Raw genomic sequence first — 142,271 nt, 5'->3', positions numbered from 1 at the left:
GACTTGCTGAAAGATGAAGTAAATCAGTCCAGCCAATGTGATGGTTCCCTGTCTCTTCAACTGGATTGCTACTTAGATGATGCCCCATTGCCTAGCTTTTGACTAGCCTTTTAACCTTCCTGGGTTGAATCTCTGTCTGATTTTCAGCCTGAAGAAATTACAGAAGAGAGAGATTCATCAGGCTTTATCCTACCTAACAGACTGAAAAGCTAAGGCAAAAGGGGCTCCCTAATATTAGCTATAGTCTTGGGGACCTGCTTAGCTGGAGTAGGAACTGGTATTGCAGAACTGGATGTACAAAGCCAGAATTATAATACCTTCAAGGCAGATGTTGATAAATATATTCAATGCCTTGAGAACTCAATCACCCCTTAGAAAAGAATGTTCATTCCCTGGCAGAATGCTGCAAAATCGAAGGGGCTTGGATCTGTTGTTTTTACAGCAGGGCAGGCTGTGTGCAGCCCTTAGAAAGAAATGTTGTTTTTATGTAAACCACTCAGGAATGATTAGGAAATACTTAGCAAAAATAACAAAAAGCCAGAAGAGATGCTGGAAAGAGAGAGAGGATTCCAGTGGATGTTTTAAATCCTGGTATAATAGTTTTCCTTGGCTTACTTCCTTTATATCCATCTTGTTGGGACCCCTACTCATTTTGATTTTTACCTTTGGGCCTTCTATTTTAAGTCACTTGATGGCTTTCATGATGGAATGCTTGGGAGCAATACTTAATGGTACTCAGATCCCTTTGAGGAAAGGTAAATCTGGAAGACACCAGTGGTCTCATCTGGAAAACCGATGATTGTATCTTCAAATGATCATGGGAAAGGAGGAATGAGAGACCAGATAATTAAAAATTAGTTTTTTGGGTTATTGGATTAAAGTTTAAAGCACAAGCCTGAACAGAAGGCCAGACAGGTGGAGACATGTCCAGCTAGCTACCTGAGGGGAGGAACCAGCCATACTGCATTCTTTCCTGCTCACTAGAGATACAGTTGCTAGGAAACCAGCCCAGATCACCCCTCTCTCCTAGGACAGCCAAACAAGGGAAGCCAGAGAGTTAATGGTTTGGGGGCCTCCCCACAGCCAATCAGTTCAAAATGCAACATCCTCTTTTGTATTTCAACCAATAGACATTTGCCGGGCAGGAATTCCCCGGCTTTGGGAATGCTGGGAGGGACCGGGACCTTTAAATCACCCACCTACCCTGAGCTCAGGGCTCTCTACTCTCAACTGCTACATCAGTGAGGGTGTGAGCCCAAGCTCTAGCTTATAATAAAAAAATCCTCATGTGTTTTGCAACAGACTCAACTCCTGGTGGTCTTTTGGGGTCTTGCGAATCGGGCACAACAGAGGTTGCAAGGGTGAAAAGAACAAGAGGAGGGAGAGATGAGAGGGACTAGAGTGCACAATGTGAGATTCACAAAGAGACACAGGAAGTCCAGCCTGAGGAGTGCTTTCAAAGAACATGCAGAGCAAGGTCCTGCTGCTCAGGGACTTACAAGAGAACAAAGAACATCTCTAAGCACAGGATTCTTCCACCCATTGCTACATAAGAACCCCAAGACTACTTTTCCTTTCAAGAAGGGGGAATATTGGAGGATGTTTTGTGCACTGTGTATTTAAATGCTTATTTCTGTACCCAGAGATCTGTTTGGATATTGACATTGTCATTTCTGTGAAGCATTTCCTATCTCAATGTATAAAAACCGTCCTCCTTCACTTCTGATTGGTTAATAAAGAGCAGAACAGCCTATAGCTGCGCAGGAGAGTTAAGGCAGGACTCTGATCCCAGTGAAGGGGTTCTTGGTGGAGAGTAGGGAGGAAGAAATTCACCATGGAGGATGGAGCAAGAATAGCCAGGCAAGACTAAGATGTGGGGAATTAGACCAGGCTAGCATAGTTGGGTTAGAATAATTTAGTGTCTGCCTAGCTATAGTGCCTAAAGCTTTTAATAAATATCATGGGTCTCCATGTCATTATTCGGGAGCTAGGGCAAGCAAAGAAAAGCCCTTACTTTAACAATACAGAGGAATCCTGTCCTCTGAGGTATATTGTCTTTAGTCCAGATTTCCAGGTCTGGACTTGAATAAAGCTATCTCCCTCACCAGTCTCTGGCTCCGGTTCATTGCAAAAGGCGACAAGTGGTGTGGCCTCCAAAGCCTGAGTAACACTAGGACAGGTGTTGTTGCCACTCAGCTAAGTCCCATTTTTTCTAGGCTGTATTGTTGCTTGCTCACACTATAAACTCTTGACTCTGTCCTTCCGTTGTGTGCCATTGAAGTTCTTCTGTTATGTGAGCATTTAGAGACTGCTGCTGGGGTAGAGAGAGCAGAATGGACTGGAGACCTCTCTGGAACATTCTCTCTTAGCATAGAGATGCTGTAGCCTCAAACCAGGCCACACACATCCCTGCAATCTCTTTGTCCCCTGGAAATGTGTGACAGGTCACCTGCTGTGACCTTGCAGCATTTCTCCCCTCACAGCTCTCACAAAGCACTAACTCTCCCCACCCTACACTCAATTGCTTCATCTGGAATCACTGACAACCTGAGATCACAGACACACAGTATGTGTGTCTTATTAACAAAGCCTGCTGTACAGGACTACCTCCTCCCTTAGAAACCTATAAGCTCAGACAACTCACTTTCTTCAGAACCCACTCCACTGTGTGTGGCCTCAACTTACTCTCCTAATAGCTCTTCTACCCTAAGGATAGTTCATCTCAGCACATCTTTCTTAGAACATCTCTCATCTCTATTAGATATAATTGCCTCAGGTCATGACGAACTTTTTAGGTCTCCAACCCAGGACATCTGGCTGAGGTGCCTATTTAACAAAGCAAAGCAGACCTGGTTACCAGATTCTCCCAGAATCCCTCAGTCCATACCTGTTACAGGATATAGCTGCCATGCCATGCCCTTACCCTAAACTTCTTCAGCCCAGGGGCTGGGCTCCTCTTCGCTATGTAATCCAGCCATTTGGGATACCTGGCACTTTCATCTACCCATTACTCTCCTGGTTCTCCCGCCCCTCTTTCCTCACATGTATCAGTTCAGGGTCATGTCTACTATGGAGCCTTCCAGATGACTCTGTCTCTGACTCTGTTTTATTTATAACAAACCCTCTTTTAGCACATAGACAGCCTGCTTCCAGGGTGCCAGGTTGTGTCAGGCATGTTTCAGCTGTACACCAGATATAAAAGGACCAACCTGCCACCTTGTCTCTCTCTTGTGCCCTCTCTGCCTCAGTTTCTCTCCCCTTCTCTTCTCTCTGATTGGTGGAGGAGGGTAACATGCTCCTCCTTCTCTTCTATACTCTCCCACTCTCTCTCTCTCTCTCCTCTGTCTCCTAACTCTCCACCCCCACACATTAAGTCTCTTCATTCCAGATTGGCTGTATTGTTATTTATATTATTACATTGGTACCATGACTCAGGTCTCTGATTATGTTGACAGATAACACCAGGCCTTAAGCCTCACTCTGAGAGCTGTTACTGCCAGGTCTAGACCAGGTCTAGACACAGTCTACTTTATTGCCAGACTCAGGTCTCAGATGTAACCTTTTACCATTCCTTTAGCTGAAGGACAATGGATGCTCACAGCAGTCTCACCTGTGTCTCATGGTAAATAAGAAAAGGCCTGAGGATACAGAAGTTTAAGTTACAAAGAAAAGCTAAGAAGGTTTGAGGGGCTAAGAAGGTGTTTCAAGGCTGGTAAAGGTAAGTTACGAAGGTTGAAAGGTAAGGTGATTTAAGGTATCCTAAATAGAAAAATATGCTGCATATTTCTTCCTGTTGCTATGCTACTACTGTATTAACTGCCCAGAGCTTTGACATTTATCGCTAGAGCTCTATTTATTAATCTAATTCTGATAAAAAAAACATTCCTCTCTATGATCCACTATCATAGTTCCAACCTCAAGATTTTAAGTTTCCTTTGGACTTAAATATGTGCTATACATCTGCATAGGGGAAAGAAGTCCCTCATCCATACAGTGTAATCCTACTAAAAGCCGAGATCAAGTGAGCTTTTACCCTTCTCCTTCACAGAAGGCTTCTGCCTTCCCAGAGCTCTCCTTAAAGACTGTTTATGCTGTTGACAAAAGTGTATGTTTACTGACTTTTTCTACAATGTATGATTCCCTACAGATTACAACGGTGACACTAACATGTATAAAGTTTATCTCCTTTGTAAACTTAAAAAGTGTTGGAGGTAACCTGTTGGTTGAGGTTGCAGTTCTTGCCTGGACTGGAGAGCCATTATGAGCTTGGCACTAAAGGCTGAACTCCCTCCCTTTGGCAGGGTCCCCTGCTCTCTGCCTGACTTTATCTGAAGGATCTTTAGATAGAGACTCCCCTAGCCACACTTGATATATGGTCTCTGACACAGCTCCCTGCTAGCTCTTCCCTCCCTGTGCTTATCTATATGTTAATCAAGCACTGACACTTGGCCCTTATGATCGGAGCATGCTGTATAATACAAATCAACCATCCTTGAAGTGCCTAGTTTCAGCCAATTATGTATACCTATTCTTGGAGACCCCCCAACCACTCCTCTAGGGGTATATGTTCTTTGTTCTCTGGAAGTAAAGTTGAACTAGCCATCAGCTGTTTCGGGGGTCTGTGATTTCTGTACGGTTCTCACCATTCCGTGCATTCCGGCTCTTCCAGGCACGCTTCTCTTCTTCAGCCCCTCCTGGCTTCCTGGGATGCTGCAAGGCAGCCCCCGGGCAGGAGGAGAACTACATTTGGCACCCAACATGGGGCTCTGGACTGTGCCAAGAAAGTTAAAAAGGGTATTTCTGCTTTATGCCTGCCTTCCCTTGAGGAGTGAGAAAGAAGGACGTGAAGTTCTCAGCCCCCTGGAGCCCCGGTTTCAAACCACTGGTAGGCAGTGGGCAGTCTCAGGCCCCAGTGGGCTCTCCTGCACAGGCAGCTGGTAATGAAGTCTTGCCTGACTGTTCCACCCTGAGAACTGGTAACTATTTACTTTACAACTCACTTGCTTGAACTGATTGTCCCAGAGACCATAAGTCTCCAACACTCTCCTTCCCCTTTAATTATAGGTAATTCAACATCACATCAGAGAGATCTCCAAATTCACTCCCTTAGAGCTCTACTTAAATCTAGAGGACTTAAAATTTCCCAAAAGGAAGGCTTAGAATTCTGGGATGAGGTGCTTCAATTTGTACCGTGGGTTCTAACAGCAGCCGCCTCAGATCCAGATGTCTGGATCCCTTTTGCTTATTTAGCTTGTAAAAAAGAAGCCCAGGAAGGCTATCAACTGTCTATTTCCTTTCCCCCCAGGGATATCAGCTACTAATGGCAATGTGTAGCAAACCCCCCTGAGCCTGAGGATGGCCCATCAGAGGAAAAAACACAGCAAGATGCAAAACAGGACTCAAATGAAGAGGAAGACACTGAGAACTGTACAGTGGCCAACCTAACTGCCCGCCCTAGAAAAAGTGATTGACCTAATCAGGCAAAAGTTACCCTCCAGCTACACTACCCTCCTCTGCCCCCTCATAATTCCCCATCGGTTTCAGAAAACAAAGACCCTGGCTTCCCATTGGAGGCAGAGAGAAAAAAAAAAAACCCACCAAATGAGACTAAGACCCTTCAAAGCACTCAGATAAGCCCTCCGCTACCCCACACCTCTGCAGCTGCCTAGGGCTCCTCCGTCCACAGCTATAGAACAGCTTTGCAACTACAGACACCAACAATTGCTCTCAGTGTGAAAACTATTATCCCCAGCCACCCCAGCCTCAATGGCCTGGGACCCAAGGACTGTCACTCATAGAGACCTTCCCTGTTAATTTACATCCAACCAGACAACACCCCCTAGCCTGGCACCCCTCCCGACTAGAGATTTAAAAGAACTAAGACAAGCTGTTCATAAAGATGGAATTCACGCGCCATGGACCAAACCTATTTTACAAAGCATTAACAGAAAGCTTTTAACTCCTCGAGACTGGAGAAATATATACAGATCTTCTCTCCCCAGCTCCTTGCTCCTATAATGGAGAGCCCATTTAGAGATGAATGCCAGTTACAGAATAAAAAGAAAATGAAATATATAACCAACAAATAGGACTTCAGGGACAAAACACCCTGTTCAATTAATAAACTGGGACTATGGCCAACTGTTTGGCCAAGGCAATTTCTCTACAGGAAGCCAGCATGCTTTACTCCTGGCCAACTGCCTGGACCAAGTCCAGACGTGTACACTACAGGCCTAGGATCATCTAACTCCTTTATCTGTGGAACCCAGAGTGGTCTCTCCACTGTCTCTTTAAAACAAAAACTGTGGAGAGCTGCTTGTCAGGCTGCTTTGTTATTGAGTTCTCAGCGAAAAATGTGTTGTCACTCTGGCCTTCACCTGGAGACAGGGATAGGCAGGATGTTTGCCAAGTTCCTTCCCTTTTGTTTGTGTGAGGATCACACAGATAAGCGGTCGAGGTAAACAAGTTTGACTTTTCTATGAACCACTTCATTGTACTGAGGTGCTTTGCTCTGACTATGAAAAGGGATTGTGGAATAAACCAGATGTGACAGTTTCTACTGGCAGCCCTCTTGAACTGATCTCCTGTGAAGTGTCTTTTTTTTTTTTTTTTTTTTTAATTTTCAATCCTCACTCCACACTCAGGAACTGTTCAACTCTGCTGGTAGGCTACGGAAAAAAAAAAATTAAAAAAACAATGGAGACTTTCCTGGACTTTATACTAAGAATATAGGCCAGTCTAGACAGAAAAATAACAGACTTTGCCACAAAAGCAATGCTTTTAAACAATCTCATTTGGGATGAAATGATCCCCGAACACAGGCAAGCATGCCAGGGACTAAGGCATGAGCATTATGACAAATGGATTGTAGCAACCCATTATATTGGGACTGCCACTTATCAGGTCTTCTCTCTGGCACAAGCCTTTGCAGTTGTAACATGCTCTAACTTGACATGCTTTAAATTTGGAGAGGATGGACACTGGGCAAAAAATTGCCCAAAAGGTAATTCAGTTGTCCTCAAACCTTCTACAAGACCATGTCCTCGTTGCACAAGGGGTTTTCACTGGAAAAGGGATTGTAAATCCAGATATAATAAGGACGGCAGTCTCCTGCCACCCTTAAACTCTTGCAGGGCAGCCCTAAGCCCCACCAACAAGAGGGAGAAACCAACAAGTCCACTGGGTCATGCACATATTAAAAAAAAAAAATCTCACCCTAAGCTCTCAATAAGAATTGACAATAAAAACTTTAAATGCTAAATAGAGACAGTAGTTGATAAGACCATTTTAAGATGAGCTGAGGTCCCCTCACATTGGACCCTCCTATCAGACACCCAACTTATGGGAATAAATGAGCATTTATTACCCAAGATTCTTATAAGTGAGAAGACCCAGATGGCACAAATGGAGCTATTAGGCCCCTAGTGGCTGATGTGGCTGCTAACCTCTTAGGCAGACATATCTTAGAAGATTTAAATGTGGTCATTGCTACTGGAGAAGAGGGAGATTGCCTCCAAATAAACAGTGACCAAACAGATCTAAACAGAAAACTCCCCCAATTCTAAAGCCCACTGTTAAATACCTTACTTCCTGCCTAGAATGGATCACAAACAATTTCATCTGGGTGGAACAGTGGCCTATAAGCAGGGAGAAATTAATAATTTTACAACAATTAGTTAAACACCAATTAGAAAGGAGACACATCCGTCCCTCTAGAAGGCCCTGGAATACCCTGGTCTTTGTAAGAAGAAAACTGGGGCCTGGAGGCTCCTCCAAGATTTAAGAGCAATCAACAAAACTATGAAAGTCTTGGGTTCACCTTAGCGAGGCCTTCCTTTTGCCTCTGCTAGACCAGTAAACACCCCAGCATTAGTATTAGACATTAAAGATTGTTTCTTTTCAATACCACTCCATAAACAAGACTGTAAATACTCCGCCTTCTCTGTTCCTAAAATAAATTTGGGGCCAATGGATAGGTATGGATGGACAGTGCTCCCTCAAGGTGTGGATAACAGCTCCATTATTTTCCAGGAAGCTGTAGCCCATGTATTATAGCCCCTTATGAAATCGGGCCTCAATAGATATCATTCCATGGACGATCTGTTAATATGGCAAGATAAAAAACAGAATCTAAAACTAACCTTTGAAGACCTTAAACAACAAGCCCTAAAGGCTTTAACAGAAAAGGGCTTTACTATGGCACAAGATGAGGTCCAACTTGTTCCTCCCATCACATTCCTAGGGACTTAAATCACCTTAACTTCAGTCCAGCCAGCTAAATCTGTCATTGACCTTCCCAGTCCATTAATCTTAAATAATCTTCAGAGCTTCCTACATAGTATTAGTTGGCTTAGACCTTGGCTATCCATACCAACCAGCCAATTACAGTCTCTATTTGACCTACTTAAGGGTAACAAAGACCCCTCCTCTTGTTGCTCTTTGCCACTAGCAGCCAGGAAGGCTCTTCATTCCATCAATAATCACATTAAAGATGCTTCTCTAGCCTGTTATGACCCACAACAACCACTTCAGATCCTTATATTCAATTCCTCTCCCACAGTAGTTGGAGCTTTACACCAACCCCAGGGAATCCTAGAGTGGCTCCATGCACCAATAGGGGGAACTCCTCACTACTGACCAGGGTTGATGCTATCTCTACCATGACAATGACAGGAAGAGAGCCGACCTTGCAAATTATAGGCAAGGAACCTGGTAGGATAGTAGTACCCTTCTCCCTTCCAGATGTCCAATGGCTCTTGAGAAACCACGCCTCTTTTGCTAATAGTCTCATTGGCTTCCCAGGACAGATAGACAATCACCACCCAAAGACAGACTGCTGACAACTATCCCACTCCTTAGATGGCTCCCTCTTCATTTATTCTCTCGATGCCCCATCCCTAGGGCCCCCTTTGCTTTTACAGATGGGGTCTAACAAGGAGCTGCTTACACAATATACCAGGGAGATGCTGACTCTGAGTCATATTTTTTCCCTCTTACAGATAAGTCCCCCCAATGTAAAGAATTGTATTCTATCTTCCTGGTCCTGATGCACCTAAAAGAACCATTTAACTTATATTCAGACAGCATCTTTGCAGGTAACCTACTCCCCTGGATAGCCCCTTCTTCTATCAAACTTGATGGTAATCCCCTTTCTCCTCTAATAATAAAAATTTCAAAAACACTCCAAACAAGAACATGCCCCATTTTTATTAGCCATATAGGATCACATTCATACTTGCCTGGCCCCAACTCTGATGGCAATGACTTAGCTGATAAGATTGCTGCTACTGGGGCCTTTACTGTCTCCCCCAACTACTAAAGAACTCCATCAGCTGACTCATATCAATTTAAAAGGACTGAAATTTAAATTCCCTAATACCCCTATAAAACACCTTAAATTAATCCTTAAAACTTGCTTCTCTTGTCCCTCCTCAATCCACACCTCTGCTATATAATAATTGGGCACCAATCCCCGAGGCCTTAAGGCCAATGCCCTCTGGCAAATTGATGTCACCCATACATATCTCCTCCTTTGGTAGACAGAAGTTCATATTTGTCAATATTGATACCTACTCACGCTCTACCTGGGCTACAGTGTGAACTAACAAAAACTCAAAAAAATTAATAAATCACATGCTCTCCACTATGCTATTATGGAGGTTCCTTTCCAAATTAAAACCCACAATGGACTGGCTTTCAAAAGCCATCGATTCAAAAATTTCTGTGAAACCTGAAAAATCTCTTACTACACTGGCATTTCCCATAATCCTCAGGGCCAAGCTATCATTGAAAGGGCACACCAAACACTTAAAAAAACAATTAGACAATTAACTAATTTGTTTAAAAATTAATTAAATAAACACAAAACTCTTTATCACCAAATGTTCAATTAAACCTGGCGTTATTCACACTCAGTGTGTTAAATCTATAATATCCAGAGTGACCCTCCCATTATTTGTCACTGGAGGCAGCCACCCACCTACCACCTGTTATGGTCAGGTGGAAAGACCCACTGACCCACTGATGGGTGTTGGAAGGAGCCTACTAACAACAGGAAGAGGATTTGCTTGTGTCTTTCCACAGAACCAGCCTCGCCCTGTCTGGGTAACACCCCACAGTGTTCGACATGACCCCTGTAGTCAAAAGGATGGCATGCCTGTCAGTTACGGAGAAAACACAAAAGAAGCGACACAGACACAGACACCCAAGGAGACACAATCTGGTCACCTGGAAGGACATTCATGCTCTCATTGCTGCAGCTTGACATAACCGCCCTCCCCAGTCCTCTTTCTCTGCTACTCTTATGGCTGTTCTTATCCTCCTAGACACTAAGACGCATGCCATATCCAGACCTAATGTTTTTCAATGGCGATTTTTTTTTTTTTTTTTTTTGGTCAGGGAAACTTACCAAGGCCACAGTATCATTATAGGTTCCAGAGACTGCCCTATTCATGGGTGCTGGACCGCGGTCTCCCTCCCTCTCTACCCCAATTCTACCAAATGTTCGAATGCTCCTTTCCTTTGCTTCCCACACAGACAAACCAGATTCAAAGAAGAATGCCTGTCTGCTTTAGAAACCTATAGAGGATGTAGGAGATGGTACTGTAATATGGAGGACTCTCAGAGTCAAGACACTATGTTTTCATCAGGGAAGAGCGCATTAAAGGGAACGTGCTCTATACCTGTACCTGCCCCTTGGGATGAGTGTCGGCGCACAGGAGTTCAAGGAAAGTGTTATGCTTCACCCACAGCTCAAATACCCACAGCCAGTATTTATGTATCCTGACAACTTGTCCCAGCTTCCCAACAGATCAAGACCAATCACCTGGAACATATTTTCAATATGTTGCTGATTTTCTCCCTTTCACTCCCCATCCTAATGTCTCCAGTTGCTTCTTCTGTGCCTCTGGCAACAGACCCTTGCAGACAGGAGTATCAGTTAATACCACACTTCTTTGCCCCAAGGACACAAAAAATTTCACCAGTTCCGGCCTGTGGGATATTCCTCTATTTGACCAGTCATCTAGCTATCCCATTTGTGTCTCCAGCAGGAATGGGCTTACTCACAACAATGCCTCACTAAGATTACTCTTTCCAGGCCAACATGTATCATTCTCCCTCTTCCTTGGTGCCAAGAAAAATGCCCAACCATGTGTTAATCTCTCATTGCCCACATTCTGTGTTCCTGTGATGATTACTCCCCAGGTAGACCTGTTGGAGGAACAAGAAGCTGCCCTTCTCCTCCACACCCGTTCACAGAGAAAGATCTTCATTCCTTTTCTGGTGGGAATCAGACTCGTCTTCTCCCTGGGTGCTGAAACCATCATACAGAGCCATGATCTAGCAGAAGACTTTCAGAATAAGCTGAACCTGGCTGTGGTATCGACTACTGAAAGCCTTCAGTCATTACGAAGACAGATGAACTCTCTCGCTGGAGTAGTTCTCCAAAATCGAAGAGCCCTCGATCTAATAACTGCAGAACAAGGGGGGGGGGGCTACATGGTCTCAGAGGAGGAATGCTGTTTCTTTGTCAATGAGTTCAATTTAGCAGAGGAAACCAATGGTCTGCAATGCCCCATCCCTCAGGGATCCAGCCTAAGTCAACTCTACCAGGAAGGACACTGGTCCTGCAGCTGCCTCAACAAGCCATGCCCTGTCTGCTGGCAGACTGGCCTCTGGAAGTCAAAATGCTCCCGTGCCGGCTTGTCCTCTGTGCCCAGCCATGGAGGCTCAACCAGCACAAGCATCACAGGCACTTCCAGCCTTCAAGCTCCCTGGCCTGGTGGAAGACAAATGACTTCTAGATTGAACGACCTCTGCCACCGTAGTCCAGCCCAGGGTAACACTGTAGGTATGTTTTAACCTCGCAGTTGGGTCCCAAGGTCATATTTCTAGCTTCTGTCTTGGGAGGCTTCAGATGCCTTCTCTGTCCTCTCTACATGCAGGAGACTAGGCCTTAAGTCTCATTCCCAGAGTTGCTACCATCAGGTCTAGACACAGTCTACCTTGTTACCAGACTAAAAATAAAACAAGTCTTGGATGTAACTTTTTTACTATCCCTTTAGTTAAAAGAACTCAGTGTTTCCAGCAGTCTCACCTATGTCTCAGGGTGAATAGTTAGATACAAGGCCTAAGGATACAGAATTTTAAGTTATGAAGCTTCTAAGAAAATGTTGTTTAAGGGTCTAAGAAGGTGTTTTAAGGTTGTTAGATGCAAGTCATGAAGTTTGGAAGATCTAGGGTGATTTAAAGTGTCCTAAATAGGTAAAAATGCTTCCTATTTCCTCCTGTTGCTATGCTACTGTTGTATTGACTATCTAGAGCTTTGACATTTATCACTAGACCTCTGATTTATTAATCTAACTCTGATAAAAAAAAAACAAAAACATTCCACTATATGATCCACTAGCATGGATCTAAGCTCAAGATTTTAAATCTCCTTTGGTTTGTCTTTTAAGTATAGACTTAAAAATGATTTCTCATTGTGCTATATTTATATACATCCGGTCTCCTGAATAGAGAGAAGCAGCCTCTCTTCCATGATGTTAATCATACTAAAAGTCAAGATCAAGTGAGCTTGGGCTGGAAAGATGGCTCAGAGGTTAAGAGCACTTGCTGTTCTTTCTAAAGGTACTGAGTTCAATTCCCTAGCACCCACATAGTGGCTCACAACCTGGTGCCCTCTTCTGGCATGCAGGTACACATGCAGGCAGAATACAGTATAAATAATAAATTAAATTAAAATTAAAAAAAAAGATCAAGTGAGCTTTTTCCCCTTCTACCTCACGGAAGACCTCTGCCTTTCCAGAGCTCACCTGAAAAAGTGTTCATGCTGCTAACACAAAGGTGTGTGTCTACTACCTTTTCTACAATGTGTATTTCATTACAGATTACAATGGGTGATGCTCACATGTCTAAAGTTTATCTCCTTTGTAAATTTAAAAGGATTCTTATCAGCTACAAGAAATCCACCCAAATCCACCTCTCAGGTCAACTGGGCTCCAGATAAGCATGTCACATGTTGCCTATCTCAGAGGGTGGGAGTCCTGCCCCCTTTCTCTGGTTTTGGGACTCCCCTCCCCCAACTATCTGATCATTATATTCCTGCACCCAACACATGCTGATTGGTGAGTCTTCCCTTCTGCTTGGCATAAATGCTTCCCTTTGTCTGAGAGAATGCCAGCACCCCTCATTCAGTGGGGAACAGAGGCAAACCCAATCACCCCTTCAAGGCTACGCTTAATGCTTCTCTCGGACCCTCACACAGATGCCTTCCCTTGGGTGAATAATCTTTTTCTTTTTACCAACATGGTTTCCCAGCTTTCCTTTTCTCTCCACACCAAGAATCCTAGTGCTACGTGAGGCTATGTCCCTTAGACGTCTGCCACACAACGCCTGGCACAGCTCGTGATGACCTGCTCTGCCAGCTTGCATCATCGATCTCTGGTTCTCCTGTGCTTTGGGGGGATGCCCCAAAATCTGGCAGAACTGATTTACTTTTCTCTCTGTAATTACATCTTCCACTGTACCCCAAGGCTTTCCTCTGGAGTGTCTCCTAGATAATTTCAGATTCCTGCACCTAGAACCCACTTTAAGAGCCTCCAAGTTTACACACCTCTGCAACCAAACTTGGCCTCAATATTCCTTAGATGACAGATCCAAAATGAGACCTTTTGATTGTAAATGGAGGTTCACATGTTCATGTCTTTTCTTCGCTCCAAAACCTTCCCTCTTTGCTCACTGGCCCAAAAAGTTTCACATGTACACCTGAAAGAATTTCTCCATAACCTACTTAACTTTGTCTTCTGACCATATAAATGTTCCCATATCCTGCCAGACCCAGGTGTTTCCTACATCCACCACAGTGCCAAAGCAGCTACCCACAGTGCTCCAGTCAAACCTTGAGGACTGTGTCAAGCCAGACCTGCACTTTTCCTCCCAGCACAGATGTTCTCAGATCCTGAACGGCAAATACAACAGCCTGCTCTTCCTGAACTTGGCCAACATTTCAGCCTTTTGGCCTCCTTATCTATTGCTGCCCCAGTGTCAGCAGGAAGTAGCCAAAGATGATTGACTTCCCGTTATCCAGTTATTATCAATGGTGTGCTACAGGCCCAGGACAGACAGCTCCAGGCTCTCCAAGCATTTCCCAGTCCCTATCTGCTGCTGGGCAGGGCTGGCAAACCCTGATCTTTCCAGGGCAGGGGCTTCTCCTCCTCATTTAGTAATCCGGACAGTTTGGTGCTCTTGTTTGTTGTTGTTGTTATTGTTTGTTTTGTTTTGTTCACGGTGACTGAGAGCCGCTTCCAATGAACATGCATTTATAGGCTTTAACTTGCCTTGCAGGAGAAGCAGTCCATTGTCCTCACTCCCACCTCGCCAGCCCTCCCTAGCTCCTCTTTTTTTTAATTAAACAAAAAGGGAAGAGTGTTATGCTGTGCAGGCAATTCAACTGGCCTGCCCTTAGGGGCCTTTAGGGTCCTGATTACATTCTATGTCAGTACCTGCATCCTATGACATCACTGGGCCAGGTGCTTCAGATATAACTGGTCTGCCCCTCCCTCTGCTCTCTGCTCTCCCCTCTTTTGCTCACTCTGCTCTTCTCTGTTGAGCACCCTTCCTCCATCTCTGTCCCTCTCTCTCTGTCTCTCTGCCCTCACAGCTCACTCAGGCCCTAACTCTCTCCTGCTTCCCTTCCCCCAATAAAACTTTTTCATATCAGATCTGTATATATGTGGCATTTTAAAATAAATACTAACAAACTTCTCACTCAATGTTCCCTTCAACACATTGTTTTTTGAGACAGGGTTTTTCTGTGTAGCCTTAGCTGTCCTTGGCTTGCTTTTACGGGCATGTGCCACCACACCTGGCCCTCCAACATATTTTATAATGCTTTGATTTATAAGATTTTTTTTTGTTCTGTTATTAGAAAACAAAAACAGAATCTGCTTCCAGACTGAACACAGAACTTAGGGTGACTTAGCTCTTTGTCCTAAACCATAGTCATGTACATTTGGCTCCAGAATATTCTACTTTTTATTCCCTTTAAACTGAGATCTGTGGGGCACATAGGCTGGGTGACAGGGAAAACAGACACAGAGCTAGAATCAGGTCAGAGATACGTCCAAAACCTGAAATCTCAAACATGAGGCTGAAAAGATCATCATGTAATCCCAGCACTCAGGGAAGTAGTGGCAGGGAGATCTCTGTGAGTTCGAGGCCAGCCTGATTTACAAAGCGAGTCCAGGACAGCCAAGGCTACTCAGAGAAACCCTGTCTCTAAAAACAAACAAACAAACAAACAAACAAAGCTCCTAACTTGATGCTGGGCACCGATGGCACATGCTCTTAATCCCAGAACTTGTAAGGCTGAGGCAGGCAGATCTCTGTCTACAGAGTGAGTTCTGGGACAGCCAGAGCTACACAGAGAAACCCTGTGTAAGTCAGTCAGTCAGTCAGTAAGTAAGCAAGCAAATAAATAAATAAATAAATAAATAAATGCAAACTTATTGGAAACTGTCAAAGATAATTAAGACATGCAAGTTAATGCTCAGTCATTTTATTTGACAACAAGCTATTTGAATTATACTTCCTCCTATACTTTATTCCTCTCAGATCTCTGACGACATTAATGCGAACAGTAGCAAGCAAACCAGCTCCTCCCCAAGACTTCAGCTGCCTCTACAGTTCACTTTACAGGTAAAAATCAGGCCTCAGGCCTTGCCTTTTCTAGAAATACCTGGTGTCATGCTGAGAAAGGCAACCCCAGTTTACCAAGCTGATAGACTCTTAGATAAACTCACCAAACAGGTTACAGAGTAACTTTTTGGCTATTGCTTTATTTTAAAGGGACTTGATTTGCAATGACTCCTCTCTAAGGTCTGGGGAAGTGATTTAAGGGATAAAAACTAAAATAAAATAACTTCTTTGGGTCTCAAGCTTTTCCTGTGAGTCAAAGTCTACTGCTTTTTCTGTAATCTGAATTTCAGAACAGATTGCAAAAAGTGGAAATACTAATGTGTCTACAACTTTTATCTCCTTTTGTAAACTTAAAAAAATCTTGTAAGGTTCAGGGAGTTGACTTGGATCCACAGGTCAAAGGGACACCAGATAAGTACCGTCAGTCAGCCAACAGCCTAAGTTTCCCTGCTTGCAGCCTATTCCTGAGGGTAGGATCTCTCTCCCTCTTCCCCCCACCACCTCTGGTCTTAGGAGTCCCCTCCCTCCACTACCAGGACCATGGATCTGGAAGTTTCTAGTGTACACCAAGACAAAAGTTTTCCCCTAAGCTGCTCAACTGTAACTTCTATTCCTGGTCTACTATGTGTCCTAGCAGATTTCCAATCAACTACAGATTGCAAACTGCTCCAAATGTGCCAGCCCCAGGTGCTTCTGATGGAATCTCCAACCAGCCACAGCCCCAGTGACACAGACCTGCACTTCCCTAGCCCCTGTGGTCCCACAGAACACAGGAAGTAATTGAAACAGATGTCCGCCAGCCTGCACTCCTTTCTAGCCTCCCTGGGTCCCTGGCGATGATGCCCCAGTTTCAGCAGGATGTAATTACAGAAGAGATTACATCACTCCTATATCATAAACAAAAAGGTTGGGATGTTCAGTCTCAAAGAAATCAGGGATGAATGCCTGAGGTCTAGTTAACATATCAAATCGGACTCTGGCCCCAGTTTCTCTCCAGCCCTGTTGCAGAGTCATCCTGACCAGCAATCCCGCCCCCTACCCTCAAGCTTCCTAGACCTGGGTCTGGACTTCGCTTCCCTTCCCCCAGCTGATTCCTGTATAACCCAGCCATTTTGGCTACATGGGTCTTGGGCTCTTGGCTTCTGGGTTCCAGGTACTTTCTCGCTCCCTCTCTCTTTTCTTCCTCTTCCTCTGTCCTGCCTCTCCTCTCTTGGCCTGGTTCAGTCTGTATCCTTTCAGATGCCTCTCGCTGTTCTCTCCTTCCTATCTACAATAAACCTTCTCCTCTGTCCATACTCTTTTCCTGAGCAAGAAGGTAGATACACGTAGTTAGTATTACAGAAACTACACTCCGAGGCCTGTCACTGCATGGATGCTCACCTGAGCGACGTATCTTAGCTGAAGGTCAGATCCAGTCTCTAACAGAAGTCTCTGGTTTGAGGGTCAGGATCCCGGGGAGACTGTAGCCACAGAACAGATCAAGGTGGCGTCGCTCCGGATGTGCAGAGCAGAGAGCACTGATTGCTCTTGTCTCTGCTTATATACTGTCCAGTGGGTGTCATGGGATTCTAGGGCTGTGCCTGGTTATCTTGAGTGAGTGATGTCACTGGGTCTGGTTATCAGGAGCAGCCTTAGGTGTAGCGGGGATCCTGACTAAGCTATTTCTACTCATCTAAAAGGCATTAAAAACAAAAACTATGCTCGTCACACATACCTAGGAGTAGTGATGCCCTCATTTTTTAAACTTTCTTTCACAGGGGGTGGGGTGAGAAAGCTGAGAAGAGCCAGCGTGGGCTTCGTAACAGGTACTTGCCATGCTGAGGGCCTGGAGGCCAGCATGCACTTTGGCTTGCTAATAGGCACTCCAAGCAGCCACTTGAGTTTCTTCAGGAGCTGATGCCTAGAATGTGCAAGACCCTAGCTTTGATTTCTAGCACCACAAACAAAAAAAAAAAAAAAAAAAAAAAACCTTTGTTTTCCCCTGAGACAGAGTCTCTCTGTGTAGTCCTGGCTGTCCTGTGCTGGAAGCATGAAAATCCTTGTGCTCACAGATCTCAAGGGAACCCAGGAATATTAAGCAAGCAGGATTATCTTTCCAATGGGAAAAAATGCAAAATCTGTTCCTGCATTCAGAAATCTGGGAACTGAAGGAGATTAATATCCTGCTGCTCTTTGTTATCTGTTGGGTCAGGGCATATCAAGCTCCTACAACCGGGACTGGAGGTAGCTAGAAATCTAAATGACCCTTACAGCCAGAGGCTTCCCAAGCTCACACAACCAGGATCAGAGGTGGCTAAAAGCACAAATGACCTTTACACTATCTGTATAGCTAAGACCAGGCCAGAGCCTCGCCTGGGCCCTTAAGCTGGTACAAGTAGCCTATCTCTAGAACCCATCTCCTTGGTAGAATGACATGTACCCCGAGTTTTGATGTAAGCACACTTCCGTGTGCACTGAAGAATGTATTACACAAGAAATTGCACCGTTTTTCGTTGTTGTTTGGTTGGTGGGTTGGTTTTGGTATTGGTGTTTCAAGACAAGGTTTCTCTATGTAGCATTGGCTGTCCTGGACTCCCCCTGTAGACCTGCCTCTGGAGTGCTGAGATTAAAGGCGTGGATGTACTGTGTTAAATATGCTGACTCCCTGAAGTCTTGATCCAGGTTAATGAAATTAGTCTGAACCAGGTTTTCATTCTCGTCTCTTTATGGTTCTGGGTACATGCAGAGACGCCCTCAGTCCTGGATTTGATATGTAGGCTTTCAACTCACAGAGAATCCCCTGCCTCTACCCCCTGAGTGCTGGGATTACACCTGTGCAACACCAAACCTAGTCATACAATGTCTGTAAAAAACAACAAAACAAAACAAGCAAACAAACAAAAAAACAGTGCTTTCAGGAATGACAACTGAGCCTTTCTGCAGGTATCAAATCACTGTCACCATTGGGAGACTTAAGCTGCATTTAGCAAATAGAATAGAACTACTCAGGGAAATGAGATCACAAGTAACTGAATTATTTCCTCTAGAAACACCCCCACCCCCGAGAATTAATTTATCTGTGCAACAGCTGCTCCGTAGCCCTGGTTAGAACTCAGCTTTTGGAAGGCCATGATATCTGCTGCAGCAGCCTCTCCCTGTTCTCTCCCAGTAGGCGCCCTGCTGAGACACTAGCTGTGAGTCCCTTCCTCACGGGTAACCAGGCGTCCAGGGCTCTCACCCAGAGAGGTGAGTTTATAATAGACTGGGTGCTGGTGGCCATATGTCCTCTTCCCCACCCACTTCTGTGACTCCTGCTTGTCCACCCACCCCTCCCCCTCCCCAATCTTCAGAAGACTGTAGGAAGAGACTCCCACTTGTGAGATTTCCTCTCTTCAGAGCCCCACTGTCAGTTCCTAAAGAAACCCGTGCAAGTCTCAGTACCCGTGGCTCCTCCCCCCATTTCTTTTTTTTCTTTTCTTTTTCCTGTTTTGTTTTGCTTTGTTCATACACGGTTTGGCTGTCCTGGACTCGTGTTGTATACCAGGATGACCTCAAACTCACAGAGATCTGCCTGCCTTTGTCTCCCTGAGTGTTGAACCTGCCACTTCTTAACTCAGCCATTTTGGCTACATGCTTTCTTGGTGCCCACGTGCTCTCCTGGTCCTCTTGGCCCCTCTCTTGCTCTTTCTACTCTCTCCTCTCATGGCCTAGTCTGTTCTGCTGCCCATGTTCATTCTGGACTCTTCCGGGGGCCTCTGGCTGTTCTCTCCGTCATATCCACGATGAACCTTTTCCTCAGCCATACCTAGGAGTGGTCATGCCCTCAGTTTCATTCACCCGCCATGCTGTCGTCTCTGGTGCCAAGGCTTGGATGCTCTATAGAGACCATGCCCTGCTGCCTGTAGCCCTAAGTAAAGCTTGTGGCCTCAGGGAATGATTTTGAAGTCTTTCAGGATCACTCTACCTCCACCATGATCTTGCAGGTCTGGCTTCTAGTCTCCTGTTGCTTTCTTTCTTTGGGGCTAGGAAAGAACTGAGTTCTTCACCACGTAGCTCAGGCCCATGCCTGGCTTAGCTGCCACTCCTGGCCGTGATCCTAGAGGCTTGCTACAAATTTTATGCTTGACATTGAAAAAAACTGTCCCAAAAGTCCTATTTGAAACTCTTTCTCCTTTATAAAATTTCATTCACTTTCTTTTACACAAAATCCACACTAATTCCTTTTATTTCACTCGTTTCTTTTGGTTTTGCAGTGGTAGTGGTCACACCCAAAGCTTTGTGCATGGTCGGCAAGTGCCCCGTGACCTCACCACACTCAAGCCCTCCGTCTGGGTCTTAGTTTGTTTCTTTCTATTCTCCTTGGTTGCTTTAAGACAGAGTCTCGCTCTTCAGCTCTGGGTAACCTGTAACTCACTCTAATCCAAGCTGGCTTCAAATTTGTGGTGTTTCTCCTGCCAATTTTTCAAGTGTTGGGGTTATAGTCAATAGCCACCAGGCCTAAGTAATTTTTTTTTTTTTTTTTTTTTACCTTTTTGGATTTTTGAGACAAGGTTTCTCTGGCTCTCCTGGACTCACTTTGTAGACTAGGCCTGGCCTTGAACAGCCATCTGCCTGCCTCCATTCCCTGAGTGCTGGAATTAAAGGCATGCAACACCACCGCCATGTTGAACTTTTATTTTTTAACTTGAGTTAATATGTATATAAGAGTTATAGTTTTATCAAACTTTGACAACTGAAATTATAGTTAGATGTGATAATCCATATCTTTAACATCAGCAATTGAGAGGTAGAGGCAGGTGGATTTCTCTCTGTGAGCTCAAGGCTTGCCTGACCTCCCTACTGAGTTCCAGACCAGCTAGGGCTACATTGTGAAATCCTGTATCAGCAGGTAAGGAATTAAAAATATATGTAAAATATACAAGATTTAACATATATATGCTAGGTCAGAACCTCCACCCACCTTCCCCAACACCATGATTCAGTAAACTCCATTTGCCTGTTTCTCTACAACCATGCCTGCGCAGAAAGCTTCTAAAAGGCACCAAAAGCCCAGCTCCAAATTGCTGACATTTATGACAGCTGTCATGACTCTCTCCCCTCAGGTCGCTATCTACCCAAATCTCTGCCTGAGGTGACCGTACCTGAGCACAAGCCCAGCATGTGGTAGACGAGTCATTTTCCTTCACCTACAATCCATAAAAAAATCCTTCCCTGCCATAGCATACACACAACGTTTTCCTGTCTTGTCCCCTGAGGATGGTGAACTTGCCTGTGAACCAGTCCCAAATAAACCTGGTTTTTCCCCCTTTTAATTCAGCTTAAAATGGCTAATTTTGTTAGAGAAAACCTATTATCTTAATGGGGAGACCTCGAGAGGAGTTGCGCCCCCAGCCCAGTTCACCCAGCTATTCTTGGCCAGGAGGGGACTGGAGGCTGCTTCTCTCCCCCTGACACGATAGACTTTGGACCCAGTGAATATTCCTTCCCCAGTCTTTTCCTAGAAGTGCCGGAAATTTCTTCCAGGTCCAAGACCCCCAGGATCTCCTGCCAAGCCAATGCTGCACCAGAGCAAGCCTGTTTGGGAACAAAGTCTTTGTTTTCAGAAGCCTTTGGGTCCAGAGACATCTGACCTAGGGCTGCCCCATTCCCCTTACTGTTTAACACCAGGTTATTGGGTGGGAAGCTGCACCTAGCCTTTGGTCTCCAGCAGGCTGGGAAAATGGGTGCTGCTGGGTTTTAAATCAATTCCCAGATGTCCCTGGGGTGCCTGCTGCAAAACTTATCCAAATTGGGTTTGTCTCAGACCTTGTGTTCAAAATCCTTAATTTTTCTTTGCTCTGTAGCCTGGCCAAAAACATACTGAATAACCTACCTAAATGGCCACCAGCAGGCACTCTAGACTTTAGCATCCTCTGTGATCTTGAAATTTTCTGCAAGTGTATGGACAAGTGGCCTGAACTCCCCCATGCCCAGGTTTTTTGGGAACTCTGCTCCCACCCCTCTCTGTAACCAACGCTGGACAGCTAAAGTCTTGTAGGCCAGGGTTATCTCACCTGCAGAGGCCCTTTTAACCAGGGACTTGAACCCTGAGCCCCCATGGCCTCTCCTGACTCTGTCTTCTTCCCCTTCTTGCCTTACAGATGCCTATTGCAGATGGCCCTATCCCTACCCTACTGGATCTGGTCGACCCCCATGTATGGGATATCTCCACACTGATGATTGCTACCCACCACCTAGTCCCCTTTAAGGACCCTCTTCCTTCCCTTCCAGACTCCCCTTTCCCAGCTCTGAAACCCACCACCAAGGTCTCAAGTGTCAGCATATAGGCAGCCCTGAGGTTGCTTAGGTGATGTCATCACCTGTCCCTGCCACCAGGGGCGGGGGATAAAAGGCCCTCCCCCCACTTCTCACCTCTCTCTCTCTCTCTCTCTCTCTCTCTCTCTCTCTCTGTCTCCTCTCTTGCACTCTCTGCCTGTCCCCCTGTCTGTCTGCCTCCCATTTTGCTCTACCACGCTGTCTCTCTCATGGCTCACCCAGACTCTAATGCCTTTTCTGCAATAAGCTTTCTTGTGCCACCCCTGTTGTGCAGCGTGTAGTAGTCTTTCTATCGTGCAGTATTTATATCATAGCATCAAGCCTAGCATCACCTTCCTCCTGTCTCAGGGACTCCTAATTCCTACTGACTTGCCATGTAACCCTCCCATTCTCCTGGTGTGAAAGGCCTTCCAGGGCCCGCCGCTTGGCACAGGACCTCTGCCGCGTTAAGGAAGCAGTCATCCCTACATACCCTGCCGTCACTAATCCTCACAACTTCCTCTCTGACGTTCCCCCTACACCCTCCCTCTTTACCATCCTGGACCTAAGTGATGCCTTCTTTACCGTGCCCCTACTCCCTGACTTGTATTTTCACTTTGCCTTCACCCGGGAGGGCCCTGACACACAGACTTTGAGACAACTCACGTGGACAGTTCTCCCTTAGCCTCTCAGGACAGTCCTCAGTTTTCTTGGCCAGGCCTGGGCTCAGGACCTGTCTGCCGCCAACCTTAATCGTGGCATGCTTTACTGTTACTCCTAGACTCTCTTAGTTCCCTGGGTTACCGTGTCTCTCTGTGTAAAGCCCAGCTATGCTTTCCCACAGTCATATATCTGGGGGGTCCAGCTTAGCCATGGCTCTAAGACCTCCCACTGGGTGCCGGCTCTGAGGGACCTATGGCCCCCAGCTACAGCAGATCAGATTTTTTTTTCATTCTGGGGCCTCATGGGGTTCTTTAGACATTGGAACTTCAGTTTTGTTATTATGGCTAAGCCACTATACCAGGCAGCCCAGGAGACCGCAGTGGGCCTCTCACCCACCTGGCTAGAGCTCACTCCCATTTTTTCCTCTGCCCCGACCCTCCTGGACTCCACCTGCTCCTACCACCTCTTTACAGATGAGAGGACGGGAGTGCCACAGGCGTCTTAACTTGTTGCCCTCCCATCAGGCTGTAGCTTTTTCTGTCCAAGCACCCAGATCCCACCGTCTGTGGATGGCAGCCATGTTTGAGAGCCCTAGCGGTGGCAGCGGAACTCACCCAGGAGGCCCTCTGGGACCTCTCGGACCTTGGGCACTCACAGGTCCAAGTCTTTTGTCTCCTGTTTCTAGAAAACCCAAATTCTGACCTCCAGCCCTGTTCTGCAACCCTCCTCCCTGTCCCTTCCTTCTCTGATACCCCATATCCTGCTCAGAGGCTGTGGAGGTCCTATGCTAACTCTGGCCTGGTCTTCTAGACTAACCCCTTAAAGACCCCAACTTTGTCTTTCATAGACAGATCTGGAAACTGCCTAGCAGCCCATGCTGTGGTCACCACCACTGAAACAGTTGAGGCAAACCTCCCCCCAGGGGAAATCTCTTTACAAAAAGCTGAACTAATTGCTCTAACCAGGGCACTCTATATTGCCAAAGTACAATGGGCTAATGTTTGTAGTGATGATAATTATGCTTGCTTTTATTTTATTTTGTTTTATTGGTTTTTCGAGACAGGGTTTCTCTGTGTAGCACTGGCTGTCCTGGATTCACTTTGTAGACAAGGCTGGCCTTGAACTCACAGTGATCCACCTGCCTCTTCCTCCCTGAGTGCTGGGATTATAAACCGATGCCATAACGCCCGGCTCTAAGTATGCATTCTTAATAGCCCACACGCACTCCACCCTCTGGAAGGAAAGGGGCTTTCTCATCACCAAGAGCATTCCCATCATCAATGGCCCCATATAGCCAAACTTTTTGAGGCCATCCAATTCTCAGCAGAGGTGGCCATATATCTCTGCCCAGGGCACCAGACTTCCATAACCCAGTGGCTCTGGGTAATGCTAGAGCTGACTCAGTAGCCCAGGGTTTGGCTTCCACAGTTCCAGACCAATGGAGCACATCCTTTTCCTGATGTCCTCCTGCAAGCCTCAGTACCAGCTGGAGGAAAGAAATAAGTTCCTTGGCAAAGGGGCCATACAGGCAAAGACTGATTGATGGCTTTACCTAACTAAACATCTTATTCTTCTCCAGAAGCAGGCATCCTTTATCAACTTGGACTTTTGTACCCAGTTCATAGCCTCCAAAGACCACCGACCACACCAGGAGTCAGAAATTGTCTGCAAAAGCAAAGAGCCTTTATTTTGGGCTTAAGCTTGGACTCCCAGCATGAATTGACACAGCAGTCAGAGGCCAGTAGCCCCTAGCCTAGAAAGAAGCTGATTTTTATAGGGTTTTTAGCAAGGGGAAGGGGCTTCCAGACTGGGCGGTTACATGATTGGGTGAGATTTAGCAAGAGCAGGCTTGTTACATAGTGATTGGTTAGAGGCAAGTTGGAGGAATTATTTTGGCAACGACAGGAAAACATATAATCACTTTAGCAACCACAAGGACAATAGTCCTTTCGACCTGTTTCCTGACTGACTGGTGTCAGGGTGGGCATACTGTGTCTTCTGGAATGTCATGGTTTCCTGCAAATACAAACACATTTTTTAGGTTCTGGGAGTGAGAGCTAGGTCAATTACAAGATGGAGGCTAGTGCCAAAATGGAGTCTGTTGTGCTCATAGTCTTCAGGCCATCCATCAGTTTTTTGTTTTTTTTTTTTTTGAGACAGGGTCTTTTTGTAACCTTGGTTGTCCTGGACTCACTTTGTAGACCAGGCTGGCCTCGAACTCAGAGCGATTGCCTGCTTCTATGTCCCTGAGTGCTGAGATTACAGGCGTGTGCCACCACACCTGGCTTGCTATTCCAATTTCTAGAGTCCCTTTTCGGACCCACTGACCTCCAAGCCCACCCTTAGGCTTCCTGCCAGACGTGTGCCAAGGCCAACCCGTAGGAAGTCCTCCAGTTAAGTCACCCTATGCACCAGTTCTGAGGACACCAGCTGATCATAGACTGGCAAACTGACTTCACACACACGCCCACCCAGAAGAAACTCTACTATCTCCTAACCCTTGTTGACACTTCCCCACCTCCAGAGAAACAGCGGATGCGGTGGCCCAAAGGCTCCTGGAACACATCCTCCAGTTCGGGCTACCACACGCCATCCAGACTGACAACGGCCTGGCTTTCGCCTCCAAGGTGGTGGGACTTGCATCTGAAGCTCCTGACATCTCCTGAGAGAGCCAAGGGACTCATCAAAAAGCAGTTTATCAAGCTCTCTTGAGCTAGGAATGGATTCACAAGGTTTCTGGGTAATGGTCAATAAGATGCTTCTCTCAAACCTCCTGCTGAGCACAGACTCACAGACTCCTGACTCCTCTACCCCATAATGCCCCCTTTCATCAGGAAGTAGTCATACATGAACCAGAACCCATATACCCAAAGAGGATGAGATGTTAGGTTGGAGCCTCTGGCTTGCTCCTCACCCCATGGCCCAATAAACTCCATTTCTCTGTCTCTCTCCAACCCTGCCTACCCAGAAAGCCCCAGAACAGAGAAAAGGCACCAAAAAGCCCAGTTCTGCATTGCTGACATTCCTGACAGCTTTCGCAACCCCCTCCTCTGAAGTCACTAGCCACCCAACCCAAATCTCCACCTTAGGTGACCATACCTGGGTTCACGCCCCGAATGTGTGGCAGACATGTCTCTCTGTCTCTCTCTCTCTAACTTTTAATTTTGCTTGAGCTGGCTTATTTTGTTCGGCAGAGAAAACCAATTAATATGAGCCTGTGTCCCAAGATGCATTTCCAAATGCTGCACCAAGGAAACTGGTAGTCTTCTGCTGAAAGACTACACTTCCCAGCTTCCCCTCTGGACTATGGAAGTTGTTTCTGCCCTCATAAGGGGTCACAGTGCATCTTCCCTGTAGGAATGTTGGCTGTCTGCACATGAGGTGACAAAAAGTGCCTCCCTGCAGGGAATAAACATGGTCCCACCTAAGGTCAGGCCAAGCATCTCTTTCTGTCACCTCTCCATAGCTTTTATATAGCTTTTTAATAATCTCTTATATGAACATTGTCAGAATAAATATAATTTATGTACAAAAACAAGCTTGGAAATAGAGACCAATTTTTATCTCCCATATAGTCTTGCTTATCTAAATCATATAGTATTCTGCCTTATGTTGTCACAAAAAAGTCCAAAGCAAGTAAAAAAAAAAATGAAAAGAAGTTTAAAATAAAGTTTGTTTAGTGTAAAATAATATTTTAAATTGGGTATATAAAAATTGGTTTATAAAAGACTGAATGCTTGGCTGGGAGGTGGTAGTGCATGCCTTTAATCCCAGGCAGAGACAGGTGAATGGATCTCTGAGTTCAGGCCAACCTGATCTACAGAGTGAGCTCCAGGACAGCTAGGACTACACAGAGAAAAACCCTGTCTTGAAAAACAAAATAACAAGACAACAATAATAAAAAGACTGAATGTGTTGGTAAAGCAGGTCACATGTACAGTACACTTGTGTGGCAGGAAACATTCCCTTGAATGGAGAACAAGCTCCCTCGAATGGACACAATCTCAGCAGAGTAAGCTGCATGCTAGCATCATTTCAGGACAAGGATTGTGATGGCTCTTCTTGGCTTTCAACTTAACTACATCTGGAATTAGCTAAAACCCAGACATGGACGGTACACCTGTGAGAGATTCCTGTTTCATTTGAAGAGGGAAGATCTACTTTGGAGGTAGGAAGACAAACCTGTTGTAGTTAATTTAAAAGTATTTATTAGTTTATTAATTAATTTATTAATTTAAAAGTAATCATTAGCCTTATAATTATTATAGTAGTATTATCTAAACCACTATCACAATCTATAAAAGACACAGACACCGGATAGATTTTAGAACAGCCTTATCTTACCTGGGGCAGGGCAGATATTAACTCTCTAAACTACCTTTCCCTCCCAGCCCCATCCCAGCCTACCTCCCACCCATAATTCCATAAATACTTGCTTATGCTCTCATCTGGGCCACTTCCTCCATCTATGCCCGCCATGTGCTTCTTTCCCTGCTCACCCATGGGAGCATGCTTCCTTCTTGTTTCTCTCCTTCTCCTTCCCATGATCCTCCTCAAAGCCCAAGAAACTGAGCCGCCCCTGCCTCCTGCCCTGCCCAGGTATAGGCCTGTTAGTCAGTCAATCAGGGATAATTGGGAAACATTCCTTCTCATTACAGGGTTACAGGAGATAGCTCAACATTGTAACAATACCCATGACAGGACAGGAACCAGATCTCTTAAATCAGGCGCTTAACCAGGCTCTTAAATCAGCGTCTGAATGAATATACAGTAGCAGACCAACCCCCAACACAAACCTTTAGTTCAGATCTGCTCTGGGCCGTGCCTTCATCTGGAAGCCTATATTAAGGACATGGAAGAAGAAAGCTTATGCTCTTTGCTTGCTTGCTGTCACCTTACTAGCAAGTCCATTCCTTCGCTGGCACTAGAGCCTACTTCCTCAGCATTCCAGCATTACTGCAGACCAGCTACAGTGTCATTATTCCAGCTACAGCGTCCAGGCTCATGGCGTGAGCAGCTACTGCCTTCTTGAGCATTCTATTCATAACCAGCCATTGTTAGATTAGCTGGGCCACAGCCTGTAAGTCATTCTAATAAATTCATCCATCTATCTATCTATCTATCTATCTATCTATCTATCTATCTATCTATCTATCTCTCCCTCTCTCTCTTTATTCTGTAAGTTCTGTTACTCCAGAGAATCCTGACTAATGCAAGGATGCATGGGAAATCAGACCTTCCAGAAGTATGTTGGTACTGTCTATGGCTGCGTAGGCCTGACTAGCTCTAGCCATGTAGGCCAAAGCAGAAAATAACTTCCTCCTTACGTATAGAAAAGATTTTCCTTTGGATCTGTCATCTAAGGAAATTGAGGCCAAGTTTGGTTGCAGAAACGTGTAAGCCTAGAGGCCCTTAAAGTGGGCGCTAGGTGTAAGAATGTGAAATTATCTACAAGGCATCCCAGAGGGGAGCCTGGGGTTACGGTGGAAGATACAGTTTCCATGGATGAAGAGAGAGAAGTCAGTGCTGCCAGTCTTTGGGGCGTCCCCACAAAGTACAGGAGAACCAGAGGTATGGAGGCACAAGGTGGCAAAGCAGGTTGTCACAAGCAGTGCCAGGATTATCCGACAGCGCTTCCCACATGCATGCAAGAGGAAAGGAAGAGCCGAAAGACCATGTTGGTAACAATAAAAAGATTATTCACCCGGGTTTCGGCACTCAATGTTAGTATTTATTTTAAAATGATGCCACACACACAACAGGTATTATATGAAAGAGATTTATTGGGTGGAGGTGGCGAGATAGAGAGGAAAAGAAGAGAGAGAGAGAGAGAGAGAGAGAGACATGGTTGGAGGGAGGGGGCACCCTGATAGAAAAAGGAAAGTGAGAGAGAAGAGCAAGAGAGGAAGAGGGAAGGGAGTGGCCGACAGGTCGTTATGTACCTGATCCAGATGATGTCATAGGACTCAGGTACTGACATAGGATGTTGTCAGGACCCTAAAGGTCCCTAAGGGAAGACCAGTTGAATTGCCTGCACAACATAACAGTCAGAGCATTAGGAAGGTCGAAATCTATTGGCTGAGATGAAGGAGATCCTCTCCAACTTGGGCTCACCTGTGGTGCTTTTAGAATCTAGTCTATACCCAGCCAGAGAGCTCCAGGGCCAACGACTGTGCTGTCATCTTGAAGCCTCCAAGGAGTATATGGGCATTGGCAGGGAAGCTTGTGGGTGTTTTATAAGCAATTCCAAAAGCCAAAAGCTCATTTAATTTGTAGTTGGCTGTGTAAGAATTTCCCTGATATAGTTCTTTTAAATTGTTTTGTTTTGTTTTGTTTTGTTGGGACAGGGTTTCTCTGTGATATCCTAGAGTAGCTTTTTTGACAAGGCTGGCCTCAAACTCACAGAGATCCGCCTGCTTTCCGAATGCTGGGATCAAAGGCCTGTGCCACCATACCCAGCAAAATTTTTAATTTTTATTTATCTAATGTGTATGGGTGTTTTGCCTGGGTGTTTAGCATACTTCTTACCTACTTAATTTTGGCTCCTTATGCTTCTACCTCCCTTCTCTACCCCAATCCCTTCTAACATTCTACCACCAGGTAGGAGAGAAGGTTAGTCGAGAGATGGGGCATAGGTCTCTTTAGCTACTTCCTGCTGGTTAGGGTCCTTGGGTTCCTTGGGACAATTCCAATCTTAATTTCAGGCTATCTCCAACTTCTTCTCAGCAAACTGCATCATCAGCAACCAGGAGCAGTAGTGGGGAGCAGCAGCCTCCTTTCTCTGAGTCTCTCCTGGCTCTGGCATTTCTTCCCTCCAGAAACCTCAGAATTAAGCTATCTGCAGCTGCCAAAGATCATGCCCCATTCCGAGCCTGCACAGGACAAACGGTCTGCCACTGTGGACAAGCTGGAGCAGTCCCAAATCTCACACCTGGGATTAAAACAAAAACATGTTTACATACCAGAGCTGAGCTTTTAAAGACACCAAGACTGTATGTATGTCTGTGTACTACCTGTGGGCCTGGTGCCTATGGAGGCTAGAAGAGGGCATTGGATCCTCTGACACTGAAGTTACCAATGTTTATGAGCTGCCATGTGGGTGGGTCGGAATTGACTCTAGTCCTCTGGAAGAGCAGACGTTGCTCTTAACCACACGGAGCCCTCTTTCCAGCCTCCCTGATAAAATTCTTGTGTGTGTGTGTGCGTGTGTGTGTGTGTATCTGTGTGCATATGTGTACGAAGAGAGAGAGAGGTGTATGTGTGTAGTATGTGTGCGTGCGTATGTGAAAATGTATTCCTTTGTGTAGACACAAGCCTGTGGAGGCCAGAGAAGGGTGTTGGGGGTCTTCTCTATTGCCCTCCTCCTAATTCGGCGGAGGCAAGGTTTCTCCATGAACTTGGAGCTTGACTCTGTTGGCTAGGTCGGCATTCACCATCCCCTCCCCCCGATCAGTGCTGGAGCTGCAGGTAGATATGAAACCACACTCAGATTCTTTCATGCTGGAGCTCACCCTTGGGTGCTCATAATTGTACAGAATCTCTCTCTGTCTTTGTTCTTTCCAGAAGGGTTTCTCTGTTTTATCTCTGGCTGCCCTGGAACTCACTGTAGACCAGGCTGGCCTCGAACTCAGAGATCCACCTGCTTCTGCCTCCAAGAGTGCTGGGATAAAAGGTGTGCACCACCACTGCCTGGCACAGAGAATCTCTCTTAATCAATGAGCCATCTCTCCAGCTCTACCCTATAACAGAAATTTGTTATCAATCCTACAATAAAATTCTTCAGTTCATTAACTTGTTAATTCTTGGAGAAAGGTTTATGCTAAATGTTACTTTTACAACACAGGATACAGGATCCAAGTGGCACCTATTCATGATTTCTTATCTCAGTGACCCTCAACCTGTGGGTCTCCTCTCCTTTAGGGGTCAAACGACCCTTTCACAAGACCATCAAAAAACAGATATAGCTGGGCGCGGTGGCATATGCCTGTAATCCCAGCACTTGGAGAGGCAGAGGCAGGCGGATCTCTGTGAGTTTGAGGGCAGCTTGGTCTATTAAGTCCAGGACAGCCAGGGCTACACAAAGAAAGCCTGTCTTGAAAAACAACCCTCCCACAGATATTTACATAATGATTCATAGTAGTAGCAAAATTACAGTTATAAAGTAATCTTGTGGTTGTGGGTCACCACACATGAGGAACTGTATTAAGGGGTGGAAGCCTTAGGACAGTTGAGAACTACAATCTTATCCAGGCTAACAGAGAAAGAAGGAATGAAGAGTTGGGCATGGTGGCCCACACCTGTAGTCCCGTCACTCATGGAGTCAGAGGAAGGCAGATCTTTGTGAGTTCAGGGCCAGCCTGGTCTACAAATGAGTTCAGGGCAGCCAAGGCTGCACAGAGAGACCCTGTTCTTAAATAGTAATAATAAAGAGGAGGAGGACGATGACGACAACAACAATGAATGTGCTGCAGGATATTTGATCCCATTGTGAACCCCAAAGTTGTGAACCATGAAACCCTATTTCTTGTTTGGTTTGGTTGAACCCTATCACACACCTGTATTCCAAGAACTTTCTGTTTATTGTAAACAGGTGACTGTAGGGTGATTCAGCCAGCCCTAGCACATATCTTTAACCCAAGAGCTCTCTGTACACAGGATTTAATAAAGTTAACACTAGGTCAAAAGGCAGAGCAAGAAAGCAGCTGACAGGGATTAACGAGTAGGAGGGACTTTGTGTTGAGGGGTGTTTAAGACAGCGTGGAGAAGAAGGAGGGGGGGGCGGAGCGCTGTGAAATGCTGTCTTCTGGACATGACCTACCTATTGCACTCCTGAGCTTATGGGATCTTGGCAGCTGCATACAACCTGCACAAATCAAGCCAGCCAAAACTAACTGATGAGCAGTTAGCAGCTGGCAGTCACTGGGGGATCGTTCTCTGGGCTGTGCCACAGGTAGGTCACCCATGCTTCCGTGGATGTTCCCACACGGATGCAAGTATGTTCGGCACTAATGGGCTTGGTAGGTTTTGTTTTGTTTTTGTTTTTGTTTTTTTTTTTTTAAGGAGTAGACATAAAGTTGGGTGGAAGACATCTGAGAGAATCTGGGGAGAGTTGAAGCAGTGAAATAAAGGGTGGATATGATCATATTTCACCATATACTTACATGAAAGTCTCAGAATGCTTTATAAAATAAAAAATTTTCAATTTTTAATTTAAGTGTATGTGTGCTTTGCCTACATATGTGTCTATGTACCATACGCATGCCTGACACCGGTGGAGGTCAGAAGAGGTGTCAGATCCTCCGAGACTGGGGTTATTAACTGCTCTAAGTCACAGCATGTAGGTGCCGGGCACTAAACCTGGCTCTTCTGCATGAGCTCTTCTTAACCACTGAGTCAGCTCTCCAGCCCCTCAGACTAACATGTGTATAATATATAATTATAATATATATAATTACTTTGAGATGCTGTATAATATATAGATATTATCTATCTTTATCTCTCTCTCTGTATAGATAGATAGATAGATAGATAGATAGATAGATAGATAGATAGATGTTACAATACAGATATTACAAAGTTAGGGAACAGTAAAGACTCCCGTTTTTCCCTTGTTTTTAAATTTTTGATATTAGGATTTACCATTGAGCCTTGTCTATCCTGGAACTCGCTAAGTAGACCAAGCTACTTAGAGATTATAGGGACCAGAGTCCTGACTGCTTTTGATTCCTGAGTGCTGAGATCAAAGCCATATGCCATTCTGACTTCCTTCCTTCCTTCCTTCCTTCCTTCCTTCCTTCCTTCCTTCCTCCCTCCTTCCCTCCCTCTTTCCTTCCTTCCTTCCTTCCTTCCTTCCTTCCTTCCTTCCTTCCTTCCTTCCTTCCTTGCTTCCTTCCTTCCTTCCTTCCTTCCTAGACAAAGTCTCGCAAAGCACAACCTGGCCACTAACTTGCTATGTAGTTGAAGATGGTCTTGGAATCTTGGTAGCTCCTTTGTGCACCCTGAGTACTGAGATTACAGACCTACACCAGGACACCTAGCTCAGCAGGCTCCTTTTTCTGATGTATAAGTGTATCTTATATACAATAATGAAATACTTAATCAGGGCAAGCAAGTATAGACACGGGTTTCAAATAGCAAGATTTCCCAAGTGGTAGTTTTTTCATCTAAGTATCACTGATTAAAAATAGTGGCGGCAGATGGCTCCACTAATAGCGAGGAGATGGCTCAGGCTCAGTGGTCAAGATTACTTACAGTGGGGTTTGGTGAGAACACTGGCTGCTCTTCCAGAGATCCTGAGTTCAATCCCCAACAACCACATGGTGGCTCATGACCATCTATAAAGATATCTGATGCCCTCTTCTGGCATGCAAGCATATATGCAGACAGAGCACCCAAATTAAAAAAGAAAAGAAAATATTACTTCCAGAGGAGTACCCTGGTTTGAGGACCAGCACCCACATGATAGCATACAACCACCTGTAACTCTAGTTCTACAAGACCTAATATTCTATTTCAGCATCTGCAGGCATACATAAGATATATTCAGACAAAACACTCATAAAAATTTTAAAAATTAAACATTAAAAAAATACCACTGTGTGGAACACATGTTACTCTTGTAGAGGTCCAGAATTCAGTTTCTAACCTCCACACGGTAGTTCACAACCATCAATATTCAGGGGATCCTATGCCCTCTTTTGACCTCCTTGGGTATTGTGGCCACATAGGTGCTGGGACTGGAGTTACAGGCAGTTGTGAGCTGCCTTTTTGATGTTGAAAATTAAACCAGGATCCCCTGGAACGGTGTCCAGTGCTCTTAACTACTGAGTCATCTTTCTATGTCCAGAACAGATATTTGTGTATGTATTTTTTTTATTTTTTGCTTTTTTTTTTTTTTTTGAGACAGGGTTTCTCTGCGTAGCCTTGGCTGTCCTGGACTTACTTTGTAGACCAGGCTAGCCTCGAAGTCACAAAGATCTGCCTGCCTCTGCCTCCCCAAGTGCTAGTATTATGGGTGTGCACCACCGCACCCAGCTCAGAACAGATATTTAAATGAATTTTACCTTTGTTGTTTTTTGTTGTTGTTGTTGTTTTGATTTTTCAAAAGACAGGGTTTTTCTTTGTACAGCCCTGGCTGTCCTGGACTTGCTTTGTAGATCAGACTGGCCTCAAACTCACAACGACCCACCTGCATCTATCTCCCAAATGCTGAACTTTGTCTTTGTTAAGACAGTTTCCTAACCAGTCAACTGGTAGACCATATAAACAGAAAACACTTTTTTTTTTTTTTAAGATTTGTTCGTTTATTATGCATACAATGTTCTGCCTGCATGTACACCTACATGCCAGAAGAGGGCACCAGATCTCATTATGACGGTTGTGAGCCACCAAGTGGTTGCTGAGAACTGGACCCAGGACCTCTGGAAGAGCAGCCAGTGCTCTTAACCACTAAGCCATCTCTTCATCCCACATCAACAATTCTTTACATTTCCTTAGATGAATCTTATTTCACTAATTTACAAAATACAGATTTTATGTTTGGGTGTGGGTTACTAATTCTCTTCTCACTCTTGGTCTAAATCTGTGACGAAGACAGAGCAAATTCACCAGCTATGTTCAGAAGGTTCAACAATAACAATTAAACAATATATCTAATTGAGGCAGGATAGGAAGGTAGAGAAATTAAGAGAGAAAAGAACTCCCCATCCTGGAGTCTGGTTGAAGTCTTTGCTGGATTAAAAAAAAAAAAAAAAAAAAAGAATTCCAGCGCAATTAACAAGTGCTTAGGGCCCTACTCTCTTCTACCTGTAAACCTTCAACTTTCTAGGAATTTCACTAGCTACCCCATTTATAGGGAAAGGACATGTGCTAAACAGAGTTTCTCGGAGTAAACAGCTCTGGCTGTCCCAGAACTCACCTTTTAGACCAGGCTGGCCGTGAACTCGGAAAGATCTTCCTGCCTCTGCCTTCTGAGCACCGGGATTAAAGGAGAGCGCCACCACTGACTGACGTGCACTAGGCTTCTTGACCAACACAACTGAATGGCTTCTCTGGTGACATAATAAATTGAATTGGGCTGAATTTATAGTAAAAGTGCAGGTTTATTGGGGGTGTTTCTTGGGCCCGTTCACCGATCTCACGGGAGGAGGTCAGTGAAGTGGCTGGGCTGGGCTGGGGTAGGGGCTTCTTAAAGGGGAGTGGTGAAGGTTTGTGATGTGATGGTGAGGTACTGGGATACAGCCTTATTTGGTGAGTGCAGGGCCCTGTAGGTGGGTCTTAGGTCCAGTGGTCACTTCTGAATCAGGAACGAAGTGTGCACTTTGTCCAGCCTTTTGTACAGCCTCTATTTTTTGGTTTATGTTTTGTCTGTGTAGCCTTGGCTGTCCTGGAACTCGCTCTGTAGATCAGGCTGGCCTCAACCTCATGTAGATCTACCTGCCTCCGCCTCCCAAGTGCTGGTATTAAAGGCATGTGTCACCACTGCAAGGCCTTTGCAGGGGTTTCCGGCTCCTGGTCGGAAGAGAAAGGCTGGAACCTCTTTGCCTAGGCCCTGTTACCTCCAGCCCCAAACCTAACAACAACTACTGGTTTTACTTTAGTAGATTATAATTCCACCCACCTCAGCTCCTGAGCCCCCTATAACTCCACTTAACAAAGAGGGAGGAAAGGAATAATCAATTTTTCTTTGGAACCTTTTAAGATGTAACTTCAGAGACACCAAAATAAGATATGTGACTTGTCTTAGTCTTCCAGTTACTTTACTATGACATAAATATCCTGGCAAAAGCAATTTAAGGGAGAAGGGATTTGTTTTGGCTCGAAGTTGGTATCCTCAGCCACGGTGGGGGAGTTATGGCAGAAGGCATTGTGAGGCAGCTCCTCCTAGTTCATCTGCAGTCAGAAACCAGAAAGCAATAACTTTCTCCTTTTCCTTCAGCCCAAGACTACAGCTCACAGAACTGTGCTGCCCACAGCTCGGGTGGGCCTTCCCACCTCAGTTTAACCCAGGCTAGACAGTACCTCACAAGCATGCCCCGAAGCTAGCCCAGTCAAGATGATTTGCTCCCAGTTCTTGACCCTGTCAAGCTGACAGTCAGTAGTAGCCCTCACCGTGGTCACTGCTAAGACAATTCGTTTTGACCGTGTCTTGAGGATCTCAGCCCTCACTTGGCTGTGTCTCACTTTCTACAACTTCTCCTTTGAGCAGTGCTCATCCACGCGCTGGAGCATGGCTTATTTTCTGCTGAATGCCTCTTTTTCTCCTAAATCTTGTGCTCAAGTCTACCTTAAAATATCGTCAATAACACTGCCAACTGTGCTTCCTTGTGGCTAGCCCTGAAATCATTTTCTGCATTAAGGCCACAGATCCCTGTTTGACAGAAATTGATGACCCTAGATTAGGGCAAGTTCTCAGGATGCTAGGAATGGTGTGTGCAGAGGCGTCTCTGTCCTTTCACTGCTGGCAAGAATTTACAAATGTCAGAACATAGCAAGCAGGTATCCACAGGTCCAGATCACCTTGTATTTTCCCCAGAACTCCAACAGGCAAAAACTGTACAGAGCACATATTGTTCAAACAATCACCCATCTCTTCCCGCTGCCATGCTTTAAGAGCCAAGTACCTGAATGGCATTAACTGAAATTTCCAGAAAAATTCCAAACCGTTGTTAGCGATTTTGCAAGACTGATGGATGGATTAAATCTTCAGTAACTTAGGAGAGCTGAAGTCTATGTTGGGAGCCAGATTCATCCTGTGTATCATTAGCACTATAAATAACTATTTGCTACAAAGTTCTGTGTATGACCTAACATAATTGTGACTAGTAGGTAAATCTTTTTGTAATATACAGACTCTTGATTTTTAACAAGACTAAGAATGTCACCAGACAGCATCCAAGTCCTATAGCAGAGACATCTCTGTTTTGCTGTAATCTTTTTTTCCAAGACAGGGTTTCTCTGGGTAACCCTGGCTGTCCTGGAACTCGCTTTTTAGAGCAGGCTGGCCTGGAACTCATCCATCAGCCTGCCTGGTATGTGCCATGACTACTAGTCTTGCTGTAACCTTTTTGACATTTCCACCAATGTATTTGAAAGTGTCTTGGTTTACATAACAAACAGCCTTTGTTCTGTTACTATAGGTCTTCACAACACTCTCACCCTTCGAGGTGATAGCTTAATTTTTGTGCTGCAAGCAGCTAGTCCCCCCTCCCCCGGCATCCTTACAACTCTCTGCTTATGGTGACTGGAGTGAGAAATGTCCCCCAAAGGTTTTGAAAACTTGATTCCCAGTTGGAGGTGTTTTCTAGAACTTTCAGGAGGTGCAGCCATGTTGGAGGAAGGGAGCTTGTGGCCTAGCCCCACTTCCCAGTCTCTGTCTCTTCTTCCTGTGCATGGAAGGAATATGATTGGCCAGCTTCCTGATACCATGCTTTCTCTGCCACGAAGACTTTATCCCTCTAGAGTCATAAACTAAAACAAAACCTTTCTTTTCTTTCTCAGATTACTCTTGGTCATGGTATTTTATCTCAGCATCGGTAAAATAAGTAACAGGACACTGTTGATGATAATGGTGTTTGAGTTCGCTTCCTATTGCTGTGACAAAAACAGCTTGGGTTCTATTTGGATCCCAAACAGAAGGATCTATTTGGCTTACATGTACTGATAACAGTTTATCATTGAGAGGATTCAGGGCAGGAACAGAGACGGGAACCACGGAGGAGAGATGCCTTCTTTCCCAGAGCTACCTGTCTAATGGTGACATTGCCCACAGTGGACTGGACCCTCACAGCAGCCATTGAACACCCAACATATATGACCGCAGGCCAACCTGATGAAGGCAGCTCCTCAGCTGAGATTTGCTCTTCTCAGTTGACTAGCTTTCGTGTCAGATCAGCAAACCAGTACATGTGGCTTACAGAGGACTAGAAAGCAACAAACAGAATTTGTAACTGTTTTTTTTTTGTACACTTTGAAAATTTTGAAACAAATTTGATATTCAGTGTGTTTGTGTGTGGGGGTATGCATGTGAGCTCAGAAGACAACTTTGTGGGCTTGCTTCTCCCACATACCTTTATATGTGTTGACCTCAGCCTATACCCTATTCTCTTATTCCATATTGTGTAAAATTGTGGTTTTTCAGGCCGTCTTTTGTCTTGAGAGTTTCCAACTTGCAAGCAGATTTGTTTGTTTGTTTGTTTGTTTGTTTGTTTGTTTTGAGACGGGGCTTCTCTGTGTGGCCTTGCCTGTCCTGGACTCACTCACTAGATCAGGCTTGAATATTCCCAACAGCAAGGCATTCTGGGTGGGTGAGGAGTTTGGGTCAACAGATCAGCCCACCCCAGCTTCAGCCACAGCCACTTTTTATGAGACAGGATCTCACTATGTAGCCCAGACTGGTCTGAAACTCTGTTCTGTGATATGAGAGTTAATATTAGTTATTAAGATTTGAATAAATAACCTGCATTAGCTTTGTTTAGGCTGGCCTTGAGCAAACGTAGTGACAGCTTTTGCCTACCAAGGGCTGAAATTAAAGTCGTGCACCACCATGCTTAGTAGTTTTGAATTTTCTTTTTTAAGGTTCATCACACTCAGGTTTTGTTTGTTTGTTTGTTTGTTTGTTTGTTTTTGGACACAGGGTTTCTCTGTGTAGCCTTGGCTGTCCTGGACTCACTCACTAGACCAGGCTGGCCTCGAACTCACAGTGATATCCCCACCCCAGCTTCACACTCAGTTTTTAACCCACAAGTATTTAAGACTTTTCCAAAGACAAAAAAAAAAAAGTTATTTCATCCGTAACAATAAACATATGGATTTATTTTTTGTTTTATTTTAGTGTTTGTTTGTTTGTTTGTTTATTTTGAGACAATGTCTTTCTATGTAGGCCCTGTCTGTCCTGGAACTCACTATGTAAAACAGGCTGTCTTGAACTCCACAGAGGTCTGCCTGCCTCTGGCTCCCAAGTGCTGGGACAAAGAAAGTTCTTAAATAAGACCCTTTATGTAGTTTGAAAAAAACCAAAGACTTACAAATTTTTTTACTTATCTTATAACCTCCACTCTAAACTTTGTTGATGCCTGCTCTTTTTGGCTAGCATAACTACAGCCATTTCAGGCCTACCTTCAACATCACTTCAGCTTTGCTGGTACAGAGAAAAGCTCTCTGCAATGTCAGGTTGACCAAAAACTGTTATATTCAGCCTACTCTGTGGCCTTGCTACCCCCAGAAATTCCCAAGCATAAGCGCAGCTGACCCTAATTATAACCTCTACTTGGGACCAATCAAATTAGAAGTCAGCTAGAACTGCTTGTCTAGTTAGCAAAAATAACTCAGAGGTGACTGCCTTGTTCCATTGTCCCCACCCCCACTTTGACCTAGTAGAGGTTTTTGCCTTTATAAGCTGTCTCTAAAGAATGTTGGTCATCACAGTTTGGCTCCCGAGCCCAGTCTGTGTCCCTGACCATGGTCAGTCATGACGGGTGCTTTCAACAAACCATCCATATTTGACTGAGATTGGTGTCTTAGTGGTTTGTGCAGCTTCCTCTGGACCCTAAACTTGTATCATGTAAACACTGAAAGGTGAACTCAAAACACACAAGCACAGCAACAATTAACCACTTAATAGGACAAAATACTCTAAATGTCTTGTATTAAGCAATGAACCACTAAGAAGTAAGGAATATGAACTATAGAGAAAGTATGAGCAGAAAGTGGCTTTTGCTTTTCTTTTGAATACTGAGCTTCATGATACAATGAGCAGAGATCCTAAACCTATCATTGCTTTTTGTTGAAGATACTACTTATATCTTGATAACTGCAGAATGTACGTACATGTTAAATTAGAAATTAAAACCCAAATATTATAACATTATTTACCCAAAAAAGTGTTGTTCGTTGGCAACTATTCCAACAGCAAACCTCGACACTGACAACAAAATAAGTGTATTTCATATTCTCTGTGAGTGTGTGTGTGTGTGCGCGTGTGTGTGTGTGTGCGTGCGTGTGTGTGTGTGTGTGTGTGTGTGTGTGTGTGTATGTGTGTGCACGCGCGTGTGCGCGCGCGCGCATGCGTACACACACGAGAGACTCGATTTCCCACAATTCTCCCTTTACTTCCGGCGTGGCCCTGTAGCGGGAGCGCTCGGCTTCCGCGTTCGGGCCTGGGGCTGAGATAGAGGCGGCGGCGGCGGCGGCGGCGGCGGCGGCGGCGGCGGCGGCCGGTAGGGACGCGGACTACGGGCATGGATGTTTCGGGGCAGGAGACCGACTGGCGTAGCGCCGCCTTTCGGCAGAAGCTGGTCAGCCAAATGTGAGTGTGGCCAGGGTCGAGGACCGGGTGGTCGGACTTCCCCGCGGGGAGGGCCAGGCCGGGCTAGATCCACTGTACGCTGTCCAGAACTGCGGAGTCCGCTGGGAGCCGGACAGGGGCGAGACGGCCGTCTGTGGTCTCCCCGGCCTTTCCTGGGAGGCTGGGACTGCTGGCTAGTGTTTCTGGGGTCGGACTCAGCAAACCCGGCAGCCCTGGCTAGTGAGTCAACGTCCTGAGCCGCCTCGTCATTTGTGTGCTTGAGTGCAGATTTTCCTCTGCCTCGATTTGCACCGAATACAGAAAGAGAAAGTCAGAGATTTACCGGGGTGCCGCGTGCCTTCTTTTACAAAAAATAAAAATAAAAAATAAAACAAAAATCTCGTCAATGAGTTGGAGGAGGGTGGATGGAAGTTAAAATTGGGAGACCAGTATGTGTTTGGGTTGTAGGCAGTGTGGACAAAGAATGCTCCCGTCTTTTCCATAAGGTGTGTCAGCTTGACCGAAGGGTGGCAGGAAGTAGCTGTGGAGACTTAAGGAGTGAAAGGCTGGATCCCCTCTGCCCACGGAGCACTGCCGAGTGCTGGTTTCACTTAGCCATTTTACTGAGCTTCCTGAAGTGTTTAGACAATTGCTTGTGACACAGCCTTTTCCCTGAGGGTTGGTACTGTCGATAAAGGAACAGATAGTACAGTTGTGCCAGTGCTCAGTCATGTTGTGGGTGCTAAAGTGTCAGTTGAGTAGGACTGGAGCAGCCTTGTAGGTGACAGATTGAGCTCCAGAAAGAAAAGTAGGAGGATGACAGGCCGCCAGCCCCAGCAGATGATTGGGAAAGCATCACGAAGGACTTGTAGGTGGAGAGTTCTGGGTCTTGGGAGCAAAGGATCCATGAGTGTGAGCAGGTGTTGGCATGCTTACTGATGGGGTTTTGGGCAAACAACTTGTACATACGCATTAAAAGTGTCTGCCTTGATGTGGTGCAGCTTTAGTGTTGGAAAGTCCCTGGGTCCCTGGGGATGAATTAAGGACCCAAGAGAGGCCAAGTAGGCAATTTGGGGAATTTTTTTTTTTTTTTTTTTTTTTTTTTTTCTTGGAGGGGTTGGTGGGATGTCTTGTCTCTCACTCTTATATTCCCACTGTAGATCACGTGAACTGGCTGTAGGAAACTTAGTTGGCAGAGATGATAAAGACCCACATTAGGTGATGGAAATTGAAAGAGGAAGACAGATTCCAGAGAAAAGGGAATGTGTGAACACACTGGTGACTGACTGGATGGAGGGGGCGGAGGGGGTGGGGTGAGGCATCATGGAAGGAAACTGGGCTAAAGCGGGGAGCAGCGGAAGGAGTGGGCACTGGGCAATGGTTTGCTGCCACCACAGAATAACCCTTGGACCGTTTTGCAGACAGTTCAGCAAACAAGTGTTTTGCTTTTAAATTCTTTTAGATTTATTTTATGTGTCTGTTTTGCTTGCCTGTATATAAGAAGTGTGTGTCCGGTGCCGTCTGAGGTCAGAAGTCCTCTGGGACTGGAGTTACAGGGGGTTATGAGCTGCTTTGTGAGGGCTGGGAATCAAACCTGGGTCTCATGCAAAAGAGAGTAGCCAGTGGGTGCTCTTGACCGTTAAGTCTCCAGCCCATAAATGCTGCATTGAAGTACTTACCTTATCCCTAGGTGAAGGCTTGTGGAATGATCTGAGCCCCAGGGCAAGGATTCTTTGGGAAAGCCTAAATGATCTGGAAGAGCAAGTTGTTATCACAGACTGTAGGGGTAGAGCTGCGGGAGTGTCTGAGGTTTGGGGAGAGGGAGGAGGAAATTGAAGTGTACTGGATGCATCATAATGCAGCTTCCTTATGGGAACTGAGGGGCCTTCTACCTCTGTAATATGTTGCTACTTGTGTATTATTTCATTTTGCTTTAGTAACAAATTATCATGCGTTTAGCATCTTAAAACAACACATTTATATTTGATCATTTATGTCAGAGGCTCAGGTAAGATTTGGTGAGTGTTGGTGTCAAGGCTGAAATCAGTATGTTGGCAATATATATTTTAGGGGGCAGAATCAACTTTCAGTCCCATTCAAGTTGCTGGCCAAATTCTACTCCTTACACTTGTAAGACTGAGGTATCCTCTTTCCTGGCCATTTGTCAGGGGCCAGTTTTTGTAGAGATTGTACCTTGTGTTTTCACTGTTGCCTATTCTGACATTGTCTGGTTCTTCTGACACTCTACAAATCCAGCTAGAAAACATTTTCTGCATTTCACAGATCAGTTTGGAATAATGCAACATAATCTTACTGTCTGTATCCTTAATCACATCTATGAAGGACAGTCACAGGTTTCAGGCCTGGGGCCTGTGTAGATAACCCCCTGTGGATGGAGGGTCGGCATTTGTCTACTACATTTGGGTGAGCACTTTCTAAGTGCAAAAGCGGTCTCAGTTTGCTTTCTGTTGCTGTGAAAAACATCATGACCAAAGCAACTTGGGAGGAAAGGGTGTATCTCATGTTATCCCCACCATCAAGGAAAGCCAAGGCAAAAGCTCAACAAGGCAGGAGGGCTGGAGAGATGACTCAGTCTGTGGTTAAGACAACTTGTTGCTCTTGCAAAGGCCCCAGGGTTCAATTCCAGGCATCTGCAAGGTGGCTCAGAGCCGTCCATAACTCCAGTTCCAAGGGGTCTAAAACCCTCTTCTGACTTCAGTGGGCAGCAGGCATGAGCTGGTGCATATAAATGCAGGCAGGCCAAACCTCTGCACAGGTAAAAGTAAGTAAGAGTTAGACAGCTGCGGTGGTGCACGGCTTTCATCCCAGCGCTTGAGAGACAGGCAGGTCTCTGCGAGTCGGAGGCTAGCTTACTGTACACAGACAGTTCCTGGACATCCAGCACTATGTAGAGAGACGCTGTCTCAAAACAAAACATGACATATATTTATTTTGGGCAGGAACCTGGAGGCAGAAACTGAAACAGAGACTGTGGAGAAGTGGGGCTTACTGGCTTGTTCTCCATGGCTTGCTCAGATTGCTTTTCTCTACAACCCAGGACCACCTACCCAGTGGTGGCACTGCCCACAGTGGGCTGGGCCCTCCCATGTCAATCACTAATCAACAAAATTTCTCACAGACCTGCAGGCCAATCTGATGAGGGCATTTTCTCAGTTGAGGTTCCACTCCTCCCAGATGACCCTCACCTGTGTTGCATTGACAAAAAACTAAGCAAGCTTATTGGGTGTTTTCCCTTCTTAGGTTTGCTTGTTTTCTCTCTTGGGTTTACTTTGCTGGTGACTTGATTGCCTGTGTTCATAGAGTTTAGGAAGATTTATACTGGATTAATCAACACATCTTTAATTCTGGCTTCCTTCAGTGTTAATGGTGTTACTTAAATTTGGCCATTTTGGGAAGCACTTCAAACTGTAGTGATTTATAATAGATGAGGAATAATGAAAGCCTAGGGCTGAGGGAGTAAGTAGTTGAGTAGAAGATCATTTATATAGTTCTCATGAGTTGTTGGAGGGTGGGGAGCATACCAAAACACTGGGAAGTTTCTGAAAAGCTTCAGTGGAGAGGAAGCATCTTCCACCGAGGAAAAAGCATGAATGACAATTCTAACTGGACTCTAGCCTTGTTAGCCTTCCAATGTGTCTACCTTTCCTGGCCTTTCCTAGGCTGCACAAAGATAGCAATGTGGAGCCCAGTGCCTTTATCAGGCCCACTGTAAGTTCTTCCTTTATTTCTTTGTTTTTAGTTGCTGGAAATTGAGGCCAGGGCCTTGCATGTGCCCAGCATATACTCTGCTACTGATCTACACCTTTAGCCCCTGTCTCTTTTTTTAAACAACTAAGTATTTAGGGTATTCAGAAGATTGTGACTAAAGATTCTCTCCACTGCTGTCATGAGCAGCTCTTCTTTCCTTGGGTGTCTGCCTTAGTATCAAATACTTAGGATCCTTCCCTGTCTCCTCACCTAAAGTGTGTCACCCTCTGATGTGTTTTAATTCAACCCTTTTTAGTTACTCAGGGAACTCTGCAGCATGAAGAGAACAGGAGGAAGTGTTTTCCTGTGGACCCCCGCCCAACCTCTCTTATTACACTGACCATTATGTTATATGTTGTGAAACTCTAGAATCTTCCCCTTCTTGGCTTTGTGACCTTGGTCACTGCTTGACCTTTCTAATCAGGTCCCTCATCTGTGAAATGATACTAGCGTAGGTTAATATCCTAAGGATGCTGGAGGGACAGTGGAGAGACTTCTGTGAAAGCTTTGTAGAGTCTGGGGACTTCCAGTGGCTGGGGTTGGTGAAGTTGTAATCCCAAAGCCCAGGTAGTGTATGCAGTGACATTTAAAGAAACCCAGAGGAGGAAAGTAGGCAGGAAAAGATTGATTGGCTCATATTGACTTTTAATGAAGCACCCATACTTCCTGCAGAACCACAGGAGAAACCATTCTTAGATCCTCCTGAGCAGGGTTTTGTGAGACTTGGACTTTCCTTGAGGGATTTTTGGATTAATGTTTTTGTGTCCTTGGTCTTCAGGCCCTTGAAAAACAAGTATGCATCTGTCCTGACTTGTTCAAGTCTAACATCAAGTAGGTTCACAGCAAATACATAAGCAGTGAGCGAATGCAAGGGCATTATCAGTCGCTTCTCAGTTCTGTGTGTATGTGATATTGTTCTCAATTTCTCTCTACCATATTTTTTAAATTTTATTTATTTTTTTTATTATGTATACAGTATTCTGCCTGCATGCCAGAAGAGGGCAACAGATCTCATTGTAGATGGTTATGAGCCACTATGTGGTTGCTGGGAATTGAACTCAGGACCTTTGGAAGAACAGACAGTGTTCTTAACCTCTGAGCCATCTCTCCAGCCCCTCTACCATAGTTTTGAGCCAAGATCTTTCACTGAATCTAGAGTGCACTGATTGAACTAGACAGGTTGGCAGCAAGCCCCAGGAGACCCCCGTTCCCACCTCCCCAGGTCTAGAATTACACGAATGTGCATACAGCTTTGTACAGAAGGTCCTTATGCTCTACAGCAAGCCCTTTACCAACTGAACCATCTCCCTAGCCTGTTCCCTGTTAATTTTCCTGCTATGCTATTCTTTTTCCTTCCTCTTTAATAAATTGAACTCTGTTATTGAGAACATAAAACCTGATAGAAAAAATATATGCAAAATGATAATTAACTTTATGTCAAGGGAAATTTTTCCTTGCTGAGGAATTCTAGGCATGTCGTCTTACTCTAGAGGCTTTTTATCACTGGTACTCTTTAGTGTAGCACATTTCTAAGTAGATGCAGGAAGGAGTGGCTGCAGCTGAGGAAAAAGGTAGTCCTGTATTACTGTCCTGGGAAACTGTCAGAGGGCCAAGAAGACCACGTTATGTGACCAGGGCAGTTAGACAGATGTTAGTGTTCTCTCCCTCTCTGCCTCTCCCACTCCCCTCTCCCCTCTCTTTCTCTCCTAACCCCCCCCCCACACACACACACACTGTTCATGGTGGCACATGTCTTAAATCCCAGCACGAAGGGTGCAGAGGCAAGATGATCTCTGTGTGTTTGAGGCCAACCTGGTCTACACATTGAGCTCAAAGACACCCTGTCTCAAAAAAGACAAGGATCTCATGTAGCCCAGGCTAGCCTTTCATTGTTTAGTAAAGGCTGGCCATGAATTTATGATCCTCCTGTCTTATCTCCCAAGTGCATGCCCCACAGCAGCTGTGTTGAGTTGACAAATGTCTTCATGTGTTCATGCACCTCTTTTTCTTGCCTTCTTTTTTTCTTTTTGTCTTGAGACAAGATATTACTGGGTAGACTGGGTTATTTGAGCTGGTCTTGATGCTAAGGTTGTAGGCGTGGACCAGCCAGTATGCTCAGAGCTGGATGTACTTTCTCTAATTGTGAGATAAAGAAGCAAGCCTAGAGAGGAGGCCACTGCTGTGTGTGCTCTTCAAACTATAAGCGGGTGCTTGCTAGGCCACACTATATTAGAGACAAATTATCTTTTAGTATTTGGGAGAGTCATGTTGTGTCCATTTCATGGAACTGGGTAAGGGGAAGCTCAAAATTAATCCCAGCCAAGTGCAGTGGGAGCTTTTAGAGAAGAGCTTGCTGTCCAATTTATATTCTTAGAAACTCCATAGGCTCTTAAAGACTGGAGAGTGGACCCCTAATACTCATTTCCCCCCCTGGGGATTGGGAGGCAGGTTGAGAGTCTCATGCAGCCCAGGCTGGCCTTGAATTCCACATCCTCCCTTCTCTACCTTAAAAGTATTGGGATTACAGTCATACACTTACTTTCTTGATGGTCGTTGGCCTCTTGTCATAGGCTGAGCCCTACTATGAACTCTTTGCAAGTGATCCACCTAGTAGAGCTGATATATCTATCTTTCTTTCTCTCTTTTTGAGACAGGGTTTCTCTGTGTAGCCTTGGCTGGACTCCCTTTGTAGACCAGACTGGCCCCAAACTCACAGACACTCCTGCCTCTGCCTCCCTGGGTGCTGGGATTACAGGCGTGTACCACTGCACCCAGCAAGCTGATATTCTTTATTAGCCATGGCTACTTGAGAGGAATGAAGAGGGAGGAGTGGGGACACCTGTACCAGGCTGTCAGTGCTTCACGGCCTTGTCGGTGATTGAGAACTCGCACAGGTCATCTCCAGTTGAAAGTCCTGCTGATGTACACTCCCGCCATGTTGCCCACCATCTTCGGCAGCATGGTTATGTCCCTCAGGTAGGGCTTGAGTCGTGAGTGCTTCTTCTGCCATAGGGCACAGTTAAGGTACCACCTCTGGCAGGTGCTGTACAACTCCAGCAGCTGCTCATAGGACATGTCCAGCTGTTGGTCCAGGTCCATGCCGAGGTAGGTGAGCTTGTGAAAGGTCCACTGCTTCTTCTGCTCTGCTTCGGCCATCTTGGCAGCCGCTCAGAAAAGGAAGGAGAGCTGACATTCTTGGTTTTTTGTTTGTTTGTTTTTGAGAAAGGGCTTCTCTGTGTAACCAAGGCTATCCTGGACTTGCTCTGTATACTTGGCCTTGAACTTACAGAGATCTAGAGATCTGCCTACCTTTGCCTCCTGAGTGCTGGGACTAAACGCACCCACCATGCAGGGCAGAGCTGACTTTTTTTTTTTTTTTTTTTAGATTTGTTTATTGTTGTTTAGATAGTATTCTGCCTGCAGACCAGAAGAGGGAACCAGATCTCACTATAGATGGTCATAAGCCACCATGTGGTTGCTAGGAGTTGAACTCAGGACCTTTGGAAGAACAGCCAGTGCTCTTAACCTCTTTACAGCCCAGAGCTGACATTTTTAATGTTTATTCTCTTTTGTTTCTTTGTTTTTCTTTCTCTTTCTTTGTTTCTTTCACTTTCATTTCTTTCTCTCTCTCTTTCTCTCTCTCTCTTTCTGACAGGGTTTTTCTGTGTAGCTCTACCTGTCCTAGAGCTCACTTTGTAGACTAGGCTGCCTTCAAACGCACAGAGATCCACCTGCCCCTGCCTCTACCTCTGCATGAATGCTTTGGGAATTTGCATTCATTCCCACCTGGCTATGAGTGTGAGAATGCACAGGATTCTTGATTCTGTCTGACACAGGTTTTTTGAGCATCAGTGTGGATAAAGACAGAAATAACATATGAAGATGCTCGCCAACCAACTAAATCACCTTGGGACATATAAATGAAGACAATTTTTCTAGAAGACCCTCTGGCAATATTCTGTTCTAGTAATCTTTAATTGTTTCCTTATTCAGTTCTTCCAAAGACATAATCCAAGAATGTTCATACCCTGGAGAAATGACAGTGCTCACTACTACATCATGGAACAGAGCTTTTAAATGTTTATGATATATTTTTATTTTTAATTATGTGTGTGTGTGTCTGTGTAAGAGTGTGCTTGAGTCCAGGTGTCTTTGGGAGCCAGAATCCCCTGGAGCTGGGGTTACAGATGTTTGTGGGCTGCCTAACATAGTTGCTTGGGTTCAATTTAGATTCTGTATAAGAGCAGTGTGCTCTCCTAACCCGTGAGCCAGCTCCAGTTTCTAGAGTGAAACTTTTTTTCCCCCAAGATAGAATTTCTCTGTGTAGCCCTGACTGTCCTGGGACTCTTTGTAAACCAGGCTGTATTTGAATTTGCAGAGATCCAGAGACCTGCTTGACTCCGCCTCCTGAGTTCAAGGATTAAAGGCATGCACCACACCTGGCCTAGTATAAAAAAAAGAGTATAAACCCTTTTATTAGGTGTTCCATAGAGAAGCAAATATATACCTAATTCTAGATAGCCAAAGGGATTGAAATTACTGCTTCCGATTGAGAGGCTTGCTTCAACTATCAATTGGTTTCTCCTCCTCCCCCCTTTAAATTATTTTACTTTTGGGCTGGAGAGATGGCTTAGTGGTTAAGAGCATGGCTGCTCTTCCGAAGGACCTGGGTTCAATTCCCAGCAACCACATGCATTTCACAACTGTCTGTAACTCCATTTCCAGCAGATCCAACACCCTGACACAGACATACATGCACACAAAACACCAATGAACATAAAATAAAATAAATTTAAAAATTTGAGGATACCTCCCATAATGAATATATCTCTATTCTTTAAAAAAATTATTTATTTAATATGTATATATTTTGAAAACATCCACCTTAGCAGGATGACCCAGGACTTCTGAAACTCCTGTCTCCTCCTTAGTATAGGAATGCATGCTGGGAATAGAAACCAGGGTCTTCAGTGTGCTGGGCAAGCATGTTGCCAACAAAGCCTGCATCCCTGAATCTTTTTTTTTTTTTTTTTTTTTCTTTTTTGAGACAGAGTCTTGCTGTGTAGCCCAGGCTGCTCTTGAGCTTCAGTGTACTGGGTGCTGGGATTATAGGTATCTACATACAATCATGCTGGGCTTCTGTCCTACTCTTATATATATTTTTTTCAAGACAGGATTTCTATGTGTAGCCCTGAAACTCACTCTGTAGACCAGGCTGGCTGGCCTTAAACTCAGAGGATTTTCTGCCACTGCCTCCCTAGTGCTGGAATCAAAGGTGTGTGCCACCACCACCCAGGTTTATTTTAATTTTTATGTTATGTATATAAGTGTTTTACATACATGTATGTACCTGAAGAGGGTACCAGGTTCCCCCAGAACTGGAGAAACTGTGTTTGTGATCTGCTATGTCAGTACTGGGAGCCTAATCCAAGGTGGATTTAGTCACAATGGAGTCAGGGCTGTGTTGGGATGTGACCTTTTAGCATATTGTCCTGAGCAGTTTTCTTAAGTGGTACCAGTTTACATCCACACAGTAGTGTCAGAGAATTTTACTTGCTTGATACTTGATACTTGGTGTTTTCAAATCTTCTATCTTTATAGCAAGGAACCTTTTTAAATTTGAATGTACATTCCAATTTGAGACCCTCTCAGGTACAGTGACAACAGCAGTAGACAGGATGGTTTATGAGAAGGCTTATGAAGAAAGGAGGAGTGGGATTTGGTGAGTGTGTGTATACATGTGCATGTGTGAGTGGGGTTGCATACATGAACTTGCAGAGGAAGCCTTAGGCGGTACTGATGCTGAGAGATGATTTGGGTTGTGGGTGTCAGTACCAGTGCTTCCGAGGAGAAGCGTCCCAACAACAGTGGTGCAGAGAGTATGCCTAGAGAAGCAGTCTTCTGAAAAGGCATAGGATGGGCCTGCTGTGCAGCTGGACCTTGTCTGCTTTTAAAAGCTTGGTGAATGCTTCAGTCACTGACCTGAGTTGATCCCTGGAACTCCCGTACAGGAGAAAGGAAGAACCAAATCTGCAAAGCTACCCTCTACCTCCACACTTCCCACATTTCTCTTTATCTCTCCTCATCCTTCCATGCACATGTACATAATACAGTAAGATATTGTTTTTAATTTTTTAAAAACAAAAAGATTATTATGACAAAAGAGAGTTACGGATTACTTAAGGTGGTTCTGTTTGGTAAGCAAAACAAATACCTAATCTAGAGGACAGAGGGAAGGAACTAGGAGCCAAGGTTTAATCACTCTCGGCTACTACTCTGTACAGTACCTCAGGGCCTCATCTGGACCTCCTCTGCTGGTTTTTCCCAGAGAAGGGTTGTGATACAGATGTTGAGCCCTGGGCCCCAGAGCAGTGGCTCTCTCTCCTATTTTGGTCAGTGTACCCAGAATTTTGGGTGTAGCAATTCATTCCCTACCAGATAACATTATAAGGGATTGAAAACAGGAAAGTGTTTCTGTAATCTCTCTGCCCAGTTGTATCCATTATTGACATAGGAAAACATTTCCCCTAGACCTGTATGCTTGTAATGTGACTGAATGTCTATTATGTTGGTAGGTGCATACACACATGCTTTTCTGAGCTCATTTCTGAGTTGTAGTTTTTCCTTTCTGCCTGAGGCTGTTTTCTCTGCCTGGATTGGTTCTGGCTGGTCCCTGTGTGCCCATAGCTTCCATTCCCAAGGGGCATAGACCATGCATAACCCTCCCACCTGCTTAAGGAAAACATATGCTGTAATGCTCTTTTGGGGAAGAGTTCTTCCATGGACTTTTGAACATTTCTGGAAGTAGATATAATAGAACCCCCCCCCCCCCCCCCCCGATTCCTTTGAGAGGTGACAACATATGGCCAGTGTGCTTTCATGTGCACTTTCTATTCCCTTTTGGGCTATTTTAACTTATACTCAGGGTGCCATGTGATTTTAGTGTGAGTGCTGGTCTCTAAAGATAGGATTCCCTGCCCCAGTACTTCAAAACCATGTTGCCATGGTGTTGTGGGATGGCTTGCTGGCAGTTGAGATGGAGCCCTGGGCTGACATCAGGCCAGGGAGCAAAAGGTCTCTCCAGCGCTTGGTTCTTTTCTGCTTGTTTTTGTTGGAGGCTGGGTCTAACAATACAGCTTTGGTTGTCCAGGAATTCACTCTGTAGACCATGAACTCGCAGAGGTCTGCCTGCCTGCCTTTGAGTGTTGGGACTTTTAAAGGCATACACCACCATCCCACTATCTTGGTTCTTTTGAAGTTACATCAACGGTTGAAAATACCGCAAGCTTATGTCATTTGAACCAGCTCAGAGTTTGAAGGACAGCAGACAGGCTGTTCTTTAGACTAGTCCTCTTTGATTTCAGTTGATGGTGTTCCTGGGAGCAGGAGGTGGACAGTTCAGTTGAGCAGCTGAGAGAACTGTGAAGAGAAAATATGCAAATCTCTGCTCTTTTCAACTTCAGAATACCTACTCCTGTATGTACCAGGAGCTGGAGAGCCACCTCAGTGGTTGGGAGTGGTTGCTGAAGTTTCAACTCCAGCTCTGATCTTTCTGACCTCTGTGTGTGCACAGATATGCACCTACATACATGTAATCACAAACACACATGAGTGAATGAATCTAAAGTCAGGGAACCTGCTAATGTTTGTTAATTGCACATTTGCTAATAAAAGGAAGAAGTTGTCTGATTTGGTAGATATACCTCACCTATCTGTGAGGTTTAGAGCCCAGGTGTTTGCTTTGGTGGCCTAACAGTTGATGTGTCACCATTTCCGCCTGCAAAGGTGAAACCATGTGGCTACTGAGGCAGTGAATTGGCTGCTGTGTCATTGGAAGGTGAACAGTGACATGGGATACTGCTATTCTAAAGACCCTGAGGAATTCAGATGAGAACCAGGCCTGTGTGGGAAAGAGAGAGAGAGAGAGAGAGAGAGAGAGAGAGAGAGAGAGAGAGACCTTTCTGTCTGGGTTGTAGTGAAACATTGGTGCTGCAGCTAGAAGGCACCTTTCAGGTGTGTGGGGTACTGGTCTTGCCTGTCTTAAAGTCTCTGCCGACTTCCACTTTGAAGGATGTGGTTTGTTGCTAGAGGAAAAGCCTCATGTCTTTTGGCTGACACAGGAAGGTTAGAAATGGGATTTAGCTGGGAATGGAGCTCAGAGGTACAGCACTTGCCTGGCATGCACAGTCCTGGACTCTATCCCAAGGAGAGAGAAAAATGAATCAGATTTTCCTCAACAGTAGCTGATGTTCATGGTTCTCTGTGGTATAGACTCTTCTTCTTAAGAACAGAAAGGCATTTTCATTTTCATTTGTACACACCATGAACAAGTAGATTTCCAAGTGTTTGAACTAGCTTTAAACATTAAGGGTTTTTTGTTGTTGTTTTTTTGTTTTTTCCTTTTAAGACTTATTTTAAAGTTGAGTCTCAGGAGGTTGTGCATGCAGGTGCCTTGAGGCAAGAAGAGGGTGTCAGATCTGGAGCTGGAGCTGTAGGTGCTGGGAATTGAACTCTGGTCTTCTGGAAGAACACTACAGAGTCTTAACCTCTGAGCCATCTCTACAGCCCCAGGACTTTTTTGTCTCTGTGATACATTATGTGCATTTTCTCTTTTTAAAAGTAATTATTTTATGTATATGAGTGTTTGCCTATGTATATATGCCACTTGGCACTTCTGGTGCTTATGGAGGTCAAAAGACAGCATCAGATCACTGGAATTAGAGGAACTTATAGTTGTGAACCACCATGTGTGTTAGTATTTATTTTAAAATGATACCACGTACACACCAGGTAATATGAAAGAGATTTATTGGATGGAGGTGGAGAGATAGAGAGGAAAAGGAGAGAGAGACATAGTGGGGTCCCCAGGAAAGAAAGCGAGGCAGAGAGAGCAAGAGAGGAGAGTAAGAGCGGAAGGTGAGAGAGAGACAGTGGCAGGTTGGTCCTTTCATAGCTTGTGCATGCACAGCTGAACTGTGCCTGCCACATACCTGGTGGACGACATATGATGACATCATAGGTTACTAGGCAACCCAGAAGCAGGCTGCCTATATACTGACAGTGTGGGTGCTGGAAAATGAACATGGGTCCTCTGTAAGAGCAGCAAGTGCCCTTAACTACAGAGCTATCTTTAATCCCTACCACCTACTGTAAAAGTAACGTAGGCCTAGTCCTGGAAGTTTCTAGCCTCCATACAATCTAATCTAGGCCCAGAATGTTTTCAGCCTCTGAGACTTACTGCTGAATAAGCTCACCCATTCTTGTTCTTTCTGAGCTCTGGCTGGCTGGTTCTGGCCAGCTATTCTGGCTTAAACTCCTCTCCAAGATGACTGAGTCAGTCTGGCTTCTCTGTTTCTTACTGAATTGCTCTGCTAGGCCTCAGACTAACTCTAGCAATCTGTTTTAATCTTCTGGGTGGCTCCTCATTCTCTGGCTCATTTTGTCTTCACCTGTATCTCCTTATTCTCTTATTCACCCTCCCTCCATAAAACTCTTCTAGTAAAAACTGCCTCTGAATTCCACAAACTGAACTGCTGCGAACTCAGCTCAACTGCACTGCCTCACAACTCACTCAACAGAACTGCCTGAACAGAACTGACTAGGAGATTTGCTTGCTCTGTCTGGGATTAAAGGCGTGTCTGTATTCCAGCCAGATCTCTTGCCAGAGCAGCCATGTTTTTTCCAAGGCAGGTTTTCTCTTGTAGCCATGGCTGTCCTGGGGTCAAACTCACAAAGATCTGCCTGCCTCTGCCTCTTGAGTGCTAGGATTAAAGGCATGCCCCATCAACTCCCAGCTAGTGAGCCCTACACCCTTTCTGAGACAAGTTCTCACTATTGGGGCCCTGACAGACCTAGAACTCTGAGGTCTGTCTGCTTCTAATTTCTGAATGCTGTGTTTAAGGTAGTGTAGCACCACAACCAGTTTAGCCTAGCATTCCACCCACCTTTTTGAGACAAGGTCTCATTCTGTAGCCCAGGCCATCTCAGATTTGTGTGCTTTTCCTACCCTAGCTGCCTGAATGCCTGTATTGCAGGTGTGAGCCATCATTCTTGCTAATTATTGTTTAATGACAGTATCTCAGTCTCTAGTCCAGGGGGACCTGGAACTCACTGTGTGTGCCAGACTGGCCTAAAACTAGAGGTGTGCTGCTAGTCAGACACCTGAGGTGATAAGGGTGAGCAGCCATTCTCAGTTTTTATTATTTGGTGTTTCCCCTCACAAGTAACTTTGCATTTGTCATTGTTAAAAATCTGGATTTTAAACAGAGCTTTTTTCCTTTTTGGTTTTTCGAGACATGATTTCTCTTTGTAGCCTTGGTTATCCTGGAACTCACTCTGTAGACCAGGCTGGCCTGGAACTCACAGAGATCCACCTGCTTCTGCCTCCCTGAGTGCTGGGATTAAAGGTGTCTGCCACCAATGCCTGGTTTTTCAACAGATTCTTTTTTATTTTTATTAATTTTTTTTAAGATTTATTTTATGAAATGCTCAACATTATTAGCCATCAGGGAAATGCGAATCAAAACGACCCTGAGATTTCACTTTACACCCATCACAATGGCAAAGATGAAAAACTCAAGTGACAACACATGCTGGAGAGGTTGTGGAGAAAGAGGAACCCTCCTCCACTGCTGCTGGGAATGTAAACTTGTACAACCACTCTGGAAATCAATCTGGCGCTTTCTCAGACAACTAGGAATAGTGCTTCCTCAAGATCCAGCCATACCACTCCTAGGCATATATCCAAAAGAGGCTCAAATACACAATAAGGACATTTGCTCAACCATGTTTGTAGCAGCCTTATTTGTAATAGCCAGATGCTGGAAACAGCCCAGATACCCCTCAACTGAAGAATGGATGCAGAAATTGTGGTTCATCTACACAATGGAGTATTACTCTGCAATGAAAAATAAGGAAATAATGAAATTTGCAGGTAAATGGTGGGACCTGGAAAGGATCATCCTGAGTGAGCTGTCCCAGAAGCAGAAGGACACACACGGTATAAACTCACTTATTTGGACATATAATATAGGATAAACCTACTAAAATCTGTACATAGAGAGAAACTGATCTAGAGGGAGGACTCTGACTAGAATGCTCAATCTGCATCCCGAATGGCAAAGAGGATGGACATCAGAAGAAGGCAGGAAACAGCCTAGGGGCCTGCTGGGGAGGGCCTCTAGGGGGCTCTGCCCTGTGGACTGTCGGGGCGGATGCTGATTCCATGCTGAGTGCATGGAATTTTATGTAAGAAGTGGGAAATAGTAGGATCTGGAGAGGACGGGAACCCCACAAGGAGAGCAACAGAACCAGAAAATTTGAACACAGGGGTCTTCCCAGAGACTCATACCCCAACCAAGTACCAGGCATGGAGATGGCCTAGGGCCCCTGCGCAGATGTGGTCCATGGCAGTTTAGTGTCTAAGTGGGTTACATGGTGATGGGAGGAGGGACTGCTTTCTGGCATAGTCTGGTTGGCCTGCTCTTTGATCACCTCCCCCTGAGGGGAGGGCAGCTTTACCAGGCCACGGAGGATGACAGTGCGGCCACTCCTGCCACTCCTGATGTGATCTGGTGGACTGGGATCGGAGGGAAGGGGAGGAGGGCCTTCCTTATTGGTGGACTTGGGGAGGGGCATGTGTGAGGGGAGGTGGGACTGGGAGGGGAGGAGGGAGGGGCTTATGGGGGATGCAGGGTGGATAAAGTGTAATTAATAAAAAAATATACACATAAAAAAAGTTCTATAGTATATCAACAGGTAATAAACACTGCAAAGTGAGAGGGAAAAAAAAGATTTATTTTATTTACTATTTATGCAGTATTCTGCCTCCATGTATGCCTGCGTGCCAGAAGAGAGCACCTGACCTCGTTATAGATGGTTGTGAGCCACCATGTGGTTGCTGGGAATTGAACTCAGGGCTTTTGGAAGAACAGCCAGTGCTCTTAACCTCTGAGCCATCTCTCCAGCCCTCAACAGATTCTTCAGACTAGTAATTTTTATCTATCAGTTCATTCAATTCCAGCCCCAACTCTTCACCAGCAGCTTTCCCAGAACTGCCCCCTACAATGGTGGGTTTGTTACCCAGCTCAAACTTCTGCTGTGGCAGCATTTTCTTTTAGTATTACTTTTCTAATGAAAACATCTGAAGAGGAGAAATAGACTGACAAGCCTTTTCTGTCTTTCCCAATTTTGGGAATCAACTTATTAATCACTTCTTTCAAATCATGTATCTGCACCTCTCAGGTCATGATTTCTATCTTCTCCCAGCTATGGTGAAAGAAGATCTTTCATGGAAGATCTTAAATATCTGGTTATTGACTTTTTTTTTTTTTTAAACCAGCATAGAAGAGATAAAACAAATAACCATCTCTTCTTTTCACAGCAACATGAGCTTCATCATGGTCTCTATAAATCATGGAGTACATTTCGTCTTGGTTAAGATCTCTGTTGAGGAACTTAGACAGTTTTGTCCTGAACATCCTTGAATTTTCTAAATGCAACTATGTTGAAATGTAGACCAGCAAGGCTCACTTTAAACATACGACCTTTGAGGTCATCAGATGCAATTTTGCTTCCTTGAGTCCTGTGACTACTGTTTTCCAGTGTTTCTAATATTGAACATTGCTGGAGCTTTCACATCATGCCAGATTCTTCTTAGGTCCCTTTTTGCTGCCTACCTTTTAGCCATTTTGTCAGATGCTTGCTCTTGCTAATTGATTGCTGTGGTGCTGCTCAGAGAGCGCCAGAAGTGTGGAAGTACAGCTTTCTGGAGAGCTTAGGTGAACAGGTGTCTAATCATTGCTCTATTGCTGTGAAGAGACACCATGCCCTCAGCAACTTTTCAAGGACGTCATTATATTGGGGCTGGCTTAACAGTTTTAGAGGTTTAGTTCATTCTTACCATGGCAGGGAGCATGGTGGCATACAGGCTGCAGGTCTATATCGTGTGTCTTCCTCTGTCAGGGCTCCATGTCTTATTTCTTGAGACAGTCTCTTTATTGACTGGAGGCCAGCAAGGCCCCAGGATCTGCCTCTGTGCAGGTCCAGCTCTTGGGTTACAGATGAGTGCTGCTGTACCTGGCTGTGTACATGGCATGGCGCCGAAATGCAGGTTGTTATCTGTGTGCAGCAAGCACTTTACCGAGTGAGCCATCTCCCCAGTCCCTTGCTTTTTTGTTTGTTTGTTGTTTTTCGAGACCAGGTTTCTCTGGTTAGCCTTGGCTGTCCTGGACTTGCTTTGTAGACCAGGCTGGCTTTGAACTCACAGAGATCTGCCCGCCCCTGCCTCCCTGAGAGTGCGATTAAACTAGCGAGTTAACTGTGGGCTTTATGCTACTGGGTTCTCGGTCACAGTTATATACCCCTCTCCTTTCCCCCTGGGACCTATAGATGTGATAAGGATAGGCATCAGAGGCTTTTCCAAAGAGTAAGTCCCAAGTGGTCTCTGTAGGATTAGTTACTGTCAAGAGGCAATGCATGGGACATCAAGGACAACTTTCCTTTTCTCTTTTTACAGATGATGGTAAAGGTGACAAACATGTTCTTGAATGTTTCTCTCCCTGTGACAAGCCTACAAAAACATTTGTCATTTGGATACTGTAACTCTTCTTCACTTGTCTTATAGTACTTTATTATTAGTGGGTTGAGTTTTAAACATTCAAGGTGAGGGGTCTCCCTGCAGTCTATGGCCTTCTAGGTGGGTGAACAAACTGTATATGCAGGTAGGGACTTTCCAGGAGGCCACTTAGATAAGAAGGTGTGAGCAGAAAGTGGAGGCAGGAGGATCAGAACTTCAGCTACAGTGAGTTCAAAGCTAGCCTGGACTACGTGAACCCTGTTTCAAAACCAAAACAAACAAACAAACAAAAAACCCTAACAAAAACCAAGGCCAAGTAATTCCAGCACTCAAATTGAAAGACAGAAGGATCTTTAAGTTCAAGGCCAGCCTGGTCTACATAGCAAGTTCTGTTATAGTCAGCATTACATAGAGACCCTGTCTCAAAAAAACAAAAAGACCACAAAAAAAATCCAAAACAACAACAAAAAACCCCAACAAAACAAAACAAAAACAAAAGCACATACACAAATAAACCTTTTAAAAATGGGAGAAGCCTCCTGTTTTTTAAGCTCAGAATGGGTGAGTTCTGACATTCAAAGGAGAGAGAAATCTTTCTGTGTTAGATGTCTACAAGAGAGCAGAGGGGCGGGTATTCTTCTCCTTCAATAGTGTGAAAGAAGGTAGGCCAAAGAAGTTGCCTGGCACAGCCTGTGGTGGGGGACGGTGGTGAAGGAAGTGTGGTCAGAGGGTTCCAATTAAGGGAGTCCTTGGATGATAACCCGCCCTAAAATTAGGGAGTGGAAGAAAGGATCAGGAGGAATGAAGGAAGAACTGTAGGAAAGACTGGTCTGTGTTTATTAGCACAGCCATGAGAGCCCTTTGCTGGAGTGGTGGAGTGATTCACTGTTGAGGGAACCCCAGACAAGTCAGAGTCCAAAGGGGACAGCTCCGCCTGAAGGAGCTGCAGGCACTCGCCAGGACCTCATCTGGAAAGACATTAATATTCCTGCGTGCTGGAAGTATTAGAGGGTGCCGCCTCATTGCACAGTTAGGTAGCCCTGGCTGCTGTGGAGCTATAGAAATCTGGCTGGCCTCACACTCACAGAGATCCCCCGCCACTGCTTCTCAGAGAGCTGGGATTAAAGCAGTCGTTCTCAGCCGTCCTGATGCTGTGACCTTTTACAGTTAATGGTTGTGGTGACCCCCCAACCATAAAGTTATTTTTGCTACTTCATAACTATAATTTTGGTACTGTTATGAATCATAATGTAAGTATCTGCTATGCAACTCCTGTGAAAGGTTCAGTTGACCCCCGAAAGGGTTTCAACCTACTGGTTGAGAACTGCTGGAATAAAGGCTTGTGCTACCATGCCCAGCCCAGCAGGGTTTCTTAATGTTTCACTGTTGCTTAGGTAGTACCAGGCAGTGCCTTTCAAATGTACCATGTTCCAAGGGCAGCTGTGGAAGTCAGGACACCTTCCAATCCTTCTTATGAAGGGAATTGTAGTCCTGTAATGATTGATCAGTCACCAGCAGGCGCCATTCTAAACCAGACACCAAGGCAGCTGTGGCAAGGAGAGCTGGATGGTGCAAAGAAGGGGGACTAGTGCCGTCCCCAAGGGAAACAGGAGTGGCTAGATGTGTCAAAGTGCTTGGAAAGCATTCTGGAGTGGGGTGGGGGTGGCAAAGCCTCACTCTGAGTGATCTGAAGGGGCCAGAAAGCAGCAGGTCTACTCCAGGGTATGCTAGGCCTGATCACAGCCTCTGACAGTTAATGCCTGCAGTCTTAGAGTAAGGGAGGACCTGAATCTAAGTAAGTCTGAATTGGGGGCCACACCCAAGACTTGAAGGGGAAGGTGCTTGTCGGGGACAAAGTGCAAGGTAAAGGAAGGCTAAGTACTTGCCTGCTTTCCATTCTTGTGAACTTTGCTTTATGGAGAGTGATTTTCAGGCTAGAAATCAGAGTAGAAACATTTTCAAAATATGCTTTGCAAGATGAAAAACAGCAGTCAGGGCATTTGGGTGTGTTAAATATGAAGAGACTGAGCGCAGGCCCTGTGAATGGAAGGTGGGATTTGCAGAGCCTGGTATTGCCCTCCCTACACAGCTCACAGCAGACCTGGCTTCTCACAATTGAGGCTGTGTCCTGTTTGTGTATATGGTGTGTATATGGGCCCCCACCCCAGTGTATCCAAACTTGTGAGGATTATCTTTGGCTTCTAGTTAGATTGATACTCCTCAAACTCTGGGTCTTTAGCAGTTGATAGCCCATAGTAACATTACTCTCTTGGTCTCTTGGAAGGGTAGAGCTCACCCTTTGGCCATGTCCCCTGGCATCTGGTTACGAAGAAGAAAGTTGAAGTAATAAAATTGATGCTATAAAGAATTTAGCTGAAGCTAGTGGTGGTGGCACACGCCTTTAATCCCAACACTCTGGAGACAGAAGCAGGTGGATTTTTTAGTTTGAAATCAGCCTGGTCTACAGAGTTCCAGGACAGCCAGGGCTACACTGAGAAACTCTATCTTAAAGAGAGGGAGAGGGAAGAGAGGGGAGTGAGGGGGGAAGGGAGAGAGAGGAAGGAAGGGAGGGAGGGAGGGAAAGAAAGAAGGAAGGAAAAGAATTTAGCTGAGGAATGCTGCCTCTCTGAGAGAGTTTCTGCTAATGTTTGTTCTCCAAGATTGACCTCTGATTTACAACAGGCCTGTAGGCCCATCCTCACATCAAAAAACAGGCTTTTAAAGGGGAGTTCAAGGGGGAGCAGAGGGTTTCAACCACTATTAAGTGGTTGTTGTTGATCGCCATTAAGTCCCTTGTGCGCTTTTTCAGAAGAAGCATCATTTGCCAAGTTTCCTGCTGTAATTTTATCCTTGGGTAACAGCTATGAAAAGAACAGCACTGATGTACTCAAGAAAGAATTCAGGGACTGGAGAGATGGCTCAGAGGTTAAGAACACTGACTGTTCTTCCAAAGGTCCTTAGTTCAATTCCCAGCAATCACTGGGTGGCTCACAACCATCTTTAATGAGATCTGGTGCCCTCTTCTGGTGTGCAGATGTACATGCAGGCATATACTTAAATTAAAAAAGAAAAAAGAATTCTGGCAGAATCATTTCAATGTAAATATTCCATCTGTCCAAGTGGCAGACTTGCAGCTTCCTCGCTCTGTTTAAATTGTTCAGAGTGTACATGGAACCTGAGGGAGATATAAGTATGACAGCATATGTGGAATGTATAAGACTAAGGCCTATAGAAGCACATAAACATTTCTGTTCCCTTTTGTGCTGGTTCCTTTTTGGGCACTAGCTAGAACCTTTCACTTTTCTTTTGTTAATCTTTAAATAGTCAGAGTGATTTCTCACTGGGAAGGCATATTAATTCAGTATCACTGGAACACTTTGCCTATGGGTCACCCAAGCGCATTTCTTTGTCCAGGTCACTGATTGTGGTTTGTTGTCCTACTGTCCCAGAGCTGTGGCAGTGTGCTGTGTCCTGGGTCTGTCTGTTGACTGCATAAAGCCACTTGGTGTAGCGAAGGCTACACTGTGTCAACTGGTTCTAGTGAAGGTGCCTGGCAGCAGCTTGGGAGGACCCTCTTCGAAGTCTGGCTTGGCCTTTGGTGATGACACAGAGCCCCTCTTCTGTGCCTACATGAGTGTTTTGGCTGTGCAGTTCATCTGCAAGTACTTGACTTGATGCCCTGGAATTGGTAGACTGTTCTGCAACCTCTAAATTCTTAACTTCCATTCACGGCTGTTTACCTCTCAGGCCCTTTTTGAACCTGCTGTAAAGCAGGAAGAGAACAGGTAGGACTTTTGGGACACAGGTGAGGAATGCTTCTGAACACAGGTCTGCTTCATCTCAGTGAATTTATCACCTACCGGGTGGTGTTTCCAGTCCCAGTGTGGAAGCCTCAGTACTTGTGTGCTGGGTTTCCAGTGGCCTGCCTCCTGATATGTCTGCTCCTATGTGTCCTGTAGGCTGGTTCTTGGTACTAGTCTACTTCATTATTATGGTGTCTCTTGTGGCTCCAGGGACCTTTTCTTATGTCTGCTCCTCACCTAGATGCCTTGCAAGCAGGCACCTCCTGCTGCCAGAGCCAGAGCCAGAGAGCTTCAGGAAGTAGATAGAAAGGAGAGGCCAGAGCATCAATATGCTGTTAATGAAGGATCTAGCAATGTGATATTTTACATTTAATTTGATTTATTACTTATTATGGGATAGAGAGGATATGAATGTGCTATACCATGCATGTGGGGGTCAGAGGACAACTTGATGGTGCCAATTCTTCCACCTTTATGTGGATTCTAGGAGTAACTAGATTGAGTTGGTTTGTGTTTTGGAGGTCAGAATGCTTTTGAGTACCAATTGGACTGGACTTTTATCTTACTTTGAGTCGAAGCCCAGAGCCCACAACCTGCTGATTAGTGTACCAGCAAGCCTGGAAGAAGACAGGCTGTGAGCAGACCAGAGTAGCCAGTATTTCAGGCCTCAGTTTAACATGCTTTTTTCCAGCAGACACATATCTGTTCTTTCCTTTTAGAAAATATTTTCTTATATTCTTTTATGTGTATGAGTGTTTTGTCTGCATGAATGTAAGTGTACCACATGCAGTGTCCTCGAAGGGCAGAAAATGTTAAATTTTCTGGAATTGGAGGTGATTGTGAGCCACCATGTAGGTTCTGGGAATCAAAGATCTCTGAAAGAGCATCAAGTGCTCTTAACCACTGAACCATCTCTCCAGCCCCCATTCAAAGTGGTACATGCTTTTGGAGCTCTGTTTGGCCTATGTACAAGCTCTTTCCCCCATAGTGTGAAGTAGAACCTTCACTGGTCTTTTGTTTGTTTGTTTTGTCTTTCTAAACAGGGTTTCTCTGTGTAGCCCTGGCTGTCCTGGGCTCACTTTGTAGACCACACTGGCCTCAAACTCAGAGACCCGTCTGCCTCTGCCTCCCCTGTTTCTGGGATTGCTGGCATGTGACACCATGCCTAGCTTAGGATAGTCCTCTTTATATCTCTGTATAAAATATGTTTTAAAGCTGGGTGCAGTGGCGCACGGGATCTCTGAGTTTGAGGTCAGCCTGGTCTACAAAGCAAGTCCAGGACAGCCAAGGCTACACAGAGAAACCCTGTCTCAGGGGGGAAAACATGTTTTAGATGTTCTGTTTTTTTTACATAGTGTGAACTGTCTCCTATTGTTCTCATTAGTTAGAAGTTGGAAAGTTGGCCACAGTCTCTTTGGCCTTGTTAGGAAAACATGACTTGCCCCGTCTCAGGGGGAATGAGATATGACATCTGAGGACTGTTCATTTTACAGGTGAAGACTCTAGAACTGCAGTCCCGCTACACTCAGAGATAGAGTTGGATAGGGGCTCAGATCATTCGGGGCCTCAATGACCACCCACTACACTCAGAGGTAGAGTTGGATAGGGGCTCAGATCATTCAGATCATTCGGGGCCTCAATGACCACCCACCAGTCTAATTAATGATTAACTCAGCAGTGGCCTATGCCTTTGATCTTAGCACTGAGTTCCAGTCCAGGACAGCCAAAGCTACGCCCAGGGGCTTCTCTTTTCTTATGGTACTCACCTTTCCTGTTCACTCCTCTCATGGCCCTGCCCTTTTACTCTAATGTTCAGCTCAGGCTACTGCCACTATTTTGCCGAGTGCCTCTCCCTTCATTCCTCCCCAGGACGTCAAGGGCAGCACCAGTTTACCAGGCGTAGACTTGGTGGTGTATGTAAACATCTCTTCTTTTGTATTTCAGTGAGGATGCCATGAGGAAAGCTGGTGTGGCCCACAGTAAATCTAGCAAGGATATGGAGAGCCACGTGTTCCTGAAGGCCAAGACCCGGGTAAGAGCCTGCTGGCCGGAGTCCCCAGCAGAGCAGTTCCAAGAGGGGAGTTGCTGATACTGAGACCCTTCTACCTGGATCCTGGAGAGGGCGAGTGCTTGCTCAATGTTCTCAGATCCAGCTGGCTTCACCACAGCACTGTGGAACCTCCCATGTGTCCATGGAAAAGGCAAGACTCCTAGATGGGCACTGAGGTTACAGGCCATGCCTCGTTACCTCATTGCTGACCCTGTCACATGTATGTAGTTGACTTCGTGATTCCCACAGGGAGCTCCTTGGATCCCCTTGCTCCTTGGAAGAGATGCTGGCTTTGTGCCCTGATGCAAGGGTCCAGAGTTGTCTTTGATTTCTCTATACAGAGAGCTAGGCAGTGCTTAGAAACGTTGAGGCTGGGGGGCTGGAGAGATGGCTTAGTGGTTAAGAGCACTGCCTGCTCTTTCAGAGGTCCTGAGTTGAATTCCAAACAACCACATATGTCTCACAACCATCTATAATGTCATCTGATGCCCTCTCCTGGCATGAGGTGTACATGCAGATAGAGCGCTCGTATGCATATGAATGAATGAATGAATGAATGAATGAATGAATGAATGAATGAATGAAGAGTTGAGGCTGGAACTTCCCAGGTGGAAGAAGAATTTCCAAGTTGGTACAGTATCGCGGCCTTTAGGAGACCTTCTCCCACTGTATGTGTTCTCAGGAATAGAGATGGAGACTAGAAGTGAAACAAGGGGCTGGAAAGAGGCTCAGCAATTACAGGACCATACTGTTCTTGAAGAAAACTCAGGTTCAGTTCCCAGACCTTTGTAGGTGGTTCACAACAGCCTGAAACGCCAGCTCCATGAGATCTTCTGGCCTCCACAGATGACTTGCACGTACATGCATCACCCTACTTCAACCTTCACTCCTGCACACACACAATTTCAGTTTAAAGCTGGCTGTGGTGGTGCATGCTTTTTATCTTAGCACATAGGAGGCAGAGGCAGGTGGATTTGAGGCCAACCTGGTCTACATATCAAGCTCCAGGCTAGCCAGGCCTACAATTGAGACCATCTCCAAATTAAATAGATAAATAAATAATAATCTATTTTTTTTAAAGAAGTGATACAAATAGCACAAACAAAATGAAATTGAAGTCGAGATGGAAAGCGTGTTTTTGTGTACAAATATGTGGAAGGGCAAGTTTCAGCAGCTCATGGCTGTTCTGTGGATGTGTTAAAGGCATTGTTAAGATTGGACTAAGGTTCTGTAAAATCCACACATTTGAGGTACATAGTTCAGTCTTCTGAGTCACATGATACTCTGAATCATGTGAGCAATTACTTCGATGTTATGTTAAAATATTTTACAAGTTAGCAGTCGTACTCAATTTTCCCTGTTAGCAACCACTCACCTACTTCATTGTTGTGGATTTCCTCACTTAAACTTCCTGTAGAAACACAATCATAATGATTTGAGGATTTTGTAATGTCTTTCAAAGAGCACAGTCTTGTCAGGGTTCAAACATTAACCATGTTGTAGTGCATACCTGATTCTTTAACTTTTTTTCAAGACAAAATTTCATGGTATAGACTAGGCTGGCCTCAATAGAGATCACCTGCTGGGATTAAAGGCGTGGGCCACTGCTGCCTGGCTTCATATACCAGTTTTTATGTAGATTGTTTTAATTTCTCTTGGGGAAACAAAAACTCCCTACATACTTGGGGTTTGAGTTTCTAAATTGTTTTCCAAAGTAACTGCATGGTTCTACTATCTCTAACATTTGCCATTGCCTTTGTTATAATAACTGTCAGTTTGAGAAGTGGTTCTGATTGCTGTTTGTCTATTTAATATGATGTCACACATCTCTTTAGTGCTTTTGAGCCATTTGTAAACATTCTGTGGTGAAATGTCTATTTTTATCATTTGATCATTTTTTAATTGAATTTTTGATTATTTTAGTAGTTCTTTATATCTTTTGATATATAGATCATATAATTTGCAAATATTTGGGAGATGGGATATTTTTATTGTTTAGGTCTATTTTGTTTTGTGATGTTATTGTTATTGCTAGGGACTTGGGCAAAGTACTCAATCATTGAGTTATATTTCCTGCCCTATTGTGACCGCTTATGAGATGAGGTTTCTCTGTGTAGCCTTGACTGTACTCGAAATTGCTATGTAAGTCCAGGGTGGCCTCAAATTCAGATATCTGCTTGCCTCTGTCTCCAGAGTGCTAGGATTAAACACGTGCTCTACAGTTAAAGGAATTTTGGTAAAGACTTAATTGAAGCTGAGTGTAATGGCACACGCCTTTGATCTTGGTGTTTGGGAGGCATAGGCAAGTGTTCTGAGTTCAAGGCCAGTCTGATCTACATAGTGAGTTCCAGGACAGCCGGAGGAGTTACATAGTGAGACCCTATCTTGAAAACAAGACAAAAAAATTACTTGAGTCATCTATTTTTAAAAAAGATTTATTTATTATTTATACAGCATTCCACCTGTATGTGTGCCTGTACACCAGAAGGGGACACCAGATCTCACTATAGATGGTTATGAGCCACCATGTGGTTTTTGGGAATTAAACTCAGAACCTTTGGGAGAACAGCCAGTGTTCTTAACCTCTGAGTCATCTCTCCAGCCCCAAATCATCTATTTTTATTTTTTTCCTTTAATTTTTTTTACTTATTACAATTTATTCACTTTGTATTCCAGCTGTAGCCCCCTCCCTCATCTCCTCCCAATCCTGCCCTCCCTCCCTCATCTCCTCTCATGCCCCTCTCTAAGTCCACTGATAGGGGAGGCCCTCCTTCCCTTCCATCTAACCCTAGTATCAGGTCTCATCAGGAGTGGCTACATTGTCTTCCTCTGTGGCCTGGTAAGGCTGCCCCCCCCCCTCAGGGGGGAGGTGATCAAAGAGCCATCCACTGAGTTCATGTCAGAGACAGCTCCTGTGCTCCTTACTAGGGTACCCACTTGGAGACTGAGCTGCCATAGGCTACTTATGTGCAGGGGTTCTAGGTTATTGCCATGCATGATCCTTGGTTGGAGTATCAGTCTCTGCCAAGACCCCTATGCCCAGATTTTTTGGTCTATTTCTATGTAAATTTTGTTGGTACAGCTTTGCTTTTTTATACCAGCTTGTAACTGAGTGGCTTAAAGAAATAACCCTTTGAGCTGTGCCTCCTTTCCCACTGTGAATTCATTTTCTTGGTGACAGATTTTCCCCAGCTTCCCCTTCCCCTTACTCTGTGCTGATTCCTTTAGATGGGAAAAAGTAACAAATGGAGTTATAATGAGCTATAGTACCTGTAGACAGTCATGAGGTTTACATGCTTGTTCAATCCATGTTCATCTTCTGCCTTTCCTTCATCACCTTGTCAGTCCCAGGATGACTTTGGAGACAGTCATACAAAAGGTAGATAGTGAGGGATTTGCTCTTCTTCTGCCATGCTTACAGAGTGGGAATTTCAGTGGAGGGAGAGATGGCTGACATGAGATTTTAATGCAGGCTTCTCTTTGTTGGACCCAGTATAGTAGTGATTTCTCTAGAACACTCAGGAGTGTTTTTGGATGCACAGCAGATAGTCAGTAGAAGGCAAGCCCCACTGGACAGTTTCTGAAACTGGATGGCACAGAGAAAAGGCCTTTTTAGGCAGTGGTCTTCACCTGTTTGCCACATTTGAGAAGGGCTTTGCGCTTTCGCTCGCTCTTTCTCTCTCTCTCTCTCTCTCTCTCTCTCTCTCTCTCAGATACAGAAGAGTATTCTCAGTCATCCTGAAATTTTTAGAGATTCCAGAGGAAGCCAATGGGGTGAGTGGCTGTGGCCATCTCAGGCAGCCCCAGAGGTCAAGGCTTGACAGAAGAACCTCAGTTAGGTGGCTGGGCCACCAAGGGGTGCCAAGGAGGAGTCACATGTCTTTGCTTCTCCATTTGGGATTAAAGTACTTCTGTTTTTACTTTTAGGATGAATACCTTTCCCTTGTGGCCCGACTCATTATCCATTTTCGAGATATTCGTAAGTAAGAGTTTATATTTTGGGGTAATTGTGGTTGGTTTGAGGGACCTGTTTTGTGGCTGTGTTGTAGAAACTTTCAGCTAGGCCTCAACACCTGAGTTAGGTTGTTGCATGTTTCTGGGAAGTTCCTCGCTGCTTCTGGATTCCCTACCCTGCTCAACCTCAAAGTGTGGATTTTGATGTAATAGATAGAAATGTTGGTCTCAAAGTGATTTAAAGTGATTTGTTCATTTGCTCTCTTTTATGGCTTTCACATTTGACCCTGGGTATCTGAGTAAGCAGTTTACCTTGTAACTGGGGTTTTATTCCCTAAAAAATGATTAGGAGGCCTGGACTGTGAAACTGGAAGTCTTTGCAGTCATTCCCAAGTCCCTCCTCTGTCTCTTTGCTGTGCTGAGGGTTCCCATGCTGCAACTCTTGACTCCTCTGATTCACAGGGCACTGTTGTGGTGCTGTTAGCTGTCAGGTAGCTCCCTGGCTTTTCAGATGGGAGTTGCCCTAACCTCCTGGAGCAGGAGTCTTGGTATATTTGTGTAGGCAAAGGTAAACCAAGTGTTTCTGGATGGCCACAGCCAGCCTGTGAAGGGCACCCAGGCTGGTGAACACTGAGTTCCAGCGGACAGTGCTTCTCCCAGTTGTATAAGCACTAGACAGGCTCGTCTTGATGGGTCCACACCAATTCCCCCATGGTTTAGAGACGAAATGTAGGTTGTAGAGGCAGTCACAGCTTCAATGTGAGGTCACTGAAAGCAAAGGAGGACATTGTGAATCCAGGGCTCCACACCAACTTAAAAAAAAGATTAATTCATTATTTATTGAGGTGTGTGTGTGTGTGTGTGTGTGTGTGTGTGTGTGTGTGTGTGTGTGCGCGTGTGTGCGCGTGCGCGCGTGTATGCACATAGGAGTTCATGGAGCCCCTCTGGAGCATCAGGTTCCCAGAGTTGGAGCTACAGGGAGTTGTGTCCTATCAGATGTGGGTGTTGGGAATCAAACTCTGGTCTGCTGCCAGAGTAGTAGATTCTTAGCCAGGTTTGGTGGCAGAGGCCTTTCATCCCAGAGCTTCAGGAGGCAGAGGCAGAAGGATTTCTGAGAGTTCGAGGCCAGCCAGGAATAGACAGTGAGGTCCTGTCTCAAAATAGAGAAAAAGAGCAGCTCATGCCCTTAAACACTGCTTAGTCAAAGTGCCTACTGCTCTGAGAAGCACACGACCAAAAGGTACCTGGGGAGGAGAGCGCTTCTTGTCTTCACCTGCAGGTAGCAGACTATCATCAAGGCATCAGGCAGGAACCTGGAGGCCAGCGCTAAAGCAGAAGCGGTAGATAAGTGCTGCTTACTGGCCGGGCTCCCATGACCTGCTCAGCCTGCTTTCTAACAGCACCCAGGACCACCAGCCCAGGGGTAGCTCCACCCGCAGTAAGCTGGGCCCTCCCACATCAATTATCAATTAAGAAAATGCATTATAGGTTTGCCCACAGGCTTGTCTGGTGGAGGCATTTTCTCAGTTGAGGCTCCCTCTTCCAAAACAAATAAAAACAAAATGACTACAGCTTGTGTATCAAGTTGACCTAAAACTAACCAGCACAACCATTGAACATCTCTTTAGCCCAACTCCAAACTAAGTTTTTAACCAGAATGGCCAGCAAGGTAGACTCTACAGATGTTACTTTCTTTGGGGTATTGAAAAGAACATAGGACATGTGGGGAAGATAAGGACCCAAGAGTTTGGAGACTAGGTCACTGGAAATCCTGACATGGGTTTCCATGCCCAGCTCTTGAGGATGGTGGCCTGAGATACACACAGCCCGCAGGCTCACATGGAGGGACTGAGCAGTAGGCAGACAAGGTTCCCAGTCTTGAGCAATTTCAGGTAAAATCGGTTCCCTCACCTAGAAAATAGAGATAACATCACATTAGGGTGGGCTGAAAGTGCAGGCACTTGAGTTCTCAGCGCTGTTCTTTGAGCCCTAGCATGGATTGCTATCATTTCTCAGATTCAGGATCTGAGCTAAGACTTTGGTATTGGAAGAAAGGAAAGGCCCAGAGTCTCCAGGCTCTGGGTGTGCTAGCCTTGGGTGTAGTTCACTGAGATGGACCCTCAAGTTTCTTTGTCCCCTCTGCTTCCAGACTCCCTTTGTGTGCAACAGTGCTGGGGTTAGGTCTCTCCTACTTGGTTACTAGGTTACCAACAGCTCCTTGGGATTGAGGCTCTAGGTTCTGAGACCTAGTTTCTATGTAAGGTCAGTTCAGTTTTAGCAAATGACTGCTGGTCAGGTATTTGCAGAAATGACCTACCCAGGAAAATCTGTGTTTATGCAAAATTGTTTACATTGGGTTTTTGTGTTTGTGTTTCTCTGTAGATAACAAGAAATCCCAGGCGTCTGTCAGTGGTAAGTTATCCTTTTGAAATACAGTTTTCCAAACTTGCAGTTTGGGGTAGCAGGGATGAGATAATACATGCCTCATGTGCATGGGTCGACCCTGTAATGGACGAGAACATTCCAAAGATCTCAGGTGAAGTGGCCATCAGCCACATCCCAGCCCCTTCTCCAGCCTTTGCTTTCTTGCAGACTGAAGTTACCCCAGTGGCTTTTCCATCTTACTTTATTTAGTAAAGATCATAAAAACTTACAAGGCTTTGATACATTGCCTAGAAGAACCATTGTGGCATGGCATAGTAACGCACAGTAATGTGTCATAGATAACAGCTATGGGAATTCACTTCCCTCCGTTGCTCTCTCTTTTGTGTGTGGGATCATCTGTTTTGAGACAGGTTCTCTCTATGTAACCCTGGCTGGAAGCCTACATCGACCAGGCTAGCCTCATTCATAGTCGAAATCTGTGTGCCTCTGCCTGCCTCCCAGGTTGGGGCAAAAGATGTGTACCACCATGTTCAATTGTATTCACTTTCTTTTTGTTGTTGTTGTTGTTTTTGTTTGTTTTTCGAGACAGGATTTCTCCGTGTAGCCCATGCTGTCCTGGAACTTGCTCTGTAGATCAGGCTGGCCTTGATCTCAGAGATCACCTGTCTCTGTCTCCTGAGTTCTGGGATTAAAGATGTGTGTCACCATTTTCCAGCATGTTTACTTAAGTTATAGAATTGTTTGTGAGTTCATAAATGTTTTTACTTTAATTTCAAATTTTGTCATATAAGGGGAATTGTGTCCGTTGTATTGGACCCTGAGCTCTGCCTTCTGAGCTGTCCTCATGGGGTTCACAGATCCCCCCTGCCTGGCAGAAAGGGTTCTGTGGGAGAGTGCTTGCCTGTCATGTGCAAGGTACTGTCCTCCATCTGCAGAACCACACACACAAGGAGGTGCACTCCAGCATTGCACCCTGTGGTTGGGTGGCCTGCCCTAGGCCTGAGCTCTAAGTGCCTCTGCCTGAATAGTTCCCCTGCCCTTGGCCCAGGACTGGCCAAATGCATATGGCCCAATGACCAGCCAGGCGATACCTATCTATAGGTAATTTCTGTGAGTTTATTTAAACTACTGTGATAATAGCATCTGGCTGCTTGTCTCTGGTTGTGGCATTGCTCACTGAACTACACCTGCTGTCCCAAGGCTTGGTTGGGCATGGCTCTGCCCCTCAGCACCCTGTAGCCTTTCGTACTCCTTTACCTATTTTGATCTGCTGCTCCTGGCCTCAGATCTGTGTTGGAGTGGTGTTCTGTAGAGACTCAGCTGTAAAAATGTGGCCTTTCGCCTACTTGTGCTCTTCCTAGGGAGTGTCTGCCTGTGTCCTCTGCTTCTCTAGTCTGGCCACTGTGTTCCTGCCTGCTGGGAAGAAGAGCCTCCTACTTCAGTTCTCTGGAGTCTGCTGTGGCCAGGGAAGAAGGGACTGATTGCTAGCTGACCTTGAGGGCTCAGCCCATCTTCAGTGCAGCTGTGCATATCCCAGGGCTCCCTTGTAATCCAGCACTAGGACACTGACACAGGCTGGGTTGAAGCATGGAGTATGTTCCCTGGTCATGAGGCTGGTGTTCTAGCAGTACCCAGATTCTTGGCCCCAGGCATTTGGGAAATTTCAGACCTCTGGCTTCTATTTGTCATTAATTTGAATGGGTCAAGCACATAAGAGGGAGGGGCCCCTGGGAGCCATTTACCTGTGAGATTGCCCAGTTTAGGTTCCTTTCCTCAGACACTGTGTCTTTGTGTTCCCACAGATCCCATGAATGCACTGCAGAGCCTTACTGGTGGACCCACCCCAGGAGCAGCTGGCATTGGCATGCCTCCTCGGGGCCCAGGACAGTCCCTGGGCGGGATGGGTGGCCTTGGCGCTATAGGACAGCCAATGCCCCTCTCTGGGCAGCCACCCCCTGGAACTTCTGGGATGGCCCCTCATGGCATGGCTGTGGTGTCTACAGCAACTCCACAGAGTGAGTACTGTGCTCATTGGCAGGGGACACTGCATGCTAATCTTGTGCTTACAGTGTTATTGGGGAAAGTGTCAAGGAGCCCCAGAGAGCTCTGCTGTGGACAGTGGGGATGGAGAGGAAGCCTTTGAGCTTAGAGGAGTAAATAGTGCTGGCTCTCCTACCAGCTGGGGCTGTAAGAGTAGGGAGAGACTTGGTTATTTGGAGGCATGTGGGTTTTTTGTTTGGTTGGGGCTGTTTTGTTTTGTTTGAGACAGAGTTTCTCCATATAGCCCTGGCTGTCCTGGAATGTGTTTGCACCCTGTATCTCCTCGGCGTGCCTTGAGGTTGTTGGGCATCTGCTGCTACTTTTATTCCATGGTCCATCTTGGCTGTGCATTGCAGTTATTCTTTTCCACATTGGGCTCCCCTCTCTCGAAGGAGGTTCTTTACCCTTCTCACACCTCCCTGTAGGACCTGCCCTGATTTCTGTGTGCAGTTGCCCTGGCTGGGACTTAGGTTGCAGTCAGCTGCATTGGTAGATTTGTGTATTTGTTTGAGACAAAGTCTTACTATAGAGTCTTAGCTGCCCTGGAACTTGCCATGTAAACCAGGTTGGCCTTGAATTTGCTCAGTGCTGCTGCCTTGCCTCCTCAGTGCTGCTGAGATTATAAGCTTGTGCCACATTCCTGGCTGTTACTGGCAATTTTTTTTAAAGAGTTATTTATTTATTATTCATACAGTTTTCTGCCTGCATGCCTGCAGGCCAGAAGAGGGCACCAGATCTCATTATAGATGGTTGCGAGCCACTATGTGGTTGCTGGGAATTGAACTCGGGACTTTTGGAAGGGCAGCCAGTGCTCTTAACCTCTGAGCCATCTCTCCAGCCCCTATTCCTGGCTATTTTACAGTAAGAGATGGCTTTACAATATTGGAGTTGGAATGAATGCTCATGTGACTTAACTTGTAATCCACTCCTAAGAGTTTGTCTTAAATAAATTGTTTTCCAGACATTCAGTAAAGAGGCTGTAGTATCTTGTCCACACCTTCTCTTCAGTCTGACCCACTTCCTGTTTTCAGTTTCCAGGGATTTCTGGTGGCTCTGCTCTGCTTCTGCATCTTTCTGTGCTCTATACCAACTACTTTTCCTTATGCCCTTGGCCCCTTTGGGCATCCTGGGTTCGCCTGAAGTAGGTGCTAGTGGCTTCCTGTTCTGTCTTCCTTATGCCTTCTGCAAACACTCCCATGTATTTTGGCCCAGTTCAGGTCTTCAGCCAGTGTCCCTAAAGGGGCAGAGCCTCGTTCAGAGGTTGTGCCAGAAAAAGAGGCTGCTGATCAGCTCAGTGTTAGAAAACCCCTAAAATCATCATGTCTCTGGGTTCAGTCCCCAGCACTGAGCGGGAGGTGAATTTGGAAAATAAGTTAAAAATATTGGTAAGAACTTACTACTAAGCCTGGCAACCTGTGTTTAACCTCCAGAACCCTCATTTTGGAGAGAACTGTTTTCTACAAGTTGTCCTCTGACCTTTACATGTGTGCCATGGTATGCGTACGTCCCCCACTAAATAAATATAAAAAGTTTAAAAAGTATATTAGCAAGCTTTGCTCTTTTAATTATATGTAATAAGTTGAAAATTAATCATAAAACAATAGAAATACTTTATAAATTTCAAAGCAATAGGAAAAAAATGGAGTAAGAAACAGAGCAACAGAAGAGACCAGTCCATACAATGTATAATGTCCAGTATAATTATCCAGAAAGAACTATGCAGTTCAAAAAAGCAGAGGCTGGAAAGGATGGCTCAGCAGTAAAAACTTGTACAGCTCTTGCAGAGACACAAGTTCAGGTCTCAGCACATATGTGGACTGGCTCATATAGATGCCTGTAACTCCAGTTCCAGGAGATCCAGTGCCTCTGGCTTGTGCAAATACTTACATTCATGTTCAACACCCCCCCCCCATGCACACATAATTAAAAATTAATCTTTAAAACCAAACCAAAACCAGAAGCTTAGAAAAATGAAAGACAAGGGCTTGGGATGTAGGACAGTGTAAGAGTGCCTGTCCAATGTGCATGTCCTGCATTTTCAGTTTACAGAGGAAGGCAGAGAGGAAAGAGGAAAAAGACTGAGCTGGAAGTATAAGTAATCATAGTAGAATGAACTTATTAGCTTCGCTCTAAAGAGTGTGTGTGTGTGTGTGTGTGTGTGTGTGTGTGTGTGTGTGTGTGTGTCTCCATGTGTCCACAAAGGCTGGAAGGGGGCATTGGATTTGCTGGAAGTGAGGTTATAGACTGTTGTGCGCTGCCTACCACAGGTGCTGAGAACTGAACCTGAATCTTGGAAGAGCAGCTGACATTTGTTAACTGCGAAGCCATTTCTCCATCCCCAAGGTTTTCTATAAAAGATGGGGTGTGATTCTTCTGTTACATCTTAAGAGATATGCCTATAGTGTAAGACCAAGAAAAGTACAGAAGTAGATGGTAAAGATGGGTTAGACAATTACCTTAGTCCCATTGGTAATGGCTAGTTAAGCAAACAAGAATTGGTTCATTAGAAAATATATCTTTAGCCAGGCATGGTGTGGCACATGCCTGTAATCCCAGCACTCAGGGAGGCAGAGGCAGGTAGATCTCCATGAGTTTGAGGCCAGACTGGTCTACAGAGAAAGCCCAGGACAGCCAAGGCTACACAGAGAAACCCTGTCTTGAAAAAAACTTACCCCCATCTCCCCCAGCCTCCCAAAGATATATATATATATATATATATATATATATCTTTTAATGTGTTTGAGTGTTTTACCTGTATGTATATCTGTGTACCATATATATACCACTTAATACCTGTGAAAGCCAGAAGAAGGTATCAGATCTCCTTCAAGTAGAGTTATTATTGATGGTTGTGAGTTGCCACGTGGATCTGAACTCTGTTCTTACATGAGCATCACATGCTCTTAACTATTGAGCTATATATTAGAAATTATTTGAATGATGTAATGAATAATGTAATTTAAGCACAGGATACAGTAAATGTTTATGAAAATAACCAATGAAGTAAAACCTCAGTCAGAGTACTGTGGTTTCCCACCTGTTTTCTGAGCATTGGAGTTAGAAGTCTGTAACACAAAAGATAAATTTAAGAGTTCTCAAACTTACCAACTGTGGCTAAAAGAAAGTGTGACAACAGTGTTAGTGACAAGGAAGTGGAGTGATTCATGTATTTCAGATGAGAATGTAAATAAAGTAGTTCTTTAAATTAAGCATACAGGAGCTAGAGAGATGGCTCAGTGGTTAAGAGCACTTTCTGCGCTTTCAGAGGACACAGGTTCAGTTCCCAGCACCCATATGGTGATTCATAACCATCTGTAGCTCCGATTCCAGGGGATCTGACACCCTCCTCTACCTGCAGACACTGCATACATTAATTTCACAAACATACATGCAAGCAAAACATCCATACACATAAAATAAAAAAATTAATAAACCATTAAAACTTAAGCATACAGGGACTAGAGATCTGGCTCACCAGTTAAGGGTGCTTCCTATTCTTCCAGAGGACCTGGGTTTGGTTCCCAGGCACTCACATTGGGCGGCTCCTAATCATCTATAAGTCTCACTGCAGGGTAGTGCTTTTTTTCTGGCCTTGGTGGGCACCTGTGCAATGGAGGCATACACTCATACAGATAACACATACACATAAATAAAATATGAAGTCCATAGCTCAGCTGCTACATTCTTGGGGCCATTTATCCCGAAGGAATGAACTTTTATATAAAAACCTTTGTAGTTTTATTATAATAGCCTGAATCTGCTGTCACCTCGGGTCTTGCACCATGTGAATAGTCACACTAGGAGGTAGCTAGCCACACTGTGATAAACCACCACACCTGGGTTACCAGGAAGTCATGTAGATGGGTAAGTGCCAATCATCAGCAATTCATACTGTTCTTTTTTAAAAACTATATTTTTGTTGGGCAATGGGTCTCATACCTTTAATTCCAGCACTTGTGGATCTCTGTAAGTTTGAGGCAGCCTGTTCTACAGAGTGAGTTCCAGGATAGCCAGGGCTACACAGAGAAACACTGTCTCAAAAAAATTTTTTTAAAAATATTTTTTATTTTAATTTTTATTAATTACCCTTTATTCACTTTATATCCCCCCCATAGCTCCCTCCTCCCCTCCCAATCCTACTCTCCCTCCCCTTTCTCTACGTATGCCCCTCCCCAAGTTCACTGATAGAGGAAGTCTTCCTCTCCTTCCTTGATCCTAGTCTATTGGGTTTCATCAGGAGTGGCTGCATTGTCTTCCTCTGTGGCCTGGTAAGGCTGCTCCCCCCTCAGGGGGAGGTGATCAAAGAGTAGGCCAATCAGTTCATGTCAGAGACAGTCCCTGTTCCCATTACTATGGAACCCACTTGGAGACTGAGCTGCCATGAGCTACATCTGTGCAGGGGTTCTAGGTTATCTCCATGCCTGGTACTTGGTTGCAGTATGAGTCTCAGGAAAGACCCCTATGCTCAGATTTTTTGCTTCTGTTGCTCTCCTTGTGGAGCTCCTGTCCTCTCCAGGTCTTACTGTTTTTCACTTCTTTCATAAGGTTCCCTGCACTCTGCCCAAAGGTTGGCCATAAGTCTCAGCATCTGCTTTGATATCCTGCAGGGTACAGTTTTGTGTTGTTTGTTTTTTTTTTTTTTAATGTGTCAGCCAAGGTGTTAGGTGCAAGACTGAACTAGCCCTCTTCCTTGGGCCTCTCCACAGGTGGGAAAAGTAGATCCTGGCTTAGGATGAAGCCTCTCAGACGGGCTCTTGATTTTCTACTACACTTTAAAAATAGGTATTTATTTACTTGTGGGAGGAGAGTTGTGCATGCCGCAGTGTGTGTGAGGCCATCAGAAGACAACTTTTAGGGGTTGATGTGAGACCCCAGGTGAGCTATTGAGGGAGGTAGTAGTGGACGGGTACTTGGGTTGAAACCATTGAGTGTCTGACTGTAACGGTGACTGAATCCATTGAGGTCTACTTGTGATCTTGTCCTTTTATACAGTGTTGTCACTGGGCTAAGTGTACAGGGGATCTCTGTTTTTTTTTTTTTTTTTTTATTAGCTTTATTGAAATACAATTCTTATTAACATAGTTCACTCATTCAAAATTCATTGCACTACTAGTGGCTTTTTGTCTATTCACACTTTTACAGCTGTCATCCTCCTAATCAGTTTTAGAACATTGTCATCACTGCAGGAGAAGCCTCACCTTAAAAAAATCTCACAAGGTTACTATTTCCAATCAGCAGCAGCTCAAACCTGGAAGTCGCCCAAATGTTTATCAGTTGATAATAGGATAGAATGCATAGACAAAATGTGGGAGTATGATAGAATGTTATTTGACCGTTGTATAAGGGAGCACACACGCTTTCTAATGCCATTGTATGACGTGCCCAGATAGACAAATGCTTAGACAGTACAGTACTGCTTTGCAGAGGCTGCATACCTTTGGGTCTATCCAAGACTCACTGGGCCCTTTCTCTTTGGTTGTTCCTGCAGTAATTCATGATGGTAAATTCCATAATCATCACAAGTGCCACTTCCTACTTGATCTGTCTTGATCTGTATGGTTTTAGCTACCAGAGACAGACTTGTCAGTAGGCAATGGCTATTGCTGCCTGCCTTGTCATATAGCTCTGGGACACCTGCAGGGTGGCACAGCCTAAGTCTGGATGCCCTCTCCAGCTCAGCTGCAGCTCCAGCAAGTGGCATTGCAGCAACAGCAGCAGCAGCAGCAGTTCCAACAGCAGCAGGCAGCATTGCAGCAGCAGCAGCAGCAACAACAGCAGCAGCAGCAGCAACAGCAGTTCCAGGCACAACAGAATGCCATGCAGCAACAGTTCCAAGCAGTAGTGCAGCAGCAGCAACTTCAGCAGCAGCAGCAACACCAACACCTGATTAAGTTGCATCACCAAAGCCAGCAACAACAGGTACCAAGTTCCCTTGTCGTTATGTTGGGCCTTAGTCCTGTATTCCTTGAGCTTGGGAACAAGTGTTAGCAAAGATGCAAGGCTGAACTATCCTTTCTCCATGGGCCTTTCCACAGGTGGGGAAAAAAAGTTTAGGAGGAAGGCCTCTCAGATGAGCTCTTGATTTTTTTACCTTCTTTGTGTAGCAGGGCCTATAAACAGTACATCTAAGCTAACAAAATAAAGAAGGGAGACAAACACTCCAAGACTCAGGGCACTTGAGTTGTGCTGTTGGCACCTTGCTTTTGAGGACACATACAACACTTGTTTTTTAGTGTTTGTATAGAGTCAAAGTTGTTAGCTAGTGTTCTGTAGGGTTGTAATATGTCACACTAGAAGTGCTCCTGCTCAGAAGTTGTTTGATCCTCCTGTCTTTTGCAGTCAGAATCTAGACATATTCATCTTCATTTTCCTAGCAAGTGTTGATTAAGGGAAAAAGACCAAGGAGGCTTCCTCTCTCTCTGGCGTCATGGTTCTGAAATCTGCTTTACCAATTCTAGCTTTATCTTGGCGTGTGTTCCTCATAGGCCCGTCCTCACGAGGGTCATACCACCCTGCTGACCACATGGGAGACAAAAGAGCCTTTCTGGAGAGGTTACAAGCATCTGGAGTTGCCTGAGCTTCAGGCCTACCTGCTATGGGACTGGGTCTTCTCCTCACTACCTTAGCTCCTCCTCACTACCTTCTTGAATTTACTTCACTTGAATCATCCTAGGTGTGAACCAGCTTTTAGTGACCAGGGCACAAGAACTAATCTGGTTTGTTCTCAGTGTCTAGAAAACAGCTGCTGTTGGTCTAGAAGGCCTGAGTCTCCCCTTCTCAATATGAGAGGCCATGTAGACTGGTCTCCATGAAGGCTGTGCTCATTTCACTTCCCCCAGGCTTCATGGGACCAACGCTAGCACCCCAGGGACTGCTGAGTGGTAACTGTTATTATTTTGTCTTCAGATACAACAGCAGCAACTGCAGAGGATGGCACAATTGCAGCTGCAGCAACAGCAGCAGCAGCAGCAGCAGCAGGCTTTGCAGGCCCAGCCACCAATGCAGCAGCCACCAATGCAGCAGCCACAGCCTCCCCCTTCCCAGGCCCTTCCCCAGCAGCTGTCACAGATGCACCACGCCCAGCATCACCAGCCACCACCTCAGGCCCAGCAGTCCCCGGTTGCTCAGAACCAGTCACCACAGCTCCCGCCACAGTCGCAAAGCCAGCCTTTGGTGTCACAAGCACAAGCCCTCCCTGGACCAATGTTGTATGCTGCCCAACAGCAGCTGAAATTTGTGAGTACCCAAAGCCTGTGGCACAGCAGCTGCACCTTGGAAGGTGTTGTGTGTGGTCAGCAGTTTCTTAGACCCTTTGGATGTATGTAGCATGTCCATTTTGTACTGGCTTCAGGCAGCATTTCCTATTGCTGTCTTCTTATCCAGTTCCATAGCACAAATAATTGAGGGAGTGTGTGTCCTAGAGGTATTTGCACATACTTCAGGGATGTCACATCTGCTAAACTACACTGATTTCAGCAGTGTCTGTGGCATATCTGGTACACATGATTAGATTATGAGGTGACCTCACCGTGTGGGAGGATATGCTGTATCCATCAACTATTCTATGGCTTTTGTTTTTCTGCTGGGACCAGGCCTTGACCCTGGGAGCTTTCTGCAAACTAAACATGAGGTTTACCATGAGCTCCAGCCCCAGCCCTTTTAGCTTCATCATTACCATATTTCTGAGACAAATGTTCACATAAAACTTAATTATTTCCTGACTCGTTGTACCTCTTGATATAAAGTAAGTCTCACAGTGTTTATAGAGAACAAAATATTGCCACCAAAACTAGTTGCCTTGAAAAGAAACATTTTGAGCATATTCTCTGCTCCTTTGGTTTTTGTGGCCTTTTCTACCCATTAGTCATTAAATGACAGGGTGACAGGGATCTCCCCTGAGCTGAATGTCAAAGTAAAGTGTCGGCTGGGAGGGTTGTGAGCTACAAGTACGGTCACTCACCTGTTACCCAGAACCAGCTATTGGGACCAGAACTTTTGTGTATTCTATGCAGGGTGCCTACTAAGATTGGGCCTGGTAGCGTGGAGATCTATAAGGAGACGCTCCCAATGTGGGTCTGGCCAGGACACCCACTAGGTGTCTCCACATTCTAGTCCTTCACTTATGTGTGTTTCCTCTGTCTTCCATCGCCCAAGGTCATCTTTCTAGCTAAGCCATCTGCCAGCTGGCCAGCCTGTTTTCCTTCATGGAGTCTGGGCTCTCAGTGACACTCTTATGGTCTGAGCAGGCAGGCTGTGTGCTCAGCTTTGGAAGTTTTTGCTTAGCTTGTGCTTGTGGTTGGTGTGCATGGGAGGACTGTCTTGTTTCTTGCCAGAACTGAGAGAGGTGGGACTTGGCTTTGCCAACTTGCAGGTAGGCTGGTGTGGGATATTTCTTATGACCTTGTGTGATCAGGCACAGATAGTAAGGTGACATCACAGCTCATGGTGTCATTACAGTCCCATCCCCCTTCCCAAGAGGAGGCTTCTTGTTTAAAAACTTTTTATTTGGTTGAGGAAAGAGGGTTTCCTGTGTGCCACAATTCGAGTGTAGAGGTCAGAGGATAACTTTTCAGGAGTAAGTTCTCACCTACCACGTGGGTCCTAGGGCTCAAACTCAGGTCGTCAGGCTTGGCAGCAGACATCTTGACCCACTCACCCATCTCGCCAGTTCTGAAAGTTCCATTCTTAAAGCTCCCACACAGGTGCTCTGCTCTGTGCAGGTGGTTCCAAGTTGCTTTTTCCTTCCTCCTTCAAGGTCCGTGCTCCGATGGTGGTCCAGCAGCCGCAGGTGCAGCCCCAGGTGCAGCAGGTACAGCCCCAGGTGCAGCCGCAGGCGGCAGTGCAGACAGCACAGGCTGCCCAGATGGTAGCTCCCGGCGTCCAGGTGAGGGCCTTGGGAGCCCAGGGTTTCTTTAGTCACCTGCAGGTGCATGCTGGCCTACGCATAAAGCTCTGATGAGAGGTCTGGTTGGATTAGAGGCTATGTTGGTAAAGCGTATGAATTGCTTGGACACACATACACAGGCACCCTGAGGCCCTCAGGGTGGCTGTAGCTGCTTGTTGTCTGGTGTGCATTGTTTCCCTTTTTCCTTGGGTATCCTCATCTCTCCTACTTTGTAGCACTCGGAGGAGATGCTTTAGAGAGGACAGCTTCACTGTTGCATCCTCCTTTAGCTTCCACTGGAGTCCCTGAGCACACCTGGTTGGAATGGGGGCAGTTCTTTAGAAAGTGACGGGAAGAGTAGTGGGTATCTTGTTATGCTCTGGCATGTGCCACAGCAGGAGCAGGAGAGAGCATTCTGGGCTTGCTACCTTCAGGGGCTTGGGTGCTTTTCGAGGAGGGTGTTTACAATATCCCTGTCACTAACAGGTCATGCTCATTGTCTGCAGATCAGATGTCAGGGGGATGACAGCATGCTGAAGGCCTGGGCTAACTTTTCTCGGCGTTCGAGGAGTTGGACATCTAGGGTCTCTGATTTGTTTCAAAGATCGGCTTCAGCTTTGTGCTGCCCACAATTCTTCTCATCAAGTGGGCACATTGAGTCTTGATTTGGGGCTTAAGCTAGGAGTTATGGCAAGGCTCCTGCTGGATCCTATCCACAGAAAATGCTATGAATACACTGTGCCCTCAGAAGGCCTGCACTGGCTGGTTCCTGAGCCAGGTGAGCTCAGTGTCCAGATGCATGACAGCATGGGTCAGGTGCTTCAGGATGTGTCAGACATCATTTTACACCATGGAGGAGTACTTACTGACAGCCTTTTTGATCCCGCACAGTGTTACATCTGGGACGATACCTGAGGAAAGGTGTTAGCCTCTCTGTCACTGCACCAAAAGACCTGGGTCTAAGGTTCTTGTGCTACCTACATGCTCAGATGTGACTTTGTGTGAAAGCATACCATGCATTTCCTGGTGTGTGACTTGTAGAAGCTGAGTGCTTTGTGGGGTTATAGCTCATTTCCCTTCAGGCTTCTGGTGGCTCCTTCCTTTCAATGTCCAGAGGAGGCGTGGCCTAGAGTCAGCACAGTAGTAACACAGTGACTGACTGCCCTCCTGCTGGAAGCCATTTTCTTGTTGCTTAATGACCCTCCCTCCACGACCCTGGGACTCAGAAGATATAAGCCTCTACATCAGTGGCTTAGCCCAGTAAGAAGAAAGGGAAATTGGACATTGCATTGGACAGCAAGTAGCCGTGAAAGGACAACAGACGCCACTGGTGTAGGCCTGTTCTGATTGTGTGCTGGCTTCTTGTGGAGGAAGTGTGTACCCTGTTGCTAGCTTTGTTGGTGTCTTGTCAGCCACCAGCAGCAGGGTGTGGCCATATGTGCTTATGTTCCACATTGAGCCTCTGTGCCAAGTGCAGGGCTTCTTTAGTTCTTTGCCCCACCCTGCTGGGATTAGGGGTGTGGCCAGCTGTCAGTGTTAGTCATCTGTAACACAGCTTGGTTGTCATGTCCCTTTTACCCCGGTGGAAGATCAGTGGCAGTGCAACTTAGGGTAGACCTAGGTCCTTCCTAATCAGGTTAGTTTCCTTAGGGAGTTGGTTTTTGAGGATTGTGCCATTGGTGTTTAAAGAAGTGTCATCTGCCTGCCTTCTGTGTTTTCTTTGGGCCTTGTGTTTTGTCCCCCCCCCCCCCCCGGTTTTTCAAGACAGGGTTTCTCTGTATGGCCTTGACTGTCCTGGACTTACTCTGTAGACCAGGCTGTCCTCAGACTCACAGAGATCCACTGTCTCTGCCTCCTGAGTGCTGGGATTAGAGGTGTGCACCACCACCACCCAGTTCTAAAGCACTGTGCCTTTCAGTCCAAACATCATGCCTCAGGAGTCAGACCTGCCACTGCTGATTTTCTTTCTTTTTTCTTTTTAAGGTTAATATAATTACAGCATGACTCCCTTCCCTTTCTTCCCTTCAGTCCTCCCATTTACCCTTCCCCATTCTCCTCTCCTTCAAAATCATGACGTTTAGTTTACTAATTGTTATTGCATGCATCCATATATATACGTACATATGCATATGTGTGTGTATGTATATATATTTAAATATTTCCCCCTTCAGTCTGTCTAATGTTACTTGTATGTATATTTTAAGGGCTGATCGATTAGCACTGAACAATCAGTTGGCATGCTCTTCCCTGGGGAAGACTACCTCTCCTGTGTCCAGCTTTCCTCAGTTGCCTGTATGTAGGGTTGAGGCCTCATAGGCTTTTCCCTGTCTCCTTGGCATGTCCATTGGTATCATCTTGGTTAGCTCGAATTTGGGTAGTCATGTTGCTGAGTCTTTATGAGGGTAGGAGACACAATCACAGCAAACTCCTTGACCGTCCCTCTGGCTAGTATAATCTTTCTACCAGCTCTTCTGCAATGTTCTCTTAACCTTAGGTGAAGGAGGGTTTTGTAGATATATCCATTGTGACTCAGCTTCACAACTCTGCGTGTTGATTGGTTGTAGTTTTAGGTAATGATCTCCATCTGTTGCAAAGAGAAGTTTTCTTGATGAGGGACGGGGAGGACTACACTTCACTAGCACTGAGTAGTGGGCTAGGTTTCCAGTACCAGGCATGATTTCTCTCTTGGTAAGTGGGTCTTATGTCCAAGTAGAAAACTGTTGGTTACCATCAGGGCATGTGTGCTATTACTACACTATTAGGGTTATTCTGCCATGCTGTTCATTTATAGGCATCATAGTTGATGGGGTTGTTGATTGCCTCTCTTTTGGAAATAGGTTCATGCTGCCTTCTGCTACCATGAAAACTAGTCCTCAGCAAGGGAGCATTCAGTTCAGTTCAGGGATGAGTGGGCTCTATTTCTGAACTGTATGGTATTTTCAGAAATGGGGACGTATTTTTCCACCTCTGGTGGTGGACTGTAGCCAAGGGTAATAGTGATAGGCTCAGTGTTTTGGTAGTCTCTTGGACAGCCCAGATCAACAACTCAAAAGAGAGCTTCTCATGCCTGCTGTTGGGGTTTTGTTGTGTGGTTTTTGGGTCTTAGCGGGAGTACTGCCAGCTCAGATGAGAGAAGTTCATTAAAACTGTTGTGTTTTAGTTTATATATGTATATCTATATATGGAATTAACTTGTAGGCTTTTTATTTTTTTTATCTTTTTTAGGTAAACAGTTAATAATATGATTCTTTGGCTTTTCAGACATCTTTTAACTACCTACTTCCTTTTGTATTTATCTCCCTCCTCCTTGCTAAAGAGCCCTCCTTATCCCATTTCTTCTATCAGATTACTTGTATTCTGCTATTCTCTTTTACCTTCCTCCCACCTTCTTCTGTATTTACCTATCGCGTGACAGTTTTGTGGGGCTGCTTGGGTGGTCTCATTGCATTGTTCTGGCAGTACTGGGGAGAAGAATGTGGTTGTGTGGCCTGGGCATGATGGGCCCTCGTGAAAGGAAGAGCCCTAGGCTTTTTTGAAATCCAGGTTGCCCCAGTGGTTAGGAAAAGGGCTGTTGTATGCTGATCTATGAATCTTAACAAAGCTGAGATAACTGCAGAAAGTAAAGAATAGAGAGAGGTGTAAGAGAAGCACCCAGAGCTGGAAACTGGGTATCGTTTCTGGTTTGCTCACTGAAAGTTATATTGTCTATGCAGATTTACTTATTTGGACTTAATGTCATGTAAACCTAGTTGGCCTTTAACTTCCTATGATGCTGAGGCTGACCTTCATCCTCCTTCCACCTCCTGAGTGTTTGGATAACAGGCATGCACCACCACACTCAGTGTATGCAGTATTGGAGACTCAAACACTATCGTCTGTATCCCTAGCCCCTGTGCAGTTTTATATATGATGTTTTCCACATTCAATGTGTTTTAGTTGGCTTTCTGATAAAATAAGAAAAGACCCGAGATAATGGGTGCATGGAGGAAAGGGTTATTTTGGCTCACAGGTGTGACTCCATTGCTTTTGGGCCCACACTGGGGCACCTCATGACAGGGAGCATGCAGTAGACCGCAGCTGCCACTCCAGGCAACTGGGACATAAAAAGAGGAAGGGACCCATGTTTCTGAGGCCATATCCTGTAGTAGCTACTTTGCCTGTTGCTGTAATGAAATACTCTGACAAAAGAGGTTTGAGGAGTTTTTCTAGCTCACAGTTCAAGGTCCAGTTTATAATGTCAGGGAGTCAAGGTTGCAGAAGCTTAAAGGCAGCCAGTCAGTTACATTGCATCTACAGTCAAGAAGCAGGGAGCCAGGCATTGTGGTGCTCTCTTTAATCCCAGCACTGGGAAAGCAGAGGCAGCAGATTTCTGAGTTTCAAGGCCAGCCTGGTCTACATAGCGAATTCCAGACCTACTAAGGCTACATAGTGAGACCTAGTTACAAAACAAAGAGCAGAGAGCACTGGGTACCTTTGCTCAGATCATGCTCTCTTGTTTATGTAGTTCAGGACTCCAGCCCAGGGAGTACTCCATTAGACTACCATAACCCTCATGTGCACTGGAAACTTGTCTTCTTGGTGATTGTAGACCATCAAGTTGACACACTATCTCCTCTACATAAGCTGAAATTCCAACCACCTTCTAGTAGTACCAGCCTGAGGAATGAGCTTTAGAAATACTTGTTTGCAGTATTGAGGATGTTTAGACCTTGAGCTCTTCCATTGAGCCTCAGCCCACAACCAAGCTTCTTAAGCCTGCGATTCCAGATCAAAGAGTACCCTTTGCAGGCCCAAACTCCTGGGCAGCCTTATTTTGAGTGATGGAGATGCTTGCTGCTGCTCTCAAGGATCACCTTGTTTTTGTGATCTTGAGGTGATTTTCTGTGCATGTGGGTAAGTTCAAGACTGTTTTTTGTAGCTTCTCAGGATTGAGTCACTGAGTGGCTTTCAGGGTCCTTGCACAGTGGCAGCCAGTTACTAATTAATCATGAGCTCAAAGACATGTTGAGATTAAATTTCCTACCTCATGCCCACATATTCTGTCAATATGCAGAAACCACGTGTTGGAACTTTGTGCATATATGAACTACCACACACCACAGAACAGGCCACCAGCCAGTTCTCTGAGAGCTGCTGTCATGGTGGCAAATGTCTAGTCCTTCATGCTTCATTCCAGGAGTGTGCCCTCAGTAGCAGAGCAGATACCAGTGCCAGGGTGACCAGTATGGTGATTGATGATAATGGTGGTAGGGCTCTTTCCCTGGGGTAAGTATTCTGGAAGGGTCAGCCAGCCCCATTCTGTTTGTTTTATGTGGCCTCTTCTCTGATTATACTCATGTTGCTGAGAGATGAAACCACCTTCAGTGGAATTTACTGGGATCCAATAGTAAAACCAGAACAGAGTATGTCTTTATTTTCCTATGCCTTTTAACTTTCTGTTCTACTAATATAGAACTAAGCACTAACTTATAGGTGACAAAGCTGGGCATGGTGGTGCACACCTTTAATCCCAGCACTCAGAAGGCAGAGGCAGGCAGAAATCTCTTAAGTTTAAGGATAGCCTGATCCACAAAATGAATTCAGGACAGCCAAGGCTCTATTACACAGAGAAACCCTGTCTCAAAAAACCAAACCAAACTAACAAACAGACAAAAGGAACTCTGTAGGTGACAAAGAATTGTCAACCAGGACATGCATGTGCATACAGCCTAGCTGACTTAGACATGCTCTTTGACTGAACCTTGAGCCAGAGGGCCGTGTCCCTCTGAGCCCTCCTGAACAGTGGCTACAGCTGGGAACCAGCTGGCTGCTCTGGTCTGCATTAGCATTTTTTCTGCAGGTAGGAGTACATGGAGCAGTAGAGAAGGGACGTCTCTGACAGTAAATTACACTTGACAGCTGCTCATCTGATCCTGTAAACATTCTCAGTGGTTTTCTTGGGATTTCTACCTCAAAACAAAACAAAAATCAAAAAAGAAAAAAACAGAGAGCTTTCCTGTCCGAAGTTCTTCATAAAGAAAACCAGTCAGGGCCTGCAGAGACTGTGCATGGTTAAAAGTGCCAGGTACGGTGTCACACACCTTTGATCCTAGCACTTCAGAGGCAGAGGCAGAGAGGCAGAGGCAAGTTGATCTCTATGAGTTTGACCCCAGCCTGGTATACAGAGTGAGTTCCAGCCAGGGCTACACAGAGAAACCCTTTCTCAAACAAACAAATAAGACCCTGGGTTCCGTTTGCAGCACCCGTGCCATGACTTACAGCCGTGCGTAACTCTTCACCTTCCAAGGGCTCTGCCTGCTCAGGTGCACAGACGTACGTGCAGGCAAGACATTCAGACACAGGAAGGAGAAATAAATAAAGCTGGAGGGATGGCTCAGAGCTTAAGAGTACTTGTTGCTTCCCCAGAGGACCTGGGTTCAGTTCCCAGCACTCACACGGCATCCCACAACTATCTGTAACTGCAGTTTCAGGGGATCCAGTGCCCTCTTCTGACCTCTGCAGGGACCAGGTATGCACACGCTACACTTAATGCACACAGGCAGAGTCCGTATACATAAAATAGGGTGAATCTCTAATCAGTTATTATTAATTTTTTGAGATAGGGTTGTGTGTGTGTGTGTTTTACAGGCATGAGCCAGCACACCCAGTCAAATCTTTTAAAAATTGCAAAATAAAGTAAATAATAATAAAAAAAACTGGTCAGAGTGTCCATAATGTTTCTTTCCTTGCAGCTTTTAATGTTCCTAGAGACAAGCTGGCACCTCTCACAGCACTTGGTTTTCTTCTACATGTTCTATCACCGTGAGGAGTGCTACAGCCACTGATTGTGAATGCACCTCCCTAAGTGACCTTCAATTCTATCAAGAACCCTGGAATAAATTACCTTTATCTCCCCTACTCCCCCAGGGGCAGAGGGCCCTCAAACATTAACCCTCTTGGTGTCTGTTAGTGAGCTGTTGGGGATAGCTGGGCAGCACCCCTGGTCTGAGAGCCACCATCAGGAGAACAGATTTGTTTGACTGGCTGCAGGAATGGAGAGAGCTGCACCTTCCTTGGCTCTTAGTATGTTCTCATTGGAATCCTCTGTAGTGCTTACTACATGCATCTCCTCTGTATGAACGTGAGCCCTTTGTGTGATGCCACAGGGGTTCTCATAGGCCTGTATCCTGTTCTGGAGCCTTGTCTCTTCACAGATTGAATCATACGGTACCATCCTGCTCTGGTAGCCTAAGTCATAGCTTCCCAGGTCTCAATGGCTTTGTGTTTTGAACTGAGGTCTTCCCATGTTGCCCCTGCTAATCTCTTAACTCCCATGCTAAGTGATCCTCTCACATATGCTACTGGGCTTTTGTTTTGCTTTTGTGAATAGGTCCTACTTTCTGTACCAGGCCATGTTATTTTGTTCTAGTATGTAATATTCTGAGTACATTTCCAGGAGTCAGGTTGGACTCTATCCCCTTTCTTAAGAACGGAGAGTAAGGGTAGCCAGCCCCAAAGCTGTGACAGTGATAGGTTGACCTTGGCTATTTCTTTGAATCAAGAAACAAAAGTTGGCTAAGAGAAAGGTCTCTGTTGGTCTTGAAGTTCCTGACTGCAGGTGTTTATGTCCCTGTGGAGAGCCCTTCCTCATTAGCTCCTTGGACAAACCCCAGGCTCTCCTGCCATCCACCTGCATTCCTCCATACTTTGAGAAGCAGCCTCCCCAGAAGGCCAGGTGGATGAACGAGCCTTGGGTTCCAGGTGCACTTTAGGAGAATGCTGAGCAGGTTGCTGCTTCAAGGACACTGGACTTTGCTCCTTGCAAGCTTGCTGATATGTCCTCTTTCCAAGTTTCTCTTAAGAACTTGTTATCCTCGAATTGCCACCCGAGCAGTCTGGCTCCAGCACTCCACAGGCCATAGGGTCTGTTCTGTCTACAGCTCAGAGGTGTGTCCAGGACAAGCACCATAGGACTCTGGCTAGGAGAGGAGAAGGACCTGGCTTATGTTCTTGGTGTCTCTGGTACTGCCCCCGGCCTGGAGGTATAGAGTGCTTGAACGTCTCGAACATCCCCACACATCTCTGTCATTTGAAGGGGCCTAATGGTCCACTCTGTGAGGCTGCACACACCCTCACCTGCCATACACTGCACTTCTTGTTCCAATTACCTTGTCTGTTGTCCCTCTATCCTCAAAGATGATTGCTGAATCCTTGACCCAAGGCGGGATGCACGTAAGAGCCGGGTTCCCGCCTACCTCCACCATGTCTGCTCGCCCGTCAAGCTCCATCTCTTTGGGCGGACAGCCCACGGCACAGGTATTTATAGATCAGGCTTTGCACAGGGCTCACCCCCAAAGCTTGAGGTTTCTCTGAGCATCTCCATGAAACATACCTTTCATTGTCAGTAACTTTCTTCATGGTGGCTTTCAAAGCAATAAAACAAATATTCATTTTGTTTGAGGTCAAGCCCTGCTGGTGTTTCTTTCTTCTCTCTCTCTCTCTCTCTCTCTCTCTCTCTCTCTCTCTCTTCTCTCTCTCCTCTCGCTCTATTTTTTTTTTTTGAGACAGGGTTTCTCTGTCTCACCCTGGCTGTCCTGGAACTCATTATGTAGACCAGGCTGACCTTGAACTTAGAGATCTGCCTGCCTCTGCCTTCTGAGTACTGGGACCAAAAGCATGTGTTACTATGCCCAGCTCCTTCTGATAATTTCTTGAGGGGCTTTTTCTCCACTTCAAAATCATCATACTAGTTGTTGTTTTCATGATAAAATAAAACAAGACATGGGCTGCAATGTAGTTAAGTACAGGGCCCTACGTTGTATCAGCAATTTACATGTATAAAATTGAGTGGTAGTCATTTTAGAGCTCTTGAAGTGAGTTTGAAAGCAGCCTGGACTACATGTTTTCAAAGGAAAACAAAGAGTGTGGTTTTCAAGGGCTTGCTGTCCAGTGCTGTAGCACTCCACAGCATGGAGCTCCTCAGGAGTACCAGTTTCACTAGAAGTGCTCTCTGCTGTTGAATTGTACCATCCAGACCAGTTCCCTGGGAAGAGTAAGTCATTGCACATAGAAACCGAGTAGACTACACTCTGTGCACTTCATGATCTCATGGGAATATGCCACATCATCATTCCCTACACCTGTATGTTCATTTGTTCAATAGCATTCCATATGCCAGGCCTTGTTTGAAAATTATGAGAATAGAGTCTTAATATTCTTTCATCACAGGACTTTTTATTTTCCAGGTTTATTGTAAAATACCTGAGAGTTAAAAGACTTCTAAAATTCCTTTGCCTACACAGGAAAGCGCATCTATGATTCTAGGAGATGGAGTTCCTGCCCTTGCTTAAGGGCCCATGTGCTGGAGCTATCCTCAATGCATAGGCAGACGTAGGACACTTGTGTATCTTTCTTCAAAGGAGGGTCCTCTAGCTCAGTATGCATTGCATTCACAATCAGGTGGAATTGTGGTGATAAATGACTTAACAGCACAGAAAATTGTTTTTCTGTGGAAACTAAAGGTCCCCAGCATTTTGAGGGTGTGGTATAGACCAGATCTTGAGCTGTGTTCTTCATGTGGAGAATCTTGTTTTCACTGTGGCAGGTCATAGTTCAAGCATTTAGCTCCTTTTACAAATGGAAAGGAACTGGAAGGTAGCATTTTGAAGATCAGAACTCAAAGCCTGTCAGTAGGATTCTCCTAGAAAACCCTCAGCCCTGCTTTTGTTGCTGGTTTGACAACCTTGCTCTTTCTCCAAACTGACAGAACCTGTCTGTACATCTCTTGGACTAGCTTCTGTCTTGGGCCTCATCTTGCCTTCATTGCCTACTGTGGGGTAGCTCCTGCATTGTCAGTGGAGTGGGTCTTATGATCTGCAGTACTTCCTAACCCCAGAAGGCAAGGGATTTGGTTGGAGGAGAAGAAAGAGACAGGCAAAAAAGGTACATGAGGAATTTCGGGTCACCCTGAAAGAACGTGGCTTGGTTGACAGTCATCACTAGTAGATGCCAGCTTTAGCCCACCCAAATTGACTCATCCTCTACTCCTGTTAAGTGCCAGCAGGGAGGGGTCATGTCCCTGAATCTTTGGGCTAGTCTGCTAGTCTGTTGAAGACAAATGTAGCAGAGGACTATGGCAACAGGGAATAAAAACAAGGTTGTGTTTTTTGATGATGGTGATGATTTTTTTTTTTTTTTTTTTTAATCTGAGACAGGGTCTCTCTGTGTAGTTCTGGCTCTCCTGGAACTCACTCTGTAGAACAGTCTGGCCTCAAACTCAGAGATCTGCCTGCCTCTGCCTTCCAAGTGCTAAGGTTAAAGGTGTGCATCACCATACTGGTTGGGGTTTGTTTGTTTGTTATTGTTTTGCTTTTTTAAGCACATTTGTTTTTGTTTACCTACTCAGAGGCTAAGGGCCCTGAGAGTACTTGGGGAGAGATGTCAGTGGAGAAAACCCTGGGCCTCCTCTTTGGCTGTCCAGTACAGCTGTCCGATCCCAGCTCTTCTATGAAGAACTTCCCACTTTCGCAAGGTTAGGCCAGCAGCGTCCACATTGCCTGTTTGTGATACATGGTGAATGTAGGCAGGCAACTCCAGGACAAAAGTGTTCCCTGGTTCTCGAGTGGGGCTGCATGGCCCATGCTCTGTTCCAGGTCAGGAGCAAAGGCAGTTTTAAGTCTAGACAGGTACAGATGGTCCAAGGACCAGAATTCATGGTGCCAGCCTGTCTGAGGTTCTCTTTGGATTAGTCTTCCTTCTCCGGCTGCGGCCCCACTGAACTCCCATTTTTTTGGCCATCTACCCAGGTTATTCCTTGTGTCCCAGCCATGCTGTGTCGCTCCCACGGTCTACGTGGCCGACTGCTGCATTGCCGAAGCATTGATATTTAGCATTGATATTTACAGTGCCTGGGTTGTCTCTGTCAGCCTCTAGTTCTGAGCTCTTGACAGGCCACCTCACTGTGTCCCTGCTTATAAAACTCAGGTGACAGATGGTGTAAAGGGCCTATCAGAAGCTCTTCCCTGACGTCAGCCACCCTGGCTTTTGATAGCAGCTGTAACATGCCCATGCCTGGGCCACAGACTGTGACCTGAGAGAGCACAGCCAGTGTTTCCCACCCTGTCACAGGCTCCTTCCCTGACAGCAAAAGCCCTAGGAGCTAGCAACCTTCCTCTGGTTTTTCCTCACACCCTTGCTTCTTGCTAGGTCATTTCTGCCTGGAGATGTCTTTGGGCTGCTGCTTTGTACCTGGCATTGACTCTAGAAGCTTCTTTCTAGGGCCTGGAGTTTCCTGATCGTGGAGGTGCCTTTGTTTGTTTTTCTTCCTGTTAGAAATTGTTCCCCTATCCCTCATCCTCTGGGGCATGCCAGCTGCCCTGTCCTGGCGCAAGCACAGAATCCAGGCACACTCATGTACTGGGTCTTCTGGGTACCCACACCTAGTGAAGTGCTGGTGAGGTTGCTGGGGCACATGCTGCTTAAACGGGTCTAGATGAGCCTTGTGTATAAGTAGACTGGCTGTAGCCTGGCATGGGAGGCCTTGAAGGAGAATCATGACAGTGGAGTCCATGCTTCCTAAAAACGGAGACCTTCTTGTCCCCAAGGGCATGACCATTGGCTGAGTCCTGGGGTTTCCCATGTATTGCAGGCTTTTCTATTCCACATTTCGCTATTGCTCCTTCATGTCTTAGACCCATGCATCATGTCTTGGGACATCTGCTTGACTTCAGCTATGTCCTCGAACAAAGCGTGAGTCCTGTGCCCAAGTATGGGTGTGAAAGAGGGACATGAACACTAAGATTTATTCCTAATATGTGGCCCTGTCTAGCTCTGTGGCATTCTGGTAACTAGTGTACTAGATCTGAGCTTTATACTATAGCCAAGGAACAGGTGCTTCAGCCAGTATCAAGTGCAGATAGGCAGTTGAGACAGAGAAAGAGAATAAGGGTTCCAGGTCTCTTGGAAAACAGTTGAGGGACAAAAGCCCAGTGTAAGGAAGCGCTGGCCAACAGTCAGGGCTCAGACCATAGCCTTGGTTTGTACCGTCTGCAGTCTGCATGAAACTGTACAGTCCTGGGACTTTGATAGGACATGGGTTGATTCCAAGCAGGTTTTATGGTCTGTATGACATGCGCCTACCCTGATGTCCATGGATTCATAATGCATCAGCCCAAGGGTGCTGATATGGACAGGGCAGACCTGTGCATTGTCCAGCCCACCCCATTCTGGTCTCGTTATGTCAGAGTGAATCTCAGAGGAAAGGCTGGCGTAACTGCCCTGCAGCCAGAGGCCTGAGCTTCTCTCCTGTTCCCCACTGCTTAGGGCTTTCTTGGTCGCAGCATTATGGCTTTGTCCAGTCCACCTTTTTAAAATGGTTTTATTTTAATTATGTATATGTATATAATGTGTGTGTATCTGGGGGGGTGCACTTAAAGGCAGTACCCACAGAAACCAGAATGTGCCATTGGGTCCCCAGGAGCTGCAATTGCTGGTGTTTGAGAGCTGCTCCACATGGGTTCTGGGAACTAAACTTGGATCTGTGAGCTCAGTCAGTGGTTCTGAATGGCCAAGCAGGCTAACATGACAGGCCCCATGTCATCCTTGGCCTGGCAGTGTGGGATGGGCAGGTGAAGAGTGCAGGTATCATTTTCATTGGCTCTGTGCCTATTCCCAGTTTGAGAAACTAAGAAACTAAAAGACAATATGAGAAGATGCGGAATTTTTACCACCGTGCCATCCCCCCTCCCCCCATGGACATCAGTCTCTGGTATTCTGGCAAAGCCATCTGATTGACTTGGTCTGCAGTACTGGCTGGCCTGTGAATTATAAAAGGTGGGCTGTGGGGCTTGCTTGGTGCACAGTGCTTGACTGGGGTATAAGAGGGGCTACGTTGGATACTTGGGGACCTTTGAAATTGGTGGCCTCTAGGATGTCCAGGAGAGCAAAAGGCCAGCAGGTAGCTCATCTCCATCTAGAACTGCAGTCTTCCTTTGTTTGCTGAAAGGTGGGAGTACGTCCATGCTGCTACCTTTGCCTGGTCTCTGTCCTTGGAGTTCCTGTGTACAGTGGGTGGTGCCGGTGCTGGCAGCACTGCAGTCAACCCTGTTTCTGCTGTCTGAATGTGCATTGACAGCATAGGGCAGCCACTGGGTCTGTGCAGAGCCAGGCCTCTGAGGCTGTAAGTGCTCTGAGCCCAGGGCTCTTTGATACAAGTCTTTCACCCCATCAAGTAAGCTCTGCAGGCTAGCAGGGGCACCGTGGAGCCAGTGCAGTACCACTCCTGGATATGCATATGGCTCCTTGGCCACCTCTTTCCACTTAAGAAAATAAGGTAGGCAGCAGCATCTGTACATGTCACAGCCACTTTGCCAAAGGCTTGTCCTTGGAGCAGTAATCCTAGAGTCACACTGGGAGGCTATCTCTAGCAGAGGACAGTCTTACCCTCAGAGATGAGTTTTCTAGGTTAGGCAGAACACAGCAGGTCATACGGCTTCCTAGGCTCCCTCTGTATACACCAGTGCTTGACTAGCAGGCCGTTACCATAGCATTCTCAGCCCAGAAACCAGAAATTTTCATGGGCCCCCACCAAGGAGCCAGGCTGCCCATCTGGCCTTCCAGCCCTTTGGATACTATGTGCTGTGCTCACCAAGAGGTGAGGCTTGTGCGTGGGTGTGTAGCATCTTGAAGAAGAAAGGGGTGAATAAGACGGGAAGTCAGACCAGTAGGTTCTTTGTGCAAGGTGTGTGGAGGCAGGGTATGTGTGTAGCATGGAGCTGGCTAAGTCTCTCCACTTCCAGGTCAGCCAAAGCAGCCTCACCATGCTGTCCTCACCGTCACCAGGCCAGCAGGTACAGACCCCACAGTCGATGCCCCCTCCCCCGCAGCCATCCCCACAACCTGGCTCGCAGCCCAACTCCAATGTCAGGTAGGCTTCTGGGGTGCACACTTTCCCCATTCTTTCTTTACCCCATTTGGCCTCAGGGCTGGTGTGGTGTTCTAGGCTCAGACCTGCTTTTATTCACTTGACTGCAGCTCCGGCCCTGCCCCATCCCCCAGCAGCTTCCTGCCTAGTCCCTCACCACAGCCTTCTCAGAGCCCAGTGACAGCACGCACCCCACAGAACTTCAGCGTCCCCTCTCCTGGACCATTAAACACCCCTGGTAAGTTGGGCCTGGGCTGGGTGAATAGCTCTACGGGGTGCCTAACCCCTTTTCCCCTCCCAAAGTCTCAAACTGTGGAAAGGGCTCGTGGAACCCTCAGATCTGTGGTGACACTGCCCCACAGGTTGTAGCCATCATCTTCCCCATCCTGCCCCTACAGTGAACCCCAGCTCAGTCATGAGCCCGGCTGGCTCCAGTCAGGCTGAGGAGCAGCAGTACCTGGACAAGCTGAAGCAACTGTCCAAGTACATCGAGCCCCTGCGACGCATGATCAACAAGATTGACAAGAATGAAGGTAGGCTGACCCAGACCAATGTGGGGCCAGAACATCCAGGGCCTGTTTCTTAGTGTCCCCTTTCTTTCTCAGACAGAAAAAAGGACTTAAGTAAGATGAAGAGCCTGTTGGACATTCTCACTGACCCTTCTAAGCGGTGAGTACTGGCCCAGGGCCTTGGGCAGGTCTATGCTATACCATAGCTCACAGAGGGTCCTCTAGACTTGGTGACAGTGTGGGTCTGACAAAGGTCCAGGAGCTCTGTGAGCCATGCCTGAGGCCCAGGTGACTTTACAAGTAGGTGTGTATGGAAACTTGAACCCTACCTGCACCTTTCCAGTAGCCACATTTCAACCCTGTTCAAGGCCTCATGGTCCTCAAACCTATAGCTGTCCTAGCCTGGCTCATGGAGCCAGTATGCTAGGTCCTGGTTCATAGTGGCCCCACCTTCAGCTAGACATGACAGGTTAGGTGCATCTGCCTTTTCGGTGTTCCTGACTGGCCAGTGACCTTTGGCAGACAGCTGTGTCTCACTCACCCCATGGGCTGTAGGCTTAGCTGCAGCTGTGTGGACTGCTTGTAAAGATGAACCCAAGTGGAGCCTATGAGAATCTCACAGATGACACTGGGTCACCAGGCTTCCAGCTCCTGCTCACAGCTAACACCAGTGTTTGGGGCTGTGTACAGACTGTCAACAGCTCAGCTGGCCTGGGCTCCACCGACTGTCACAGCAGCTTGCCCTGGGCTCTGCTGACTGTCTCCCCATTGTCTAGTAGTCACCGCTGGGTAGAGCCCGTTGGAGCTACAGTTCTCCAGACCCCCCTAGGTTAAGTCCTTAGAGCCGCAGGGCCAGGCTGGGACAAGAGCTGCTGCTGGGTCTGTTCTGGAAGAAGCTCATGGGCTACTGGGACTCCTGTGATGGTTTCCAGTGGCTGAGGCACAAGAAGTTATTAGGATGGTGGTCGGGACAAGAGTTCCCTGTCTGGCCCTTCAGCAGAGTGTCAGCTCATGTGCCCTCCCCTTAGGTGTCCCCTGAAGACCCTGCAGAAGTGTGAGATTGCCCTGGAGAAACTCAAGAATGACATGGCAGTGGTGAGCGGAGCCCCAGGACCCACCTGCTGGACAGAGGCTTTGTGGTCAGGGTTAGCACAGATAAAGACAGGGCCTGACCTGGCGAGCGAGGAAGCAAGAAGTCAGTTCCCCTCATCTGCACTTTTGTTCAGGCCCTGGCATGGGGAGAGGGGCACAGGTGCGAGTAAGGCTATGAGGCTAGAGATGTATTCAGAATCAGCCGCCAGAGTAGAGGCTGTGGGCAAAGCCTCGGGAACATGAGTGTTGATGAGGACCCTGGTGCTGGGAAGACTCCTCAGAATGGATGAGGCCTTGAGCCCATGCCGCTGACCCTTTCCATCTTGTCTCTAGCCCACACCCCCACCACCTCCAGTTCTTCCAACCAAACAGCAGGACCTGTGCCAGCCACTCCTAGATGCAGTCCTGGCCAACATCCGTTCGCCTGTCTTCAACCATTCCCTGTACCGCACATTTGTGCCAGCCATGATGGCCATCCATGGCCCACCTATTGTGTATGTACACCCAGTTGGACCTAGTGATGAGCAGCATCCCAGAGGCTGTGTGATGTCTGCATAATCACTTTAGTCCCCTCCTCCAGGTCCCCAGTGGTGTGTTCCCGGAAGCGCAGGTTTGAGGAGGATGAGCGGCAGAGCATCCCCAATGTGCTGCAAGGTGAAGTGGCAAGGCTGGATCCCAAGTTCCTGGTGAACTTGGACCCTTCTCACTGCAGCAACAATGGCACCGTCCACCTGATCTGCAAGCTGGGTGAGTGTCCAGGGTTGGAGGTAGAGCCGTTGGCCATCCATGCTGGAGGCCAACACCAGGGCCTTCAGGCTACACACTTGTAGCTTGTACTGCGCTCACATGGCCTGCTCACTGCTGTTCTTGCCTCATTTCATTCCTCAGTGAATCCCTGCCCCAACTCCCCAGATCCTCCATTCCCTGACCTTATGCATTTATTTCTCTTTCTCCACAAAAGTAGCTTGGTCCTGAGGCAACCACTGGCAGCATAAGCTGTTTCCTGGCTTTGGAAGCCTGAGACCCTAAGAGGCCTCCAGGTCTGCAGCAGGCTTCACTGGAACACAGTGGAGCGTAGAGAGCCATTTCAGGAGCAGGGGTGAGGTGGGCAGGGCTGCGTGGGTGCTTGCCAGGCTGTCGGCCAGGTCACGTGTGGTTTTTGTGTCACAGATGACAAGGACCTCCCTAGTGTGCCACCGCTGGAGCTCAGTGTGCCTGCTGACTATCCTGCCCAGAGCCCAATGTGGATTGACCGTCAGTGGCAGTACGGTGGGTGAACTTAGAGGAACTATCCAGAGCCCCAAGGCAGGCAGTGTCCTTGCACCTGTCAAGCGGGGAATAGCAGTCAAGTTCATGACATTCCTTTGGGGCTCGACAAGGTGACCCAGGGCCAGCAGCAGGAGCGCATGTCGCTCAGTCTGTGTGATAGGGCTCCAGAGAGAGCCCCTTGGGCGGGAACAATACCTGGGCTCTGCTGGCACGGCACATGCCAGGGACAGGCTGGGGCTCCAGACCTCATATGAATTCCAGTTCTTAACTGCAAGTGTGACTGGAAGGTCCCCCACAGTGGAGCACAGGAGACTAAGCAGTGCTGCCCCTTCCCAGAAGCGGTCTAGGAGCTGCTCATGTAGCTGCTGCCTTGCCACGCTCAGCACTCATGGCTGCCACTGTTGTGTTGCAGATGCCAACCCCTTTCTGCAGTCAGTGCACCGGTGCATGACCTCCAGGCTGCTGCAGCTCCCCGACAAGCACTCGGTCACAGCGCTGCTCAACACCTGGGCCCAGAGCATCCACCAGGCCTGCCTCTCAGCTTCCTAGCACACTTGAACTTAAGGACTGCCAGCGGCCCTGCTGCGCCTACCAGACATTACAAGGTGTTGGCTTCTTAGAGGGCCTGAGTTAGGTTAACTCTCCTGCTTTTACCTTTTCTCTTGGGGACCTGCCAGCCGTTTCCCCACGCTTGTGCAGTATTGTGGAGCTGGTGGCATGAGGGCCTGGGACCTTCCCCAGAGGTTTTCCATTGTTTTTTTTCCATATCCGCTCAGCAGCATGAGAACTCAGGGCCCCATCTAAGCATCTCTGCTACATACATTGTACTTTTATCTGGAGAATGTGGAAGACAAGGGAACCCCTCACTATCTCACACTTCTCCGGGCACGGTGTGGGCTTCCGGCTGTGCCTCCTACGGCGTGTGCACACATCACAGGAATGCTCTTGAACCCAGGGCACAGGGTTCAGTTTGGAGGAAAGGCCAATAAGGCAGCAGCAGGTTCTCTGCCAACAGCAGGATCTCACCTGTGTGGGTCTCCTCACAGTGCTGCCAGGAGAAGGGCCAGCTGGGGCCGGGGCTGCCGACATTCCTGTGCCACGTTTGGTTGAAGGGCTGTGTCAGAGCTATGAGACATGAGTGGCTCTACCAGATCCTGTCGTTGGCACTCCTTAGAACACGGTATTTTCTCATTCTCTGCTCCACTGTAAGAGTGGGGGGTTCCTTCAGAACACTGCCGCATGGCGCTCGCCACACTGCAGCAATGCGGCGCGCTCTGGTGAAAAGGATTCCCCTTTTTTTATGTGCACTACTCTGTCATATGATTCTTATAATAAATTTATTATTCCTGTGTTTGTCAGCAGTTTACTGCATCTACCTTTTTGCGAGTCTGGGCCCACTATGTAAGGATGCTGTCCATCTTGGGAAAGCCTGCACTCCGTCTGCTTTCTGACATCACATCCTGATGTATGCCCCATCCCAGATCTGATTCTCCTGAGGAGTGGACACTGGTGTGGGGAGGTCTGCGCTGCCGGGTAGGAGTAGGCACAAGCTGACCACTTCCAGGTGACAGCTGCTGGGCTGGGGCGGAGTACACAGCAGGCGAGGCTATTTCTCCCTGAGCCGCCAGGCAGCTCGGCCCAGCATGAAGTCATCGGCGTTGGGTGTCCAGGCAACACTGTCTTACTCCCAGTGTAAGGGCCCATGTGCCTGGAAGGTAGCCCTGGAGTGAGCCGGCTCTAGAGTGCCATTTAGGATGCCTGGTGCACAGCCTTCTAGGAGCCCCCAGCCTTGGCTGCCTACACAGGGCATTTCCACGGGAAGTAGGCTGAGGAGACACCTGAATGGCTGTGAGGAAGGAGGCTTAGGACTTGGAGAAAGAATTTTTATTTTCAGTTAATAGGTAGGCGGCGAATAACATTTTATAATGTGCTTTTGTATAAATGCAGGAATAGTAAAATAATAGAGAAAATAGACAGTTTCCTCAATTCTGAGAGCAAGTACTTTTATCTGTCATGGGTTTTGTCTGTCTTGGAATTTCGTGTGGCTGAAAAATAGGGTTGATGTGAACCATTATCAAGAGAAGATGGCCGGGCTCCAGGGCGCCGACTCAGCAGCACAGAACGGTGCAGGCGCCGGCTCTGGACCACTTGCAACCTTTTCTGCCGCTCAGCAAAGTTGCTCTTCAGGCTCTGTTTCAAAGCAGGCAGGATGCCACGCTCTGCCACAGGCATTGGGCTGAGAATTAAGCTAGGGTGGAGGAGAGGCTAGTTAGTGGCTGTCCTGAACTGATGGCTGGCTGCCTGCTTTCACACCTCTGGGCACCCTCCCCTCTGCTCCCTTGGGGCAGCAAGCTGTGGGGGCAGCCGCTTCCTGTGTCTGGGACTCACCACTTCTTAGTAAGGCCCTTGGTGGTGACCTTGGGAAACTGCGTGGATTCCTGATCCCTGGGAAAGGAAATTAGCCGTGAGGGCCACACCTCCTCTGGGCCAGGGCAGGGCGCCGGGTACAAGGCAACTCACTTTGGAGAGCCCAGCCCAGCCTCCTCAGCTGCAGCTTTGGGCCTCTGGTTCCCATCCAGGAGTGACTTGAGGTGCTGTAGCTGAAAGGCAGGGAGAGCACGGTGGGTACAGTGCGCTGCACCGCTGGCATGCAGGGTCATGCGCCTGCCCAGGGCCTCACCTCCTGGGCCTGCAGGAGGTTGGCGTTCCACAGCTGACGGATGACCACCTCACACTGCTGCACTGTGGTGGGCTTGCGCAGGTGCGGGGGCAGGCTCAGTAAGGGGGCCATCCCTGTCCCTTGCCGGCCATGGCTGCCCCCCACCAACGTGGCCCCTGAATTAGGGGCTTCTGCATCCTCGTCTCTGAAACATTACAGCAGCCCAGAGGCGACCTGTGGGAGTGGTCTAGCCACCCACCCTCCACCGCCCTGGGGCAGCACCCATGCCTGCAAGTATGGAAGAGGCCCATTTCCATTGCCCACTAACCAGGGTGCTCCGGAGCCATCTGTGACCCTGTGTTGAAGACGCAACCGGCTAGCTGCCAAGTAGCCCCACCCAGCATGTTTCTTGCCCAGAGTGGTTCCTAGAGTTGGGACTGCAGAGAAGTAGGAGCCTGCCTTGGTTGTACTACTGAGGAGACTGGTACCACCAAGAGCGTGGTCCTGCTCTGTTCCTGCTAACCCGTGCCTCCCAAAGGCAGTCTATACACCAGCTCTAGTTCTGACAGGCCAGGAATCCAACTCAGTGTTCTTGGTTAAGGAAAAATTAAATTAAAATTAAAAAAAAAAAAAAAAAAAGCCAGGTGTGCTGGAACACGCCTGTAATCCTCATACTCAGGAGGCAGAAGCAGGAGGATTGCTGAAGCTAAAGGCCTACAGGGTAAACTCCAGGCCGGCCAGGACTGCACTGTAAGACCATGGTCCCCCAACCCTCCTCCAAGCAAACTAATAAGAAGGCCAAATCCCTTTTTGTCTGTTCTCTAAGAAAACAGTGATTTAGGGGTTTCCCTGTGGGTAAGGTCGGCCAGGGGTCTCTGCAGGACCCTCAGGGGAGAGAGGAAAGTAGTGCCCAGCAGATGGACAGTAGCCCGGCAGCTCCCTACTCCCTGGAGCCCATTTTCATCATAATGGAGTCAGGTCCATGGAGATGAAGACAAGGTAGCTGTCTGGTCCCAGGGTGGAAACCTATTAAGGGTAAGCTTGGGGCCCTTGGGGTGCGGGCCTGGTTCTTGAGTGCAAGCAGGCCTTACTTGGCCTGTCCCTGCGCCCCAGGGACTCTGTCCAGCTTGTTGCTGTGGGACAGGGCAGCACTGCTGAGTGACTGCTCTTCCGGGTCTGTCTTTTGGAGGGCGTCAGACTTCAGCTCTTGCTTCTTGAAGGAGCTGGGCTGGGGCCTGGTCTTGCCTTGAGAGTTGGCTGCAGGGCACACCAACAGGGCCATCATTGAAGGCCTTGGAAGCCAAAGACCCATTCTCTAGGCTCAGTCAATATACCCAAGAGCCCTGACCCTGCATCAGTTTCCTCCACTGTACTAAAGAGAGGGAAAGTCTCTCCAGAGGGCTGCAGAGAGGAAGGAGTGAAGTTCTGAGAGTGAGGCCTGTGGTGCTGCCTGCTGAATGTGCCAGAGGAATCACAGTGCTGCGTGCAGGCTTCCAATCTGGGTGGAGCAAACCAGGGGCGGGCGGGGGGGTCTGGGATCTGGCCTGCGTGGGTTTATTTTCCAAAGTCTGCTGGTCAACAGGGCCTGCAGTTAATGAAGCTGTCTAGCCTCCTGTAGGTGAATGGGAGAAGAGGCTCTGCTTATTTTGTCCCTGAGATGTCATGGGCAGGGGTGGGGGCCAGCCATCGGTGGAGCACATACCCTTCTCCCAGGAGGAGGTGGGATAGGGTCTTAGAAGGTACTTGAGTTCCTCTGTTATTGGCACAGCTACTCACTACCGACCTGGGTGGGCCTGCGACATCGCCTGGCTATGCTACACTGACAGCCAGGCCCTGTCCTGCTTGTAGAGCCTCCTCTCAAGGACTCCCGGTCTCCTTCCTGGTTGTTTCTGTACATAGGATATCAGGACCAGCCCCTTTGCCAAAGAGAAGGGTTTTCAACTCTCTAGGCAACACCTCCCACTTACTTCCCAGCCTGGGCCCTGGCTCACCGGACACTGAGGAATTAGAGATGGACTTGCCGGACGGAAGGCTCAATGTGGAGATGCTTCCTGTGGGAAGATGCAGGGCTCAGGCTGAGAACCCACTTCTGTCCACTACCTGTGGCTCGACTCTGCTCAAAGCAGGGCTGTGTTCCACACTCCCTTACGGGAGCTCCACACTCCTAGATGATGTGCACACCATGCAAACAGTGACCCCACGAGAGGTGTCTGCAGGGGCCAGTTGCAAAGCAGAGGACCCCTGACCAAAGGAGCAGCGGGTCCTAAGGAAGGGCTGGGCCAAGCGCAGCCCCCACTGCCACCCCTCCATCTTGCCAGGGCTACCAGCCTGGCTGCACTGGGCTCAGGAAGAGGGAACTTGGGCATGCCAGGGCCGGGATATTTCCAAGCAGACATCTTTAACCCTCAGATCACCTGATGATCTGAAAATGTATTAGAGGAGGGGAGCTAGGAACTCAGCTGGTGGTCCTTGGGCTGTGTATGCTGGAAGGCCAGCAAGAAGGCCAAGCCACTGTGGGCAGGAGGACTTGCTTTGGCTGCAGGCTACAGTTCTCAGGTCCCTGTGGTTGCTATGGAGATGGCAGGAGGGAGTTCTCAAAGAGATTGTGCTAAGAGACACCTCACTCAAGTGGAAGAAATCAGTGGCACCCTGGTACAGAGCTGGGGAACCAGGGATGGACACCATAGCAGCCATGCACTGGGGTTGAGACCCAGGGTCTGCCACAGGGCCGCTCCTGTTTCAGGAGTTCTGCTCAGCAGAGGGAGGGTGTGCAGCCTCCCCACGGTCCCTGCTGCACAGACCTCATGCCTTTGGTGCTGAAAGCAGGCAAGCCAGCTGTGGCTGGGCAAAGTGGCATCTCTCCAAGTACCCAGAATTGGTCCCCTCTGAGTGAGCATGCAGATGGGCATGAGTGACGGGCACGAGCGGTAACTCCCTGAAAGCACCTGAGTCCTACCTTTTTTCTGAGGCTTCTCATTCATGATTAGCTTGTAGTGGAGATCTGAAAGCAAGCAAATGCTCCTTATCACACCTAAGAGCTACGTCCACTTGGAACAGAAGTGTGGCCTGCTCTTCCCATGGGTCCCAACCAGCTTTTTTCACCAAGCCTTTACCTCAGGCATCTCAGACCAGAAATGCCTCTGGCTGATCCCTGTCATGCCCAACACCTGCAAGGTGCCCATCCACTAGGCCAGGCAGGGGCAGGGCTGCAGGGCTGCTGCAGTGAGGCAGGATGGCTAGCCTTCCAGGAGCAATGGTAAGTGGGGTGTGCCATGGGGCTGGTCAGTCCACGGGGTGAGCCTCAAGAAAACATAGTCCTAATAAGGACTAATAAGGTGCCCAAGTGAGAGAATCTTTGGCACTCTAGATAAAAGACAGCAGCAGCAGAGAGAGAGAGAGAGAGAGAGAGAGAGAGAAACCTCGGGGTGGGAGGAGGTGTGAGAGAGTGAGGAGCAGGGCAGCCTGAAGTTCTGAGTAGGCCAGACCTCAGGGCGGGGAGCATCAAGAGAAGGTGCGCCAGCCTGAAGGGGTGTGGGGCAGCACCCAGGCGATCCCCGCCTAAGAACAGGACGTGTTTAGTTGGCGACCATTTACTCGAATTTGCTGTGCTTAACTTCCGCAATGGTTTTAAACAACGAGTTGGGCCATATCGTGCCCTGGGCAGAGTGCACAGGAGGGTGAGCGTTCGTCCGGGCTGGTGGGCAAAGGACTGTTGGCAGGTCCTACTAGAGAGAAGCCTCCCTCGTCCTTCCCTGCACCCAGAGGCTGTTCCGAGTTGACGGCCGTGGCCCTCGGGCTGCAAATGCTGGGCCAGGCCCTAGAGGCTCACCCTTGTTCTCCCGCTTCAGGTGCTCGATCTCCTCGTGGAGTTTGACCAGCGTCTCCGAGTGCTGCTGCTGAAGGAACTGCAGGCTCTTCTCCAGGTCCAGGATCCGTTTCTGTGCCTCACTCGGAGCGGGCTGCGTCCCTGCGTTCTGCAGGCCCAGGCCGGCGGAAGGGCGCAGGCGTGGGCGTGGTGCACCCCGGGAGCCGGGGCCCGCGGAGCTGAGGGGCCGCGGCCCCGCCGCCACCCCAGCCCCGCTCATGAAGGCGCAGCCGCCGCTCAGTACTGGCTGCTGGAGCCTGGCGCCCCGTCGCCGTGGGAACGGGCGCGCCGGAGAGGGCGGGGCGAGGCGTGGCGCGCCGTGGGGCGGGGCCTTCGGCCGCGTTCGGCCCGAACCAACGCGCCAGACTTTTGAACTCTCCAGAACCCGCCAGAACCATAGCCTTTTACAGTGCTCTGTGTGCCGGTGCGTGCGACCCGTGCGTGTGCAGACCGGCGCTCCACGTGGGGTATCCGCACCTTTAGAGGTCTCTCCCTGTGGCTAGCTGGGCTGGCCCGTGAGCCCCAGGATCCGCCCATCTCCCCGCCTCCCAGCGCTAAGATCCTGGGTGTGTGCACGCTTTCCCTACTTATCAGGTGGGTGCTGGAAATCCGAATTTAGGTCCTCATACATGGGCAGAAACCATTATACTTAGCCATCACCCTAGCCCGGCTTGTACTTTTGAACAGGGTCTCGCTCTGTAGCGCAAGCCAGCTTGGAATTATGTAACTAATTGGGACTATGTAACTATGTATCACTGGGACTATCTGTGTGTACTAAACTGAGTCTTAGTCTTTCATTTTAATAGTTCACTTTTGAATACACAGTAATAGTTTCAATTTTTTTCCCCCAACACTCACAGAATCTTTGTGGGCATAAATAAAAAAGAAAAAAAGCTGCCTGAACACACACAAGACAAGGTGCACGCCTTTAATCTCGGTTCGGGGAACAGGGAAGTGGATCTTTTTTAAGATTTTATTTTTGTGTATATGAATGCTCTGTCTGTATGTGTGAACAGTTAAGGTTTAGATGGTTGTGAGCCACCATGTGGTTGCAGGAAATTAAACTCAGGACCTCTGGAAGAGCAGACAGTGCTCTCAATTTCTGAGCCATCTCTCCAGCTACAAGTGGATCTTTAAGAGTTAAAGGTCAGCCTGAACTACCCAGAAACTCTCTAACTTCCCCTCCTGGCCCCACACAAAATACAGTCAGGGTTATTGATAAGGGCTAGTCATTCAGAGGCTCTGACCAGGGGAGTGGCGCTCTGGACACTCAAATGGCAACTGCCCTTCCCCGGTGAGAGGGTTGTACTGCTGACCTGGAGCTCGCTGGTGCAGCTCAGATCCAGCTGCTCATGCCTCTTGAGCCTCTGAGGGCTGGAGAGATGGTTCAGCAGTTGGTTGAGCACACAGCAGTCTGGGGTTTGGCCCCCAGCACCCACCAACACCCTCTTCTGGCCTCTCCAGCAATGCATGCATGTGATGCAGACACACAGGCATTGCTCCTTCACATAAGTTTTGTTTTTTTTTTTTTTTTTTTTGTGTTTTTTTGTTTGTTTGTTTTTAACACAAAAGGATTACAGGGTTTTAAGACATTTCTCAAGGCAAACAAAGAGCCAGGGCTTCTCTTAAGGTCATAGGACATATGCTGGGAGTAGGTTAATCTTTTTAGTGTAAAGGGGCTAGTTTCGTGTAAATATTCCACACCGAGTTTGGAATCCGCATTTCCCCTTTCTCCCTTTTCTAACTTCTCTAGGTTTGCCTGGGAAGACATTCTTGTAAAACCAGTTTCTGGAAGCAGAGGTGGGTGATGCTTGATGATGGAACCAGTTCTGAGCAGGGAGCCTGCCCCCACGTCAGGTTAACACAGGCCTTGTTTCTGCTGTAACTGAATCTACATGCTCTAGGACCTGCAGGCAGAAAGGACTGCATCACAGGTAAAGAGGAACTCTGTCCAGTACCTTCGCCCACAGTTCCAGGGACGCCATGCATGTGAGCACGCTAAAGATTCAGCCGAGACGATGAAAGTCTCCGAAGCAAGAATGGTTTATTCGGATCCTTGGTCAGTTATATTTTGGGTTGACTTCTGGTCATGGGTCCCATGATGTATTCTGAACTTACATCAAAATATAAGGCCCAGTGATAAAACTTGAAGGAAAAAAGTTTTTTTTCTTTAAAAACAAAGGACTGGTTTAAGAACACCACGGAGATGGTGCTGCTGCTAGTGTCACATTAGGCCTTTGGTGTCTTAGTGCTGATGTGAGGGGTTGGGTTCTTCATACAGGCATTTCTACAGATGGGAGCTTCCCTTGAAGTCCTTGGTTTTACGGGTGAAACCAATGCTGCTGAGTCTTGCATCCACAGAAGCTGGCAGAATCCAACTCCATCCCCAAGCTGCTAAGGACCAGTGGCCATCTACAATGCTTGCCTGCCATGTGCCCCTGTGGGCCTGGAACCAACTCTAAATAAAATGCTCACTTAATGGCTTGTGGCCCATGTGCCAGGCCCTGTCCTGTCATTCCTGGTGCTCGGGGTCTTCAGGGCTGATTAGCCAGGAGAACAAAGACCAAAGGTGGTAGCAAATTGATGTTTAAAGAGAATCAAAAGCTGACTTTTCTCAGTCTCTTAAAAATTTTGCTTCTCCTTTGGAGTGGATACTGAGCTGATGCCCTGGTATTTCACGGAGAGAAGATACCATTTTGCCCACCTCACAGAAAGACCTATGCAGGCTCAGCTCCCACAAGGTCTGTACTGCTGTGGGCACACTAGTTCCTGAGCTCTGTACAGCAAAACAGTAAGATGCTTACAAAGGCCTTGATAGCTAGCTCAGCTGCTTGTGGGACCTTGGGCTGAAGGCAACCCATAGCCCAGCACTGATTGTCCTCAAGACATGAACCTTCTGACACCATCCCATCCATGGCAGGCCTGCCTGGACCATGTTCTTCCTACTCTGCGTTCTTCTGAATAACCCCTCCTTTGGAGGGAAACTGCTGCCAAGAACTCTGAACATGACCTCCCCTCTATTCCTAGCTTCAAAGCACCAGCCAGGGCCTCTCAGGCCCGCAAGTCTGCTCTGGAGAGAGTAGTAACCAGCAGGTCAGAGCTGGTGCAGCTTCCCCCGCTCAGTGAGCAGCGTCATAGCTACGGCATAGAAGAGGTAGCCTAGGACCAGGAGCAAGGAGCAGGGCAGGGGCCCAATGCAGAACAGAGAGGCTACAAAGAAGGCCATCAGGAGCAGCAGCAGTGTCCGGTAACTGCCCAGGAAACGCAGGCTGAGCCTGGGGGCCCGGGCAGGAGTGGCCGCCTGCCTCCGTCCCACAGGGCTGAGCAGGTGTCTGTTGCTCAGGGCAGGTTCAGTGAGGTGATAGCGACAGAAGCTGCCGAGAAAGTCATTCCGGGAGCACAGAGCTGCCATCTGGCCTGCAAACTGGATAACAATTAGGATTCAGCAGAGCTGGGGACAGCGGGGCACCCTTCCTTCCAAGTGCCTCTGGGACTAGGTGATTCTCACAGGCTCACTCTCCACCCAGACTCCCACAGGATCAAGCGGGCTGGGAGGAGGAAGATGCTGCCTAGAGCAGGAGTCCTCTCTGGAAGCTATGCCCAGAAGCATCCTAGCTGCCCCTGCTGCTCACTTACTCTGCGGTTGATGGCAGAGGACAGCCGGAAGAGCGCTCGGACCAGACTGGTGATTTCGTAGCTCCGGATAGGCTGCAGCTCTAAGTCCCCCTGGTACTCAATTTCAAACCTTCGAAGACCATTAATGATCTAGAAACCCAAGCAGTGGGTATAGCTCCAGAAATACATAGATCTTTGTAAACAACACGTGCAACCCACCTCCATGGACAGATCACGTAAGCATCACATGCCCTTTGACAGAGGTGGTTTACCTGGTAGCGGCCCAGGGGTGTAAGGATGAGTCCTTCTTCCCCAACGATGCAATCTGGGAGCTGCTGCTTCCCATTCTCATCCCGTGCATTGCCCAGGGCAAGTGTGAGCTGGGTCAGCTGGGCGTCACTGAGCTAGAGAGGAAGGCTCCTGCTTTCAGTTTCAAAGGGCAGGAAGGGGAGAGCTCCACCCGCACTGGAGTGAGCCCCTCACAGAAGGACCCGTGTAGGGCTTACCCGGAATATCTGGCGCAGGTACTCCAGGGCTTTCTCCAGGTACTCATCTGTCTTGCGGACGCTGTCCTGACCCATCTCATCCAGGTCGTTAGCAGGATAGGAGCTATTTGGGTCTGTGGGGCCAAAGCCCAGCCATGACAGGAAGGAAGAGCCAGCTGGGCTCTCTACACACTGATCAGAGATGGACTTGGCAGTCTGCTTGGCCTGTGTGATGAGCTGAGCAAGGCGCAAGACCTGCGAGGAAGGCACAGGCATAGCAAACAGGTTCAAGGGGTCACCAGAAGAGGTGATGTCCCTGCCATTTGGGCAGGGGGGGCCTGGGGAACCAGCTCTAGGAAGAGTGCCCACCCAGAGAGAAAAGGGGCATCTTACGATTAATGGGGTGGACAATCTTTATTATGAGAAAATAATTAGCCATTAGCAGGAAGGGGAGGGCTTAGAGCATCTGCTCAGTATCCAGCCTTCCTTCTTCCCTCCCTTCACAGAAAACACCTTCCCTGGTTCTGCTGGTCCTCACAGCTTCAGGGACTCCACATCAGGTGGACCTCTGACCACTTACCAGGTTCCGAACTTCAGGACCAAACATTGGGGTGTATTTGCAGTCCTGGCCCTCCAGGCTGTAGACATGGCTCTTCACCTTGAAGGAGGCATCTGTCACAACTGGGGGCCATGGTGACAGGAAGCTGCTGGTGACTGTGAAAAGACGATGTTGGCGGTGGGGAATGATGAGCTCTGGCTCCAGGAACAGCTGCTCACCTAGAAAGCAAGATGCACACGGAGTCTGACCCTGCTTTCCAGGTACTCCAGGAAGGATTCTAGAGTATTTGCTCAGGTTTGTGAAGCGCTGTGACAATGCTGAACCTCCAGGCCCTACCTGTGTACTGTCTCTGGGGGTGGTAGCTTGAGAAACCAGCTCTATTGGCTTAGGAGCCCCAGCAACCCCAACAGTAGACAAGTGCTCACACAGCAGCAGTCACCAGGGGCAGTCAGCAGCTCTGACAGCTACAGCTGAGAGCCCTGAGCTCTGAGCTCAGGACAGCCATTGCCTGGCTGCCTGCACTAGGAAGGGGGCATTCAACCAAGCTAAGAGATTTTACCACACTTTTAATGTGCAAAGTCCCCAGGCCAGCCTGTCCCAAGCCGCATTTCATTTCTATGAGGAATAAACACGGGGAGTCTAAAGAAACTGGCAGTTCTATGACAGTGTAATAAAACAATTTCATATATGAAAAAAAGAAATTTGCAGTTATCCTCGGACATAATTCATTCAGGAGAGTTGGTTTTATGTTTGTTTTTTGAGACAAAATCTCACTCCTTCAGGCTGGCTTCTATAACTTTCTATGCCTAGAGAATGGCCTTGAACTCCTGATCTTCCTAAGTGCTACAGTGTCAGGCATGCACCAATGCACCCAACTAAAAAGATCATCATGAACACATTAATAGCCTATATTCCTAGTACTCAAAAGGCTGAGGTGGAGGATTGCCAGGAATTTGAGGCTAGTCTGGTCTGCATAGTACCAAGCCAGTCTGCTGGCCGGCCATGAGTATAGCACAAGACCCTGCCATAAAACAAAACCAAAAAAAGTGAAAACCCTTCAGATTTCCCAGTGAGCATCCTCAAGACGCACAGCATCTTTGGCTTCCTCTGCATGCCGCTTCTCAGCAGCTAAGGGCCTAGCTAAGGGGAACTGGCCCAGGGCTTAAGACTCACCTTTCTGGATCATCTCCGTCAGATTGGGCTGGGCAAAGACCTTAGCCACCCGGAATACCATGAGTGCGTTCTTAGGGCTGACAAGGTCTGTGCGGAGTGCACGATTCAAGAAGCTCACAAACAGCTTGGTGTACATCAGCAGGTTTTCCTGGATGAAGGGTGCCCTGGAGACAGGTGGCGGCATGACCATGGTGTAGACATCTTGAGGCAGGGGCCACACTCACTCCCTACACCTCACCCTTCCTGATCCCCCAGCTGCTGCTGCCAGACAAGGGAGTCACAGACACTAGGCATGTAAGGGGAGAACAGCTCAGTCCTCTAACACAAGCGAGCATCAAACATGACATTCTCAAGGAGGCCATGGGCACCACGGCAAGGTCTACTAGAACAGGACACGATGGGCAAGCCTGGAGCCCAGGAAAGGGAAGGCCAGAGGAACCTCAGTACCACAGAGAAAAGATGATGAGGACATGGCAGTTAGTCTGTGCTGGTAGAGTGACTGTGGAGCCAGGCTAGGCCAAAGCAAGGAGATGGTTCCCAGGGTCACCATGTGCTCATTCCTTAAGGCCTGAAGCACAGCGAGATGCTGAGCTGAGCACCTGTCCTTCCAAGCAGTTTCTGCTGGAGATGGCAATGGCATCACTGGGGCGCTCACCATTTCTCCGACACACACCGTGGCTGGGAATCACTGCCCTGAGCCTGCTTCTCAGGGGCATACCTCCACGGCTGCAAGTAGCTCAGCCACATCTCCAGGACCTAGGAGGAACATACATGCCCTGAAGGCCTGTGGTTGTAGGCTGATGTACTTGACTTCCAGGTCACCGTTTGGTGATCTGGACTTGGCTCTAAAGACAGTCCATACAAATATGGGTGCCACAGCTGAGGGGCTACCGTCCCGCCCGGCTCTGGACTCTTCTTCCCAGACTTCAGTGTCAATGCCAGTGAGTGAGCAGCTTCTCCTCAATGTTCCAAAAAACACCCTACAGGAACTCAAGTACCTCGTGCCAGCCCCTCAGAAAGGGCCGTGGGAGCCGCGCATGGGTCTTCTGTACCCAAGGGCCAACAGAACAACACGAACGACACGACTCACTGAGGCATCATCTCTAAGGCTTGCGATGACTGCCCCTCCTGTCCTGTCAGCCCACCCCACAGGCTGTCAACATCACGGCACAGAGAAAAACAGTGGGGGTGAGGGTTAGGGACAGGTGCTTACGGCTCTGAAGGATGCATCCAGAGGCCAGTGGCCAAAACAGTGCTGCAGGAAGACATACAGCTTCTGCTGGACAAACCGAGGCACTGCAGCCCTGTTGGGACAGGAGGACCACCAGCTGTCACTTGTCCAGGAGTGTGTGCCTGTTCACAGGGCCAGCCCTGGTTTCTGAGCTTTTTACTGGCTCCCAGTAGTAAACACTGAACACACTCCTGAAGTAAGATAGGTTCCTAGCCTGGTTCCCCAGAAGAAACCAGAGGTCAAGAACACAGTACATAAGTAGTCTTTGAAATCAGGCTCTGGCACTAGGATTAAGGGATAGGATTAAGGGATAAGACAGAACAGCAAGGCTGTGACCTCTGTTCAGCCAACTCTTCCCACTGCACAGGGAGCTTCTAGAGCAGTGGCTCTCACCTGCAGGTCCCGATCACCACAGAGATCGCATATTACATTACAATTCAAAACAGTAGCAGAATTACCGTTATGAAGTAGCAATTAAATACTTTTATGGATGGGGTCACCACGACACGAGGAACTTATTAAAGGGTCAGATGCAGCATTAGAAAGGCTGAGAAGCACTGCTCTAGAGAGAAGGCTTTAAGAGCAGAAGCAGCCAGGCAGCCCCAGCCTCTGGCCTCAAAGAGGCCAACAGGGATCAGTCACAGTAGACATAAGGGAAGTAGAGGCCCAGGAGCCCCACCACACCGTACACCCACCGCTTGAACTCCTCGAGGGGACTGGTGGCATGGGAGTGTGCCGACGGTGAGGCCTGGTCTGGCTTCAGGCTGTTGGCAAAGGCGTGCAGGTGCTTGAGCAGCAGGCGCACCACCAGCACGTGCTCCTCGGTGGGCGTGAAGGACTCCTAGGGAGGAGGTGGGGTGTCAGGGCCAGATGAGATCTACAGCCCCTTCTGCCCACGTCTAGTGGCTCTGCAGCCCCACAGGAGACAACCACCAGGCCAGGCAGGTCATCCCGTGCTGAAAGACCTGACACCAGCTCACAGCAAGGAGGCATGTGGCCTTGTGCCTGCCCTGGGCTGGTGAAAGCAGACAAGTCAGCAAAAAGCACCTCACACCCCACATGGCAGCATCTGGACATGAACCTCAGGGCCCTGTTTTCTGCTGAATGAGGGTGAGAACAGGGGTGCTGCTAGCCCCTTAAGCTCTGGACCCAAGGTAGTCTGCCTGCCTCTCATCATGCAGAAAGCTCACCAGGGCCCACCTTGCCCAAGCCGACGTCTCTTCTCCCCAGTTCCTTCTCCAGCTACAATCCCAGCCCTTCCCAGCTGCCTGTCTTGGTCATAGCCAGACAGGGACTCAACTCTGGAAGAAGACAGGGAGTGGCTCCACCACTGCCAATGGGCCTATAGTCAGCTCAAGACCCCAGGACAAGAGCATTCTCACACTTGTGAGTTGAGTTTATACACCACACAAGCACATGATCTTTGAACCAAAAGGAGCCTTTTACTGGCTCTTGGGCTCTCTGGTTGTTGAGCATGAGTGTAGGTGGTGCTTGGAGTGGCTTGTGGGCAGGGAATAGAGATACCATCTGGAGGCAAGAGTGAGTACAGTCAGGCACATCCTCATGCCCCACATCCACTGGGCCTTGATGACTTGTGAGGCTAAGGCTGACAAAGGGCCTGGGCCCTGCGACACACATAAATCCATGAGACCATACATAGGCTCTGTCCACTCAGGCCTCTCTGTCATGAAAATGCCTCCACAGTGGTTGGGAATGCTGACACACACCTGCAATCCCATCACTTGGAAGGCTGAGACAGGGGGACTGCCATAAGTTCTAGGCCACCATGGTCTACCTAGCAGGTCAGTCAAGGCAACATAATAAAACTGTCTCAAAAAGAAAGAGGGAGAAAAGGCCCTCCAGTCCAGGTGGCACCACACTAGCTAACCTAAGGAGGGGTTGTTCTCTTCTGCGTTTCACAATTTTAAAGGCTTCCTGAAGCAAATTTTTGCTGCTTCAGAGAAAGGACAGATGAGACACAGTGACAAAGCCTACACCCTCTGAAACATGAGAGCTAACCTAATTCCCACAATACAATATTAAGAGGTGGGGCCTGGTGATCTTACCCTGGTGATAAGAGGGTTCTGATCAGGGTTCTAATCTCAGGACAGATCAAAGCCATCATATGATCAGTGGGTTAATGGGCCATCTCCAGAGTGAGTGCCAAAAAGCCAGTCTGGCCTCTTGGGATGGAACAGGTTTTTTGAGGCCTTAGGCACAGAGCTGCCCCAGCCTTGCACTTTCTGAGACACTTGCACTCAGCTAGGGGCTCAGCCTAGCCTCAAGCTGGCAATCTGCCCACAGCCTCCTCACAAGCAAGTGCTGATCCCACTTTGGTCTCAACAACACTTGTCTCCTTCCATGACATCAGCCAGCACTAAAGCCATCATCAGATGTAACCCCGCACCCCCATTCTGAACCAGCACTGAGTATAAAGAAAAACAAAAAACTCTGGTCTTTATTTGACTAGTCTGTAACACTTGATAATAGAAAACAGACTAGAACATACAGTCATCACACAGACTAATCAATACTAAAGACCACCAGGCTAGGCTAGCTCCCGCTAATATCCTTCTCTCAGCTCCTCTCCTGGCAGCTCAGCCACTCTGAGCAGTGACATCAGCTCAGTCCCTCAGCTTCGAAAGCCAGCAGCTCGGTCCCAGGAGGCGCACCTCCGCTAGCAGCAAGCACTGCCACATCTTACCCGGCTTCTGATGGAGGGTCCAGACGGCCAGCTCTAGCCACCCTTCCCAGCCCCTCTCCCCTCTCCCGTGGTGTAGGGGTGGAGGCTCATATGCTAGAGGGGCATTGTAGGTGTCCCCAGTGCCACCTGCACTTTGTAATGACATAAGAATGTGGTTCCAAAGCCCACAGCATTTCCCACTATGCCCCGCCCCCCCCCCCCCCCCCGTCATCTTCACAGGGGCTCTACCCAGGGACCTGCTTCACTGCTGAGCCCTTCCACAGGAACTACTCACTAGCTGGTGCTCCTGAGCAGGAACTCCACTGTGGGAAGCATTTATGACCCCAAGCCAGCAAATGGCAAGCACTGCTTTCTCATCTTTGCTCAAGTTCAATGTCAACTGTTAGGTGTTCTTCCCCAGGGTAAATCAGACACAGCACTGTTGGGGAGCACATCTCCATATTCCCACAGGTTCTCACAAATCAGCCAACTCCATTCCCCCAAATACCTGAGGTCTGAACTCCACTCTACTGACCTCAAATCCGTTCACACATTGGCCATTTTTGCCTAAGCAGGCAGCAATCTCCGCGAAGTCACCGCTTGCGCTCATTTGCCTCTGAAGGAGTCTGTAAATGGCTGCACTCAACAGAAGGACGGCCCCAATGGCTCTGGGGGAGCCCATGTTCTCCCTACCCTTTTGAGGGGTATCAATCCTATCATATGATCAGTGGGTTAATGGGTCATCTCCAGAGTGAGTGCCATAAAGCCAGCCTGGCCTCTGGGGGCTGAACCCAGGCGTTGCACAGGCTTTGTAAGGTCTGAACAGGGCAGGAGCCATATCTCATATAAGCCTTCTGAATTGTGAGGCTAAGTCAGACCACTGCAAGGCTCCCTCACAAAACCAGAGAAGCTGAGACAGCTCTGCAGGCTAGGGCCTTAGGAGGAAGATTTCATTATCTACGGCCAGCCAGGCTGTGCACCTCACACCACCACATGGCCACACACCAAAAACCAGGCTAGCCTGCAAACCTGAAGGGCAAGTCACGCTGAAGGCTGAATTGGGCCTGCCTCTAACATATTGGCTTCATTTGCTCAGGACTTCTGGGACCCCTTACTCTGGCACTATATCAACACACACTGCGCCCACCTTGGGGCAGGGGGAGGGAAGAAAAGGCCAGTACTTGATAGGCGTGGAGGGCCTGGAGGCTGGGTTGGGCAGGGCTGTGGAGGGCGCTGGAGACATTGAGTCGGTAGTGTAGAACCTCCAACTGAGAGACAACAAACAGAGAAAGGCCAAGAAGCAGATTGGAGGACATATAGGGTGGGGAATGGAAAGTAATCAGATATGGAAGGGGAAGGAAGGTGGGGAAAGAAAACACAAGGAGCCCAAGAGAAAGAACAAAGGAGAAAAAAACAAAAAACAAGAACAAAAGTTCATCAGTGACAATACCCAACCAACTGTGCCCAGCAGCCCCAGGTCCCCCAGGTAAGCCTAGCTCAGACAGCGGGACCCTCAAGACCACCTACCCCACTGTGAGCCCTCACAAGATCACCAGGAGGTCCTGGGCTGCTGAGGCCTCAGCCGCTTTCAAGTATAACACAGTCCCTAAGAAGATGGTGTGTGCTTATATATGTGGCAGTTTTGCACACAGCAGCCACCAAAGCCCAGGATTGCACTGTCACTGGGACATGCTGCTGCTACCAAGACCCAGCAAGTCTTGATTTTCAGAAAAAAAAAAAAAAAAAAAAAAAAAAAAAAGCCTCTGAGCAAAGCACAGGAGGACTGTGCAAGGGAGGTAAATGGACAGCTGGTCTTCTGTCCACCAGGCTCAGCAGCAGTTCGTAGAGGTAGCAGGCTTCTTCACAGAGGAGCACAGGGCAGGTCCCAGGCTCCCATGGATCCGATCAACCTGTCCTGAATGTGTGACTGAGGTGTTGTAAGCAGTCTTCAATTATGTTGTTTTGTTCTGAAACTGGGTGTCACAATGCAGCCTATGGCCACGGAACTGGTAATTCTGCCTCAGCTACAGGAGTGCCAGGGTTACAGGCACATGTAGGGGAGGTCAGGACAGGTCAGTCATGTGCAAGAACATTTTATAAAGGGAATTAAGGATGCAAAGAATCAGGGCTACTGGGGAGCAGGCCGAGGCTGTCCCTCAGATACTAAGTGAGGGAGTATTTAGGGGCTTCCATGGGTTGGTTTGACAAGAATTTTATTAAATTTGTTGGAATATAGCTCAGTGATAAAGAGCTTGCCTAGCACATATGAGGCCCTAGTTTCGGTCCCCAGTACCAGCAAAGGGGAAGGGGAATAGAATATATTGACCAAATCGGTAGGTAAGTATATAACACCATCAGTTCTCATCCATCCAAAACCATTAATGTTTCTCCCAGACCTAAGGAGATGGACCCAGGCCCAGTCCACCATGCTGTTCTCTGTCCCTACAATGGACACTGGTAAAGGTGGGGTGCTGACTAGTTCCAATGAGGAAGACAGCCTTTCCCACTTCACTAGGCACACAGGGCTCCCAAGGGACAGAACCCTCAAGAACCTGGCAGTCACACCCCCTAGAGGCTGGGGCAGCCCAGGACAGCAGAGGCAACAGTCAAGCCAGCAAGCCTCCTGGCCCCACTCAAGCACCCTACCTCCCTGCAGCACAGCTGCCTCTTAAAGCGCTCCTTCATCAAAGCATAGCCCAACGCCAGCACACATGCCCAACTAGCATGCCATCAACTGCAAAGGAGAGGAAAGAATGGACTTGGCAGCCAGAAGCTCCAGTGAGGGGAGCAAAGGCTCTTCCACACAGGCTTCCTTTGTGCCAGACCCAGGCTCAGCAGCAGTGCATAGAGGTAGCAGGCTTCTTCACAGAGGAGCACAGGGCAGGTCCCAGGCTCCTGTAGGCCACACCCACACCGCTCCCAGTCACCAGCAGTGAACATGTCCTCTGGACCTGGTCTGATCACAGAGCGGAATCTCAGGTAGCAAATTTTCTGCACTGTGGCTGTCAGGGCTTGGTAAAGACTTGGTGATTTCTGAAGGCTCAGTACAGGCCCCAAAACAGGATGGCGCTGTGGAGGAGTGCAGCTTCTGCAGCTGTCTCTCCTGGTTTCCAGCCTCTAGAAACCTTTGAGTTTTATGTTCTGTCTCAGTAAAAGGCAGAAAAGTACAGAGCCTGGCCAGGGAGCACCAACCTTCCCAGCATATCTTCCCCAAAGTCTGGACAAGAGGAAGCAATTGTGAGGACAAGAGGGAAGTACCTCCTTCCCCACAGAGACAGCCACTGACCCTTCCCTCTGACCACGGAAGACAGAATCATCAGAGGGGACAATCCAGAAGGGCTGTTCTGGTTGGCTCTTGAAAGCAGGTGTGGCTTCCACTCACTGGAAAAAGAGCAGGTGAAACAGGAAGACACTGCAGCAAAGCAAGTTGCATTAGCAAGGCCAAGCCACGTGGACACGGGAGAGCCAGCTTGAGGGCCCTGGGAACCTGGGGAAGCCCAGTCCCATCCTTCCATGTGCCAGCCAGAGCGTGAGTGAGTCTGGCTGGAAGCAGAGAGGGTATCACAGGCTCTCAGCAGTGCACAAGGCCCAGGAGAAATCTTCAGCCTTTCCCTGCCCTCCTTCCCCATTATGATGCCATGATTGGAGATTTGGGGGCTCTTCACTTTGAGAGTAGTAGGAGAGAGTCTCCATCTTCAACATAGCAGATTTTTGTTTTGTTTTGTTTTTCAAGGCAGAGTTTTTTTGTGTAGCCTTGGCTGTCCTGGACTAGATCTGTAGACCAGGCTGGTCTCAAACTCACAGCTATCCACCCCCCTCTGCCTCTGGGATTATAGGCATGCGCCACTGTGCCCAGCAACACTGAAGAATGTTGGAGCTTCCGGAACTCTGTGGTAACAGGGCACAGGGCTCACTATCCACTCACAAGATGCGTGTCTCCATGTGCATACCACCACCCACGCACACTTCAAAGCAAGTGCTTGAGAACCCACCTAGCAGTGACAGGGGAGTCTACCGAGTAAGGGGACGCGGGCAGCATGTGTGTTGATGCTGCCTGTGGGTGGTTCTGACACTCTCAATACCCACCAGGCCACTCACTAATTGAACGTAACTCTTTTACCTGACTAGCCCACTAGAGTACTTGCCCAAGGGACACCACCACCAGCAGTTTCCAGGGACTCTGCCACCTCCACATCTCTGCACATGAGATGGGAGGAAGGTACGGGAAAGGCTGAGGAAGAGGAGGAGGAAGCAGGCTAGAGCACATGCAGGAGGATCCTAGAGCCCACACACCACAAATGGCTACTTGCTGATGATTTGCAATTCAGAAGAGCAAGCAGGCCAAAGAGGTATACGGTCACCACAGCACGTAGGGACCTTGCTCAGGGCCACCTCAAAGTATCTGGGCACTGTTAATGCAGTGGAGAAACTAGACATGGAACCCAAAGGGACCCACAGTTCTGTCTGTCCCAGAAGACCAAGAGCATCAGGCCGAGCCATTCCCAATGCTGGGAAGGGGCTGTGGAGCTGCACGGGGGACCCCAGAGAGGACAGACCTCAGGCTCAAGGGTCACATCTTATGTACAGTATCCCAGGCTGACCAAATGGGCTTCTGCTTCCCTCCATCCAAGGTGAGACAAGGGACTCATGCTGAGGACAACATACAGCAGGCTAGCCAGGGCATGAGACAGGAGATGGAATGATGACCATGCAAACATACCTTGGCATGAGGGGACTGCATTTTTTGGTACATCTCCAGGGAGTAATGATGAAGCCACATTTCAACAAAAACCTGCAAAAGGGCATTAACTGATGAAACTGTCAACAGGGCACTACACCATTTAATGGTGACGAAGGCTTTCCAACAAATGGTGCTGGAAACAGGCTGCCCACATGCCAAAGAAGGAAGCTGTGAAGTACCCGATCCCACACATAAGAATTAATGCAAAATGGAACAGTGACAAGAACTAAAGCCACAAAACTCAGAAGAAAATATGGGGCAAAGCTTTGGCCATAACTCCTTTGAAGTTTATTAAAAAAAAAAAAAAAAAAAGACAATAGAGATGTCATCAAAAACAAACCTTTAGTGCAACAAAAGCACTTTTACTAGAGTGAAAGCAATCTGCAGAAGAGGAGAAAATACTTGAAACCCCTCTACTCTGTACCTAATAAGGAATTTCTATGTAGCATATATAAAGCTAAAAATTCAGCTTTATATATGGAGAGATGGCTTAGTGGTTAAGAACACTGGCTAATCTTCCAGAAGACCTGAGTTCAATTCCCAGCAACCAAATGGTGGCTCACAACCATCGATAATGGGATCTGATGCCATATTCTGGTGTGCAGGTGTTCATGCAGACAAAGCACTCATATATAAATAAATAAAACATAAAACAACAACAACAAAAAACCTCAATCAACCTTGTATCAAAAACAAACAAAAAACAAGGCTGGATATGCATCTCAGCACTCTAGACAAGCAGATAGATTTCTTTAAGTTCAAGGTCAACCTGGTCTACACAGCAAATTCTAGGGCTGCCAGATCTACAGTGTGAGACCCTGCCTTTAATCAAAATGACACTACATCATGCCCACAGTAACTACTCAGTTCCCAGCACCCACATGATGGCTCACAACCACCTGTAACTATTGTTCTAGAGGACCTGCTGCCCTCTTCTGATGTGAGCATGGTGCACAGACATACATGAAGGCAAAACAGACACTTAAAAAAAAAAAAAAAAAAAAAGCTGAGAGTAACATGATACTGACTTCAGAAAACAGTACTAAGCAGGCTTTCCATATGATCTCACAGTGCTATTTCTAGGTACATTATAATCCAAAGATCTACAAGCTGGATGCTAGAGAGAAGGCTTAATGGTTATGAGCACTTGCTGCTTTTCCACAGGACCTTGGACCAGTTAAGTTCCCAGCACCCATTCAGGCAGTTCAGGTGCAAAACTCTCTTCTGGCCTCTGTAGTCACATGGCACATACTCACACACACACACACATATAAATACAAGTAAAACTAAATAAATCTAAAGGCAGATACTCGCACATTCATAGCAGGCTAAATGTCTACAGGCAGACGGATGGAGACAGCCATAAAGCAGAGTACTATTTGACCATTAAAAATAAGATTTTCGGCCAGAGACGGCTTAGCAGTTGAAAAGCACTGGCTGTTCCTCCATAGGACCCAGCACCACATGGCAGTTCACACTTGTCTGTAACTGCAGTTCAGGGCTTCTGACACCCTCACACAGACTACATGCAGGCAAGGAAAAAAAAAAAGAGAGAGAGAGAGAGAGAGAGATTTTATTTGTTTGCTTTTGGGACAAGTTTTTACTATGCAGTGCAGGCTGGCCTTGAACTTGGGATCCTTCTATCTCAGCTACCTAAGTCTGGGATTACCAGTTAGTATATGCCACCAAGTCCAGTAAAAGGAAGGAAATCCATGCTACAAGAATGAATCCTGGGGCTGGAGAGATGGCTCAGTGGTTAAGAGCACTGTCCGCTCTTCTTGAGGTTCTGAGTTCAATTCCCAGCACCCACATGGCAGCTCACAACTGTCTATAACTCCAGTTCCAAGGGATCAGACACCTTTATACTAATGCACATAAAATAAATAAAATGAATTAAAAAAATGAACCCTGAGGATATTATGCTAAATTATGCAAACCAGTCACAAAAATAATCTCTGTAATCTAGATAAATCATCTAGAAACAGGGTGCCTAGTGTAGTCAAATTTTTAGAGATAAAAGCAAAATAGTGCTTCCTGGGGGCTAGGACGAAAGGAAAACGAAGAACAGCAATAAAGGGTTAGTTTTTTAAAAAAAATAATATATTTTATTTAAATATAAAATGTGTTTTTTGCACTTCCCTCAAAGCTTAGGGAGCACTGTGGAATATGGGGCTAAAGGGTTATCAGAGCCAACGGTCAGGAAAAACTGGAGTCAGGTGACTTTAGGCCATGACAGGACCAGTGCACTCATCAACTCCCAGCAGCTGTGGCTGTCTGCACCAACTTAGTACAGACCACACCAGGCAACATCCCAGCACGGAAAGAGGCAGGAGCTCACAAGCCTACCCTAACTAAGAGCTACCAATGGATAACTTCTGTGAGTATGTGTTAGGGGAGGTGCTGTTCTTTGATGGTGCAGCTCCCAGGTCAACTGAGCATCAAGAAATAACCCCATGCTCACAAGTACATGAACTGCGTACAGCCTGAACTCCGAATTACAAAAGCAAGAAAAGGAAAGGAAAGGGGAAGGGGAAGAAGGGGAAGGGGAAGGGAAGGGAAGGGAAAGCAAGCATGGGAAGCAGGAAGAAGTAGGGAATGGGGATTGGGAGGAGTAGAGGGAGGACTACTGCATGCATCTATGGAATTGTCAGAGTTAAAAAAAGATATGTTTAATGCAGTTTGGAGGGCCTCAGCAGTTAAGAGCATTTGCTACTCTTGCTGTAGCTCAGTTCCCAGCTCCCACAGTGACTTGCAACCGTCTGTAACTCTAGTTCCAAGGAATCTGATGCCCTCTCCTGCCCTCTGCAGGTAACTGCATGCACGGCGCATATAAACTCACATAGGCACACAGATGCCCAACAACCACTTGAAAAGGTTAACATTACTTGAAAAGGGTAAGGTTCATGTAGGATGCTGAGGTACATGGACATTGAATTCTAAGCCATAGGTAGTGTATACGGAACACATACATGGATGGATCTGTTGGGGATTAGAAGACTGGTGAATGAACAGATCCTTGTGAGAAAAACAACTGTGGATAGGGAAATCTGGAACAGAAAATAGTGTCTATGACACTTAGCTTACAGGAGTACATCATTGTCTCCTTGTCTGCTGTCTAAATGCCACAGCAAGAAAATGACATTTAGACCCAGGTCCCAATAGACTGGGTATTTTGAGATTCTGCCCCTAAGTGTGCAAGGCAGTTTGTTTTGAAACAGAAACAGGCCTCCTTTCTTCTTACCTGGAGGAGGGTTTCTGACCGCCAGATCTCATGAGAGGCAGGGTCTGCATTCACAGATGTCTGATGAGAGATGTGTCGCTTCAAGAGGCTAGTGTGAAGACCATAGGAGGCAAAGGGCATGGCTGGCGTCCTGACAGGAGATACAGAGACAATAGTAAGTTAGGGACCTCTGCTGACACCAACGGTCAACTACAACATACTGAGTTATAGCAATATAAGGTCCACACTGATAAACTTGACATCCTTATTATAGACTGTCCACTTAACAAGTAAGAGGGATGGGACCAGAAAGTCCCAGCTTACAGCATGCTCTATAATACCTGCGTAACTGAGACTAGAATATGCTAACATAAATGATTTGACAGTCTTCCCCACCAAGTCCTCAATCAGGTACAGATTTGACTTTACAGTAGAAATCCTGGTCAGCATCCTTAAGCACAATGACAAGCACCTGCCACCACTAAAGGAGCAGAGTCAGCAAAGATCTGACGGGACAGTGGGAAGAGCTTGAGGTTATCACATCACTGCTGTGACCCTATCTACTCAGCCCAAGCCGGGCTGAGGGATGAGCAGGTACAGAAAGAAGGAAGTGCCTACACCCACCCTGCCAAACACACCTAGGGACCTCTGCCACAGTCAAGAGGTATATGAAAAGTAAGGACCCAAGGGGCACAGAGATGACTTCTGTCCTAGTTAGTTTTCTGGCAACTTGACACAAGCTAGAGTTATCTGGGAAGAGGAACCTCCATTGAAAAGATGCCCTCAATAAAACTGCCTGTGACAAGTCTGTCGTGCGTTCTCTTGTTTAGTAGTTGATACAGGAGGACACAGGCAATAGCGGGGGCGGGGGCACCCCTGTGTAGATGGTCCTGAGTTACATTAGGAAGCAGGCTGAGGAAGCCCTGAGGAGCAAGCTGGCAAGTACCAGACTCCAGGCAGCAAGCGGGGGCGGGGTAGCTGGTGGTGAGCACTAAGCTACTCTCTGGATTTGATGATGGCTGGGTAGTGCTGCCTTCCCAAGGTCAGATGCTCTGTGCTCCCTCAAGAAAGTGATGGCTTCTAGGAAACACGCTGAATGCCATATGCCAGGGAAGGAGGCAAAGATCTGTAACCCAACACTCAGGAGGTGGAAGCAAGACGATCCTGAATTTGAAGGCAGCCTAGGCTACACATTGTGAGTGACTGGACAAAATCAACCAACCAACCAACCACATTTTCTTTACAAACAGACTGAAGATGAGGGCCGTAGCTGTGTCAACCATTTGGAAATTCGGGTTAAAAAGCTGTGAAAGTCCATCTGACAACTTTTCTGTAAGTGTGGCATTCCTTCAAAATGAGAGGCTAAAGCAAGCCACATACTAGGTCAGGGCAAATAATTTAGCACCTGAATTCAGCCTTGGAGAGGTAGGAATTTATTAGACCCCCAAGCCCTTCTCCCCAGCTACAGCACTGCCACGGTACCCGGGTCAGATCACCAGCTGAGACCTCAGCAGCCTCACCTCCCAGGTCTACCTGCATGAGGACATCTGCCCACATGGTTAGTTTTAGATGAAGGACTGACCTGGGATGCCCAGATCAGCAGACATGAGATGGACCAAAAACCTATGTCAGTCCCTGTCTATGGCCTCTTAGAGCAGATAGTGGGCCAGTCAGGTCAGGGAGGGAGCAGAGGAGCACAGACAGCTCCTGCTGGGGCAGAAGGGTTCCTAAGAATGGACGATGCTCTGGGCTAAGGACCCACCAAAAACCTCAGAACAAGCATACAGAGAGGCCTTGGGCCACCCTCAGGCTGAACCTCCAGCTGTGGAAACCTATCAGGCTTAGCTGGTATGGCCGAGCATAAAAGGTTCTCCAGGTTCTCCCCCTTGGCCTACTTATTCCTGTGACCATCCCTCCCCTTCCACCCTACTCACTGCTTTGGCAGCACTCAGACCTGCATCTGCACTGAGGGCCACTGGCCCTGCAAATGAAACCAAGACAAATCTTAACCCCTCCTGTCTTTGCCAGGCAAGAGAAGCTGAGAATTGTACCCCAGAAAAGTTAGGGAACCTTGGACATAAATAGCAATACTTAACTGGGCAATGCTTAGGCAATAGCATTATTGAGGCCACTCCCTGTAGAAGAACTAGGTCTTACAAGTCAAGGCGGCCTTACCTGGGAGCTGGTGACGGGCTGGATCCCCCTGGACTAGAGGAGAAGGGTGGAGGCACGCTGCCTTCAGTGGGCAGGAACCATGACAGGTACCTGTCCACGAGGATGAAATAGGCACAGTCTGAGGTGCGGACATGGAGGGGCGTAGGCATTGGCTAGAAAACCAAAACTGTTATGAGTGCTCTGGGCCCCGGCAATCACAGGCACACCCAGATCTTGCCCTGGCCCACCACTATGGTATCTGGACAAGCTGCACTCAGAGGCAGCCCTGCTGCACCTTTTGAGAGATGAGGCTCAAAGCAAAGAAGAACATGTAGTATTCGAACGGATCTGATGAGAGTGTCAAGGGACAAATGAAGAGATGGTAGGTCATCTTCCACGGGGTGCTAGCCACTCACAACCTCCCACACCTTGGGCCACCAAAGGATACTGAGAGCCAGGTTCAGGCCAAGGCCTCCGGTCGGGGGGAACTGGACCTTGTTGTGGTACAGAGGACTGTCAGGGAGGACATTCTCTTGAATGGATGCCTTCACAGGGCCCTGCAAAGAGAGGTAGGTTGGTGGACGGTCAAGAGCACAGTGACCTCCAGCTGTTCTAGCACTTTAGGGAAGGCTACTGAGGCAGATACCAATCCTTAGCTCATGCTTTATGGATTCAGTGTCCATCCTCTGAGCAGAAATAGGTTTAGAATTTCCCCTACACACACACACACACACACACACACACACACACACGTAAGAACTGTTTTTGAGTCCTACCTCCTCCCAAACATCACACTTCAACTTGCCCTGAAGATCTGGATACTCAGAAGAGCAGAGCAATGCAGCAACTTGGAACTTCCTACTACTCAGGCCACAGCACAACACAGTCTCCATCAGCAATTTGTAATGAGCTTTGTAAAATGCCAATTTCTAAGCTGTGAGCCCCTGGGGCCCTTATCACTCCCTGATCACTCATAGCACAGCTTCCCATCTGGGCCCTCTGTCCCTAGAGCTACTCACCACCACAGCTTACTTACAGGAAGGTAGGAGACAGGAAAGTCAAAGTTATAGTCTTCAGCTTGAAGCTTATAAACCAACTTCATCATTGGGCCACTGAACATAAAATTTAAAAAGAGGAGTGAGTGTGTAAACATGAGGAAGTACTCAGCCCTTCTCAAGTAGTAAACCTACGTACCTTGGGTCTAAAAATTCCATTGCAATGCTGTACTCCACAGGGTTCACACGCCCCTGTAGGCATCGGAGATTCCAACCAACAAGGACACCATCCAGGCTGCCAAAGATGCTCTCCACCAGCCATGGGAAGATGGCATGCAATTCCTAAAACAGTGCACAGAATGGCAGCTGGAATGCTCACTGAGTACCAGGGGCCATCCCTGACGCTGTTCCAATAGTCAGCACCATGAAGTGCCCAGCTGAGGTCACTCAATAGAGACCCACAGAAGCTCTGTTCCAATGGCCAAGAGTAGCTGTGAATTTTTCCGCTGGCGTCACATAACTCACCAACCTTATATTTGGGCCAACTGAGTCAGCCTTCGACATAAAATATTTTTTAATATTTATTAAAATATTTATAAAAACATTTATTTTTATTATTTCAAAAATTATGTGTATATGTGTATGGGTGTGTGCACATGAATGCAGGTGTCTGCGGAATCCAGAAGCAGGTGTCAGATATCCTAGAGCTGGAGTTACAGATGGCCATGAGCTGCCTGACATGGGTGCTGGAAACTAAACTTGGAGTTCTCTGAAAGAGTAGCAAGTGCTCTTAAGCACTGAGCCATCGCCCCAGTCTCCCTCACCCCGTCCACCAATGTTTGTGTTTTGCTTTGCTTTGCTTTTTTTGAGACAGTCTTGCTATGCTGTAGGATGGCCTTCAACTCACAGAAATCCTCCTGCCTTACCTCCTAATTGCTGAGACAACTGTCACTGTGCAGGCAAATATAACATGTTTTGGGGGCTGAAGATTTAATTCAGTGAAAGAGCACGTGCATACCTCGTATGAGGCACTACTTCAGATCCCAGATCACAACCACCACCAGAGGTTTGCTCTGATGGGGCAGAGAAACAGCTCAGTCAGTGGAGAGCTTGCTGCACAGCATGAAGACCTGGGTTTGATCCCCGACAACCATAAAAAAAATAATGGTGTTATGGCACATGCTTATAATCCCAGTACTGAGGAGGCAGTCAGGAGAATTCCTGGGGTCTGCTGGCCACCCAGCCTGGCCTAAAGAGCAATGCACAGGTCCCAGTGAGACTCTATCTCAAAAAACAAGGTGGATAGCTGCTGAGGAACAACCTGAGGTCGCCCGATGGCATACACAAGTATACCTTCACATATATACAGAGACACACGTGCACCTCCACACACAAACACTATTCCCCCAAACCATTCTGATCTTAACAGACATCTAGTAAAAAGGAGAGCAATATTCTTTTTAAAATCAAATCACCGGAACATAACAGCATATCAATTCACTGTCCAGGCCAATTTCGTGGGCTCAATAATTCCAAATGTGTACTAAACTCAACCTTAGCAACAATGGATATTTGGGACAGGATACGTCATTGTTGTTGTTGTTTTGAAACAAGGTCTCATACAACCCTGGGAGATCCTGAACCTGCTATGTAGCCTGGCCTTGAACTCCGATCTTCCTTCCTTCCAGTGCTGGAACTACAGCAAGCATTACTATACCAGGCTTTCAGGTGGACACATTTTTATTGCAGGAAGCTGTCCTGGGCATTACAGGATATTTCTAGCATTTCTGGCTTCTACTACAGACACTTAAGAATTATAGGAAATGCCCAAAGGGAGTTGCTGGCAAAGCCGTACCTTGGCTGGAAAATCCTCAATGACTTTCACCAAATCTTGGCAACGCTGTGCAAAGGGCTTATTTATAGCGTCAGCTTTCAGGCTAGCCTAGAAGACAATGTGAAAGAATTGTGAGCAGTCTTGCCTTGCAGTGCCTGCAAATAGTCTATGTCTAATCAAAAGACAATCGCAAGCAATAAAAATCCATAATGTTGTGCATGGGTCCAGCATTTCATGCATGTGCCACAAGAAGCTTCTAGAGAAGAGAAGCTGTAATTCTATCACTTTTAGACTAGAAAGTCTCAGGTGCTTTCCCTCAGGCATCCTGTTAGCTCACAGTGCTGCATTATTGAAAGGAAACTGACTCCCACTGACCCACAAATAGGGGCCAGCATTAGGGTCAGACCATAGTGAGGACAGGAACCCTGTGGCATGGGGACCCCTTACTCAGTCCACAAGTGTTGAGTTATACACAGGAGGTGCAAACTTCCCACCTCCTCAACCACCCATGATTGCATCACTGTGCTCATTAGTGAGAATGGCCAACACCGCACAGTACAGAACCCCTCTCTCTTAACCAGTGGAGAGTGACTTACTGGAATTACTGCTTTAAAAAATAATGCAGTTTGGAGAGGGTTTGGAAGAAGGAAAGAGAAGTGGGAAATTATATAATTATATTATAAACTCCAAAAATAAAAGAAATATATTTTTTTAAATAACAAAAAATATTGTAGTCTGAAACTATATATGGCTTCAGCCAACTCAATATTCATCAAGACAACTAATAAGCCAGAAAAATATTCAGGACAGGAACCAAGGAGATCTACTGAAGGTCCTGAGCTGTTGGGATAACACACTGACTCCAAGGAGAGGTGGCCTCTGGGCAAACAGGCTGAGATCAGGAGGTGCTAGACTTTCAACAAGCAGGCTTGGACCAAGGATTCTAATGCCTTGACCACCCCACCTTCAAACTACAAGAAATTGCCTGGGGCCTGTCTCAGAGAGGCCAATCTGACTGACTGTTCAGGCCGTGGGCCAAGACAGCTGGCTCTAGCAAGTTACACTGAGAAATACTCCTTAAAAAAAAAAAAAAAAAAAAAAGGCTGGGCATGATTGTGCAGTCCTTTAATCCCAGCACTCAAGAGGCAGGGGCATGTGGATCTCTGTGAGTTTGAGGTCAGTTTGGCCTACAGAGTGAGTTCCAGGATAGCCATGGGCACACAGAGAAACCCTATCTTCAAAATCAAAACCAACAAAAAAAAAAAGCCTATGAAATATATCTTCTGACAACTGGAATGAAGAATCCTTATCATTCAAATCTGTCTCCATCTGCTTTCCCAGCTTCATGTTCTAATACTTAAAGCCCTAGCAGGCAGCAGTGTCCCTCTATTTTTCACTGATAATAATGATAATTATTAGAACATTTCATACATATATAGAACTTATATATCATGACTACTGATATATATTCTTCTTATTCTAGGAACCAAAGGAAATAGCACTTGATTCAGCTCTTGTTTTTAGTTTTCAGAGGAAGTTTCACTGTATAGCTCTGGCTAACTTGGAATTCCCTAATTTCATTGTGTAGCCCAAGTTGGCCTAAACTCCTTTTTTCCTTTTTTGGGGGGATGGGTGGGGAGCATTTCTCTGTGTAACAGTCCTGGATGTCCTGGAACTCACTCTGCAGATCAGGCTGCTCTCAAACTCCCAAGAGCTCAGTCTCCAGAGTGCAGGATGATAGGCATGAGCTATCTACCACACCTGGCACTGCCTCGAACTCTTAACCTTCCAGTCTCAGCCTCCCAAGTACTGGCTGAATCAACTAACTTGGTAAATGAGAAAATTCCAGTTCAGAAATTGAGTGCACCCAACCAACATCCTGCACTAAGAGAAGGTACAATAAGTATTCTAACACTGATATTGGTATTATTTCCTATTAAAAAAAAAAAAAAGGAAAATCCAGTAAAGTTTTTCAAATCAGCTGAGTATTATGGCACATGCCCATAATAATCCTTGCACCTGGGGAACAAAGACAAGCAGGACTACAGTTCAAGAGGTCAGCACAGCCAGGCATGGTGGTGCACGCCTTTAATCCTAGCACTCAGATGGCAGACAGGTGGATCTCTGAGTTCAAGGCCAGCCTGGTCCTCAGAGTGAGTTCCAGGACAGCCAGAGCCGCACAAAGAAACCCTGTCTCAAAAGCCAAAGAAGCAGAGGGCAAGCAGCATGGATTAATAGCAAGACTCCTGTCTAAAAATGAGACCTTCAGATTAGTGGAAAGAAGTTCTAAGTTCCTCAGCTACAAATTCTCACAGGCAGCTGACACTTACCAGGAGGAAGCTGGGCTGCTGTAGGTGAGGGAAAGCCATTGCAGTCTCCCAGGGAAAGTCACAAACAGCCGCCTTAGGGAACCACTGTGAAAACACAAACACAAAATCTCTGTTTCTTCTACACAACAGATTATACAATTGCACAATGTATGGGAGAACATTTGTTGAAATCAGCACAAACCACACACCATGTATTCCTTTGAGTTGCGAAATGCAGCAGGCATACAGACCACAGTAGCCAGCTTCAGAGCTAACTTTGTGGTGGAGACTACTGGGTAATCCTTATACGGCACTTGTTAGATATCAGGATTGACTTTAAGAGTGTCTCACTTATTTCCTTATCTAATTACCAGTGACAGGCAGAATTCTTGACCATCCCCAAGATTCTTCTTCTTGACTATTCAATCAAACACCCATCCAAATACTGTTGTAAAGAGATTTTTAAAAGAACAACTGAAGTACAATGTCAGTGGACCTTAAGATACAGAGCAGAGCTCATCTAGAATTCAAGACCTTAAAGAAACTGGATTCTGAGACCAAACTGAATAAGCTTGGAAGCATATTCTTCCCTAGAACCTGCAGATCGGATCAAGTCTGGATCTGGGCCTTCTCCTGCCCTAAGCAGATAAGTCAGTATCTGCCTGGATTTGTGACTGGTTATACAGCAAATGCAAAGGGTGCTCAGTTAGGCAAGAATAGAAAACACATCTTCACAGTAACCCCAGAAGTCCTGAACTACATTGCAAACTAAACCAAAATGACTGGGGCAGCATAAAATTGTGGACTATTTGATAAGGGTAGGGCTCTAGAGGGGACAAATAATTCCTCACAGGAAGCAGGCAGCTGAAAGTTCAGAGATGTCAAACGTGGGTCTTTTCGGGAAGTGGGCAACGACTCCTACACACTTGCTTTTAAACTGTCAGTCACGCCCCATGCCAGCGTGAAAGTGCTTCGCCCGACCCCTCAAAACCCACTTTCATCAGGAGCTGCTTCCGACTCTTTTTGGGGTTTCTATAAAGACGCCCTCCGACCAAGCTTATCGCTCCACAGACTTCCTTTGGCAGCACTCTGAGAGGCTGCGGCTTGCCACCATTTGGTGACCACAGTTGCTCTATACCGCAAAATCTTCGAGACAACCCTATTACAGAGGAGGAAACTGAGGCCGGAGAGGTCGGAAGGTAGAACCTGGACCCATACCGAGTTCTACGACGAGCAGCGCTTGCTGAGCCCAAGCCTCAATTTTCACTCCAGGTCCTTCCTCCCTCCCTCAACTCTAGCATCGAGCGTCCATCGAGCCCCCACGGGGCCTGTCTGCGAGGACTGCGCAGGAAGGCGGCGGAAAGGCATGACCCTGGAGGATGGCGGGAGGGTGCAGCTGGGCCCTCGGTCCCCGCCGGCCCCGCTCAGGCCGAGCTGCCGGGCGACCCGAGTCCCACGGCTCGAGGAGGAACGGAGCCGACCTCGACGGGGGCTCGAGACAACCGCACGCTGCGGGGCTGCCTCGCGCGCGGCTGCCGCCACTCACCTGCAGTGCCGGGAGCACCGATCTCGAGTTTCGCAGAAATGGAAGGCGCCATTCGGCCGCTCGGCGCCGCAGTGTCGTCATCAAGCTGCGCCGGGCGCCACGCCCCTTGCTTTGGCGCGAATTAAAGAGGATGGAAGTAAGATCTGAAGTGCGGAGGAAAGCAAGGATATTTATGGGCAAGAATTTTCTAACCAGGGCTTCACGCAGAAATAGGCTCGAGAGTTAAAAACGGGACTTCACGAAACTTAAAGGTTTCTACAGAGAGGCGGGGCGTGGTGGCACACTCCTTTAATCCCAGCCCTTGGGAGGCAGAGGCAGGCGGATCTCTGTGAGTTCAAGGTCAGCTTGGTCTACGGAGCGAGTTTCAGGACAGCCAAGGCTACGCAGAGAAACTCGGTCTCGGAAAACAAAACAAAAAATCTTCTTCCTTTATAAGCTAATTAAAAATTTAAAAAGCCGCCTTGTTAGAGCTCTGAAGGAGTGCTTCAAGCACGGAATCTGCACAAGATAGATAATCACATGCAATCATGAATACCTGTCAACGAACAAGCATTTACCAAGTTCCCAGCATATGGGAGGGACTGTTCTGGGTGCCGCTACCTAAACCAGCGGTCCATCAGGGGTTTGATGGTCAGACAGAGGACAGCTTTCCACCACTCCATGTGCATGCCCAACACACTGCCCTGTGCGCATTAGACGTTCAGAACAAGTCAAGCAATCGACTATGTAAAGATCTTTCTAGAGACTTGCCCTATATACTGGAGCTGCTGGCTAAGACCTGCGGGGACCATGCGTGGAAACGGGTGGCCAGTAGCTGGCGCGGTGTAGATTCCTGACAGGCTGTGCCAGGTAATGTCCGCAGGGTGGGAGGGGATGAGCGGAGAGGGGAAAGGAGGGAAGAGGGGAGGAGGTAGGGTGTATGGGAGGTACACTAGGCCCAATGCTCACCTTTTTCAGGCTGCAGAGATTGAGTCAGGAGCTAGTGGTGCTGGACTTGAGGCTTCCACAGGGCTGGAGGCGACGAAACTGCAGAAGCTGGCATATGAACCCAAAAAGGATGCTGGGTGCCGAGGAGATGGAGCTGTAAGAGCTTGGGCAGACTGCGGGTACGGATATCGACCCCGAGAGTCAGTGCTTCCAAATTATAGTTCCGAAAGACACGCCTGGTTTAGATCCCCTCCAGACTGCCTCTGTTACTCTGAAAAAGCTCCCCTCCCCCAGCTTCATTCTCTCCTCATCCTCTCTCCCTCCCTCTGGATGTAGGTCTTGTTGTCCTGGAACTCACTACATAGACCAAGCTGGCATGGAACTCATAGAGATCCTCCTGCCTCTGCCTTCAGGATGATGGGATTAAAGGATGGATTTTCAGGGCAGTGGCTGGGCTGGCTCCCTCTGGAGGAGGTTTTGTCTTGGAAGCCACAGGGCTCACTTGAATTTGTTTTTCCAAGATCCTGGTGGACGTGCTGAATCGGAACATAGCTGCTTGAGGTCTTTCTGATGCTGATGCTCTTGAGATCTTTCTGAAGTCTATGTGTGCTGGGCAGCGATCCCCAGGACTTAGTGTTCATATTTCTGTACACATCAGACACCTGAGGTCAGGGCTGGCCTTTTGCTCCTTCCTGGATGTTGATAGGGGGATGCAATTCAACTTGAAACGAATAGGCAGGCCTGCCTGTGGGTCCCCTCCCTCGGTCTGAAGGCCCAGCCATCTTCTGGAGCCCTAGTTGGCCCCACTTTTGGGAGTGTGTGCTGGATCAAGGACTGGTCCAAACAGACTAGTGTCCATTTGTCTAAATCATGTTCACACACACCCCCTAAGATTTATTTCTTCATATGTGTGCCAGCAGGCCAGAAGAGGGCACCAGATATCATTATAGATTGTTGTGAGCCACCATGTGGTTGCTGGGAATTGAACTCACGACCTTTGGAAGAACAGCCAGTGCTCGTAACCTCCGAGCCATGTCTCTAACCCTCCTCCTCATCTTCATTATGCCGTCTTCCACAAGCACAAGCACAAGCACAAGCACGTGGCTAAAAATGGCTTTGGTCCCTGTTCTGACATCCTCTGAGAAGAGGGCAGGCAACCCTGGCTTCCAGGCCCAGATTCAGCTCCCGCTCACACAGCAGGGCAGGCTGCACATCTGTCTTTATAATATGGACTGGAGCCACCTGACTGCCTTGGGACAGAGTGGGGGATCTGAGGCAGCAGGATAGCCACATGCTTAGGTGTGAAGGTCTGACTTTGTTCTCATAATAGAGAAAGAGGAAACAAGACCTTAGAAGTATAGAGTTGTGGAGCCTGAAGAGACAGACAGCTCCATGGGTAAGGGTGTGATGGGGAATTGATTTGAATCCCTACCACCCATGTAAAAAGCTGCTTGTGACTATAATCCCAGCATTTCGGGCAGAGACAGGTAGATCCTGAGAGCCCAATTGAAATGGTGAGCATCTGGTTCGCTGAGAGACCCCGACAGTACAATAAGATGGAGAGCAGTAAAGGGAGATGCCCAGTGTTCTGCTCTGGCCTCCTCATGTGCACACATCTCATGTAAGCCATCACATATACATTTACATATACACAGTGAGAGACACACACACACACATGCTAGACGAAAGGTCTTCAGGCACAGAGGGAACATGATTCAGTCCAGCACGCATCCCTGTTTGGGTTTAGCGTAATCATGTGTCATAAAAGCTGTCCCTCAGAACATGTTGTGTGGAAGTCAGGAATCTCACACGAGCTATACTGTTTAGTCCGTGCCCTGAGCCACTTGAGGGTGCTATTGTCAAGGCGCACTATCTGTGTGAAACACCTGTTGCATATTGAAGGACTGGCATGAAAAGGGACTATAGGGACTATAATCCGGAGCTGGGTGTGGTGGCACACACCTTTAATCTCAGCGTTCTGGAGGCAGAGGCAGGCAGGTTCTCCGTGAGTTCCAGGGTAGTCAAAGCTACAAATAGAGACCTTGTCAACACCCCCCCCCAAAAAAAAGCCCAAATAGAGACCCTGCCAATAATCCCCTCCAAAAAAGCCCAAAGAAAACGAAAGCAACAGCTTATGAATATATACAGGTAAACATGCACTTGTCCCTCAGGGTCTGTAGGGGCTTCTAAGCCCACTGCTCCCCAGTGACTCCCAGAATCTACAGATGCCCAAGCCCTTACACATAGTGCCGTAGTGTTCCCATGTGACCTATCACATCCCCTCTGGTAATTTTTTTTCTTTCTTTTTTATTATTACTATTTTTGCAGCACTAGGGAGTAGCAGATCTAGGACTCTGATACTATGCCCGGCTTTCCACCCTTGGTCATCCTAGGGTGTTCTAGGTAAGAACCCGACAACTCAGCTGTCCCAAGCTCTGTACTTGGCCACATAATTCTCACCCTTCCGCTCTGCCTCCGGAATGCTGGGATTACATGCCTATGGCACATGAGTTGTACATGGGAAGGCTAGCCACAGCTCCATAGTGAGGTCAAGTTCGGAACAAGAATAAGTAAATAAATATCCCAGCGATGTTTGTGTGGTGTGAATGTGTGAGTGTGTATTTATGTGATCACAAGGCTGCCTCGGTGCACATGTGGAAGTCAGGAGACAACTTGTGGGGTTGGTTCTGTCCCCAGGCTTAGCAGCAGGATTTTCTGAGCCATCTCACCAGCCCCAAACACTCTGTTTATTTTTTAAAGGTGTATTTATCTTTACTGTATGTATACGGGCATTTTGCCTACATGTATGTGTTTGTGTGCCGCGTATATGCAGTGCCTGAAAAGGGCCGGAAGACTGGATCAGGTCCCCTGGAACTGGAATAACAGATGGTCGTGAGCTACCATGTAGGTGCTGGGAACTGAACCCAGGTCCTCCGTGGCAGCAGCAAGTGTGTTCAACTGCTGAGTGATCCCTCCAGCCCCAACCCTACACTTTCCTTTAAAAAAAAAAATCTCATTATAGATCAGGCTGGCTTTGAACTTGGCACATAGAGAGGCAGGTCTTGAACCTTGGCTCTTTCCTCCCATAAATCCTTTTGAGAAGCTGAGCCCCATGATAAACATTCTCTACCACTTTTATATTTGTTTGTTTTTCAAAACAGAGTTTCTCTGTGCAGCCCTGGCTGTCCTAGATGTAGCTCTGTAGACCAGGCTGGCCTGGAATCAGAGATCCTCCTGCCTCTGCCCTCTAAGCACTGGGATTAAAGGTATGAGTCCCCATGCTCAGCTTGTCTGCCAATTTTTAAAGGTTTTATTTTATTTTTAATCACGTATGTATGTGCATGTCTGTGCATGGTGTATGTGCATGTGCCAAAGCTGTCAGAGAGTGTTGGGTGCCCAGAAGCTGGAGTTGGGGCTGGTAATGCTACATGGCGTGGATGCTACGAACTGAATTCAGATCCTCTGCAAGAGCAGCACGACTCTTCACCCCAGACTCTCCCTAGCCCTGCAGCCACTTTTGGATACTATTAAAGCACAGGGACTTAGAGTGCGTTCTATGCACTGTCCTGGTTTTGCTACAGCCAACTAACCAGTGTTGGAAGACCCTGCTGCTAAGGTTCCAGTCCACCCTGACCAGATAGCCTTTCTGAGCTGATGGAGGACTCCCTTTGTCTGCAGGGCCTCCTGCCCTCTGCCTGACTTCATCTGGAGAGTGGCTGGAGGCATAGATGCCTCTAACTATATCTGCAGTGTGATCTTTGACACTGTTCCCTGATACACTCTCTTCCTCTGCTGCCCCAAATTGAGCATATTGGTCAATTTGGTCACAAAGCAAGCCTTAACAGATACAAGAAGATTGAAATTAATACTTTGTATCCTATCAGACCACCACGGACTAAAGCTGGACTTGAAGAACAACAGAAATGACAAAAAGCCTACACACACACACACACACACACACACACACACACACACACACACCACACGGAAACTGAACAACTCACTACTCAATGAAATCTGGGTCAGGAAAGAAATTAAGGACTTCCTAAAATTCAATGAAAATGAAGGCATAACATACCCAAACTTATGAGACACAATGAAAGCAGTGGTAAGAGGAAAGTTAATAGCATTAAGTGCCTTCATAAACAGATTGGAGAAGAACTTAATGGCTCACCTGAAAGCTGTAGGAATAAAAGAAACAGACACTCCAAGAGGAGTAGATGGCTGGAAGTAATCAAACTCAGGGCTGAAATCAATAAATTAGAAACAAAGAAAACAATTCAAAGAATTAACAAAACCAAGAGCTGGTTCTTTTAGAAAATCAACAAGACAGACAAACCCTTAGACAAACTAACTAAAATGCGGAGAGACACTATCCAAATCTACAAAATCAGAAATGAAAAAGGAGACATAAGGGCTGGAGAGATAGCTCAGCAGTTTAAGAGCACTGACTGCTCTTCCAGAGGTCCTGAGTTCAATTCTCAGCAACTACATGGTGGCTTACAACCATCTACAATGGAATCTGAGTCCTTCTGGTGTGCATGAAAACAGAGCATTCATATACATAAAATAGATAAACCTTTAAAAAAAATAAAGGTGTGCACCTGCCCTGCTCTTTTTTTTTTAAAGAGACATAAAAACAGACACTGAGGAAATTCAAAGAATAATTAAGTCTTACTTCAAAAGCCTATACAACACAAAATTTGAAAATATAAATGAAATGAACAATTTTATTGATAGATTCCATCTATCAAAATTGAGTCAAGATGAGGTAAACAAATTAAATAACTCTATATCCCCTAAGTAAATAGAAGCAGTCATCAAGTCTCCCAACCAAAAAAACGTACAAGGCCAGATGGTTTCAGTGCAGAATTCTACCAGACCTTCAGAGAAGAGGTAATAGCAATATACTTCAAAGAAGCCAAAACCATACAATGGAAAAAAGACAGCATCTTCTACAAATGGTGCTGGTCTAACTGGATGTCTACATGTAAAAAAATGCAAATAGATACATATTTATCACCCTGCACAAAACTAAAGTCCAAGTGGTCAAAGACCTCAACATAAAACCAGACACACTAAATCTGTTGGCAGAAAAAGTGGGAAAGAGTCTTTATCTCATTGGCATAGGAGATAACTTCCTGAACAACAGCTCAGGCTCTAAGATCAACAACCAATAAATGGGACTTAATGAAACTGCAAACCTTCTGTAAAGCAAAGGACACTGTTAACAAAACAAAATGACAGCCTACAGACTGGGAAAAGATCTTCACCAACCCTACATCTGACAGAGGGCTAATATCCAGAATATATAAAGACCTCAAGAAATTAGACACCAACATACCAAATAACCCAATTAAGAAATGGCGTACAGAACTAAACAGAGAATTCTCAACAGAGGAATATTGAATGGCAGAGAAACATTGAAAGAGATGCTCAAGATCCTTAGTCATCAGGAAAATGCAAATTAAAATGACTCTGAGAGTCTATCTTACACCCATCAGAATGGCTAACATCAAAAACTCAAGTGACAACACATGCTGGAGAAGATGTGGGTAAAGGGGAACCCTCCTCCATTGCTGGTGGGAGTACAAACTTGTACATCCACTTTGGAAATCAATCTGGTGCTTTCTCAGAAAAAAATGGGAATAGTGCTATACCACTCCTGGGCATATACCTGAAAGATGCTCCACCATTCAATAAGGATATTTGCTCAACTATGCTCACAGCAGCTTTATTCATAAGAGCCAGAATCTGGAAACAACCTAGATGTCACTCAACCTAGAAATGATAGAAAAAATATGTACATTTCTGCAATGGAATACTACTCAGCTATTAAAAACAAGGAAATCATGAAATTTGCAGGTAAATGGATGGAACTAGAAAAGATCATCCTGAGTGAAGTAAACCAGAAGCAGAAAGACACACATGGAATATACTCACTCATAAGTGGATATTAGCCATATAACATAGGATAAACATACTAAAATCTACAGATGTAAAGAAGCTAAAAAAAAACAAGGAGGAGCCTAGGGAAGATGCTTAATTTTCCTTCAGAAAGGAAAATAGGATAGACAGCGGTAGCCGTGGAACAGAGGGAACAGGATGGGAAGCCTAATGGCCTCTAAAAGAGTCCACCAGAAGGGGATGGAAGCAGATGCTGAGAGTCACAGCCAAACCCGGGGTAGAGCACAGGGAGTCATAGGTAAGAGTGGGAGAATAGAAGGACCTGGAGGGGACAGGAGCTGGGTCCACGGGGTCTGCAGAGACTGATGCATCAAGGACCATGCATGAAGAGGACCTGGACCCTCTGCTTAGATATAGCTAGCTGACAGGCAGCTCAGTCTCCACGTGGGTCCCCTAGTAAGGAGAGCAGGGGCTGTCTCTGAACACTGTCGCCTGATCTTTGATCACTTCCCCCTTGGGTGTGTGTGGGTTGGGCACTGCCAGGCCACAGGGGCAAAGGCCTCAAGCAGTCCTAATGAGACTTGATAGGATGAGGTCAGATGGTAGGGGAGGAGGGCTCCCCCTTTCTGAGCAATAAGGGAGAGGAGTTGGGGGAAGACCAGGAGGAGACAAGGGAAGGGTCTACAATTGGGATATAAAGTGAATAAATTATAAAAAACAAATTTAAATTTAAAAAAAGATGGATGTGCTAATTGCTCTAGGGGTCACCCCTCACTGTGTACAGGAATGAACGTATCATATCACATCTCATAAATATATGCAAATATTAATGTGTGTCAATCAAAACATTAAATGTAAAAACCAATTATTTTTCTAATTAAAGACCTTGATCTAATCAATTACCCAGGAAAGCTAGAGTGCCCATCCAGTTTCATCTCAAGAACCCCATTCTCATCTACCAGCTGGTACTATGATTAATTACAGTTTATTCACTTTGTATCCCAGCTGTAGCCTCCTCTCCCACCCCTTCCCAATCCCACCCTCCCTCCCTTTTCTTCTCCTTTGCCCCTCCCCCAGTCCAAGGATAAAGGAATCTATATGAAAACAGGAACCATCTTTCTGCTGCATACAGGAAAAACACCTTAGCAATAAAGATAGACCTCAGAGTAAGGGGATGGAAAAAGGTTTTCCAAGCAAATGGACTCAAGAAGCAAGCTGGAGTAGCCATTCTAATATCTAATAAAATAGACTTTCAACCAAAATTAATCAAAAGAGATGGGGAAGGACACTTCATACTCATCAAAGGAAAAATCCACCAAGATGGTATCCCAATTCTGAACATCTCTGTCCCAAATGCGAGGGCACCCTCATTCATAAAAGAAACATTACTAAAGCTTAAATCATATATCGAATCCCACACATTAATAGTGGGAGATTTCAACATCCCACTCTCTTCAATGGATAGATTATTAAGATAGAAACTAAATGGGGAAATAAAGAAATTAACATTCATCATGAATCAAATGGACCTAATAGATACCTACAGAACATTTCACCCAAACACAAGAGAAGATACCTTCTTCTCAGCACCTCATGGTACCTCCTCCAAAACTTAACATATACTTGGTCACAAGGCAAGCCTCAACAGATATAAGAAGATTGAAATACCCTCTGCATTTGATGAGCCCAGCCTGAATTAAAGCTGAAGCTCAACAAGAACAGCAGCAATAGAATACCTACAAATTCACAGAAACTGAACAATTTCCTACTCAATGACCACTGGATCAGGGAAGAAATTAAAGATTGTCTAGTATTCAATTGAAATGAGGACACCACATACCCAAACTTATGGGACACCATGAAAGTGGTGCTAAAGGGAAAGTTCATAGCACTAAGCGCCTTCATAAAGAAATTGCAGAGATCCCATACTAGTAACTTAGCAACACACCTGAAAGCTATAGAACATAAGGAAACAGATATACCAAAGATGAGCAGATGACAGGAAATAATCAAACTCTGGGCTAAAATCAATTCATTGGAAACAAAGAGATAATAATAATAATAATAATAATAATAATAATAATAATAATAATAAATCAATGAAACCAAGAGAATATCAACAAGATAGACAAACCCTTAGCCAAACTAACTAAAAGGCAAGAGAGTATCCAAATTAACAAAATCAGAAATGAAAAGGGGGACATAACAACAGACACTGAGGAAATAAAAAAAAAAAATCATTAGGTCATACTTCAAAAGCCTGTATTCCACAAAATTTGAAAACCTAAAGGAAATGGATGATTTTCTGGATAGATTTCACTTATCAAAGTTAAATCAAGATCAGGCAAACAACTTAAATAGTTCTGTAACCCCTAAGGAAATAGAAGAGGTCATATGGTCTCCAAACCAAAAAGAAGCCCCAGTCCAGATGGTTTTAGCACAGAATTCTACCAGACATTCAAAGAAGAGCTAATAATAATATTCCACAAACTATTACACAAAATATAAACAGAAGGAACATTGCCAAACTCATTCTATGATGCACAGTCTCCCTGATACCTAAACCACACAATGACTCAACAAAGAAAGTGCATTTCAGACCAGTTTCAATCATGAACATTAATGTAAAGACACTCAAAACATATTTGCAAACTGAATCCAAGAACATATCAAATACATCATCCATCATGATCAAGTAGGCTTCATCCCAGGGATGCAGGAATGATTCAAAATATAAAAATCATCAACGTAATCCACCATATAAACAAACTAAAAAAACAAAAACAACCACACGATCATCTCATTAGATGTAGAAAAGGCCTTTGCTAATATACAACACCTCTTCATGATGAAAATCTTGGCTAGATCAGTGATACAAAGTTCAGACCTAAACAGAATAAAGGCTATATAGAGCAAGTGATTGCCAACATCAAATTAAATTGAGAAAACTCGAAGCAATCCGCTAAAATCAATAAGACAACGTGGCCCACTCTCTATACCTCTTCAATACGGTACTTGAAGTTCTAGCTAGAGCAATAAGACAACTAAAAGAGATCAATGGGACACAAATTGAGAAGGAAAAAGTCAAAGCATCACTATTTGATAGTGTACCTAAGCAACCCCCCAAAATTCCACTATCGAAATTTAACAGCTGATAAACAGCTTGAGCAACAGGCTCAATACAAGATTAATTTAAAAAAATCAGTAGCCCTTGTGTACATAGATGACAAACAGACTGAGAAAGAAATAAGGGAAACTACACCCTTCACAAAAACCACAAGTATCTTGGTGTAACTCGAACCAAGCAAGTGAAAGACCTGTATGACAAGAACTTCAAGTCTCTGAAGAAAGAAACTGAAGATATCAGAAGATGGAAATATGTCCCTTGCTCATGGATTTGTTAGGATTAACATAGTAAAAATGGCCATCTTACCAAAAGCAGTTTCAATGCAATTCCCATTAAAATACAAACCCAGTTCTTTACAGGCCTTGAAAAAACAACAACAACAACAACAATCCTAAACTTCATATGAACAAAAAATACCCAATAGTTAAAAACAATCCTATATAATAAAAGAACTTCTGGGGTTATCTTCATCCCTGACTTCAAGATATACTATGGATCAAAAAAGTAACAGAAACTGCTGCATGGTACTATCATAGAAATAGACTGATTGATCAATGGAATTGAATTGAAGACCCAGGAATAAACCCAAGTACCTATGGCCATTGTATGGCCAAAACCATACAGTGGAAAAATGACCATTGTATTGTCATTGAAAAAATGGTGCTGGTCTAACTGGATGTCTACATGTAGAAAAAATGTCAATACGTCCATGTTTATCTCCCCGCACAAAACTCAAATTCAAGTGGATCAAAGACTTCAATATAACACCAGATACACTAAATCTACTAGAAGAGAAAGTGGGGGAAGAGCCTTGAACTTTTTGGCACAGGAGACAACTTCCTGAACAGAACACCACCAACTTAGGCTCTAATATCAACAATTACTAAATGGGACCTCATGAAACTGAAAAGCTTCTGTAAGGGAAAGGACACCGTCAATAGAACAAAACAACAGTCTACAGATTGGGAAAAGACCTTTAGCAATCCTACATCTGACTAAGGGTCAATATCCAAAATATCTAATGAACTCAAGAAATTAAACACCAATAAACAAAATAACCCAATTAAAAATGGAGCACAGAATTTAACAGAGTTCTTAACAGAGGAATCTTGAATGGCCAAGAAGCACTTAAAGAAGTGCTCAAATTCCTTAAGTCATCAGGAAAATGCAAATGAAAACGACTCTGAGATTCCATTTCATACTAGTGAGAATGGCTAAGGTCAAGAGCTCAAAAGCTGGCGAAGGTATGGAAAAAGGGGAACCCTCCTCCATTGCTGGTGGGAGTGTAAACTTGTACAATCACTTTGGAAATCAATCTGGTGCTTTCTCAGAAAAAAAAAAATGGGAAAAGCTTTACCTGAAGACCCAGCCATACCTCTTCTGGTTATATATAGCAAAGATGCTCCACCATACAACAAAGACACTTGCTCAACTATGTTCATAGTAGATTTATTCACAATAAGCGGAATCTGGAAACAACCTAGATGTTGCTCAGCCGAAGAATGGATAAAGAAACTGTGGCACATTTATACAATGGAATACTACTCAGCTGTTAAAAACAAAGAAGTCATGAGCTTTGTAGGCCAGTGGCTGGAAGAAGAAAAGATCATCCTGCATGAGGTAACCCAGACCCAGAAAGGGGCACATGGGGTGTACCCGCTTATAAGGGGATTTTAGCCATATAGTACAGGATAAGCATACTGTGAGGCACAGACCCAAAGAAGACAAGAAACACAGAAGAGTCAAGGGAGGAGGCATAAACCTCACTAGGAAGGGGAGATAGAATAGACAGAGGTAGTGGCTGAAGAGAGGGGACAAGGCAGGAGAGGGGGCACAGAGAGTTAAGAGGGTGGAGATGAGAGCTGGTGAGAGCAAGGGCAAGAGTATACGACTATAGAGAAAAGAGAAAGTGAGGGTGGGGGCATCTCTATGGCAAGCTGGACATGTAAGTTAGGGTGTGCAAGCGCAGACTCGTAGCAGCGAGGCCATACGGAGTGAAGAGGACCACCCACTAACTAGACTAGTCTCCTAGCAGACGGAGAGGAACACCAACCCACGCACAAAAAAACTTCAACCCAAAATCTACCCTGCC

The 142,271-nt window shown here is 46.8% G+C and overlaps 3 protein-coding genes and 2 pseudogenes across 8 annotated transcripts; 1 reads left to right on the top strand and 4 right to left on the bottom strand.

The window, feature by feature from the left end:
* The first annotated feature begins 39,830 nt into the window (after positions 1–39,830).
* Positions 39,831–98,510, top strand: Med15 (mediator complex subunit 15). 4 transcript variants are annotated; one of them, XM_055610216.1, is made up of 18 exons: positions 39,831–39,940; positions 63,011–63,098; positions 67,044–67,095; positions 69,453–69,482; positions 71,258–71,470; positions 77,170–77,414; positions 78,402–78,731; positions 80,251–80,379; positions 88,555–88,674; positions 94,155–94,282; positions 94,390–94,517; positions 94,678–94,812; positions 94,885–94,948; positions 95,817–95,883; positions 96,214–96,374; positions 96,461–96,627; positions 97,051–97,149; positions 97,562–98,510. In XM_055610216.1, the coding sequence occupies exons 1-18, from the start codon at positions 39,873–39,875 to the stop codon at positions 97,696–97,698; spliced, it is 2,361 nt and encodes a 786-aa protein (XP_055466191.1). In that variant the 5' UTR covers positions 39,831–39,872; the 3' UTR covers positions 97,699–98,510. The 4 variants fall into 4 exon arrangements, with proteins under 4 accessions (XP_055466191.1, XP_055466193.1, XP_055466192.1 ...); XM_055610218.1 differs by lacking the exon at positions 80,251–80,379; XM_055610217.1 differs by lacking the exon at positions 88,555–88,674.
* Positions 46,490–46,843, bottom strand: LOC129679235 (40S ribosomal protein S15-like; annotated as a pseudogene).
* On the bottom strand, positions 55,674–59,570 carry LOC129679232 (40S ribosomal protein S3a-like; annotated as a pseudogene).
* Positions 98,511–99,024: 514 nt separating the features above from the next.
* Positions 99,025–103,935, bottom strand: Ccdc74b (coiled-coil domain containing 74B). 2 transcript variants are annotated; one of them, XM_055610327.1, is made up of 8 exons: positions 103,638–103,935; positions 102,765–102,809; positions 101,800–101,859; positions 100,900–101,065; positions 99,830–100,013; positions 99,670–99,749; positions 99,538–99,594; positions 99,025–99,397 (listed from the first exon to the last, which is right to left on the bottom strand). In XM_055610327.1, the coding sequence occupies exons 1-8, from the start codon at positions 103,891–103,893 to the stop codon at positions 99,154–99,156; spliced, it is 1,092 nt and encodes a 363-aa protein (XP_055466302.1). In that variant the 5' UTR covers positions 103,894–103,935; the 3' UTR covers positions 99,025–99,153. The 2 variants fall into 2 exon arrangements, with proteins under 2 accessions (XP_055466302.1, XP_055466303.1); XM_055610328.1 differs by lacking the exon at positions 102,765–102,809.
* Positions 103,936–105,692: 1,757 nt separating this feature from the next.
* Smpd4 (sphingomyelin phosphodiesterase 4) lies at positions 105,693–130,275 on the bottom strand. Of its 2 annotated transcripts, XM_055610252.1 has the most exons (20): positions 130,219–130,275; positions 128,694–128,777; positions 126,385–126,471; positions 124,729–124,871; positions 124,571–124,646; positions 123,983–124,091; positions 123,830–123,882; positions 123,556–123,707; positions 121,402–121,531; positions 118,140–118,211; positions 114,601–114,687; positions 111,432–111,577; positions 110,719–110,809; positions 110,161–110,261; positions 109,506–109,669; positions 108,354–108,550; positions 107,795–108,028; positions 107,561–107,692; positions 107,310–107,438; positions 105,693–107,097 (listed from the first exon to the last, which is right to left on the bottom strand). In XM_055610252.1, exons 2-20 carry the CDS (start codon positions 128,730–128,732, stop codon positions 106,768–106,770), a joined length of 2,472 nt encoding a protein of 823 aa, XP_055466227.1. In that variant the 5' UTR covers positions 128,733–128,777; positions 130,219–130,275; the 3' UTR covers positions 105,693–106,767. The 2 variants fall into 2 exon arrangements, with proteins under 2 accessions (XP_055466227.1, XP_055466228.1); XM_055610253.1 differs by lacking the exon at positions 114,601–114,687.
* Positions 130,276–142,271: the final 11,996 nt, after the last annotated feature.

The sequence above is a fragment of the Psammomys obesus genome, unplaced genomic scaffold (assembly GCF_907164565.1).
Source record: "Psammomys obesus unplaced genomic scaffold, mPsaObe1.curated_primary_1811, whole genome shotgun sequence".
In the NCBI taxonomy this organism is placed as follows: Eukaryota; Metazoa; Chordata; class Mammalia; order Rodentia; family Muridae; genus Psammomys; species Psammomys obesus.
The sequence above is the reverse complement of the archived record's forward strand: the minus strand, read 5'-3'. Positions and strand labels throughout refer to the sequence as shown.

Bases quoted from the DNA above. Each gene is read 5' to 3' on its own strand.
- Ccdc74b (XM_055610327.1), bottom strand. From the start codon at position 103,893: ATGAGCGGGGCTGGGGTGGCGGCGGGGCCGCGGCCCCTCAGCTCCGCG. The intron at 100,014-100,899 runs GTAAGGCCTGCT...GTAATGTTTCAG, and splicing joins GGGGCGCAGGGACAGGCCAA to AGACGAGGATGCAGAAGCCC. The intron at 99,750-99,829 runs GTGAGGCCCTGG...CCTGCCTTTCAG, and splicing joins ACCTCCTGCAGGCCCAGGAG to CTACAGCACCTCAAGTCACT.
- Smpd4 (XM_055610252.1), bottom strand. From the start codon at position 128,732: ATGGCTTTCCCTCACCTACAGCAGCCCAGCTTCCTCCTG. The intron at 124,092-124,570 runs GTAAGTAAGCTG...CTCTCTTTGCAG, and splicing joins TTCCTGTCTCCTACCTTCCT to GGCCCTGTGAAGGCATCCAT. The intron at 107,693-107,794 runs GTAAGCCCTACA...CTTCCTCTCTAG, and splicing joins ACCTGCGCCAGATATTCCGG to CTCAGTGACGCCCAGCTGAC.
- Med15 (XM_055610216.1), top strand. From the start codon at position 39,873: ATGGATGTTTCGGGGCAGGAGACCGACTGGCGTAGCGCCGCCTTTCGG. The intron at 94,949-95,816 runs GTGAGTACTGGC...CCCTCCCCTTAG, and splicing joins CTCACTGACCCTTCTAAGCG to GTGTCCCCTGAAGACCCTGC. The intron at 95,884-96,213 runs GTGAGCGGAGCC...TCTTGTCTCTAG, and splicing joins TCAAGAATGACATGGCAGTG to CCCACACCCCCACCACCTCC.